Raw genomic sequence first — 144,179 nt, forward strand, 5'->3', positions numbered from 1 at the left:
ATTCTTTTAGTATGATGGGTCTACAACAAAATGTATGAACAGAGTGCGTTCCGCCGGGCGTCCGAATTTTTCTGATCAGAAATTTCGGATAATGTGTGGCTGGGCTTAAGGTGATAAATATAAAGGTAAATGATTTTTATTTTAGTTTTATGTTATTGTAAAATATCGATAAACATATCGATAAATTTGATTCAAGCACTAGCGTATATGTAAAAAATTTTGATGAAAAATTTTTCTTCAAAATTTGTGTAATATAAGAACAATAGTACCTTTAGTTACGCAAAATATGAAAGTAAAAGGGAGGATTCACAATATTTTATTTGAAATAGAGAACTAAAGACAGAATATAGCAAAAATAAACATATCGTAGCAATTATGACATGAAGATTAATTACCTGTAAAATGTATATTTTTCAGGATTATTCTTATGATTTACACTGCAGACACTTACCGCACAAGTCACTATTTTTAAATATAATAATATTTATTAAAAATAACAAACAAATTGAACAATATATTGGAAATACCGAAAGGGCATAAAAACGACTGACGACTTTTGACGACCTGTCAAATAATTCCATAAAGGATTTTCTTCTCTCTCGCACTCTTTGTTGGTCTTTAGCATTATAGGTTTATGGTAAAAACCCATAAAAATGTTGTTTGAAAAATATGCCTTGTAAATGGCGCCGAAAACAAAGTCCGCCATAGTGTGACGTCATAGGTTTTGTATTTTAAGCTCTCTTTATTGAACATTTTTATATGCTAAATGTACGCGTCTAAAAGTGCCCAAAAATTGTAAAAAAATTAAATAAGAAATTAGAATTAATCATTTGTAATGTTGAAAACTTTTGGACAAAAGTTTTGGCCATTTCATTTCCCGTCTTTCATAAATGGAGATAATTTATAAAACTGACGTTTTATTTGAATTATTCAAGAAAATATATTTTACAAATCTTTCTAGGCTTATTCTTATTATTTATGTACAAATGAACTAACATATAACGAGCGCGATAAATAAAAGATATTAAATTACGAGTGTGATGACGTCACATCTAATTCGGAAGTACCGCAAAAGCGTTGTCGACAGTACAAATCTTATTTTCATAAAATCATATTTTCAAATCGACTTTATTTATCAACCATAAGCTTTTATTTGATGATAAGGGTGAAATACCGTTTCCTAGGCCAACTTCTATTATAAATATGTATTTGTTCAATGAAATTGAACATAGGTCAAGTAGCCTACTCTCATTTCTATTTTCTCTTTCAAGTTTCAGGCTAGCATAGCAGTGTCTGACCCAATGTCTGACCACATAGCAGATTGTTGACTAAAAATCGTGTGTTGTGCTGTGCCGCTGTGCGGTGAGTGGTGACTGGTGACCGGTGACGTTGCGTGTATAAACGGTACATAGAAATGTATGGTGCCCAGAGTTGTCACCGTATTTTGTCGTGTGACGTGTCGTGAGTTGTAACTCGTGTCGTGGCTCGTGGGAAAACGATATTTAAGGGATATTATAGGCTACAGCGCGTGGCTTTGCTTTCAATATGCCTATATTTTCATCTATCCTCATTCCTCAAAGCACTTTGTTGCTGAATATAATTATGAATGTTCATTTAGATTTGAACCGGGCTTCATCATTTGAAATATAATATGAAAACGACTTGTCGGACTCGTCAGGCAAACGTTTTCGAAATTCGAAATATTTGTAATTTCTTCTTCTTCTTCTTTTGGCGTAAGCCCCATTCCCCATTTAGGAGTAAAAAAACTTTCTGTCATGAACACCTTTCAAGTGTCAAATGTCAATGTCGAATCGCCAGTGTCAATTTTCAAAATTTATCGGGTGACGGGTCGGTTTTTGCGATTTTACGCTTGATTTCTAGAAATAAATAAATCGATAAATTATTAATTGATAAATACCCAAAAAAGAAATGTTCCAACGTTACAAAAACAATGTATTAGTAGTTTAAACACAAAATCTTCGGAACGCATACAGATTTCGTAGTTTATTATGAAAGTTGATTTCGTATGTTTTTAAAGCCGAATATATTTAGAATTTTGAATATAAATTCATTAGAAAACATAAAAATGTCACAAAAAATAGTGTTAATGGCTTGTGGTAGCTACAGTCCTCCGACTTATATGCATCTCAGAATGTTTGGTAAGTTTAACTGTTGGACCTAAAATTTAAAAATATTGAGTCATTCCTATCTTGCAAAAATAACTGATGAAATCAAGATTATAATATTAAATAAGTAGTACAAAAATGATCTCATTCCTTATTTTAGTTTTTTTTTTCATATGTTATTAAGTATATCTTCATTATTATGTATTTGGGGCAAAATAAATTAAATATTTTGGTAGTTACATTACCACTACAAAATTTTTAAAATGTTTACTGATAATATGGAAATATGGTAAAATGAATATAGTAATAACATAATGATGCTTGTAAGTTTGTTTCTGGGTTACTGTGATAATTACATAAGTTTTAACCTTGGTATCATATCAATTGTTTACATAAAATTAATAATATTCTATAGTCTATACTGTGACTGTGATAAGAACATAATCATTATTTATTTGAGAGTAAATACTATAGATTGCCTGCAACTTTGCTTACTCGGAAGTTAGTTTATGATTCCAGAGCCATTACATTTTCTATACTAAGGGCCTGTTTCACCACTTCCTGATAAGGCTATCCACCAATTAACTTGACAGATCAAGTATGGAGAATCTGTCAAAAAAGTTGTGAATAGCCTATTAGGCACTTTATCAGAAAGTGGTGAAACAGGCCCTAAAACTAATGTGTACTTTACTTTATTTCTTTACACTTAAGACACTTACAAGTTAGGTCCTCAGATCAAACAAAAACTCTTTTTTTTGGTCTGAGCTTACAACATGTGCAAGTAAATTGTGCACCCCACTGAATTTTTGCAAATGTTTTGCAAGAACCTTATGTGCACTAGAAAACTATGCATTGTCTCTGCAAAATTTGAATGTAAAGGAATCTTGTTGTAGGCGTATTGTAGACTTTTAGATCATGTTATGTATAAAATTTAACCAAAAAAAAATTCTGAATTTCATGTTTTTGTTTGAATATAAGTAAACAAAAAAATAATGAAATGCAATTATTATTAGTGTCATTTTTTTATTATAAGAGAAAATCACTAGTATATATATATATAAAAACTAGCTGTTGCCCGAGACTTTGTCCGCGTGGACGTAGTATATATATTATAGTTGTTCCCGTTTATCAATTGATCATTGAGTCGTTTATGCTCAAATCAGAAAAGTATATTGTGTGGGAACCGCACATTTTTCCGGGACATAAAATATTCCTTGTCCAAGATTCAAATTAGTAGCTCCAATCTCCATGCCAAATTTCATCAAAATAGTTTAGGCGTGAATCATAAAAGTTTATTGTGCGGGAACCGTATATTTTCTGGGATAAGAAGTATCCCTTGTCCTTTCTCGAGACTGAAAGTATTGCCATACTTACCAAATTTCATCAAAATAGATTGATTAGTTTAGTTGATAATCATAAAAGTTTATTGTACGGGAACCATACATTTTCCGGGACAAAATTAGTACTTATTCCTTTTCCTTTCCCGAGACTCAATGTATCTCCATACCAAATTCCATCAAAATAGATTGAATAGTTTAGGCGCAAATCATAAAAGTATATTGTGCAGTAACCGTACATTTTTCCGGGACAAAATGTATCCTATGTTCTTTTTCGGGACTCAAAGTATCCTTATACCAAATTTCAGCAATATGGATCCAGCCGTTTACGCGTGATGTCGTGATCACGTTCCGCGCAGCTTCGCCCGCGTAATTTAGATATTTCACAGACAAATTAGTCCACAAAAAATAGCCTGTGATCCTTCACGTGGTCTACTTCTTATCTGTGCCAAATAACAGAAAAAATTCTCCAGTGGTTCTTGAGATAAGCCCTTTCAAATAATTTCCCCCGTTTTATTCCACATTTTCGTCTATTTCTTCGCTCCTGTTAGTCTTAGCGTGATAAAATATAGCCTATAGCCTTTCTCGATAAATGGGCTATCTAACACTGAAATAATTTTTCAAATTGGACCAGTAGTTCCTGAGATTTGCTCGTTCAAATAAGCCCTTTCAAATATGTTACCCCATTTTTTCTACATTTTCGTCTATTTCTTAGCTCCTGTTAGTCTAAGCGTGATAAAATGTAGCCTATAACCTTTCTCAATAAATGGGCTATCTAACACTGAAATAATTTTTCAAATCGGACGAGTAGTTCCTGAGATTAGCCCTTTCATATAATTTCCCACTTTTTTTCCACATTGTCCTCTATTTCTTAGCTCCTATTAGTTTTAGCGTGATAAAATATAGCCTATATATAGCCTTTCTCGATAAATGGGCTATCTAACATTGAAAGAATTTTTCAAATCGGACCAGTAGTTCCTGAGATTAGCGCGTTCAAATAAGCGCTTTCATATAATTTCCCCCGTTTTTTTCACATTTTACTCTATTTATTCGCTACTATTAGTCTTAGCGTAATAAAATATAGCCTATAGCCTTCCTCATTCAATGGGCTATCTAACACTGAAATAATTTTTTAAATCGAACCAGTAGTTTCTGAGATTAGCATGTTCAAATAAGCCCTTTCATACAATTTCCCCCGCTTTTTCCACATTTTCCTTTATTTCTTCGCTCCTATTAGTCTTAGCGTGATAAAATATAGCCTATAGCCTTCCTCAATCAATGGGCTATCCAACAGTAAAAAAATTTTTCAAATAGTCCATCTATACTAATATTATAATTCTGCAGAGTTTGTTTGTTTGTTTGTTTGAACGCGCTAATCTCAGGAACTACTGGTCTGATTTAAAAAATTCTTTCAGTGTTAGATAGCCCATTAATTGAAGAAGGCTATAGGCTATGTTTTATTACGCTAAGACTAATAGGAGCGAAGAAATAGAGGAAAATGTGGAAAAAACGGGGGAAATAATATGAAAGGGCTTATATGAACGCGCTAATCTCAGTAACTACTGGTCCCATTTGAAAAATTCTTTCAGTGTTAGATAGCCCATTGATCGAGAAAAGTTATAGGCTATATTTTATTACGCTAAGACAAATAAGAACGAAGAAATAGAGGAAAATGTGGATAAAACGGGCTGAAATTATTTGAAAGGGCTTATTTGAACGCGCTAATCTCAGGAATTGCTGGTCCGATTTGAAAAAGTCTTTCAGTATAAGATAGCCTATTTATGGAAAAAGGCTATAGGCTATATTTTATCATGCTAAGACTAATAGGAGCGAAGAAATAGAGGAAAATATGGAAAAAACGGGGGAAATTATATGAAATTGCTTATTATCTTAAGAACTACTAGAGCAATTTTTATGTTATTTGGTAAACATGAAGAATAGACCACGTGAAGGGACATAGGCTGTTTTTTTGTGGAAAAATGTACGGTCGCGTGAAAAATTCCGCGCGGAACATCTATATATAATATAATCGTAGGAAAGTCAATTCTGTACATTGAATATTTTTGTACAATGAATAATACTTGGGACGTGATCTACTATGCTAACGCGGACGAAGTCGCGGGCAACAGCTAGTATTGTATAAATATTATTATGAAATATTTTTGTGTTTATTTCAGAAATAGCAAAAGACTACTTCCACTCTTTTGGGCTGGGCACAGTGATAGGTGGTATAATGTCACCTGTCCATGATGATTATAAGAAGAAAGATCTAGTTGCTGCACATCATAGGTAAGGGTAAACATTTCCTCTGCGAAAATTCTCGAAAATAATAACAGAGATAGAAAGGGATGAAATATTTCGATTTGATGATCTATTTGTAGGCCCTACAAAAAGAACAATCCATATATTATTTTTGCGCCAAAGGTTTAGCTACCAAGAGACAGATAAGTATATCAAAATATGACATGTTGCGCACTTAATATTGTCAGAATATTGAAAGAAACATGAAACATTCAACAAAACCTCTTGTTTACCGTCTGTGCTGGTGCTGCCTCTATTGTGAAAACATTGCAGTAATACATCCTATTGATGGACTAAAAAGGGTCATCAGGCCGAGGGTTGCAAAACTCATGCCAATGGCATTCCAGGGTGGCGATGCTGAAGTTGGCGCTGCGGTCGTCGTCGTGGGTGAAGGTGTCGGAGTGGGAGACGCGGCAGGCGGGCTGGACGCGCACCAGGATGTCGCTGCAGCACCACCAGGTGAGCAGGTGACCCTAAAGGCGAGACTACACTACGCCGTACGCCACACTGCGCAGCAGCGACGCGACGCGACACTTCATGTTTCATAGAACTGACGTTTTGTGTCGCGTCGCGTCGCTGCCGCGTACTGTCGCGTTAGTGCGGCCTTCCCTTTATGTATAAAACTCTTCTTATGAGGTGTTTGTTGCCGAGATCCTAAACGACTCGAACGATTTTGTTGCAATTTTGTGTGCATAATTGCTTACCCTGTGGGTCTGAAAATTGGCCTACATCTATTATCCATTTTTGAATAAATTTGTAGTGTACAAAACTGTGCACAGTAGGTACTAAATATAAGTATAACTTAAGAAATGTTCTTTCGATCATTTAGAAAAAGACTGCATTCATATAACTCAACAAAAAAAATGTGTGTTAATGCACAAAATACAAATACTCATGGGCGTACCCAGGGGGGGGGGGGGGGGGCAGTGGGGACAGCTGCCCCCCCCTGGATCATGTTGACGTCCCTACTAAGTATCTTATCTAGTACTTTTATCTATAGAAATTAAAAATTAAGAAAACGAAAATTATTAATTTTTTATTCTTTATAAACACCTAGCTTATAAAAAATCTGATTTGCCCCTGGGTACGCCCATGCAAATACTTAATAGCGATCATATATTATGCACACAACAATCACACTGTAAATGGCAAAACGACTTTTACCAGAACAATCAGTAGGTCAATATATGCCCCTATAAACATCCCTCTTATAAAGTCGGTCAAAGTTATATTTAGTGTATGCACTAAGTATCAACCTAATGACCTAATTACGCTCAACTTGGCATTGCATATAACCTTGAAACATGTTTGATCGATAAACACGAAAGCTGCACCATCATTAGCATGTCTTATGTTTGTATAAAATGTAAACAATGTTTAGTACAGCTATAATGCTATCAATTTAAATGTCACGGGTTTACCGTGCAATCCATATCCCTACAAATACTATAAATGTGAAAGTGTGTCTGTCCATCTGTTACCCCTTCACGCCAAAACCGCTGAACCGATTTTCCAGAAACTTGGTATAGGAATACTTTTACTTTTACTACTTGTTTCCCGGAAAAATGTACTATTCCTGCATGATAAACAAATTCTCAAATTGATTCAAAATCTAATGTCCCAATAGAGTAATGGAATTGCAGATAGTTTTGAAAATTTTAACCGACTCGCAAAAAAGTACGAGGTTATATGTTCGGTGTGTATATATTTTTTGTATGTTCAACGATAATTTCGCCGTTTATGAACCGATTTTCAAATTTTTTATTTTGTTGTATAGGTTATTATCCGACTTTGGTACCATGTTTACAAAAGTGGTGACCTGTTGATGGGATGAAATGGGAAACATATGGTTATATAGACATCGTCAACAAATCGTCACTACTATCTTGACGTGATACTTTCAGAAAGTGTACATTATGTCTTGCCGATCTTAGAAACTTCGATAACCAATTGCAGTAATGTGCTTGGTCCAAAAAAATTGTACAAAACTAATGTATAGTGGCGGGGCAAGACCAGCCGGGCTAGCACGGCCACCAGTAGAAATGCGAAAGTATAGACAAACTGTGGAGATAAGCTTAAGGTGAAGTTCCGATCTTTTTTCGTTCCGAAAAATTCAATTATAATGCTACTTTATGACAGACTATAGTCCTAAAAATTCAAATAATATCCTACTCTATGACATATATTATAGTGTCATAAAGTTGCATTTTAATTGAATTTTTGTCGGTCGCGATTAGCCGCGTATAGATCGGAACGGCACCTTAAGTTTATGTCCACAGTTTGTCCATACTTTCGTATTTCTACTAGTGGCCGTGCTAGCCCGGCTGATGTGGGTAAGATAATATGTTTTGCGAGGGCCCCTGATTGATGAATTTCTTTATACTCAAATTTTCGTCGCCCACGACCTTACGTTGCCCCTGCTAATATAGGTTGTCAATTTTCAGGATGTCCTCAATGACCCCCGCAACCACGCTACTTGGTTGCCGGACGACGTCCTCAACCTCAATAACTTCAACAACCGTATAGACGACGTCGACAACCTGAACGGCAATACAGATGAGATAACAGTCAAGTTGCTGTGCGGTGCCGATCTGCTGGAGAGCTTCGCGACGCCGGGCCTGTGGAGTGATGATGATGTGAGTGATGATCTATAATCTACACTTTCATCAATGAAATCAATATCAATGCCACTTTTCGTTGTAATTTTATAACTCAAGAGCGGATAAGAGGTAATGGACCATCCATAAAGTACGTCACACGATTTTCAAAATTTTTAGAATCCCCCATGAGACTCCCCCATCCCTATTGTGACGTCACTATGATATTTCACATGTATTAATTTAAACCACCTTAATATTTAAGATTTTGCTATTCAATTTATTAAAATATTTAAAATGTGATGTCACAAAACTTTGCACCCCTCCCCCTCCTTGTCACACCATGTCACATTTCGTCGACCCCCTACCCCCCTTTAGGTGTGAGTTGTGACATATGTACTTTATGGATGGCCCCATAATTTGAGTCCCGGGAAAGGATATCAAATTTCAGTAAAATCGGTTCAGCGGTTTGGTCGTGAAGAGGTAATAGACAGAGAAAGACAGTCAGACACATATTTTGCGAATAATTATAATATTAGTATGAATTACTATCTGGATATACTATACTTAGTATATCCAGGCCGGCAACGCACCTGCAGCTCTTCTGATGTTGCAAGTGTCCATGGGAGACGGTAGTTGCTTTCCATCAGGTGACCCGTTTGCTCGTTTGCCCCCTTATTTCATAAAAAAAAGTTAGTAGAAACTTTAAGTACTATCAGTGAAGTTATTTCTTAGGCAGATGGGGGACCTATAGTCTGTCAAGAAAGTGAAGAAATTAAAAAGTGGCAACATCATAGTGTCATCCCTTTCAAATCAATCTAAGAAAAAAAAGGGATGACACTACGATGTTGCCACTTTTTAATTTCTTCACTTTCTTGACAGACTATACATAGTTGGGTCGCGTTACGTCAAACCCAGTCGACAGATCACAATAAATTATTAACATTGAATTGACATGATCCGACCAAATGACGTTGGTCTGTCAACTGCCTAGGAATCAATTTCCTCGATGGTATATTATGTTATTATCAGGTGGAGAGGATAGTGGGTGGTCACGGTCTGGTGGTGGTCACCCGTGCCGGATGCGACCCCGCGCGCTTCGTGCACGACAACGACCTTTTGTATAGACACAGAGTAAGTGTAACATAACCAAATGAGAGGTGCCAAGGCACACCCGTACAAAAACAAAAAATGATGCCGCGGTGAGCGTACTGTGAACTAATTACATAGAAAATCACAACCGCCATTTGCAAAATAGTAGTTCCAAGTACACTCACTACTGCTTTCACATAGCAATCAGCGCCAATATGGCGACTTTCAAATAGGAACATTGTATTGATAGCGATCGCCTGTCCAGTATATTATATAGGTCAGTGCTTGGACACAAAAAGTTTAAGAACACTGCTCTTACATACAATATATTATATTTCAGCGCAATATAACACTAATAACGAACTACATAGCCAACGAGGTGAGTTCCACCGTCGTGCGACGTGCCGTCCGCCGCGGCGAGAGCGCCAAATACCTGACCGACGACGCCGTCATAGACTACATACACACACACGGCCTGTACGGCGCCGGGGATACCACGTGAGTGCTGAGTATATTATCTCTATGGGCACACAGTATACATAAACTCAGAAACTATAAGGGTCTACACAGATGGACTGCATTTCAACTGCAATCCAACCGCAAATTGCAGTTCAAGTGCAGTTTGAATGCAGTTGACACGACTGCAATAGAACTGCAAACCAAACGCGCAGTCGGATTGCAGTTCAGTTGCAGTCGTGTGAACTGTTTGGTTTGCAGTTCTATTACAGTCGTATTGCAGTCGTGTCAACTGCATTCAAACTGCACTTGAACTGCAATTTGCGGTTGTATTGCAGTTGAAATGCGATCCGTCTGTGTAGATCCTAAGGGTCAATTCAGACCGCAACGCGGTTCTGAATTTGTATTGAATTGACAGACTTCAATTGCGTGAAACGATATGCAAGTCTGTCAATTCAATACAAAAGAAATGCATCTACGCGTCACGTTGCGGTCTGATTTAACCCTAAGGCGGTCTTAACATTTACGTGCAGGGAATCAGGGTAATTTCGAAAACAGGGTAACTCCGGATAATTAATGTTAACTTTTATTCAGATAATATTTTGTCACCTCTTCGGCGCGATACACTATTTTGTTGTGCCACTGCACATTGTGGCGCCAGGTAAACAAAATAGCGTTAAATCGAACAGTCCGTACTTACCCTGTAGCTGAACTTACCCTGACTAGCTCAACATCTATGCTTGTTCTGACAGTATACTTACAAATATTATATAGACACAATTTATAGGGATATATTAAGTAATTCAGTATATTTTAGTGACTAAGTTGTATCTTACAGTTACTAACATAACATTTTTCGCACGCCGCCCGGAACAGTGAGTATAAATTACTTAAAATCCTCTCAAACTACGAGAAGAAGTCACCACAAGACATTATCATGACTTCCCCTGAAGAAACTAGCTTCAAATCCATACTAATATCCATCAGAGACAAACCATCTATAAAAGATGAGACTATAACAGTCAAGAGGAGGAAGGCAAACTTTCTTATGCCGAACCAAACTGACTCAGTCAGTCCCATAGACTTGATCAAACCAAAAGTAGCCTATGTCGACAAGGTCCCAGCGACCTATGTGCCCGGTAAAGCAGTTAAGATAGTCAGCGATTCTAAACAGCACGCTATCAATGACGAGGTAAGTACAGAATATTCTTCCCTAGATAGTTATCTGAATCAAAACGATTATGAAATCCAAAGAAGAATAAGTGAAGGCAATGTTAAAGATTTGAACGTTAAAAAACGTTGCTCCGCCTCCACTATAAGGAAATTGAAACCTGATGATATGAAGAAAAGTAAGTCTGAAGTGAGCAAGTTGTGTGATAAGATGAAAAGTATTAAACTTAAAGATACAAAGAATTATAAGACTAGGAGTTGCAATGATATTGTTAAGTTGATTCTGACCAAACATGGCATACACGTTATAAGCGATACGGAAGCTATCGTGTAAAATCATAAAGTTAATATACCTAGCGGAATAGAGCAACAATTTTGAGCTGTCAAACGAAACCGAAATTGGTTTTCATCTGTGTGAAAAATATGTGTACGTATACACTTACACAAGCATGATTGAACGTGAATTCTATGAGATTAAATTGTCAACGTGCGGCACGTGCCGACTGGACGTCAAAAAAAGAGTGCTGCTGTCATGTATGACACGTCTCTTTTTACCACGCAGTGTTACTGATAGTGACATCTCTCTTGCTCAGGCCTTTGTTTCTCTATTCCGCTAGGTATGTTAACTTTATGTGTAAAATTGACAATTCGAGAAAGTTTTGATTACTTTAATGCATGGTTTTCGAGGGTTTGACAGGATTTATTCAGTAGTGCTTTTGATTGACTAACGTCGTTTACACCAATCAAAAAAAATGTAGACCCCTGTCAAAAAAACTCATAAATAAAGCATTATGTCGGCCGACATAATGCTTTATTTATGAGTTTAGTGCCGGCACTACATATAGGCGAACGCGTTGGCCGGCGCGCTGGCTCAAAGTGTAGAACGGGCGAAATACCTACCGCCAACGCGCGAACGCCCGTTCTACACATTGGGCCTGCGCGCCGGCCAACGCGTTCGCCTATATGTAGTGCCGACATAAGATGCGGACATAGTGGTCTAAAATGTTTATTATAATGTAATAAAGTTAATTAATAATGATAAGGCGTAACAATGATACAGATATGTAATGTAAATTATTGAATTCTAGTAGAATAAAAAAGGAAAAAAAAATAGATTGATTCTATTGTTAATATCATAATTGGAAGCTGTTAAGTATTTGTGTATTCATCCCACAAAAAATTGCGTATTGAGTTATGAATGCAGTCATGTTCTTTAGATCATTTAGAACGAGATGGCATTCATAACTCGAGAAAAAAGTTAGTACATACATGCTTAACAGCGACAAATTTACATTTACAGTTAGGGTTGCCACCTTTTTTTTGCAAATAAAGTACATCGGCTACTTTAGGTGAGAAAAAAACCGTACACAGTATAAAAATAAAGTACAATTTATATACATCTGTAAGTACAAATAAAAATTAATTCTGTACTTTGTTAGTTCTTTAAAACTCGAGAACGGTTGAACCGGTTTGGCTTGAAACATTCGTGGAAGCCCAGGGAGGGTTTATGTTGGGAGATAGGTGATAAGAGGTTCATCGGGTCATCTAGTTTGAAATAAAGTATTTTTGCGTATTTTATTATTTTCGTAAAGTACAAAGTACAATTGCCTGAAATAACGTACAGTACTTTATAATAAAGTACGGGTGGCAACCCTATACAGTTTACACTTTAGCTAAAGTAACACCAAACACTAGTCTTGACTGTTGCACTACCTCGCGACTTTTAGTGACCAAATTTTCAGTATTGATCCGAAAGTATTAATTTTTAATTATTACGTAGTCATTAAGTAAATAAGGTTTCTACATAAGATTTCTTGTTAGGAATAAAATAAAAATATACTTTTTTGTCAAAATGTCTAGACACAATAATATTTAGAAAATATAAATAATATTATACGTAACAGTGATAATTACCTAAATCAAAACGCTTATTTTTCTTCCTTCAAACAGTTACCTTATTAAGGTAATGCCAATGTGTGCACGCTACATGTGTCACATAAACATAAAATGAAGTGTTTTTAATATTCATTTTTATGTGCCAAATTTTAGAACCCCATCGTCGAAGTTTTTTATAAATTTATTAGGTTTTATTGTTAAATTGTAAGTTTATAATAAAATTTAAAAATTGTCAATACTGGTTATAATTTATTAGAATCAACAAAAACTATTCTTCTGTGAAGGAAAACTTCTTGAATTGCACAAATATATTAGAACTGCACAAATATTTCAAACTTACAATAACTATTAAGCATTTTTTGCAATAAAAAATATACCATCTTACTGTAGCCATGTTTTTGCAGATAAACTTTCTTATTCTTATTCTAACCTCAGTAACATAAAATTAGTCAATTTGGAATTTTTTAATATCAGAATATAACATTTTAATTCTTTGTAAGAATTTTGTAAATTGTAAGTATTAATATAAACATAATAACATTTGTAACTTATTGATAACATAAGTAAAAAAAAATATTATAGACCTACTATAGATTGTAATATTATAGAGATGCAAGTATAATAAAATTACTCTTTTAAAAGGAGATATTTGATATTAAAATGTATGTACCTAATATAATTAAACTACGAATTTATAATGTAAATTTGTAAGTATTAAATTCTATTTAAAACTATGTTATTGATGTCTTTAGAACTTTTTATAAAAAGTTAGTAACGAAATTTGTAAAGGCAATATGTTAGAAGTGTTGCCATAACTGTGCCATATTAGTTAGTAGAATGTAGATAACAGATTAATCAGGGTAATTTCGGATTCAGGGTAAATCGGGATTATTTACCCTGTATCCAAACTTACCCTGATTATAAATTTATGCTCTACTATAAAAATTTTAAAGTAAAAAGTTTAAAATTGTGTGCAAATAACATTTTTTTGTCAGTGGTGACTCGATGTCCTTGGACAGTAATCACTTTCAATCAGGCCATTTGTTTGCTTATTAGTTATTTCAAATTTGTCATTAATTACTTCAAGATGAAATGATATTATTATTTTAAACTTAAATCATGGAGACCAAGCTCTGCTCTGAGTTCAAAATAAAATCAAAATTTGCGTTTTTCATGGGAATAAGGTCTAGATTATGTTTTCTTTCCCAAAACCCATCAATACTGACTCGATGAATTTTAAATTTAATAGAAATTAAATATACATATTGTCTTGTTTAAAAATCATGTATAATGTCTTAAAGTCAAGCTTCAAAAGGAAATAAAAGTTTAATTTAGTATCGTGTTTTACTTGTCTGTCCTCCATTTTTATTTTGCTTTTTTTTTCTTCTTGAAGCTTTTCTTTAGTATTTATTGTATATGCATGCCCCTTGGATATTTTAAAACACCTTTGACCAAATAATAATATTTAAAAGAATTATTTACATTTTAAAATTAAATGAAATTGATTTTTATTTTGGTCAAATGTGTTTTGGTCTATGATTTTTTGAGCATTGTCTATTGTATTTGGATGTTTTATTGTTGTATTAGTATATTAATTAGGTAACTCCCCTCCTAATATTTTTTACTTGTACTCATAAGCCATACTTACTTTGAACATTTTTTAATCTGTATTAATAGTTATGTAGTTATTATTATTTGTATCTTTATTATTTTAAGATTTTGAATGTTGTGAGTTGTGTCCAATGAGGGTTTTCAAGATCCTTCAATGCTTGAAACGATAAAGACCCGAATTATACTGAGTTCCTAATAGTGGCATTTTATACGTAAATTTTATACAGAGTAAGAATTTAACGTTTTTTATGTTAAATTTTTACTCAGTTTTCAAAACCTTGAAGACACTAGATGGCGCTTTTTGTGAGTCGGGTCTGCCTCTAGCGGCAAAATATTGAAAACTTTCATTCGTGTTAGTTAATATTACTTGGCTTTTATAAACTAGTACAAACTGCGTATTTATCACAGACATAGATCAAGAATCGAGATAGATACCGCATGTCGCTCCATTTGTATGAAAACGAGCGTGCCACTTTTTTATAGCTACTGTGACGTACCGATGATAAGAAAAGTGCCCATTATATGGGCCAACGTTTTTATTTGAATTTTTAAAGCTCAATACGGCCCTTTTAGACATTCAGGAATTTTTAAAATTCCGATTGACGTCCGATTCCGATAGCAGACTAAAGAACAGACTTTCGAAAGACGAGCATTGCTCGTCGTTTGGGAGCGCGATATGGCACGCGAAGTACATACACATGCGGCATCTATCATGATCTATGTCTGTGGTATTTATAGAATCAACACTAATGTAATAATCCGATTTTGCTGAAATTTGGTACGGAGATTCTTTGAGTCCCGGTAAAGGACATAGGATACTTTTTATCCCGGAAAAAAGTACGGTTACCGCGCGATAAATGAGTTCATCATTTCATTAATTCGTCATCTAGTAAGTTTATAAAACGCCGAGTAACAGTGACAACACAATCCTGCCTGTTATATCGTATCCCAGTGTTTTTCAAACTTATTTATGACGCGACCCTCCTGACATGACAAAATATTTCACGGTTGGCTTTTTTATCATGTATGTATTTTTGAAGATTTCCTTCTGTTAAATTGCATCCTTAATCTTTATTAAAAAAAAAAAATAGTCCTTTTAACCTTTGGCGACAGAAGCTTCCCGACCCCCCTAGGGGTCGGGACCCACAGTTTGAAAAACACTGTCGTATCCTGTTATTTTTTTTAGCCTGATTAAAGTTGTTTTTTTCTCTTTGTCTAGGACTCTGGCTGCCCGTTGTAGCTGAAATGTTGCGCGCCGCGGAAGTAGCGCGCCGCTCCATACAATAGATTATAGACTTGTAGATGAGACTGATAATTATGAGTCCGTTATTGTTTTGTAAGGGTGGGTTGCACCCATAAAGTTAATATACCTAGCGGAATAGAGCAACAATCTCGAGCTGTCAAACGAAACCGAAATTGGTTTTCATCTGTGTGAAAAATATGTGTACGTATACACTTACACAAGCAGGATTGAACATAAATTCATGAGATAAAATTGTCAACGTGCGGCACGTGCCGACTGGACGTCAACAAAAGAGTGCTGCTGTCATGTATCACACGTCTCTTTTTACCACGCGATGTTACTGATAGTGACATCTCTCTTGCTCAGGCCTTTGTTTCTCTATTCCGCTACGTATATTAACTTTATGCTTTGACCACAGAATTTGACAGATGACAGCTGGACCGAGCTTGAAATGAACGTGGGCGGGGGCGCTGCTGGTAAATGAGAACTGTCAAAAATGGCGTTTTCGTATGATGACAGCGTTAGTTCCTTTTTTCGCCACGTTCATTCAAAGCCTTGTCGAGCTCAAGGTTATGGTTAAATATGACGTCCATTTTTGACTTTTTTTTTTATTTTTTATTATTATTTTTTTTTTTATTTTATCGACGCTTCACACCACGTCAGTCTGGCCCCGTGGTAAGTACCTGAAGGACTTGTGTTACAGGTACCAGACAACGGATATATATTTAATACTTTTTATACTATACATATATTTAAGATTTTTTATTATATGATACACATATTTAATACACAACCATGACCCAGGAACTTTGAAAAACTTTTTGTTCCGTCGGCGGGATTCGAACCCGCGACCCCCGGCTTGAGCTACCAACGCGCTCACCACTAAGCCACAGAGGTCGTCAAACTTTAACCAATGATTTGACATTTTGCATTGCAGTTATAGTTAAAGTTACAGTTATAGCTAAAGTAAGTTGGTGCAACCCACTTTTAATAAAATAAATGTTGGTTAAAGATAACCCTTGGTCAAAAATAATAAAAACCTGAGGATATTCTTCGTCTTTATAAAAAAATAAACGGATATCTAACGCAGGATTAACTTTAACTAAGATCTCTAATACTGCCTTATTTAGTTATTTATTAATTACAATGAGTATTTTTTAACATGTTGTTTAAGTAATTTCATTAACTCATTGAAAAAAAAAGAAAGTTAAAAGCTGAACCTGTAAATGATTTTTAACAAATAGCCATTTTGGATACGAAAACTATGTTCTGAAATGTAAGGTATCCTTTAAAATAAAAAGTTGTAAAGAACAAGTAATTTTCAGTCTTGTCTATAGTAGAAGTAGAGATAAGAGGAGAAATCCTGCATCTCTGAGTAGAAAATCTGTCCATCACCGTAGAATAGACAGAAATATACAACAAGAGACAATGAAAAAAGAAGAGATGGTTCCTCTATGAACGTGCCTCTTGACAATGGTCCATGCTGGCCCACTACAAGCAATCGCCATTGTGTTGGTAATTATGTATGATGGCGGACGATGGCCAGTGATAGCCAGGAGTAATGAGCCATGCGTCATTGTGTTTATTACCAAATCGTGGTCTACAGTTTACGATGGCCTGCAGTGGACCATCGTGGGCCATTGTGTACTGCGGGGCTAAAATGGTCACATTTAGCAATTCCTCTCAATCAATTCAGCAAATGAATTGTCAAAACTGTCAAACTGACAAATGTCAAATCAGTGCAAAAAAAACAGAAATGAATTGCAAGCAGAGTTGCATTTTGCGATTTTAGAAAAATGAATCATATTATGATTCATATCATGATTCTTCAAAGCGACCATTTTAGCCGCGCTGGGCGCTTTAGATATGGTAAGATCCGCACTCAGAGAAATTTCAATGTTTATTTAATTTTTATTTAATGAAGATTTCAACATAATCGATGCTCTGTAAAACTCTTTATTCAATTAAAATTAAGTAATCAAATCCCTGAGTGCGGAATTTAGAGCATGGAATGCACTCAGTGATATGTTGTGATATTGCATTAGACATTTCGATTTGATTTTTTTCATTCCAAATTAAAGAATGAAACAAAAAGTTAAACGGTTGAAACCCTGGACAGATCTAACCAGGAATGACACTACTACTAGATTATAAAATAGGGAATATAACGCAAAAGTCGGAGCAGAGGGCGCCGCTAGCACACACTGTAAATAATCCGACCCACTGACCCCCATTATACAAGTACGCTGGAATTATAGTACCCATTGAAATGACAGCTATTTTTGTGCCTATTTGAAGCGGAATTAGCGCCCCCAATGCGGGGGAAGAGAACTAAATCTGACGTAAAAATTACGCCATATTGGCGCTGATAGCAGTAGTGAGAGTACTTGGAACTAATACTAGTGATTTTATTTTTATTTGAACGGAAAACATGCAGTGATAAAACTTAAATAATAAAACTAAAGTTGATTAATATCTAAGCACTATTAACATGTTTCCACAAATAGAAGTCTAAACATTAACAAAACAAATGAAGATGACAACCAATAACGATTAAGCGGCCATTTGCATTCAGATTTAGTTCTCTTCCCCCGCATTGGGTGCACTGATTCCGCTTCAAATAGGCACAAAAAGCAAGTTGGGTATCATAAGTACAGCGTATAGTGCGTCAAGAAAGTGAAGAAATTAAAAAGTGGCAACATCGTAGTGTCATCCCTTTCAAATCAATCTAAGAAAAAAGGGATGACACTACGATGTCGCCACTTTTTAATTTCTTCACTTTCTTGACGCACTATACTTGTTTATTGGAGGTCAGTGATCCGACCACAATCCGACATGTTGCACACGCACACGTTATATCAGTATGACAGAAACGTTGTCACTTGTCAGTTGTCAGACGTCGAACAAAACTTTTTGTTTAAGCGGGGAATTGTCTACCGGGTCGCCCGCTACGGGCCGCCCGTCACGGGCAGGTCTGTCGCATGTCTGCTAGTCAATTCCTAGGTACGGACTACGGGCACAGACATGCCCGTTGGCCCGTGCCCGCAGCCTGCCCGCGAGATCGCATTTTATACATGAATGGTCGCGACTGGCGGCCCGTCGTCATTCGCGCCTTGGAGAGCGATTGGAGTGCACTTAAAATATTATTTTAAAACATATTACTGTAAACAATACAAACACTAAACTTCGGAATGAAGGCACAAAACAATTTTGACATTCGTTTATTTCCATATATATTACCGGTCGTATCCTTGTTTGTAGAAAGTTAAAAGCAAGGATTACATGAATACCGATCTATGTAATGCCGCTAATACAGCGAACTTATTGATAAATCCAAAGCTGATCTATCATTTGTTACAAAGAAGATTGAGTCCATGAGTCCACGACCGAGCTGCAGCCCTCTATCTATTCGACTGACTTGCCTGTTCTGTGTGTGTTCAATAGGGGCAAGCGCCAGACTTGTGCCAGACCGGGCGGCCCGCAGGCAGCCCGGTAGTGAATTCCCTGTCTTACTGTCTGTGCTCGTGCTGCCTCTAGTGTGAAAACTTTGCAGTAATATATCCTATTATAGAAATAATATTTATTTTAAAATACTCTTGTTTCTTTAAATATATTAAAAATATGTTTATCTTATGTTAGTTTTTATAAATTGTTTTTTTTATATGGTTTTGGTGGGCAAAAGTTGAAACTTTAAAATGGTTAAGTATGTATTTATTTGATGTTTTGTATTTCAAATTTTAGTTACCAAGTTGTGAAAGGAATATATTATATTTTTGGTTGTGAACTTAAAAAAGGTTTTTGGAGCATGGGTTAATGTAATAGATAAAATATTTATTATTTTAGCTTTTAAATAAATGGAATTTGTAATTTATAATACAAATTATGTTGCTCAGGTCTATTTCTTTCTTTTGATTGGTTTTCAGAAAAGCAAAGTTACTAGGTAAGTAGTATACAAGCTGTTAGTGTAAACACCGTTATCCTTGAAACCATCAAATGAGCCCGTCAAAATGAACAACTTTTTCTATGAGAACAATCATGCTGGGAACTCAAAAAAATCCGCCTTCATACCCATACAAATTGCCGATCCGGGCATCCGTATGGGTACGAAGACGGCACTTTTTTTTGAGTTCCCAGCATTGTTCTCATAGAATAAGTTGGTCATTTTGACGGGCTCATTTGATGGTTTCAAGGATAACGGTGTTTACACTAACACACTGTATAAACCACGGAGCCGTGGTATAAACAATAGCATTTAGTTTGTACTTAATCTTATTTTGTGTTTAGGTACAATTGAGTGTAATGTGTCGTGCAGGTTTTTGATTATGATACAATTTGCTTTTATTTACATTTTAGGTTGCTGTTGACCGTTACAATGATTTTATTTACATTTTTGGTTAACCCATTTAAAATTTTAATATACAAGGTGTAACAAAACTAATTCATAATACTTTAGGGCGTGTGTGAGCCCCTTATGTAGAGTTCACTGTGAAAGTGGCAGCGCGGAAATAGCATTTTTTTGTGATGTGTATGGACAAGCGCCCGAGCGTCATGAATTTTCCCGTACAAAAGTTAAAGAAATATTATTTCAGCGCTGCTACTTTCACAGTGAACTCAATACAGGGACTCGTACACACCCTTAAGTATTATCACTTAGGCCGGTATAAATAGTCAGTACTTAAGATGCGACCGTCTCAAGACGCGGTTCGGCTCTATGATTGGTCCAATTTTTGACAGAGCCTGAACCGTGTCTTGAGACCGAGATGCATCTCGAGTACTGACTATTTATACCGGCCCTAGTTTGGTTACTCCTCGTTTATGATTACCCTGATAATCCCTTAATTAATTTTTTAACCGACTCCCAATAAAGGAGGAGGTTCTATAGTAACTAATGCACAATTTGCTATTGCAAGCAAAATAATCAGCCGAGTACATCTTAAAATCATTATTATTATATTGCTTTGATATTAATGTTGATATAATCAAAAGCATCTCTTTAGTCATACTCAAAATTCTATTGCTTTCAAGTGCAAAATAGAATTAAGGATAGGTACATATATACAGGGTGTAACAAAACTAAGTGATAATACTTTAGGATGTGTATGTGTCCCTTACATAAGAGTTCACGGTGAAAGTAGCAGCGCTGAAAGAGCAATTTTTTGTGATTTCTATGAGCAAGAGCCCATCATGAATTTGTCCATACAAAAACGACGTTTTTAGACGTGGGAGAGCCATTTTTCGGCACGAATGGGCCGGCTCGACTGGAGAAATACCACGTTCTTACAGAAAACTGGCGTGAAACAGCGCTTGCGCTGTGTTTCGCCGAGTGAGTGAGTTTACCGGAAGCCCAATTCCCTACCCTATCATCTTCCCTACCCTCCCCTATTCCCTTCCCTTCCCATGCATACCCTCCCCTATTACCCTATTCCCTCTTAAAAGGCCGGCAACGCACCTGCAGCTCTTCTGATGCTGCGAGTGTCCATGGGCGACGGAAGTTGCTTTCCATCAGGTGACCTGTTTGCTAGTTTGCCCCCTTATTTCATAAAAAAATGTATCTCTTTCAGCGCTGCTACTTTCACGGTGAAATCTATCCTGAGGACACATATATTATCATTTATCAGATATCACTTGGTTTAGTTAGTAGTTACATCCTGTATATTATTGTTTGTATAATTATACAGTAGTCTTTGCAAAATATAGCTTGCCTCGTAGACTGTTAGTATACATATCTGCAACAAAATAATATTAAAAGTTCCTTGGAATATTTTTCGACACTTGACCAGACTGTTGTAATATATTTTCTGATATATGAAAATATTTGCTGTATAAGCTGTATTTGAACATTAGAATCGCTTAATGTTTGATACAATAAACGTAAAAAATATTTAATATGGTTTTAATTGATCTCCAATTAGTTTGTCTTAAGCCATCACATTAGAAAACCTATGCAAAGCAAATTAAATGGGGATGAGTGATTGGTTGAAAAACTAATTTTCGACAATTAACTTTAAAAGACGACTGTATTTTTAAGTTAATTGTCGTTTAAAGACCCGTCGTACCTAAAACTCACTACCCACTATTTCAATGGGTGTTAAAATTAAATTTCATTTTAATAGAAGGCGCTACAAAATAATTAGCTTTGTCCACACTGTGCCTTTTTCTGTTCGTCAAGGGCATGCGTTATAGCGCAGTCAACAGCGAACGTGAGGCATGCACGCGACGCATGCCCTCTGACCAAAACTTCAAAAATGACAATATTGGCGTTGCGTTCCTTGACGCATTCAATTATTGAATGCGCCAATATGAAAGTTGATGACGAAAATTGAAGATGAAAGTGCACAGTGTGGACATAACTAATGTTATTTTTACTCGTTAGTTTGAAGTTCCACTTCACTTTCTAAGTAACAAACATTTGTGATAAACCTATTTTCTTTGCCAGACTCATATTTGGAAAAGTCTCCTCTACTGAGCGCTAGATGGCGTTTTTGGGACTCTGTTAGATGAACTTGCTTGATTTCAAGGAGGTTAAAACCACATTAAAACTATGGTGTATAATATTGAATAATATATTTACATTGTATAAACATTCCTTATAAAGTAATGGAACAGGAGTATTAAGATACACATTATGTCGCGCCGCTGCGGCAGGCGCGGTCGAATGGGGGGGTCACAGGGTACATGACCCCCCCCCCCCCCCCAAAATCTGGGACAAATGAATAAATCTCAAAATCTTGCCAAATAATAAAAAAAATTCTAGCTATCCTATAGCAGCGACATTTTTTTTATTGTAGTGACTAAACTGTACTCGGTGAAACGAGGCGGTAGCGGTCATTGGCTTTTAACGGCCGTTCCCAATAATCAATCTATCTCTGCTTTGACATACAACTGATACAGCTAACATTGAATTGACATAAAATATATGTCTCTAATGACTAATGTGAGCTATTCCTATCTCTAGTAGGGCAAAACCAGAGATAGATCAAATATTGGGAACGGCCGTTAGTGTAGGCGCTAAATGAAAAGTGAAAAGAATAAAATTGATTTGTCATAAAGACACAAATTATTACAGATTCATCGGAAAATCTCTTGGTAACTCTGAGAATGATAATCTTCAACTTTTTATGATTTCGAAGTGATATAATTTGCTTCATATTCAGTTCACATCGAGCAAAATACGATATCGCCCTTAGACTAGGAACATCTGACGCTTCATTGTCAATCGCGGTTTCTATAGAAAATGGCAAGTTTTTTAACAGGGAGACATTAATGACCGCTTCTGTCCCCCCCCCCTACTGTCTGACCCCTTCCAAAATGTCAGGCTGCGACCGCGCCTGCGCTGCGGATGGTTTCATTTTTCATACGTTTTTAAAACCTAGGGTACAAATATACCCCAATACAAATAGCCCATACCGCTGCGGATCGACATAATGTATGTTTAAAGGATTAAAAATAATTGACTGAAGTTTAATCTATATAGTCACTCTCATACAATCCCAGAGAGTATTTAAATAACTCAACATGGTTTATAGAAATATTTTATAAAATACATAAAATTGTGTACAAATTCTTAAAGTTTTGGAGAGAGTATTAAATAGGAAAATTCACAACTAAATACTAAGAAGAGAGACTAAGTACTGCTATGCATCATTCATATTACATTTTCATTCAAGTTGTAAATCAAAAGAGCAAAATTATATAATATGGAAAAGTCTTGAAATGATGGGACACCAAATGTTCCTAGCATAACCTTACTACCTAACCTCTACCAGGATATTATCTCAGTATAAAACAGTATAACATCTTCAGTTTTTATATTGTGTGTGTGCTGGGCTTACATACAAACGGTAAACCATTTGAATGCTTCAACTCCCAAGCGGTCACATGCGACCAATATAACAATAGATAAGCTATTGTGTCTGGTTTTTCCACGATCGAGGTATTAAATGAAGATATTTTGTTTTATACTGTGACATAGGCACCCCATCTGTTCTCTATAGACTTTGTGACAAAATTGTTCAATACATTGGTCAGTAAAATGCAAATTGGGTAATACTCAAATGCTACTAAAATAAGTAGTCTCTTAATAACAATCCATCAAACCAAGCTCCAATTTAAGACAGCATTTATAAATCAGCTACTGGTTTTACCAATTCAACCATCAATGTCTTTCTTATTTCCAAAAACATTAACTAAGTAATAATGCTACAGGGTGTAACAAAACTAAGTGATAATACTTTAGGGTGTGTATGTGTTCCTTGTAAAGAGTTTAGGTGTGGCGGTACCCACAATTCGCCTAAAATTCCTGCATCGCGCTATCGAAGTTTCGGAGAACGGCAAGATATATTATACAACGTCTGAAATGACGTCAGTGGACTTCGGCCTGACTGAGCGTGCTATCTCTCTCGGTCGGAAGATCTTCCTTTTCGGCCGCCACTTAAACTGTGAAAGTAGCAACGCTGGAGGAGCAAGCTATTTTTACTTTTGTGTGGGCGAACTCATGACCTTAATGCGCTTCCCCATACAAATCACAAAAAAGTGTTGTCATTTTCATAGTGGACTTTATACTAGGAACACATAATGTACACCCTAAACTCTAAAGTATTATCACTTAGTTTTATTACACTCTGTATATTGCAAAAACCACAGACATAGATCAAGATAGATACTGCATGTCGCTCCATTTGTATGAAAACGAGCGTGCCACTTTTTTTTATAGCAATGTGTTGTACTGATGTCAATAAGAAAAGAGCCCATTATCTAGGCCAACGTTTCTATTTGAATTTCTACACCTCAATACGGCACTTTTAGGCATTTAGGTATTTTTAAAATTCCGATTGACATCCGATTCCAATAGCAGACTAAAGAACAGACTTTCGAAAGACGAGCATTGCTCGTGGTTTAGAAACGCGATATGGCACGCGAAGTACATACCCATGCGGTATCTAACATGATCTATGTCTGTGGCCAAAACAATAAATTTTTGAGGCAGTTTTTCTAACCTTTTAAGACAATCTCCCTGGCCTAAGACATTACTAAAGTTTCTCTGTACATACATTGCAATGCTACCTCGCTTTTTTGACCTTAGGTGGCTCAGGGCAGACGCACCAAGGCGTCAGTGTTTTATTGCATATCAGCTCCACGTTTACAACGGTTATGGGTAAGGTATCTACTGTAACACTGTGTGTATTATGTATCTTGTATGCGACGTCATGGAGGCCGGTCACTCTGTCACGTCTACGGGTCACCTCACGCTGGTTGTAACACTTCCGCATGTCACGTTTTCTGTAAGTTTTGTCATGGACGTGCCTGGAAATTGTACATAAAATATTTATTAGAAGTGATTGCTGATGTGGCGGTACCCACAATTCGCCTAACATTAGGATTGCTGAGGATTCCTCTTCCGCTTCCTCATAATGAGGAAGTTCCGCAATATTTTGGGTTCTTTTTAAGTATTATTTCATAAAAAAAACATGCTCACTTAGAATCTTTTGCCTAAAAGTAGTATGCTAAAATATTACTCACTTAAAAGTATTCTCTGTTCCCGTAGTAATATTCTCTGGTCTGCTTATTTTCAAACCGGCATCCTTTATTCGAACATAAAACTCATCGTCTTCTAACCCCCAACCCCAATAGTTATTAGACATACCTTTGACTTTTTCAAAATGTTCGTTACTTATAAGAAGTATACCACCTATGAATGTATCGTAATGATATTTAGGATGTGTTTCTGGTGAGGATATGTGTACAGGTCCGTTTCTTGGATAGTCATATCTCAAATTATCGTTTATCGGTAGAAGATCTACGTCGTGCATAGCTATGTAGTCATAATTCGTTTTACTGAATAAATATCCGACATTTATAAGTGAAGCTCTGTTAAATCTATTGCTGTCTTTCTGTTGGACGACGAATATGTGAAAGGGGATGTTCTGTTTGTTCAGAAACGTATACATATGCGGCACAAACTCTAGTAGTTCTTCAAAGCGATCTCGAAAAGGAACTATTATAGCTAATCTCTTTTTATGTGTTGTCGCCGAAATTCGAGGATTGACTGTTTCTGGAAATGAAACATTATACGATATAGTTTATGAGTAACTAATATTATCGTCTATCAGTAACTAATAAAGATAGCAATGCAATGTTAAAGATTACTTATAGAAAAAAAAAACATTCGTATCCTTATAGTTTGGCGGGTTTCCAAAAAGTTAAATTAAACGCTATGAAACTACTCCTACCGGTATATGCGAATGATATTATTATATCAAAGATCTTACCTGAAGGTACAATAGGAAGGGAGGCCAGAAAACAGCCCATAATAAAGGTAAATCCTAGACAAACTGTGAGACATCTCGATCCTGTTACACGGTAACCCATTAGAGTAAAACCTTTAAACATTAATGTATATTAAACAGCTTCCTTCATGTTATGTTACTTATTTATAATTAAATTTGTTATAAATAAAACATTTTGATAATTAAAATTCCGCTGATTACAAAAATTCAATTGGAAATTATTCTTCGTCTTTGAAATTAACGTCATGTGTCAACTTCAAAGTGACAAATGACAATGTCATAGTGACAGTTTATTTTCAACTATACTTGAGTTGCAATCTTTGAAATAGTAATGGTTCTGCCAAAAAGTCATTAGACTTTACTGTCGGGGCAATTTAATAGGCCACATTTGACATCTGTCAGAATAATCTCCATAGTGAGGTAAGCTGCTTAAAAACATCGACCAAAACGAATAAATCGATACGGACTTGAAATAAAATATTTGAATTTTATATGTTATTTATAAAACCAAAAACGAATTCCTGTCCTATTATTACTTTTTCTTTTGTAAATAATTCAAGGAGCAAAATAAGACAAGTGCATAATTTACTAGAAAAATTGCATTTATTCACTTGAAATATCAAAACTGTTAAATTTTGTATTATCATTATTCATTTCACATGAATATGTGTTACTTTTCACAACGTGGTTATGAATTTATGTGGATATATCGTTACAACTAATCAATGCATCTGATTCTACTTATTCGCTTTCGATTTTTAGAGTAACATCCCTAGAGTTTAAAAAGAAAAAAGGTCAGCTGACGTAACATTGTACCGACGTTCAGTTCTTTAAATCATAATTTGTTTTTTATGTTAAAATTTGTTTATCAGTGAAAATAAATAGTAAAAGAACTCGTATTGGTTATGTTTATAATAAATATGTAATCGTTATTAGAAAAAGTGAGTAAATTGTGCAGTAATAACAATGATAAAATATTTATTTTTTTATGGCGTCGTTACAAGGCTACCAGGCTCAATTTTGTTGAACTGTCAAATGTGGCCTATTAAATTGCCCCAACTATAGAGGGACCGTAGTGTATGTAGTAATAGCACAGAATATAATATATTAGTAGTACATAATAGTAGCTGGGCCACTTAATATAATAAATGTTATTAAGATCATTGGACCACCCTTTTTTTAACACGGGGAAATGCTTTACACATCTCCAGCACAGCGGATTGGGGACATTGGATAGGGCCTAGGGCCTCTAGGGCCTATAGGGTCTAGACTCTAGCGGGATATGAAATACCGAAAATCCTCATTAGTCATTAGTCATTACTATGAATCCAGCAATGGGATCAGAATATTTAGGCAACCAGTTACGCAATCAGTTCATCGTAAAACCGTCCGTCAGCTTATCTCTATAAATAAGCACTTGTAAACTGACCTCGACCAAAAAAAGCGCCTAAAATGGCAGAATTAATATGGCGCACAATAATTAAGGGTCATTATTTGTAGATGGCGTGCGCGGTCGCCGTTTGTATTTTTAATTAGCAATCCAAACAAACGCCCTAATGGCTGCGATACAATGCTGCTTTATTAATGTCTTCCTAACAATGTTTAAAGCACTTACTATTAATTCCCAGTTTCAGGATAAATGCAGCCTTTTGGCTTTTACCTTCGTGTAAGACTGACTTGGTGTATGTTCAGTTTTAATTTTAAAGTAAGTATAGAAGACTGAAGACTGTTTGAAGACTTCCAAAAGTTCGATTATGTTCGGCTGTGGATGTTATACCTATATATTTTTAGTTATTACCTAATTCAATAAATGACCGAGTTTTTTATTTCACTAAAGTGTAGTAAAGTGTGTAGTAAAGTGTAGTAGTAGTAAACTTTACTGGGATTAAACTTTACTTAGAGCATAGTTTCCTGGCTCTATATTCTACGCAATTTAAAAAATTGTATAAAGTTTGAAAAACTTTTAAATATCGAACGCAACATTCCTCGATTCATCAACGTCACCAAGTAACGTCTTAGTTACTTATTAAAAATAAGTAGTTTGAACTCGTGTTGCTTTTTTATTCTTTAAAACAATAATTGCCAGTTATGGCGGTTGTAATTAAACGAATTAACAAACAGAAATAAGTGGACGTGGGTTATATTTTATGGTCGCTGCGAGCTATATTCGGAGTGTCATTAAAGTAAGCCTTATACCCTTCACATAAGTGCGCTGACAAAGGCAATATAAATACGAACGAACTAAACGATCCGATGGTTTTTTCTTATCTGAGCCTATCAATAAATGGCTAAAGAGTTTGAGGTGTGGTTTTGTTAATTGGGTATTCGTAATGGCCGCTTTTCTACACGTGGTGATTTAATTTTGCCCCCGGGTTTTCGGTTATTTAATTTTTGTGTTTGAATTTGCAAGGTGTAAGACAATTTATATTGATTAAACTTTTAAAAGGGTAGTTATTAATGCGGCCGCAAGGACTTAAAAATTCTTACGTAATAATATACGTTTATACTTAGTTTCAAATTTTTTTAGGCTTTCTGGCTACACTTCTTAACTCTTACTTTATAAGACCATTAAAAAAAACCGTTGTTCCGTTTTCGACAAAAACTTGTCGATGTCTCTATCTTAGTAATCTTACATAGTTAAAATATTTAACCTGTCCGTGTTCACTTAACTGTTAACAGTTTAGATAAACTCGTAATCGCGGTTCGGAATTAGTGTCAGCCACGATGTAATAAACTGCCAAACTTATTTTATTCTAGTTATCAGAGCAAGCGATCTTAACGCTTAGAGCTATGTAGTAGTTTTGTAACATTGTTTTAGTGTTTTTATGTAATATACTAAGGGGAACTGGATTTGTATTAAATAAGAAATGGAGTATGTAATAAATTAATAAATTGGAAGAAAAATATAATAACAAGTATTATACAGAGTGAAACAAAACAAGGTGATAATATTTCAGGGTGTCTATGAGTCCATGATGAGTCCCATGAATCACTGTAAATAAACGTTCTTTTTAACTTTTGTACTGGCAAATTATTGATGACGCAGGGGCGCTTTGCCACACAAATCACAAAAAATAGCTTTTTCAGCGCTGCCACTTTTACAGTGAACTCTATATCCATACCCACTTCACTTAATATTATAAAATTTATGATATTAAGTCGGTAAAGTATGTCTATATAGCTACTTTCACAGTGAACTCTACTGGAGATACTTTGAGTCCCGGGAAAGGACATAGGATACTTTTTATCCCGGAAAAATGTACGGTTCCCAGGCGATAAACGAATTTTGGCGCAACGTAGTTACGGGCGTCATCTACGTAATATAGTAGTAACTCTATATCACTATACGAGACACAAACACACCCTTCATTATTATTATCACTTAGTCAGTTTTAAAGTCATTTACATAAAAATCCAGCGTGACCCTTGCAAAATTCTTAAAATTATATCAAGGCTGTTTTAAATAAATTATAGTTAAAGCCATACTGTGACAAGCATGGCTTCGACTGTACCGCACTTTGACCTCTGTAGAATAATTGTGCCTCAAAAATTTAGAAATTGATACATAGGCAGACGATACGTCATTCGTTCGCGTTATGTCATTGTCCATTGGGTTATGTTAATTTAATGTTACTTGTGATCTATCATCTATCGGCTGGGTTTGACATAGCGCGACTAAATAACTTTGATAGGCCTTGAATCAACTTACCTGATTGTACAATTTCTTGCAATTTTTCTCTCCCCCATTGACCATTTCCTTCTTGCAGTGGTATAATGATGATGATGGTATTAGTGTTGCAAACAATCGGCCCGCCCGCGTCGACCACACATACACCGGTATTGTTACACATCGTTTTGATTGATTTGTGTAGGGATGTGCGTTTTATCGACAACATGTAGAGCAAAATTTTTGAGCCACGTCTGTGTTAGCTTCTGTGTTATAAGCGTATCCTTCAGTGCTCTAAAGTTTCATTAAGATAAGGTTTTATCACTCAACATAATAAAGTATATAATTTTTTTTCCCATTTTCTAAAATTATAATAGACTAGACGTTCCTAATAGCTTTCCTCGATAAATGAGCTATCTAACACTAAAATAGTTTTTCGAATCGGAGCAGTAGTTCCAGAGATTAGCGCGTCCAAACAAACAAATATACTCTTCAGCTTTATAATATTTGTAGATATAGATGTTATTCTACTTAGGCACATGTACGAGTACCTCTCGGTACCGTACAGAGTGACTACAGACTACAGTTCTTTAGCGATCTAGCCTGTCACATATTGGTAACGATCAAAGAAAATAAGTAAAACGTTGGAACTTGGAGTAGGTACTACTAATCAATGATACCTACCTATTGTTATCGATATTAGCAACATACGGCTCTGCTGGATCGCGACTCTCAACACTTGGCCCTCGTCAGTCACTAATATATCGACAACTTATCGATATATTTTATCGATATCGTCTATCACATCACTACACCAAGTGAGGCGAAACAGCATTAATCCAAGTTAATTTATGTCGCTGGGTTCATTACAACACACAGCCACCCGCAGGAGCCTCGCAAGGTGGCCAAATCCTGGATGCAGCTCAGGCTGGATTTGGCGACTAACCCAAAATTCTCGATTTTATAATTCATTTTTATACTTGAAAATAAGTCCCGAATTGTTTCATTTTCTAAAATTAGATACTACATTATATTTCATACGTTCGTACCTCTGTAAAGGCCACAAACGGGTAAGCAGCATTTCAGCTTTCCGAAACTAAGGAAAGTCTGGCCGTTGCAGGCTCTTGGTCCATTTACGCGGGCCACTGAAAATGAAGTGGGCCGCAGGTTCAGTATAGTTGCTCTAGGGGTTCGTGTAACATACTGTGAGAAACCTATATCATATGATACCATTTTTTTTCGTTGGCGGAATGCATTTACGCATCCCCGGGGCCTGGGGAGGACCACCGAGGTATGTGGGACTCCCTGGGGCGGATGGAAGACGCACCCGGGACTACCCACTAAAACCCCAACGGTGTTCCTGCTCCTGAAGGTGGGACTACGGGAAACGCGTGATAACCGACCGCAGCCCCACCACCTCTGCCTCTTTGGGCTCCACTCGTGGAAATACCACACTCCACATCTAGTGGAGTAGTATACTGGAACATCTAGCGCATATCATATGATACCTAGCTACCTATCCGCCTATCCACCTAGTCAAAATCGACAGACATTTTGTATGTAATTTGTATGTCGCATACAGCATGTCTGGCGGATGCCATGCATTTCCATACAAATTATCTTATTGTTTTTTATATAGCCATACATGTAGTAAATTTGCACATTTACATAATATAAGTACAACAAAATATATGAAATTCAATAGTCAATCCATTTATTAGTTTGTCTTCTTAGAAGTCGGATACAAATATTATGAATTCCAATTTTTTTAGTTTCACTAAAACTCGAGAACTGCTGAACTGATTTGGCTAATCTCTGTCTTGAAATGTTCGTGGATGTCCAGGGAAGGTTTGTGTAACGAAGGAAGTCATATTAACTATAATATTTTAAGGCCGGCAACGCACTTGTGTTTTCTTCAACTGGGTGATTTGATTACGAGTCTCATGATATCTATGATACCTAATAACGCCTCCGTGGTGGCTCTTGACTCGGAGGTCGTGGGTTCGATTCCCGCGTTGGAAACATGGTATTTCCAAGTTTGGTTAGGACAATGCAGACTGATCACCTGATTGTCTGCCAAGTAAGATGATCCATGCGTCGGATGTGCATGTAAAAAGTAGGTCCTGCGCCTGATCTCTCGCCAGTCGTGTCGTTCTACCGTCCCACTGGGTTATGAGAGTAAAGGAATAGATAGTGCTCTTGTGTACTGCGCACACACTTGGGCACTATAAAATAACTCCTCCGTAGCTGGCCTGGTTTCAATGAAACCGACCACCGTCACCGAAACCGGTGTGGGGGGTACCGGGTATTATATATAACACCTAATTGCACAATACTTGCTGTCTGTAAAAAATTATAATACTTACATAATATTACGTAGAACTTACAACATTTCTGATAGACATTGTGAATAAAAGAAATATCTGCTATCAAACACCTGTTGTTTTTTGTCGCAAGAACACTTTGGTCTCTGCCAAAGGGGCAAATCTTTTAAAGCTTTCCATCATGTGATCAGTTTGTTCTTTTACCCTATTATTTCTATCCAAAAAAAAAATACAAATACTTCTGAACAGATCGTAAAATAAGGGTAGATATTCCACCAAAAACATTTCATGTAAAATATTGCCAAGACCCAAGACGATCACATAATAAAAAGATATCTCATGTAGAGCCAAGCTTCTGAATCTACATGGGCAACTCTACCGACCCTAACTTAAATTCGACATAATATCACAATATTATTATGTATAAATTCGCCGTTTCGTGGACGGTGGAGGTAATGCGAATATTTAGTTTAAGATCTGAAGTAAGTAAAGAAACAGCCAAGCATTAGGTACATATTTACTGATATGCATAGGTATTTAGTAATTACTAATTAGTTGAAGTTAGGGTCGGTAGAGTTAGGCCGTGTAGATTCAAAAGCTTGGCTCTACATGAAGTCAACGTAAATAATAATTTGAGATATTTTAACCCACTTAACATGAATGTAGGTAGGTAGGTAGGTAATATTTTTGAAGGTAAAAAAGTGATTTATTTCATCATTAGATTGAAACTAAAACTTTTGAATATTTCACCTACTTTAATAGGCATCATCTATTAAAGTTCGTAAGCTAACTTTACGACAAAAATCGGCGAAAGAAACTCGAATATTTTTTTTACCCGTATAAGGTTACCAGGTCGCTAAACCGAAAAGCCGAACAAAGCAGCCGGCTTAGCCGGACATTTGTACAAAAAAGTCCTGCTATCAAATACTTAGAATCTGAACTCTTAGTGTAGGAATACGTTCGTAATTTTCTGTTTTATTAAAGCAATTTAACATACAATTTAACATTTTATTAGGTGTCTAAAATTAGTAGATTTTCATATAAAATGATTGATTCAAAGCTTTACAAAAGCTGGACTCCTATTAATTTTGACCGGACACGCTATCAAAAAGCCTGACTGTGTCCGGCTTTATCCGGATGCCTGGCAACCCTACCTACGTAGGTAGGTTGCACAGTGAAAATAATTATACACTTTTCATGCACTTATTCCACTTTTATTAATTTATTTAATTACAATTATGTGTCACACGACCGGTTTCGATAAAATCATCATCAGGTGTAGTTACTTTACTTTTTTACTGTGTAAAGTAAGTATATTTTTACTGTAAACATATTTATACAAGTATGGAGTAGGTACCTAGGTAATACCTACTTACCTAAGTACTTATAATTAGTATACCTAATTCTTTAGGGAAGAGGGCACTAGCTAAATTTCATCGCGGAAAAATGTACGGTTCCTGCAAGATTCAGTATGGTGAAGTCACAGACAACGTTTTTGTTAAAAAATAATTTCAGAGATTACTTTGCGTTTGTCAAAATAAGCAGGGGCGCGCAACCTTTTTTATTTATGACTTGAGTTGTCAAGTTGCAACTCAAAAAGTCTCTATTTTTGGTTGTAAGCTGCAACTCAAACAAAAAAATAAATTTAGTTTTGGTTCCCAGTTACGTATTTGATCACGATAAGAAATATTTTATTAGCAAAGGTAAAAGCTCTTTCAGTAAGGTAATCAATTGATAACAATATAAAATGTCAATAAAAACGACATAATAATACAAATCAAAAATCAATTGCGTCGATAAGGAATTTAATTAGAAAACCGAAATCAAAACTATTTACAGAAAATTGTTCTTTATGTAGGAAAATTGCGTGAAATGCACTTTTTATCGTTTTCAATAAAAATCGTATCGCGAAAAAAATTATTTTATTGACGATAAAATCGATCGCGATTCCATTATACATCATTGCGAATCGTTATCCGGCATTAAACTAATAAAGAACCGAGTTAATAAGCTCTCGTCGACGCAAAACGACGACAGCGAAGCGCTAACCTGCCCAATCTGCACAATAATTGATTTATAACCGCCAGAATTGAAAAGATACGCGCGATCCTTCGCCCCGGACGAGTCGAACACACACACAACTCGGTCGGCTAAAACCAACAGAGCCGGCCTCCTCCGAAAGCTTCCAAATTCGAAATCCACCTCCTGGCAATTCGACCAATGGTGAGCCTTGAGGGTGTTCAACGAGCGTCGTTTAGTTAATCGGCACCGCCCATTGGTTGAAGTTAACCAATAGGAGCGAGGGGTTCCATTTTTGAATTTTTTCGCTCGACGAGCGGGCGCGCGGCGGCCGGCGCTCACTCGGCCGCGCGCCGCTCTGGCGTACGTATCGCGTCACGATGGATTGTGCTTGTGTGTGATATTGATTGTGTTGTGCCCGGAATTTGTCGAAGCATGATGCCTCTCGCACCGACCCCTGTGGTGGCGGTGCCATCGAAGCCCAAGATCGGCTTCAGTATAGACAGTATAGTGGGTGCGGAGCGGCCGAAGCATCCTTCGCCTCCGTTGGCGAGTCCCGGGTCGCCGTCGCCGGTCGCTTCGCCCCGGAGTCCCTCTCCCCGGCCGCTGATAAGGCCAAGCGCGCTGCCGGCTGTGTTCCCTGGGCCGGAGATCAAGAGGCTGCCGTACCTGGACGCGCAGAGCCACCACCACCAGTTCCTGGCGCATTTCCAGGGGGCGGCGCTGGCTGCGGCGCTCGCTCACCAGCAGCAGGGCTTCGGGGCGCCGCTGCCACCGCACCCGCCCCCGCACCCCGCGGCGCCCGTGCCCCGGGAGTCTTACCAGCTCTACCCTTGGCTCATCAACAGGCACGGACGAATATTCCCTCACAGATTTCCCGGTGGTAAGTGTTAAAGGTTTTCTTTACGCACGGTGCGCTTAAAATTGTATCTTTAAACTTTGTCTCTACTTTTATGACAATTGACAATGTGAAACTGTACCTTCTTTAGAAATTTGACAATCTCATCTTTTGTAAAATTTAGAGGTATATTTCCAATCAGAGAGTAATGTGATGCCATTTGATGAGCATGTTGACATTTTGAACTTGTAAAACTTCGCTTAAAATTTTCTATTTTTCTTTTTTTCATGAAAATCTGAGGCAAATCTGTTTGTTTAATCGTGCAAAAGATATTCATTAATTTTATCTATATTTTAATATGTGAGCCAAAAACTTTGTATCTCTTTTGACGAAAAATGGGGAAACGTAGGTGAATGAAATTTTGCACAGTTATAGTTTATATGGTGTAGGAGTGCATCGAGCTAATATTTTTTTGAAATTATGCTTTTATCATACATTTTTTAAACAAATAAAACATTACACACACTTCAACACACACACTAGGAAAATGACAGATTTTTGAGTGACAAGCCTACATACGAATTATACTCTTTTATTTATGGTTGAAGTCTGTTGACAACAAGGTGACAAATTGAAAATGGATTATAGTTTTTTTTATTGAATCTTAGATACTATTAGACAATGCTTACACGGCCAGTCTGAGATCAGCTGAGTCCCAGAGACAAGATTTGAAAAATATATGATTAGGACTTCCTAATGTCGTTGAACTAAGGCCGAATTTCGACCATTGGGCGATCTCTAGTTTATCTTTATTATCTACCTCTAGCATAATAGCGACGGCATAGAATGTCTTATTTTATTTCGACCTCAATAAATATTGATTTGCCTTTTATTTTGAAATATATCATGTAACAATTTTTTTAAGAATGCCATGAATTTTGGTCTTCTGCGGCTTCAACTCTACATAATAATGTATAACTTCTATTTTTGGGAGTCACTTAAAAAGAAATTAAAAATGCAAATATCGACATTGTTTTTGTTATTCAGATATAATGAAAATCAATAATCACTGATTAAATTATAATTTAATTGTATCAAATATCAATAAAAAATCTGACATTTATTAATTCATTATGTAAATTATTATAAAGATGTTTACATTCTTAAGTAATCAAATTTTGCTATGTTGCTTGCTATGTATTGTAAATGATGTTATTATCAGTTTAAACCAAAATTTTAACAAAATCGGTTCAGCAGTGTAGTCGTCAATAGTAAGTTAGGCGCAATTCGACGTCGCAATATCTGACGTACCTACGTAATATTTTAATTCTTATTTTAATAATAAAACTCTATGTTTCTTCGGTACTATAGTATAGCGACCAGCATCAAATAGCTGCAAATGGTGCAATATACAATACATACCTATTAAATACTATTGTGGAATGTGGATTGTTTTGTACCATTAATTGTCAACATTATTTGTAAAGGTAATCTTGTACTGTACGTTCAATTTTTTTTGTCTTTTAATTAATTATTCTTGTGGGTAATGGTCAAAAAAGGGGAATAAACGTTTATTTATTTATTTATTTATAAAATGATATAAAAAACCTTGTGATTGAACGAAAGTAACCTCAGTAAAATTTGTCAAGAAATGTTAAGTTTTCAAGTTGGCCTACATTAAGACCGCTGTCTGGCGAATAAAAAAAATCTCTACTTACCTACCTATTGCCAAAAAGTTTCAGAAACTTAAAAAAATGCTGTAATGACGTTAAATTATGCATTTTTCATAAAAAAAGGAATAGAATGACACTGGACTGTTGGTAAAATTATTTTAGCATGTTTTATTGTCTCGTTGACATAAAAACTCATAAAACGTTGGAAAATACAATAAAATTTACCTAGTTAACATATTATTGTGATTGACCTTCGACATACTGAACCGATGTTGATGGCAATTTTCTATTTTGTTAAATGGCGAGACATTAATAACTTTATAACCTCAATCAACGCTTAGAATACTATCATTAGCTATCATACATTATGATTTTAATAAAGACTTAAAATAATGCGTCGCCGAAACAAATCTACCGGCGTATTTCAAGCATATCCGTTTTTCTCTTCTTTCAATAAAATCATAATATTTAAAGATAATAATTAATGAGTAGTACCTGTTTTGTACTCACCTGTAGAAAAAAGCTGCATTTCTTTAAAAATGGCCTCCCTTAAGGAATAGCCAAAGCTGCACTTCACCTATACAAAATAGAAAAAGATGTCATAATCTCATTTTAAAATCTCAAAACACATAAATAACAAGGTGTAAAAAACATTTTTACGGCTCAAAAACACAATGCGGGCCAATTATAAATTGGCTCAGAAATGTCGCGGCCGACGGATTTTGTCACCTTTTTCCTTATATCAAACTAATGACCCTAATAAATATGTTGTATAATAAAAAAACTATAAACTTCGTTACAAATTCAGATTTATCTTGATCTAAGATCGACGATTACGGCCAACATCCCAGATTCATTATACTAAAGATACATAAAAATTAATTTGGATCAAATTTCTTAAGAAACTAGTTCCATAAAAACGAGTGCATTTTTTTACTTAAGTTGTAATAATAAAAATCAAAAATGTTATAAAAAAGAGTACTTAATAAACAAACAATATTTTATTACGGTTCTTCTCGCCGGGTTTACGTTCCCGACCCGGCGGTAAGCACCATAGTTCTGACGTTCAGAGTGAACACTTAACACTGATTAAAAATTTACAAGATTACAAAAAAATTTAATAAAAATAGTTAAAACGTATTATTTACATTAAAAACATATTTAATACTCAGATCAAAAATAAAACTTGCAAATAATTGAAAATAGGTTTAAGACCCCATAATTGTTTCTTTTGACAAAAAAATATATTTGATCTTATTTTCGATATATGCAACTTAAACGACGTGGGAGAGCCATGCTTCGGCACGAATGGGCCGGCTCGACCGGAGAAATACCACGGGCTCACAGAAAACCGGCGTGAAACAGCGCTTGCGCTGTATTTCACCGAGTGAGTGAGTTTACCGGAGGCCCAATCCCCTACTCTTTTCCCTTCTCTACCCTCTCCTATTTCCTTCACTACCCTCCCCTATTCCCTTCCCTATCCTTCCCTAGCTATTACCCTATTCCCTCTGAAAAGGCCGGCAACGCACCTGCAGCCTCTTCTGATGGTGCGAGTGTCCATGGGCGACGGAAGTTGCTTTCCATTAGGTGACCCGTTTGCTCCCTTATTTCATAAAAAAATATAAAGTCACTTAAACCACTGTGTTCGCGTTATATATGTACCGTGCATGTTTATAAAATAAAGAACATAATATTCAATATTCATATCTCCATAGAGGTAGATCTCTATACCGCATTTAATCAAAACTATATAGATAACGCCTTCAACTCCGTTATGCCAAAATATCGCGCGGGAATCGTACATTTTCCGGGATTTCATAAAAAAATAAAAATAAACATGTTTTTATACATGACACGACAGGAGCTTACAAGATATATTAGGTACATAAAAATGAAATTCATGTTCATAATCTTAATGTCATGTTCTTTGATTTCTACATCGACGACCTATATAAGGCGAGTGCAGTCCTATTGTATTTTGAATTGGAATAAAGTCATCGGAAGAGCAGAACCTCTGCGTGTTTTACTAAGTAGTCACTAGTCAGTATTATAATAATAATATCTATGGACGCTTCACACCACGTCAGTCTGGCTCCGTGCTAAGTACCTGAAGGACTTGTGTTACGGATACCAGACAACGGAAATATATTTAATACTTTATACTATACAAATATTTAAGATTTTTATTATATTATACACATATTTAATACACATCCATGACCCAGGAACTTTGAAAACTTTTTGTTCCGTCGGCGGGATTCGAACCCGCGACCCCCGGCTTGAGCTACCAATAGCCCACCAACTGAGCCACAGAGGTCGTCTGTAATATATCGTATTGGAGATTTTTCAGGAATAAAAAGTATCCTATCTCCTTTTCAGGGACTCAAAGTATCTCCATACTTTTTGTTCAGCGGTTTGGGCGTGAAGAGATTACAGACAGACAGACTTTCGCATTTATAATATTAGTAAGTATAGCTACTCTAATGCAAAGGAGTCACAATAAGGTCAAGGCTACTTGACCTGCCTTCACCAAAAAAAAAAAAATCGGCCACGTGCGAGTCGGACTCGCGCGCGAAGGGTTCCGTACCGTTATAGAGCAAAAGTAAGCCACAAATTGTGTTTTTTGTATGGTAGCCCACCTCATTTTTTTATTTTATTTAAATATTATTAATATTTATTAAAGTAGACATATAATAAAGGATTTTATAAGAATCTCAAGTTTCTAATTGTTACCATTATTGAAATCGAGCAAAAAAGGCCAAAAAAGTCACGTTCTTGTATGAAAGCCCCCCTTCATTTAGTATTAATTTTATTTTGTTTTTAGTGTTTGTTGTTATAGCGGCAACAGAAATACACAATCTGTGAAAATTTCAGAAGTCTAGCTATAGCGGTTTTTGAGATACAGCCTGCTGATAGACAGACAACAAAGTCTTAGTAATAGGGTCCCGTTTTTACCCTTTGGGTACGGAACCCTAAAAAGTACCTATAGCTTATAATATACTCGGTTAAACAAACCTAACTGACATACACACTTTCGCATTAGTAGATATGGTTTATTGGCCAATGGCTGATATTTGATCTAATTCCAGCCAGTTGTTACAAAACCTGTGGGCGAGGCTATCTAACGAGCTCACTAAACACCTCATTAAATCTTGGAAATGTTATACAGAACAGCTGTTTTTAGGTTATGTTGTATTAATTTGTTGACGTTAATTGGAAGTAAGTATTGAATTATAGTTTGCACGGTGTTGGTTCTTTAATTTACGGATTTATACAATACTTGTTAATGTGAAAGTAAGTTATATTATGTGTTCAAGCATAAGCTACTGAACTGATATTATATTTTATAAACTCTACAGTCTACAAGGATAATAACTCCCACGCTGGTTTCGGTGACGGTGGCCAGTTTCATGGAAACCCAGGCCAGTTACGCAGGAGTAATTTTATACTTAGTGCCCAAGTGTGTGCGCAGTACACAAGAGCACTCTCTATTTCTTTTACTCTCATAACCCAGTGGGACGGAAGACCGACACGACTGGCGATAGGTCAGGCGCGGGACCGACTTTTTACATGCCAATCCGACGCATGGATCATCTTACTTGTCAGACATTGTTTTGTCTCTGTGTCCGATACGTTTGAGAAGTGGCTACACAAAATACAAAATTATGTACAAGTAACAAAATATTATATTCTTATTAGCACGGATATCTAAATAGAGAGAAGTGGTAAGTTACTTTAAAGTTTTTTTATACCCGAACTATTGACCCAATGCACGATACTGGCCGAAAATAAATAAAAAAGAACAAATCTGACACTTGACACATTAATGTTTCTCTTTAATTTAAATTAGGAACATCGAGTTATCTTGTTTATCTCGTCTAAATTATGAGGCGAGGGAATCGTTGTCAACCGCCAGGGTTATCTTAAATTCACACCAAAAACCGAACATAAGTAATAAAACTTAAGAAGCTTATCCTAAACACGGGACTATTAAGATAAGAGTATCTTTCGAGAGCCATAGAACTCGGGTTCGATGTTTCAATTTGTGTGATCTTGTATTTTTTTTAATCATTCTGAGATTTTAAAAATTACGTTTTTTATTTTTTTTATATATTTTTGTTACGTAATAATGAAAGAGAAATAAAAAGTTTAGTAGTACAAAAAAACTTTTAAATAAGGAGTTGGTCTGTTTCACCGCTTTCTGATAAAGTGCCGAATAGGCTATTCACAACTTTTTCGACAGATTCTCCATACATCATCTGTCAAGTTAAGTGGTGGATAGCCTATTCGGCACTTATCAGGAAGTGGTGAAACAGGCCCTTAACCCTCTATTGCATGAATTATGATAGAATTAAGAAAAAAATGTTTTGATTGTTAATATTACTTCATAAGGGGTAATTAAGAAAATTATTAGGAAAAAAAAATTTTAGTACCTTATTTTAGAAAATAATTTTAGAAGCCATTAATGGCTTCGTATGTATAACAAGTACAGAATTTAGCTTTGTAAAAGTCTTTGAAGTGGTTTCTTTTCTCCTTGAGGCATAAGAAAACATAAGAATTTTCACATTTTATATGCGATCGAAACATAATTATTAATTTTGATGAAGTAGGAGTATTTTTGTGGAGGGTTACTAATGTGGTCATATGATGGAGGCCGCAAAGGAAGACCTTCCAACTGGTCAAGGGTGTTTTTTTGGTCAGGCCCAAGTGGTACAATTATGAATTATGTAAGAATATATTATTCGACACGTTTAAAAAACTTCGATAATGCGATGCAGAATTGTAGTACTAGTTGGACCTCCAGATATCGCCATAATAACCATGCTTTTATTGTATTTGAATTAGAGTTAGAAAACGATAATTTATCCTTATTCGAGTCAGATCCTAACTTATCACTAATGAAATCATCACCAGGGATAGTTTTTGTGAACTTATTGGTACTATAAAAGCATGCAAGTAAGATCTGTGAATGCATACGAAGCCAGAAGTGGCTCCCGCGGAAAATTCTGAAAATATAGCAGAAAAACCAAATCTATAGTAAAACAAATATTACGGAAAGTAAAAAGAACCTTTGAACATTATAATCAGATTTTTTAACACACGAATATCGTACTTTTTTTCAATATTATCGTCAAAGTCGCATAAAATTTTACTTCGTATGTTTCATGCGCCTGCGACGCTATAATGTGAAATTACGTTCGCAGATGACATTTTTCCATCAGCAAAAAATACGTTTCGATCCACGGAGAAGTAGTTGATATAGGAATGAAAATATATAATCCATTCTCATTATAATAAAGGCAGAAAAAAATGTTTTATCTGAAGAGCCAGAAATGGCTTCATATGCACTAAAGGGTTAAAAATCATAAATCGTTAAACATCTATTAGCAGCACCTCTTAAATAACGTTACATACTTAATAATAAATAATAGTTTACGTAACCTTTAAGTCATAATTTACTTTTCAGCGGCCGGCTGAATGGCATGAAGTCATTGATTTAAAAAAAACTAGACGCGATCGGATACTTCATACTATGCCTCAACGTCAATTTGTGATTTAATGAGCTGAATTTAATGAACGGGTAATTACATAGCTGTGTGCACGGTGATCTTTTTACAATCTTCGAGGAATTAAAAAAAAACCTGTTTCGCTTTAATGAATTAAAAACATGGAACGAATTAAAAAAGTAATTATTTACAAAGACTTTAACAAGGCAGTAGTCACCTAGTAGTATAGGTATCTAGATAGCTAAAACTAAAGTAGTTAATTAATACTTACATAAAACCCTTTTAGTAATGGCTCTTGGCAAGCTTTATTTCCTATGGACGATGTATGGAAACGCCTATAGATAATTTGCTCAACATTTCTTAACATCTACCTAATAGGTTTCTTTTAACGACTCTATTTCTTCATCTTAAAAATTTCCGCCTTCGCAAATACGGAATGGTATTTTTCTAATGCCAGTATGTATTAATAAACAAGAATACGGGCCGTATAAAAAAAATGTTCTAAATTCAAACATTACAGTAATTATAAAATGGCGGCCTTTTATTACTTTTAAACTGTCATTGAATGAACGATAAAGACAATAATTGAGTTACAACAATAAACAATGATGTTACAATGTAACATTATAATCTAATAAGCGATTAAACTCTACATATAAACGAGTAATAACTGTGCCAAAAACCTCTTCTTCAGAAGAAAGGCATTAGTAGTTTTGGATATTTAAGAAGAGAAGTGGATAGGAAAAGAGTTAAGGGAACTCTGTAGTCTGTGTGCTTGTGCTGTTAAATATTGTTTAGTAAAATCCGTTGGCAAGGGTCTTACATAGGGTTGCCAGATGAGTCGCGAAAAAATACCGGACAAACCCAATGGGAGGGGGGGGGGGGGGTTGTTTTTTATATTATAAAATGCGGCAATTGTGGTCGCCATTATTTATTTTAACTTACGTAACGAAGTAAAGGTAAGGTAGGAGCTTCTAAAAAAATTAAAACCACCTAAAACTAGGTACCAGTAACACCAACTTTCCTCAAAATACCGGACATTGTTCTGTCCGGTATGACCGTTTATTTTTTACCGGACAGGCCTCGAAAATACCGGACTGTACGCTTAAATACCGGACATCTGGCAACCCTAGTCTTACATGATACATCGTGCGTACCTACACATAATATCCATCCATACTTTACTTACTAATATTGTAAATGCGAAAATATGTCTGTCTGTTACCTCTTCACGCCCAAGCCGCTGAACCGAGTTTGCAGAAATTTTGTATGGAGATATTTTGAGTCCCGGCAAAGGACCTAGCAGGCTAGGATACCTACTTTATCGCGGAAAATGTTCGGTTCCTCGCGATAAACGAATTTTGGCGCAACGGAGTTGCGGGCGTCAACTAGTATTTAGTAATTGAAAATTATTCGAGGAATCATCAAGATCAGCGGGGCTAAAATGGTCGCTTTGAAGAATCATGATATGAATCATAAAATGATTCATTTTTCTATAATCGCAAAATACAACTCTGCTTGCAATTCATTTCTGTATTTTTGTACTGATTTGACATTCGTCAGTTTGACAGTTTTGACAATTCATTTGCTGAATTGATTGAGAGGAAGCGCTGATTGCTTGCAGTCAGCATAATATGCTGAGCTGCGTCGGCTTGTGCTCGAAAACATTAATTTATAATGTATTATTTATTGTAACTAAGCTATCTATGTTTTCTTGCACAAATAAAGGTTTTCTTTCTTTCTTTCTTTCTGAATACTTTTTCTCGCGGGCGCGCTGAAAGAAAAAGCTGGACTAGTGTTTGGATAAAATAGCAGATTTGAGTGAGCGAAGCCGAAGCGACCCGCTAGTTAAAGTTTAATTAACACAATGTTATGTTACGACTTATGTCACAAACATCTCGTACGATAACCTGTAACCCGCAACTCTGTAGCAATCGCGTCATTAGTCTTAATTATACTTAGATAACTTAATTACGACGATAACGAGTATTCAATAAACTGATTTTATTGCGAATTGACAGTTGCTAATGTCGCAACATGTATCATGGACACGGCAAAATACGCAGGGTTTTTTAACCTGTGGGTCGTAGGAGAATTATACAAAAGTAATAGTTGTATATAGTTGATTTTTTGATAGTTGATAGATTACTTCAGGGTAAATACATACTGTCAAACCTCAGAAAATATCAGAAACTGGGCCCTATAAAAAGGTAACGCCTGCTAAGTCAATCAACTCAAAATTCAAATGCTAAACGGCCCCAAACTACCTCCAATTGGGGCCATTTATTCGATCACGTTTTTACCGATGTGCCTTGTCTATTAAGCAATTTCAATACCATCATTCATACATCTGCTGTAACTAAATGCAACAAAAACATAATCAATTTGCCAATATGATATTAAGTTATTAAGCGATAATATTTTTTACTCCCCTCAGCATTATCGTAATGTATATGGCACAAGAAAAATAATCGACTGCCCCTACGATAATATTATTTTTATGAACTGTATAAAAATGACTTTAATCAAAACGGCTTATAAAAAAAGTAGTTTGACAGCGGCTTTTGTGACAGGGCGGGAACGCGAGTGTCAAGCGCCATTGTTGTTCTAAATTCGATTAGCTCGAGGGCTGGCTACCGTGATATCGATTATTTGAACAACGTCAAAAGTCGATGAATCGGAAAATAAGTTGTTAAAGATATTTATTTCTATTGGAAATAATATTATATCCAATATAATACGTGTTATTATGGCGTAATAATAAAGTTTTCATGAAATGTAGGTATCGCACTGTAAATCTGTTTTTTATTCATTTTCAAAAAATAACTTAATAAATAACTTTTATGCCCAAGTTAAAACTTATAGCGTGACTATAGGGCATAAAATATTACATGAAGTAGGTAAGCTTCAAATATGAACTGCAAATTGAAATTCTGGTGCCTTATTGCATGTTGACAGTACATTGGACGAAAATACCCACCATAAAGATATAAAATTCTTACATCAACAATATTGTTGTCAGCTTCACTTTGCAATTCAAATTTTTTATTGTTCTCGTTGATTTATGCAAATAATTGGTGACATTTAAAAATGTTCTCAAATGATTAACAAATTAACAATTTGATACATTATAAAACAGCTATAAAACGAAGCTATAAACTTTTAATCTCCAAACAGATTTGTGCATAATATGAAGTCGCTACCGGTTATCGATAAATGGGCCATCAGTCTCATCACTAGTTATTGTTAGTGTGGCACCACTGGCACCCAAACGTCAAATCTTTCGTTACGCGCCTTTTTTCATAACGATGGCAATTGTTGCCGGATGTTTTTTTTTAATTCCAAAAAGGAATGAATGGGATATAATTGGATGTAATTTGAGACTACTTTGTTGAGATTAACAAGCGTTCTAAGCGCGTCCGCCATCTTGGTTCGGTAGTTGATTTACGTTTCGGGTTGTTCGAGAAAATTTATGATTAATTATCGCTTACGCGTCTCGAAAATGCCTTTTTAAGCCAGTTGTTTGTTCAGCTATAAAAACTGAACGTAATTATATAGAATGGGTTTTGTTTAAGTTTATTGATGGCAGAACACGTTTCTTATTACCATGCACCGCACATAAATACAATACACTTTATCTTAAATCTGTATTTTGTTTAAATAATCGCTAGTGTTGTACAACGTACGATAATATGGATTGTTAATCATTAATATTATCTTATTAAACTTAATTTGGTATTCTCTTTTTTTGGGGTAGCTAGTTTAACTAGTTACGTCAAATACTTAAAAGGAAATATTTGATAATAACTAACTATGATCTTTAACAAAGCTGTAAAAAGTTACCGGTACTTTTCTAAGCAAATGTGTTCATAAATTTTATGTCTATGATTAATTTTAGTCCAATACTTAGCAATAAGTAGATATACACTTATTTGCAACATCACTTTCATGACTTCGAAATCTGTTTTTTTTTTTTTTTACTTTTTTTAAGGTAAAGCCTACTCAATCGCATCAATCAGATCAATTCATAACCTCAAAATAAACAAACACAATAGACCCACTTTAAACGGCCATCACTAAAACCGATGATCTGCGTTTTTTATCCGTGCCCATTCATTATCTGTTGTCAGTATTGACGCATTTAGTAATTAATGTTTTAGGTTATGTTGACGTAACCTTTTCGTAATTAAGTTATACGTTTACAATGTTAATTAGCAATTAAATTTGTTAAATAGCAACTTTTTTGTGAAACGGTGTAAAGTAATTTGATTTAATAATGATGATATAACATATACTGATATAGGAATACTGATTTGATATAATATCATTTACTTAATCAAAGCAGGCATTTTTGTCTATTTGGTATTTTCTTATGTTTTTTTTATTGGCAGTTACCACCTTACTAATAAATACACAATATATTTACTAGGGTGGTCCTTATTTTTTGACTTTTGAATTATGCCCGGTCTAATATGTCCCGGGGCATTTTTTCATTTGATTATAATATATACCTCTAAATATGAAATAATGTTTTTTCTTTTTCTTTTTTGTTATGATTTATATAGAGGTCGCGACTAACTGTCAAAATTTTAAAAAAAGCTTAGAAGACCGCTTTAATTATGGTTTCACTATTGTTTAATTTGATGTTTATTCACATTTGAAGTACAACTACAACTTCTCTAAAGAACAGCTCCACAATCACATCCAACGATAACCAAAAGCAATATACTTATTTCCTTCTTTTGTCAAAAAAAGTACTTAGTTATAGGAAAAAGTACCCTAATATGTACTAAAAAGTCAACCCTTGTATCTTTAAAAATAAATGACTCAATATCTACATAATATCTTAATTCATATGTCTTTTCTATAAATATAAAGAATCTAACAAATATAGATCTTGAGCTTTCAAACCTTGGTCGCGACCCCTTAATATTTTAAAAATATAAAAAAAATAGTTTCTTATGGTATATAATCAAATTACGTAGTGCCCCGCGAAATTAATGATTTTTTTTTCTTAGAAATAAAGACCACCCTAATATTTACACAGCGAATCCAATGTCTGATTGTCTCGGTCTGGTACATTGGTTACGTAATACGACAGTCAGACCTTGAATATAGTTAGATGTTGTATAAAAAAATTTATAAACATAAGCGGCAAGAATATAAACAACATTATAATCTGTGATTAAATATAAATTATCCATTAAATTCTAAGCTAAACATATAATTATTTCGCGCTGGAATATTTCCATAACTGCGCATAATACTGCCGTTTCGCTACAATCAAAATCGAATTATTACGCGCACAAATTAAGGAGTCAAATTAGGTAACATATTATTTAGCGTAATAAGCGATCACTTAAGTCGGGCGGGTAATCGTCACGCGAGCGGCTCGTTATGTCGCATATTACTATCTGTATGACATTTCCATACAAAATGGCGCCGGTAATCGAATGCTTTTCAAACGGAGTCATTTGTCAAAGAGAAAATGTGAAGAATTTTGTAATTTAAAATAGTTGTGTGAAATTCTTTACATTTACATTTTACACACAAGGGGTATTAACTATAACAATAAAAATATAAAGTATAAACTAATTTATAAATATTTTTGCTACTAATATAACTTTGAAACCATCAAAAGTATAATAATGTTATGTTCTATTTTGTGTGGTTTGTTTGTATTTTATTTAGGAAAATTTTTAATTTAAATTAACGTTTATTTTATTACTTACCATAATATTTGAATTTCTAAGTTTTTTACTATTAGTCGGATCAAAATATCGATAACTTTGTAACAGCGTTACATCACTATTTTTCAAATCAATGACATTTGAAAAAGCGCCAAAATCTGTTTTAAAAATTTAACACTTATCGCTGTAAGTACTCAAATACATTTATTTAACTCAACTTCAATTTTATTAACTTTAATTTGTCAGAAAGATAATGTTTAAATCTGGCCGATAAGTTTTCTAGCAGTTTCTAGATTTTTGGGCATTTAGGAATATGTGTACTAAATAGCTGTCCCGGCAAACGTTTTTTTGCCATATAAAGTATTTCGCCCGTATTATTTTATTGAAGTGACTAAAAAAGTATGTCACCATGGCAACGTCCATCGCTATCCCGTCGCACAAACAATGGTCGCCGTCAGTCTCGAGTTGTAATAATTTACTATTATTTATTCAACAAATACACTTATCAATATAAAAAGTACCCAGTAGCCGATTCTCAGACCCACTGAATATGCATTTAAAATTTGGTTAAAATCAGTAAAGCTGTTTCGGAGGAGTACGCGGCCTAACACGAGAATTGTTGATTATCTTTTCAATAGCAGTGTTGCTAGGACGATTATATTCTCTACAATGTTAACCGCTAAAATGATACTAGAATGAGGTGTAATTATGATTTTTTTGTCTCAATGCAGTGTAGCGTTAAATTTGTAATACCAACGTATAAACATCTATTCAGAAAAAAAAATTGACACATAAATTATTGCTGACTCAACTATATTATGACAATTAAGGATAAAAACTGTAATTTATCCTTTTCAGTTGGCATTTTTCACCTTATATGGTACGAGCTATTGCCCGCGGCTTCGCTCGCGTTAAGAAGTATTATTATATACAAACTTATAAACCCTATTTGAACCCCTTGGGGTTGGAATTTATCAAAATCCTTTCTTAGCGGATGCCTACGTCATAACATCTACCTGCATGCCAAATTTCAGCCCGATCGGTCCAGTGGTTTGGGTTGTGCGTTGATAGATCACTATGTCAATCAGTCAGTCACCTTTGAGTTTTATATAATAAATAGAAATAGAATATAGATATAGATGATTATTTGACATTGTGTTTACAAGTGCTAGCTACTGGTGCCAGTGCATTTATTAGCTTTACTTGAATAAGTGTCTAAACACACTATGCCGAAGTTCCGCGGCGGAATTTCGGCATGATTCCGCCTGCAATGTATTTTAAATTACCGATGACACACTATGCCGAAATTCCGTCGCGTTATATTGTATGCGTTTGACATTGCTGAATTTCATGCGGAATTTCCGCCGCGGAACTTCGGCCTAGTGTGTTTAGACACTAGGTCACATAGCTGATAGCAGCTATTTAAGATCTAGATGCTGAAGAAACTGTAATTTTTTTGGAATGATAATTATTATCTTATAATACCTTATATCTATCCTTTTCCGAAACTCAAAAATTATTAAAAAATGGTGTCGTGGTTTCAGCGCTTTAGCATTTATAACGTAATACGGATTTTTTAAATTTAGTTTGATCTAGGTCAGGGGTTCCCAAACTTATTTTGTCTACTGCCCACTATGGCTGATCTAGGTAAATCTAAACAATTGAAAGTCTTAAATTTTGTATGATGAAAATTAAAAGTTGATGTAAGTAAGTAATTCGTTTCTATATTGCGTGGTACCTGAATTCACTACATTTATGCGATGTTTCATGTTTAATTTAGATTTAAAGAAAATCAAGAGGAGCGAAGAAAACATGGATTACATTTCTTTCAAAGTTATATATGTATATCGCCAACAAACTGCAATGCAGTTTGGCGGTTTTCAGGATAAGGACATAATGTTGTAAAATAATGGAATAAATAAAAAAAAATTGGAATATAAACAACGTTTTTGAGTTATTTCTCATTAATTTATCTTCAACAGAGAAATCTTCCCTAAACTTCAGTGAAATCTTCCCTAAACCCTGGCCGTTGGGAAACACGTTTTAGGAGACGGTTGGTGAAAACGGGCATAAGCCAATTTTTTCGAAACATCCCATATTTTTATGCAAGACGACAGAAACTATCTGGTCTTTCAAGTAACTGGCGCCAACGGTGACCTTGCACTGTTCATTGTGAATCTAATTGATCGTTTAAACGCACTCAAGCGGACTAGTCACGCAAACTAAATCCATACTAATAATATAAATGCGAGAGTCTGTCTGTCTGTCTGTTACCTCTTCACAGTTCACGCTTAAACCGCTGAAATGATTTTGCTGTAATTTGATGTGGGGATACTAATTTGAGTCCCGGGAAAGGATAATATAAGATATTTTTTGTCCCGGTAAAATGTACGGTTCCCGCGCGAGTTTTGGCGCAACGGAGTTGCCGGCGTCATCTAGTAACTTCTGTTTCGTGACCTATCTACTAAACCTATTTTGATAATTTTTAGCACAGATAGAAGGTTATAGGAAACGATTAAGGAAGTATAGTTTTCGGATAATGGATTATAATAATATAAGTATAATAATATAATATAATTATAAAATAAGTTTTTATTATTCGTAGGTTTTGCATTTGAATTTTTAGCTGTCAGCGACCGATGACGTCACTATAATACGAACAAATTATGGTGTCAATTTTTTGCGAACTAAAACATTATTCAGACGGATTATAATTTAATAAAAAATGTAAAAATATTATTTCATCATTAAAAAGTGAATAATTGTTACTTTAAGTGGGCAATTTTTCAAAATTAATTGACTCAACATTAACGTACGACATTAAAGTTAATGCATCTTATTATTTAACCTTTTGTCTGTCCGTCATATACCTACCTGATAGCTAATGTGTTTAATTTGTCTCTCTTTTTACATTATCATCTATCTAATTTCTAAAATACATAATTTCTGTTTATTAATAAATTATCTTAACAGTTAAAAATAAAATAAATCATCATTATTAATTTTAAGTTTTATACGATTTCCAAAATTCGGATATATGTGTTGCCCGCGACTACATGCGTCAATTCAGAGCCTGAAATCCGTTCAGTAGCTTTTGCGCACAGAAGTAACAAACTTTTTAACCGACTTTCAAGAAAGGTAGAGATATATTTTTATAGCATTTATATTCTTTGCAAAATAAACCACATCACTTACGGCACAGCATTTAAGTTTATCGGTAAACAAATTATCCGTTTACTGCTAATATCTGTTTAATTTAATTTTAATAGCGCCGCTGCAACGTTGAAGTACACATTATGCCAAGCCGCAGCGTAGCGGGCGTAGTGCGAAATACTAACGCATCGACGCGACGTGTCACGTGACGCTGTAAATAACGCGGTTGACAGATCTGCGCTGATTCTGTTGCACACGTCAAACGGCAATGATATGTTGCACATCGCTCTATCACCTTTTCGTCACTTTACTTCACTTAAGTAACTAAACGTAAGGTAACTTGGCATATAAGTGATGTAACTATGATAGGTAGGTAAAGCCGTGTCGAGCTTGAGCGCAGTGCATTGACGAAATATGTTATTAAATATATGTATCATAATATAACAATAATCTTAAATATATGTATAATATCAAAGTATTAAATATATTTCCGTTGTCTGGTACTCGTAACACAAGTCCTTCAGGTACTTACCACGGGGCCAGACTGACTTGGTGTAAAGCGTCCATAGGTATATATTATTATTATTATTATCAATATGTTGAGTATAACAGTGTACGGTCAGAAATTCAGAATCCGCTTGCTCACCTTTGACGAGTCGTAGCGGGGCGGGCCGCATCATGACACAAACCAGCTTCGCAATGATGTGATAATACATATACCTTTACCTAATAAATTTATTATATTTATTGCTTTGAAGCGTTTGTTTGTTTATTCAACGCGCTGTTCTCACCAAGTACTAGGCCGACTTCTTTATTTGGCGCTGGTATATAGAGTAGACCACGGAATATAATACTGGATGTTAGGGTTAACACCGTTATCCTTAAAACCATCAAATGAGCCCGTCAAAATGAACAAATTTTTCTATGAGAACAATGCTGGGAACTCAACGCATTTTTTAGTTCCCAGCATTGTTCTCGTAGAAAAAGTTGTTCATTTTGACGGGCTCATTTGATGGTTTTAAGGATAACGGTGTTAACCCTAACCACCTGTATAACACTAGGTGTAGAGTGTTGACTACGCGGGAAAGGATAATCTACTTTTTTGCAGCCTTTTCGGGAAAAGTACGGTTCCCGTCGTTTTCCTTGTTTACGCAGCCGCGCGGAAAGTTAGTAATTCATGCATATAATATGCATGAATTACTAACTTTCCAAGCGATTTCAGCGGTTTTTGTTCTCCGAAACGATGCGACTCTTCATGATGTGCACGAACCATTATACAAGTCCGCAAATTGCTTAAAGATACGTCTTCACAAAGTTATTATTAACGTGTCAAACTTTTTTAACTTCGACCAACGTGGTAGTGTTTAAGTTAATGTGACTGTAATATCTAGAAATAGAGAATACCGTTATTGAGAATGTCTAGTATTTTCTGCTATTTTGAGCTTATATAAATATCTACTAATAGACTCATAGTAAGCTCATCGCACACTAAACCGACTCGACGCCAACACAACATGGCATGGAAATGTAAGCTATATTGAAGTATATTGTTAGGACATAAAACACGGGCTTCGGCCCACCACACATTCCCACCACTGTATCTCCTGTGTCGCCAGGATCGACAGCGGTATCCAACCACGAAAACCCTTTGATATGATCTCAGGGAGCCCGAGGGACATGCTGAAGCTGTCTTGGGACCCGCAACGAAATTAATCAGAAGAAAATAGGAGTAGGAAGAATTCCAGATTCCCTCCCCATATAAAGTGGGAGACAGCACAAAGTTGCAGTGACCGAAAGTCAAAGAACTGAAGGGGAAGCACCAAAGGAATAAACGTTAATAATAATAGCGACTACTACGCTAGAGCTATTGGTGTCTAAACACACTAGGCCGAAGTTACGCGGCGTAAATTCCGCATGATTACGTCCGCAATGTCAAACGCATAAATACGGACGGAACGCGACGTAATAGTGTGCCATCGGTAATTTCAAATACATTGCGGGCGTAATCGTGCGGAATTTCCGCCGCGGAACTTCGGCATAGTGTGTTTAGTCACTTAGGACATAAGAGAAAAAATTGCCAACTCATACCGCGTTGGCAGCCAGTTTGCGACTAGTCCTCAACTAATTGTTCACAAATTAATTAATTAACTCCTAAGTCACAACTCACACTACATAAAGCTAAGAATTCAATGCCAAACTGTGACCTGTGAGTTGGGTTGGCGTCGATTCGGTGTAATATGCGATGACCCTTATGCAGTACAAAACTAAGTGATAATAGTTTAGAGCAGCTATCCCCAACCCGCGGCCCGCCGGGACCATATTTGTGGCCCACGTGATGTAAAACCATTTTGAAATTCACGACTGTATGGGCATTGTTAACCAGCTCCTCTCTTCCAGGTCCGGACATCCCCGGCTTCCTGCTGCAGCCGTTCCGCAAACCCAAGCGGATCCGGACAGCTTTCTCGCCATCACAGCTGCTCAAGCTGGAGCACGCATTCGAGAAGAACCACTACGTAGTCGGCGCGGAGAGGAAACAGCTCGCGCAGGCGTTGAGCTTGACGGAGACGCAGGTGAGATAGCTTGATGATGATGGTGGTCTGGGCTTGTACCACGAAACCGCTTTGAGACTCAAACAATCGAACGAGAATGCCGCGTCCTATTCTAACAAACGTGAAATGACGTTGTTAGAGCAGGACGCGGCATTCTCGTCCGATTGTTTGAGTCTCAAAACGGTTTCGTAGTAGCCCTACAGGGCCGGTTTTAGCACTACCAGTGCCCTGGGCGAGATTTCTTCGGCGCCCAGGGTGCTGATAGTGATGGAAAAATCTGGCGCCCCTTTTATTTGCCTTCAGCGTCCCTTTTTATTCGGCGCCCTGGGCGGTCGCCTCCCCCTAACGCTGCTACTGATGGTGGTGGTGATGATGATGATGGTGATGATAATGTCGTCAGCAAGAACGGTTTCGTGGTATATCGGATTCGAACCTCATGTTCAAAGTGTGGTAAACGATGCCGGAGACGCCGGAGTCAGTATGTAGGCAATCATAGACTTAATACTCTACTAAACAATGCCCGCAACTCCGTTGCGCCAAAATTCGTTTATCACGCGGGAACCGTACATTTTCTCGATATAAAAAGTATCCTATGTCCTTTCCCGGGACTCAAAGTATCTTCGTACCGAATTTCAGCAAAATCGGTTCAGCGGTTTGGGCGTGAAGAGGTAACAGACAGATAGACACACATTCATGTTTATTATACTTTTTTTTTAATATGAAAAAAAGGGGCAAACGAGCAAACGGGTCACCTGATGGAAAGCAACTTCCGTCGCCCATGGACACTCGCAGCATTAGAAGAGCTGCAGGTGCGTTGCCGGCCTTTTAAGAGGGAATAGGGTAATAGGGCAGGGTAGGGATGGGAAGGGAAGGGAAAAGGGGAGGATAGGGAAGGGAATTGGGCCTCCGGAAAACTCACTCACTCGGCGAAACACAGCGCAAGCGCTGTTTCACGCCGGTTTTCTGTGAGAACGTGGTATTTCTCCGGTCGAGCCGGCCCATTCGTGCCGAAGCATGGCTCTCCCACGTATAAAACATAATTATAAACAGTATTCTATACTTACACGGTAACTTAGTTTTAGGAGGTCGGTAAAATCAGTTTTTGTTGCAAATAGCAATTTTTCGAACAAAATTAGCTTAGAAGCTCCAACATTTAATGTGGCCACATATTCTGCAGCCTGCAGGAAGCCATTTTAGCTTAATACTACGGCTTAACACCACTTATTGTAAACGCAAAGTAGAGATTAACAAACCAACCGCGCCTCTTAAAAACCTTTAAAGGTAATAAGTGTTAATCGACCGATTTAATCAATAATTACCACTGATAACAGCAATATCTAGTAATCTATTAAACAGGCAATATACAGTTGCACATAATTGCGTTAGATGCGCAAAAAACTAATTATTAGAGTCATTAGTAAAATCGCGTGCGAGGTACAGCGCGCAGAAACGCACCTATAGACTAAATTGTACACAGGAATTTATACGGTGACGTATAAAGCTACTTGACGTGAGACGTGATGTCCTAAGGACGGATATTTTTTGTCCTTCCTCTGGTGCTCCCTCAGACGTGAAGCCCTAGGCAATTGCTTAAGTTAATCCGTCACTGAATTTATAGTGCCTAAGTGGCCGGCCAATTGAAACAAAAATATAGAGACATTGAAAAAAAGAGAGAATTTAAGTAGCATTTTGAAACTTAACAGTTAGAAATTGAAATTTGAAGAAGAAAAAGACTTCACGCAAACAAGTATTTTGTTTAATCGTGCAAAAATTTTCAAAAATGCGTTCGTTTTTCAAAAACGGGCGCGTAATGAGCTAATTTTTTAAATTCAGCCAGCATCCGTTTAATTTTTTTTTCGAACAGGCCGTGCGCTTTTAAAATTACACACATTATTGTGTCAAAAGCTAAATGTTTTGAGATGATATGCGCCTGGGAAAATATGATTTCATATTTTTACGCAAACGACTTAATGGCGAGTGATTAGGCGAGCATCTGCTATACCAGAAGGTACGCATTAAAAAAGTTTAATTTTTTTTAAACAAAAATGCTATAATAAAGGTTTTAAATGAGAGTCATTTAATAAATTGTACCTACATTGTAACTATCTTGAGAAGTACCCAGACCTAGTATATTGAACATATTTAGGGTGGGTTGCAGTTGCACCAACTTACTTTAACTATAACTTTAACTTTAACCATAACAAAATGTCAAATCCCTAGTAAAAGTCCATAATGGACGCCATATTTGACGATAACTTTAACCTTAACTATAACTACGCCTCTGGTGCAACCGACCCTTAGTAGTCTTCTTGATTTGTGCATGTTATAATGACATCATGAGTCCTTTATAATAGTAATTTATACCGTCGGGAAAAAGTGACAAAAAATTTTGTAGATTTTGACACGGACCTTTCTTGTGACACTTAGATGACTTTGTCATGTGGATTTCGTTGTGGTGATTTCGTTTTTATGTGCTATCAAGTGACAATTAATAAGATGGCGTCATTAGTTTTAATATTGGCCACGCACCATATTTATTGCATTGTAGAACTGTAAATATTCGTAAAAAATCATAGAGCTAGTTTTTTTTATTATTGCTTTACGCAAACTAATTATAACCAAATTTTGTTATTACCCCAGGCGGTAAGTTAATTAATATTAATTTGTTATTAAAAATTACAATATAATTACAGAGATATACGTCTTAAAGCAGATCTTAATCTTGTTATTTATTTTTTTGTCGGATGTATAAAAATGGTTTTTTAAGTGTTATTTTCCTTATTAGCATCAATACACTTATTTTAAACGAGCTTTTGCCCGCGGCTTCACTCGCGTTAAGAAGTGTTATTATATACAAACTTTCATCCCCTATTTGAACCCCTTGGTGTTGGAATTTATCAAAATCCTTTCTTAGCGGATGCCTACGTCATAACAGCTACCTGCATGCCAAATTTCAGCCCGATCGGATCAGTGTTTTAGGCTGTGCGTTGATAGATCACCATGTCAGTCAGTCACCTTTGAGTTTTATATATTATATATATAGATGATGCTGCAAAATGCTAAATATTTGTAACAAATAATGCTGCACACATATGTTACTATTTATGGAGGTTTTAGAAGTAACGGATACTTATTAATCAAAAGAGAACTTATGTTTTTACAAAAACAAAAATGTTTGTAAAGGATTTTTCAAAATTCCTCATTTAAGGGTGTAAAATAGGGGTCAACTTTTGATTCCTAGGTGCTATCATAATAATATTTTATTATTATATAATAAAATATTACATTTTGGGGCGCAGGCTACGGCGTAGGGATAAAACTAAGTACTGAATTATCTATATATATAAAACTCAAAGGTGACTGACTGACATGGTGATCTATCAACGCACATCCCAAACCATTGGACCGATGGGGCTGAAATTTGGCATGCAGGTAGATGTTATGACGTAGGCATCCGCTATGAAAAGATTTTGATTAATTCTACCTCCAAGGGGTTAAAATAGGGGATGAAAGTTTGTATATAATAATCCTTTTTAACGCGAGCGTAGCCGCGGGCAAAGCGCGTCGAATATAAAAATAAGTCGGGTTTTCCTTCCTGACGCTATAACACCAGAACGCACGAACCGATTTCCACGGTTTTGCATTCGTTGGAAAGGTCTTGGGCTCCGTGAGGTTTATAGAAAAAAAATCAGAAAAAACATCAAGATAAAATCCGGAAAACAGGGAAAATCATTTTATGGCAAAACAACGTTTGCCGGGACAGCTAGTACCTAATAATATAATTTTCACCTAATTTTAGCCACAGCCAGATAACTATATTATTATTATACATTATTATAATAGGGTAATTTTTACCCTAAAATAAGTAAGTCAAAAGTTACCTAGTCACCATTTTGTACTATGTATTATTATATAATTATGTAGTATTTTATAAGGATTTAGTACTTAGACATGGTTTAAAAATATTTATATGAAACAATAGAAATGTTTATGTAAAATACCAAACAATTATTTGCAATTATATGTTATTAGCATATAATATACGAATTAATTTATATTGTAATAAAGTTGTAAAGATTTTAAAAAATTCAAAAAACACCTCACGTAATTTGTGGACGCCCCCTTCCTTTCCTTAATTATTGTATGCAAAAATCGATGACGCGGCTCATTTTTTTTGTAAAATAAGGGTGCAAACGATCAAACGGGTTACCTAATGGAAAGCAACTACCGTCGCCCACTCGCAACATTAGAACAGGTGCGTAGCCGGCCTTTTAAGAGGAAATACGCTCTCTTCTTGAAGGTTTACAGGTCGTATAGGTGCTGAAATGCTGGTGACAGGTTCGTTCCAGAGTTTTACAGTACGCGGCAGAAAGTTACGCGAAAAACGCACTGTGGAAGACTGCCACTCATCAAGGTAAAGGTCCAAACCTTTAAGAAGTTTGGACTTTAATACCTCGATCGTGGGAATCGCAGACACAGTAGATTTTCAATTGTTATGCGACAGCCGGGTGTCGCTTGGGGATTGATGGGTTAGTCAAAGTCAAAGTCAATTTTTTTTATTCAGAATAAGTTTTTTCAAACACTTTCTGAACGTTGATGGTACTGGGGCCTACTAAAGTGAGTTAACAGCTGGACCTTAGCATTAGGTGATAATCGAGCTCGTTGCTGACGCTACACGTGTTGTCGCGCGGGCGTGGTGCGGCCTTGCTGTAGAAACTCGCGGCCGTGGCCGATAGGAAGCAATATCTAATATGTAATTGATAACTGATAAGCGATAACATTACATAACTGATAACGTTAATGGTTGGTAATGATGATGATGATGAGGCTGTGCAGGTTTTAGGCACTTCCTGATAAGTGCCGGATAGGCTATCCACCACTTAACTTAACAGATAAAGTACCTATGGAGAATCTGTAAAAAAAGTTGTGGGAAATGGTGAAACAGGCCCTAAGACTTGAGACATGTATTTTGACAATCGCAATGTTAGTGTCAAGTGTCAACGTCATATTGGTCACCGATTTTATCGCCTGTACACGCCTAAGGGTAAAACCAGACTGCAATGTGACGCGTAGATGCAGTATAAAAGAACATGATTTTTTTAATAATTAGAAATTTTACCCTTTACTTTTACGACTATCCATATCGATTTTATACTTCAAAGCCCTTTAATATTGTAACATGATAAAATAGTAGTTGCTGACAAAATAAGATACAAGAGACAAATAATTAATGTTACACAAAAACATAATAATTGATGAAATTGACAAACGATTAACACTAACAGGCGTTGGTGAAAATAACCACTCAAGTACAGTCTGTCAAGAAAGAGTAGACGCAGCACATAATTTTCTAAACGTAATCAGTAATCACGTTATTCTCTCTTATGTTTTTCCACAGCACCTCTTTTTTTATGTAATAAGGGGGCAAACGAGTAAACGGGTCACCTGATGGAAAGCAAATTCCGTCGCCCATGGACACTCGCAGCATCAGTAGAGCTACAAGTGCGTTGCCGGCCTTTTAAGAGGGAATAGGGTAATAGGGGAGGTTAGGAAAGGGAATAGGGGATAGTAGGGAAGGGAATAGGGTAGGGGATTGGGCCTCCGGTAAACTCACTCACTCGGCGAAACACAGCGCAAGCGCTGTTTCACGCCAGTTTTCTGTGAGAACGTGGTATTTCTCCGGTCGAGCCGGCCCATTCGTGCCGAAGCATGGCTCTCCCACGTATAAATTTATAACCTCGCACATTTTTATAAGGATTTTATATATTTTTTGTGATTACAAAATTATTGTGTATGCGTCTACTCTTTTTTGACAAGCTATAACCTATTTTACACATTTACACCAACCTTCATTATCATAAACAATACTGGCCTCACTCGGTCACGGTTTATATATTATGTTAATTGCTGTGTAGTGTGTCATATTACATCGTTTGACGATATAGTGTTATATTTCTAATATTAACATTCTTTGTGTTATTAGATTGTCATAAAAATGTATTCCAGGAATTGAAAAAACGTTTTTATTGCCTAAACTTACATTTTTAACACTTCAAAACCCCACCTAAACCCACGAAGAAAAATGCACGCGATTTTTTTTACCAACACCTAACACAGACAGAGTTTGACTAAAACATTTGGCATATTCCTTAACTATTTTTTATAAACTAAATCCAAAATCTAATAAAAACCATTAGTCCGGGTTCCGTAGAACAACAACAATTTTATTTGCGAAAAATCTAGAAAGTGGGTAGCTATTCCAGAGATAGAAAGGATTTAATACTTACTTTGATTTGATGGTCCTAAATTCTAAAATATGGATTGTTCTATTTGTAGGACAATGTTACTCTTAAATTATGTAACTAATAACCTACAAATATACAAAAAATCTGCTGGTTAGGGTTCCGTTTTAGGGTTCTGTAATCAACAAAACTTGGTTGACTACGGAACCCTAAAACGGAACCCTAACTAGCAGATTTTTTGTATATTGGTTGGTTAATAGTTACATAATTTAAGAGTAAAATAATTGTTCTATAAATAAAACAATGCATATTTTAGGACCATCAAATCAAAGTATTAAGTTCTCTATCTCTGTTAGCTAGCACTTTCAAGATTTTTCGCAAATAAAATTGTAGGTCGTCTTATCAAAATACTACTCACAAATAGCTTGATAGTAATAAAAAAAATTGTTATTCGAAACCCGGACTACAACGTTATACTATAACTTTTGGATTTTGTAACTTATAAAAATTGTAAAACTGCTAAAAATAATTTAATTTTTTTTCCATACAAACGTTTAAAAACTTTGAAAAAGTGTAACATTGGTAGAAGTTATCAGAACTTTTCCATAAAAAACATTTAAAAAACTATTAAATCATATTTTTTCCTTGAAAACTCTCAATAAATAATGAAATTATGTGTTATTCGATATTTTAACGCTTTTAACATGGCTCTGAATTATTTATAGTGCAGGTGCTAGCCGTAATAAATATATTCTAATGGAATTAATAATATTTTGACATTCTAACGCGTCGTTCGCTTATCACCACAATTAAAATATTGCAGGTGTTATAACTATGTGTTTCTAAGTAAAAATACTTTGAAATTAAAACTAACAGTAAGAATCTTTTTATCTTTAAAATACAAACTCTAAATTTGCCACAGTTACTTTGACAAGGATGTTAAAAAACAATATAATTTATTATGGGATTTGACACAAGGCATCTCAAACGCCATTCCACTAAATATGACGTGTGCAGATCCCATATACTTTTAACCGACTTCCAAATAGGAGGAGGTTATATTATGTTCGGCTGAGGTTTTTAATGTTATAGTATATTTTACAAGTGTTTTATTTAGACACTTTTACAACGCCATTAGAGAAACAAACACCCGTATAAGGACTCGCAACACGGTAATATCAGTTTGACTAATTATCAAAAAACATTGAGCGGAAAATTGCAAAAAAACTAACTACTAATCGATTACGCTATCATGACGCTTATGGTTAAGTTATTAGGGGTTATATTCGCTTGACGCGCCAAAGTCACTGATACATGAAATTTTTTTAAGAAAACGGCGATTTACATTTGAAATTGCGATGTAATGAGGCGAGGGTAGTCCAGGTGCCGGCTGAGCAAGTCGACAGTCATCTGTGTATCATAATGATTTCGCTTGAAACGTCCTACCGTACGTAAACATTTACGAAGATTAACTGAAATTATGTGTTGCAGTAGTTTAATGCTAAATACAACAGATATTGTTAAATTTTATGCGGGTTTGATTATAACATTTGCTATTTTCAATATGTAACCATAGTAAATATAGTTTTCTTAATTTTAACAAAATATGATTTCATTTTGTAATGTCATGGTCTACAGCTGTCCATCTATCGAATGATAGTCTACTAAATGTTCCTAGTTAATTATATAATTTGACAACTCATAGCAAGCTCATTTATACTATAAAAAAACATTAATTTTTCATAAAAAATAAGTTATTTTCTAAATATCGGATGTAGAAACATAGTACAAACTACCGCAACGAAATCCCAGTCAACTCCTACACTACAACATTAGGCCAATTACTCTGTCTTCCACAGTCTGTCTGTCTGTCATCTTTATACTGTAAACTAATTTATCGTCATTAGTGACCGGTCCGTTACAATTAATTACCTGCAAGATAATCACCGGAAACCGTGCATTTTGTATGAAAAATGTTAGACTAGTTTTATATTAATAAACTAGACAAAACCTATTTTTTACAATATCCACGGGATACTTCTTCGGGATGAAAGAGTTGTAGGTACTAGGTAGTTAGTATGTAGGTGTTTAAATGATCCAGATTGTCGTAATTCACGAAAACACCCGAATCTATGAAACTTGCATTTTGCACCTTGTTCAAAGGAAATAGAAGTGAATATCAAAAGCTCACCGGGAAGCCATCGCGGCGTTACCATGGACCATGGTAACGTCAAATCAACGTCAGGCGCCTCTACGTCGCTGCAAAGACTTTTTTTTTCTTAGTTTTTCTTAAAGTTAAGTTTAAAACAGCGCTTGCAGCCACGTCTTCCGACGCTCGGGACGAAAATTTCTATGCGCATTATCACTTTGGGAGCACTGTATATAAGTTTTTTTTTACCCGACGGCAGATGGGAGGAACATTTAATTTTCTCAGCAAGCAGCTCGTTCGTTTTGAATATTTAATACAACTTTGCTTAACCGACGAAGTAAACCTTTTATTAAATATGCCATCTCTGTCGTTCCCCTTATTCAAGAAAGAGCCAACATGAACTTTGAATTAACCAAAGGTATTAACCCGTGTTAAAGTGTTATACACATGCGCCGTTTTCCAATTACATTGATTAATGGCCGAAATTAATTGAAAGGTTTCCAATGACATAAAAACTTGATTAACTACACGGTCTGAATGATAATATTATTTATTATTATAATAAATCGATACACTACATTATCTTCTCACCCCCTGAGTGTTAACACGGGGACCCCTGGGGTTACAGCGGGGAGTCTATTGGAATTTAATCTCTACCAGAGACAATCTTTATTTACTTTACTATAGAGTCGCTGCCATAGACAAGAGCGTAACATCTTTATTTATTTTACCATAGACTAAATGTTTATTGAGTTTATGTTTTAAATAAAAAATAACGTTATTGAGTAGTCGATTTTATGTTTGGGTTCCGTATCCGTATCCGTAAGGGTAAAAACGGGATCCTGTCTGCGATGGTCGCACTCATAACAGATTTAATATTTACTTAAGTTTAATGAAGATTTTGCCAGAAAATGTAAAGAGTTTATTTACGCTTTCTTTTTTTTTATGAAAGAAGGGAGCAGACGAGCAAACGGGTCACCTGGTGGAAAGCAACTTCCGTCGCCCATGGACACTCGCAGCATCAGAAGAGCTGCAGGTGCGTTGCCGGCCTTTTAAGAGGGAATAGGGTAATAGGGGAGGGTAGGGATGGGAAGGAAGGGAATAGGGGAGGGTAGGGAAGAGAATAGGGTAGGGGATTGGGCCTCCGGTAAACTCACTCACTCGGCGAAACACAGCGCAAGCGCTGTTTCACGCCGGTTTTCTGTGAGAACGTGGCATTTCTCCGGTCGAGCCGGCCCATTCGTGCCGAAGCATGGCTCTCCCACGTATAATTTTTTTTTCTAATTAAATTTAATTTCTACTGTCCACCAGGCAGTATCTCATTTTTTTGCCATTCTTTGCCATATATCAATAACATCTACAGACACTTAAAATACCTATATACAAAAAAATATTTAGTTTCATTTGTAACAGTTATTGGTACAGAACTCTTCACACGCTGTCCAACTCGCACTTGGCCTGTTTATTGATTCTACAGAATACACAAAATTGCCTATAAAATTATTGAGATGGACAATTTAATTTTTATAATTGGTACTTTATGGATGATATGATGGTGTATTCCGTACATAAAAACGATTGAATTTTTGTTTACCAAAAGCTGATGGCTAATAAATTAGTGTCCAGCTATTTTACTGCTATTTTATTTTAAACCATTTTATTGCGTTTTTATATTGAAAGCAATGTTTCTATTAAACTAATATCGTAGTTTAGACTTCTTAAGTTACTGCATCTAAATTATAACTTAAAGGTTCCGTAGCTTAGGCATAGACCCTTTGATTATCATGTTTTTGAGGTTTTACTGATTAGTAAATAATTTATCGGTACATGATTTATTAATACAAAAATATTCTAAGAAATTGTTTTCAAAAACAAGTCCTATTATTCTTCCCTAACGGCGAACTTAATCTTTTTAATAACACACAATACACATTACACACGTTTAAGTCTAATAAAACATAACAAATTTAAATAAAAACCAAATAAAAGTTTCTTTGACCATTTATTTCACAATTACACGTAACAGAGCTCAGTTATTTTCGCAATTCTTGTAAATTATTTAGATTTTTACATTTATTTTTAAGAATATTTATATAAATATTATGAATTTTTTCTGACCTGTCAGAAATCATGAAAAATACATTGCGTTGTTCAAAATCAGCTTTACCAAAAATTTAACTAATGTCCGTTTTCACGAACCGCTCAAGAACGCCCTAGCGGCATTAGGGGCATCTCATAGATCTAACCGTTTTCACCAATATTTCTGACTTCTGAGTTCTGGGTCACATATGTTAGGTTAGGGTCTAGGGAACATTACGAGCGTTGACAATATCTTTATTAACATACTAGCTGTCCCGGTGAACTTCGTGTCATACGAATATTTTAAGACTAAAATCAGCCCAATCCATTCAGCCGTTTTCGAGTTTTAGCGCGACTAACACATTTGGAAATCCATTTTTATATATGGTCGCAGTTAAGCATTAGTGTCCTAACCCACACAAAAATTACGTATTGAGTTATGAATTCAGTTATGTTCTGTAGATGATTTAGAACAAGACTGCATTCAAAATTTAACAACAAAAAAAATTGTGGGTTAGGACACTAATGCTTAACAGCGACCAATTATAAGATTAGGAAGCGGTTGGTGAAAACGTACTGTATATAAGCGGTCATTTAAAAAATATTATTATTGACTAAATGAATGCGTTGCTTGGCAAAAAACTGAGTATTGCGTAATACTTTATTTTCAAATCAATTTAGCCAAAATAATATGAAAATGTCCCCAAAAACCATCAAGGAACCGTTACTCAATAAATCGAACGTCAATAAACTTTTAACGGCGTATCCGAACTCTTTTCCAAATTCGAATTCCGAACAATAGACAACATCCGGGAAAAGCGGAAGTGGTGCGTGGCTTGGGGTTGCCAGAACAGATAAACAAAATGGAGGATGCGTATGCCTATAATGTTTATTGCTTATTGTTCCATCTAATGTTTTTGATGGAGTTTCAGGAAATGATTTTATACAATTCGATTATGGATGATGTAATGTCTAACGTGATTTTTTATTTATTTATATTGTAATTGTAATTTCATGTAGCTTTTAGTTTGTTAATGCTGTCTCTAAAGAATATGCGCTTTCAAGTTTCCTAGGTGTTTATATTGTGTAGAGTCAAGAGTGATTTACGGATTAAGATGTGGTTTCAGCAATGGATACATATTAAAGTGATTTCAGAGAAATATTTTAAGTACAGGATGTTTTTAGTCTTAGTCAGTGTCCGAACTTGAAATACATTTAATCATCTCTAAAACTTGATGCTCATTATAATCTTTAAAAACGGCAAAATGTTCATATTTGTTAAATTAGTGAAAAACTAACTAGAGTTGGGGAACTAACCCAAAGAGAAGCACTGGCATAAGAAACGTATCCAACTTCTTGTCAAAACGGTAAAAAAAATATCTTTACTAGAAACCGTGTAGTAGGAATTTCAGAGCAATATTTAACAGTCTGGAACTCTCATCATAGATTATCACTCAGTTAAACCTTTCAAAAGCTTTCAACTCGAGCACGAACTCAGTAATTTTCTAAAGCAAACATTAATCAAAACTAAAGTACCTACAAATATCCCAATTATCTCACAAAGGCGCTATTAACCGATGATCTCCGTCGGACCTCTCTCTCGCACGTCTCCCCTCTCGCTCTGGGGACAATTGCGATTGCTAACTACCTCAATTTGTCGCATAATCACGTCTCTCTCGAACGCGTAGCTCTATCTCCCTCACTCTAATGGATCTGATATAAAGTAATATACAGATAAATAGCTTTCCGCTTAAATTTGGCCCAATTCACGTCCTACCCTCGTTTTGCGTTGCGAATCTATCGACCTTAATACCGCGAGATAAGGTTGAAAGTGGTGCGTCAGATCTGTTTGCGTACTACCCTAATAGCGCATCTCCCCTCTATATCCGTCTCGTTCGCAAGCGTTGTGCTCACATATCGCCGTCTCCCTCGTATAATCGCGTACATAAGCGCTTAATCGTCGAACACCCTTTATTTATTCAGCGGGTATCGCTATGACACCCTCCATTAAAATTGTTTGCGGAGACTTATAGGACCAGTTTTACGAGAGCTCTTATGGCATATCTACTCTGGATGTGTAGGGGTCATTGTAGCCTGGCGTGGGGACCGATGGGACCACTTTTATGGGACCTCCTTTGGCATTAAAACTTATAGCACGTGAGGATCATGTTACGTTGGCCCAATTCGGCAGATGTAACTCGAATTAAGCTCGATTGTCCCACACAATACGCCATTATATTTGCATCAAACTCTCATAATTGTTTAATCGTCCATTTTTAATTATAATTGCTTAATTTGATAATGGGGTCCGAATTAGCTGGGCTTAGAATCTCAATTCTTCTTGTTTATGGATGCGTTAAGTTTTTGTTACCATGATTATGATTTAATATGCCCTTTTCACATAATAATAATAATATCTATGGACGATTCACACCACGTCAGTCTGGCCCCGTGCTAAGTACCTAAAGGACTTGTGTTACAGGTACCAGACAATGGAAATATATTTAATACTTTTATATTATACATATGTTTAAGATTTTTATTATATCATACACATATTTAATACACATTCAGACCCGGGAACATTGAAAACTTTTTGTTCCGTCGGCGGGATTCGAACCCGCGACATCGTCGTCGTCACAGAGGTCGTCAAAATTGACAATTGGAGAAAACATGGAAATTTTAATTATATTTTGTTATTTTCTGTAAAAGCTTCTGATAATTCTGCTTATATTTTACAGCATATTTTCACACCACAAAATATTTATCTTCACGATAGGGAAATACCTATTCTTTATGAATTTTCAATACATTAACCTGCTTCCTAAGAAATATATTTAAGCAGCGCATAAGTTTACAAGAATCACTTGACGACTTTATCTGGTACATTGGAAAAGTCACATCACACATGACAGACAAAGACCAAAACAAAAAGTAGTCAAAGGCTGCATAGATATATATTTTAATAGTAATAGAGCATGAATACATTTCACCAATAAAGCATTTTCATTTTTAACAGTGGCAACACTATAATAAGTTTTATGGCCAATGTTACGCTTGTTAAAGTTATTGTGATAAATAGCTTCAGCCCTTCAAATGCATTATAAGGGTGGTCCCAAGGGCTGAGTTGTGTGGATTGGTGTAATTTGTAGGGACTTAACCTAAGGGATGAGGGATCATTTCAACTGGTGGGAATAATGAGGGCAGGCAATTATTCTAAATGTTGGCAATTCTCCGCGGAGAATAGAGGAGGAATTATCATCATCTGCTATTATTTTGGTGTCAACCTTATATTATGATCTAAATTTTTTTAACCAATGCCTTTGGCCAAAGATCTCAGCTTCTTGCTTTTGCAAAAAAATACGAACAAATAACAATGAAATCTAATTTTGAAAATGGAACAACGTTTAATTAGACATCCAGCAAAACTGTGTCGCGGTATTGCAGTTTTAAATTTAGAATTTGCTATTACTGACATTACCGTATGTACATTCTTAAGTATCTAATTAGCAATAATTCTCAAATAACATAGTGCAAACATACTCAAATATGTTAAATACCGCTCACAATGGCCTTCCATTACTTAACGAGAGTGTTAAGTTTTTAACAATACGCTCAAGACTTGTTAAATTATCGTTCAGGTTGTAAAATTTAACTGCACTTAAATATAGGTTCAAAAGTTACTCGTTTTCGATTACAAAGGTTGGTTATTTGATGAAGTAATATTTCGCCAGAAATTGTGCGGTAAAGGATTATTTTAAACTGGCAACATTACTGCGAAAATAAGTTGCAGCCATAGACATTATAAAGTTGATTACATTTCAGCCGATTTCTTAAATGCGGTGCTTGGAATTTGGATCGATATCTTAAACTATTATTTTGATAATTGTATGAAAGTGTTGTCTATGTTATAATAATTATGTAGACTGTAGAGTGTAGACTGTAGAGTCACCAAAATCACCAAAAATACTGAAATTTAAATGTAATATGGTGATTGGTGTCGTCTGGTAGATAGAGAGACTCTCTTTCATTAAAGACTCTGTGTTTTTCTGTCGTTTTTTTGTCGTTAGTTTCATTAAAAAATATCTCGTAAGACAAATTTTTAACCGACTTCCAAAAAGGAGGAGGTTATAACTATACTGAAAAAAAAAGTAAAAGCAATCATATTCTCCAAACTCCTCCCTAGTTCCTTCTAATGCATTTGCGTGAAAAATTGAATTTAACGCACCGAAGCCAACCCCCGGCCACGGTAGATTAGCCAGCTTATGGCAGCTTGTTAAATATCAATCTCTCACCTAATGACTCGTGACAGTCAATAGGTTTTGTTAGAATGATTCACAAAAATTCCGTTTGAATGCTTGAGAAACTAAGTGCCGATTTCACCAACACCTATTAAAGTGTATAGTTGATATTCAATCCCGCTGTATAATAAGGAACGATCAGATGAACGATGTAAAACGATATTTTGAGAAAGATTAGCAAAGCAGGACTTAGTGAAATATCTTCTATATATATAAAAATAGATTTCCAAATGTGTTAGTACCGCTAAAACTCGAAAACGGCTGAACGAATTGGGCTAATTTTAGTCTTCAAATATTCGTAGAAGTCCAGGGAAGGTTTTAAAGTGACACGAAGTTCACCGGGACAGCTAGTACTAAATATAGTGAAATATACTAAAGCTGTTTAAATTACGACTCGTTAGGATATTGTCCTTATCATTATGGCCATAAAACACAATGTGAACCTTCGATCTATACCCAAAAGGGTGAGAGGTGAGGGAAAAAAATGTGCTTCAAATTTGGTCATCTTTCAGATTAACATTAGGACTTCTTAAATTGTTCATGTTACCAGTACCCGATGGTAAATAATGATCATTACAAACAAATTATGACGACAATCGAACTGCAAAACATTTTCCCTGTACCATGTACTTAATACATGAGTGATGTACGAGCAAACAACAATAGTTCTGCAACTATTGTTACCCCAATAAAGGGGTATCGAAGACCCCTATCATATATCATCGCGTTGAAAGAAAACTGTCGAAATTTTTCTACTGGCAACACAAAGGAGATTTCCCGCGCAATCCGCCATCTTGTTAAGCTGTATGTCACGGGCTTAATGGCTTGTGAAATCCATTCGCTGCCAGATCCGTTAGGGAAATATGCTAATATACTCACGTATTTTGGCATGGAAAAATCATGTAACGGTCTCGTATGGCACTTGCCAGCGACATCTCGATTCGAAAATGGAATTGGAAATTTGAATTTGGAAAATTGTTTAGTGCCAATTTCACCAACTGTGGTTAATCATATAAGCATAATCATTATTTTTAAGAATGATGGAGAAAACACGAGTTTTATTGATAAGTTACATATTTCACCACAAACTAACATCATTTTCTTGTTACAGGTCAAAGTGTGGTTCCAAAACCGAAGAACGAAACATAAAAGAATGCAGCAGGAGGAAGAAGCTAAGACCGGCACGAAGTCCGGCTCGTCGAGCTCCAAGCCGGAAGACGGCAGCCACTTCAACAACTCCTACGACGAGGACGAAGAACTAATAGACATGGATATGGACGAACTAAGTGAAAGTGAAAATGAGACGTAAAAGACGGTCTCCCGTGACAGGACACTCGTGTAAATATCGATGTAATTTAGTTTAATAGAAAGGTTAATAATTTATTTTGATTATTGTATAAAGTTTCGAATCAGCCATATTCTTTATCGGAGTTAAGTGACGCCATTGAAACGTCAAATTCACCAATTGTTTACTACAGTTGGTGAAAATGAGCGTTAATGGTTAGGTTCACCAAATTGACGCGAATAGAATGTTAATCCAATTATTATTGAAAAACTATCTGTATAATTTATCTCAATTCATAAACCGTCATTTTTTAAACAGGCAACCGTGTCATTAACTCGAGATGGCGTCTCGTTAGCGCGCCACCAATTATTAGATAACAAAATTAGACGCATTATAATAGTTTTGGGATTAAATTAATTAGAAATGCCTCTTTTGATGCGTTCCTCTAGTGATGTGGGTATAATTAGACAGTTTGATTTTAAACGCTGATAGGCATAAGGCATTTCTAAACGGAGCTGTCAACGTTAGAGCGGGACGGGTCGATCAGATAGCGCCGCGCTAGAGTAGGACGGGCGATGTTTATAGAGATCGAGGCGATTATTTAACGTCGTTTGTGGGCCTATTATTAAGAGATGCGTTCGGAAATGCTATCTGTGGTCAGGATCGCGTCCAGTAATTGCTCGACGGAACAAAATTGTTTTTAAACTGTTGACGATTGTTCCACGGCTATTTGTCTACGCGTCGGGATTCGATTAGGATCATGCCCTCGTTGGTAACATGGCTATTGTAGTTACATGATTTGTTTTATTGTTATTGGTCATCTTTTGTCAAGCGCGATAACATCGTTTTAATGTGTTACTCCATAAGAGAAAACAGCGTGGGCTCAATGATTCATTTTTATCGGGACGCCGCGATTTCTCCTGCCGTTACATGATTTTGAATTTGGAATGTGCTGGCCAGAAAATTTTGCCATGAACGGAGAATTTGAAAATTAGAATCTTCGAGATTTATTTACGGCCGTTCCCAATATTTGATCTATCTCTGGTTTTGCCCTACTAGAGATAGGAATAGCTCACATTAGACATTAGAGACATATATTTTATGTCAATTGTGAGCTATTCCTATCTCTAGTAGGGCAAAACCAGAGATAGATCAAATATTGGGAACGGCCGTTAATAACCAGCTAGTCTATCTACAGTTTATGCCGTAGGTCAAACACAATAGGATTAAAAAGGTATAAACGTCAAAAGGCAATATTTCTGGTCCTCAAAAAAAAAAAAACAAATGGAGGAAATAAAAAAGTATAAACGTCAAACGGTCATATTCCTGAAATTTGTTCTCGAACGCTTTCCGAGGTAGTTCGCGAGATTTATAGTACCACCCACCGGCGTAACTCGAGCGGATTTTAATTAAAGCGAATAACTCGTTCCATTTAGCGGCTGCGTGTCCGTGAGTATGTAATGCCCTCATAAAGGCTTATAAAGGAATAATTAGTCGGCAGTGTGCCCGTTTTCTAGGGCGTGCATTCTGCAATACGGCGGAACTCAAACTAAAACTAAAACTAATGATGTACAGATTTGGATAGCATGTTTCTTAGGTTTTTTGATAGGATCTTTGTAATAGACACGTTGATTGGTTAACTATTTGACATTAGCTAATCAAAAGCGCTTGAGATAATATAAACTTTAGTAAAAGAATCTAAAATCGGGCATAAAACATTTTACATTCCTCTTTGATTAGCTATGTAAAGTTTCAAGTTGCCTATTAATATATATTCTGTGCCTATAGGTATTATTAAGAGAAGAAGAGTTAAGAGTGTCATTTGAATGTCAAGCCTTAGCGTTAACTAAACATTCTTTTAAAGGAAAAAAAAACAAAACTAAATTGTTTAATAAACGATAAATGATTTGGAAACAAACCTTTTCCGATAAGGCTCGCACCCCAGTCCACTGGGCCTTTTTTTTTTGGTAATTGACAAAATATTACCTTAGGGAATACCTGAAAAAAAGTAATTGTCATTAGTATTTAGAGGCTTAGTCAACCGACAGTCGTTAATAAGTACAATAGTTTCTTAGAAGATTTACAAACAAGCCAATTATCGAGTACGTTTAAGTCCATTATGACGAATAAAGACAGTAATAATACGACAAAAAATTTCGGCCTTTGAATCCTTTTCCTAAATTAAAACAAAAACTTGCGGCTTAAAATAAGAAACGGTAAGCTTAAAGACATTTTAAAGATTAACATTAATAGACGTACTTGTTACTTAATATTATAATATAATAGGTATGCGTTTTATCAAAATTGAAAAAAGAACGAAGCAAAAATAAACGATAGACGTAAATTTGAAATGAGAATTTTTGTTTTTTAATATTTATTTTACGGGGCTGGAATATCCTCTATTGACAATAATGTTGCCACACGAGAAAATGTGGTATGAAACAGTAGATTTTCATTTTCTGCTTAATTAAGTTCGAATGATTATGAGTTTTATTCATTAACTGTTTCTGATTAGCGACCATGTTGATATTTAACGAGCTATTCTTCGTAAGTCGCGTTTAATTACATAAAACCCGATCGGCCGTGGTATAAATGATTGTATTTCTTAGATTAATGTCCAAATTAATTTCTGAAACTTCGAGTTTTTAATCAATTACAAGGAAGTTCTTAATGCATTGTTGTAATTTTCTATATTTATTATTATTGACCAATATAATTATTCAATTTAAGTAGATAAATACAAGAAATCTTTAGATTTTTTAATAATATTATTGAGGCGAAGAATTGAGTAGGAACAAAAAAGCTTCATATTTTCTGTTTTTTTTTTCATTTCCGTATCCGACGGAAATCTTCAATGCCACATCGTTAAAATCAAACTGTTACTATTACTTATTAGTTAAACAATAATTGTAGATAATAAGGTTCATTCACAAATTTCAAATACCTACATAATATTGTAAATATTAAGTAAATTATTCTATTTTTAAATATGAAGCTGATATTCACTAAACATTGTTCTAGGTGACAGTTCCAAAAAAGTCTAATTTGAAACTACGCTGAATCAAAAAATATATAAGTAAATTGTTTATTGTACCTTGAAACATCTAAGAGGTTGCGTAGTAAATATCAGCTTCAGATTTTTTCGTTACATCTTAGTAGATTATATAATAAATACATAATATTCGCTCAAGTTAATGTAGAATTCAGTTCCTCTAGTGTAGACAAATGTACCAATAGCTGACGTATTGAAAGAAACTTTCAGTAATATTATAAGAATTTTTATTTTAGTCTGCCAATACTTAAAAAAAATCATTATTCTGGTTGGGCCTATATGAGGCCTTTGGTTATTTAAATTTGTATTTAAAAGTTTTGACGCCAACTTCCAATTTCAAAAATTAAACCGAAATATTTACATTGGGCAAGACTTTTTTTTTGTATAAACCCGTTGTATTTTTGCTTCAAATTCGGGTTTGATCCCAATCTACATATCAATTGCATTAATTTTGAGCTAGTTTAATTTAAAAGACTGTTATTTTAAGCAGTTTCCTAATAATTTGTTAAAAAAAAAACCTAATTTGTTACAGAGTGACAGAATAATTACACACAAAATATTTTAACAATTAATAACAATAGACAATAATTTATGGATTTAACAAGCAATATTTTAAGTTGTAATGCTAATGTGGATGAGTCTTCTGCTCAAGGTGATTTCTTTGTCCCGGCAACATCGCAATGGTGGAAAATTATAATAAGTATTACAATTTAATTCGAGAATTGTCATTGATTTCTTTATATATTATTAACTTATTTGTGTTTATAATACACGATTTTAAAATCTTTTAATTTATCAATAAGATAATGTTAAAAAACTGGCAGCACATTCTTTTTATTTAAATTTCTGACAACTATATTTTTTAAATCCACCATTGCTGCGTTATTTGCCATAATGTAAATAGTTTTATTTGTAAATGCAGATATTTAGTGAATGTAAATATGCGTGTTAGTTTAGTTGTGTGTATATTTAACGTGGAAGTGAGTTTATGTCTGGAGTAGAAATGCCGAGTGATAATAAAATATATGTTTTTACTCATTTAACTGTTTTGTTTGACTTTACCTCTTAATCGACTATAAGTACATACTTACTAGGTGCTTAAAAGGTCATAAATTTCAAGTATAAAAAGCTTCAAACCTAATTATCTATAAATAATAATATTAAGATCCTTAAATTGTTAGTAAAAAGAAATGTGAAGCCAAATTGTAAGTATAAATACCTGAAACCAAATTGTAAGTAAGAATGTAGAGTCTGACATCAAATTCAAAATCAAATCAAAATCAAAATTGTTTTATTTCTGAATAAATTTAAAATAAATGTTTTCAGAATGTCCTACATGATGCCTACCACCGGTTCGGGAACTAACCCGGTGAGAAGAACCGGCGTAAGAAACTCGCACGGGGCCCACTTTTTTACCAAAAAAGTGAGAAAAAAATTAATCTTTTTAAATTGTAAGTATAAGGAGCCTGAAACCGAATTGTAAGTATAAAGACGCCGACACCAATTAATTGTAGGTATAAGGCTGCCTTTCCACCAGAGCTGAGCGGAGCTGTATTGCGAGGAATGTGCTTTTGAGAACTAATAGCTTCGCCGCGCGCCGCGCTGAGCGATGTCATGGAAAAGTCATGTCAGTGAAGCGATATTATTGGTTTTCAAAAACACTTCACAAAGGCAGCCTAAAGGGCCTGAAACCCAATTATTGTAAGTATAAAGAGCCTGAAACCAAATTATAGGTATAAAGAGTCTGAAACCAAATTGTAAGTATGAAGAGATTGAAACCAAATTGCAAGTATAAGGCTGGCCTCACACAGCCGGAATTTCATAATCAGAAATTCATATTATTAATTCAGAAAGACCGGAATACCATACAATATCAGTACGCTCCACACACATTCTATTTTTTTCAGATTATGAATTTCCGATTATGAAATTCCGGCTGTGTGAGGCCAGCCTAAAGAGCCTGAAACCAAATTGTAAGTACATAATATGTTACTTACCCACAACTTTAAGGATCCTTAAACCAATTGTGTAAGTATGCAGAGCCTTAAAAAATTTGTAAGTATGTAACTTACAACTTGATTTTAGCGGGCCCTTACGATTTTATTGTACAATATCACGTGCAAAGTTAATTGTACAATATCACATTGTGCAATATTATTGACCGTCTAAGCCTCTAGGGTTAATATTGAACGCGCCCGCCTAGTTCAATCTTATTGTTAAATAAATTGCTTAATAATATTGCACAATAAAATTGATCGTCTAGGGGCCTCGAACCAAGTTGTAGAGCCTTAAGTTAGACTGTAAGTCTAACCTTAAAAAAATGTGATTTGTGAGCACATGCTCAAGAAAATTGTATTCAATATTTATATTAAACATTGGAATATTATTGGCTCCTTATCAACCCTCAGCCTACTGCTATTACACCATAACGTAAAACCCGAAACCACCACAGCATGTCAATTCGCCATCAGTATGCGCTGCTGCCTCGGTGACGTCACCGCCTTGTGTGGTCTATGGTTATATTTTATTCCAAACACTTTTTATTCGTCGAACAACTATTACTGGTAAGTGGTAATGGTTGGACATGTCCGGGTTTTCTATGAAGTGATGTTTACCTACCGCTGTAAAATTATGTAACCAATATGATACAGATTTTAACTAGTGATCGAAGACAGCTTGTCAAAAAAGAATAGACGCCGAGCACAAATTTTGAATTATATGAGTTTCAAAACTTTATTACTTAAATGAAATAGAAAATGTACCAAAATAATAACTAATAATATTTGAGTCATGAATCATGATAGACTGTAATAAGTGAGAATATAATATTAGCCAACATTTTCCGTAAAAGAAAAAAACAGTGCACGGAGTTCAGTCAGAAAGAAAATTGCTTCACTGATGCCTTGCCAGTCTAATCGGCGGTGGCAAAACAATGTTTGCCGGGCTAACTTATTATGATTTTTGTCTATGAAATTATTATTACTTTTGTTTATGAAAAAAAATGATGTTTTTCAGAAATATATTAGTACAAACCGTCATGGCGTCACGCCTTACAATTTAAATGCACATCACCCAAACCCAAGCAAGTCCACTTGTTAACATCTTTACGACGTGCTCGAACCAATGACTTCACCAGACAAAGGCTGGTTTAGACTTTTATTAACCATCAAATGCTAATCAGAAGATTGGAAGATAATTTTTTATTTACATTTTGTCGATGGTTGATCTTTTTTGAAACTGAAAAAAATAGAGCGGTTGGTGAAAACGTTAATGGCCGTTTTCACCAAACGCTATTGTCCTATGCCGTTTAGGGTTAATATCATCTCTTAAGTTTTTACTATTAATAACTGTTGAGTGAATACAATACTGCATTATTTTACTTTCCTCGTTTATATATATTTTTAATTCCTCGTTTATATAAGTAGCAGCTCTGAAAGACGAATTTTTTTTTCACTTTTGTATGGGCAAGGGCCCGAGCGTCACGAGTTTCCCCATATAAAAGTGAAAAAAAAAAAATTGGTCTTTCAGCGCTGCTACTTTCACAGTGAACTCTATACAAGGAACACGTACACATCCTAAAGTATTATCACTTATTTTTGTTACACCCTGTATACTTAATTAAGTAAGTATGTATAGAAAATATTTTTTTTTTGCATTTTTTACTAAGTAACTTATAATTATCTTTTGAAAGCCTTATTTTAAATACTTCGGATGAAGTAAATAGACAAACTATTTAAGCCTATAAGCCTGTAATGAGCTTATCGTTATAACATTCTTTTTATAATCACTTACCAAGGCGGCAAAGTCAAGTGTTTTTTGCATCTTCTCGCAAATCTTTTAACACTTTTCACCTGCAAATTATTAAAAACTAACAAAAACATTCTAATCCTTCTATCCTATTTAAGTTTTTGAATTTCGAATGCATATGGCGGCAAACTTTTTTTTACCTACTCATGGCAAAGGATACTTAAGTTAATCCTCTTCTGTTAATCGAATCGTGTTTTTCACAGTTGTGTGTTCACTGACGCAAGAATAAGCGGCAAATTAAAAGAACTTGTCGCTATTTTAATACTATTTATATTTTAAATAGATTTTATCTGTAAAAATAAGAATAAAATAAATAGGTAGAGTGCGGTAAAGTCGCAAAATGACTGACTATAGGAGGTAATACATAATTATCAACCTTATTTAATAATAATAAAAATATATGACACATTTTTAGTAAGTACGTATAGCCTATAGGTACCTAAATAAAAAAACATACTTATGGCTAATAATATTAAATAGGCAAAAGTTGTCGATTCTGTGTTGCTTCCAAACACATCTTATATTATGTTAGAGATACTTTGAGTCCGGGATAGACATTTATCTCGAAAAATTACGGTAGGTACTCGTGGAATTTCTGCGTATCGTTGTGGGATTTGGAAAACAACTATTTTACTATAAGACGTATTTAAACTTCATTTAATCATTAATAAAAATTATTGTTTATCTAAAAGCCAAAAATGTCAAATAGGACCACCCACGACTAGACTACCTGCAAAAAGTGAGTAATCCGTTTTCAAAGTTTAATCTATTTCGGCACAGCTTTGAAACTCTTACGGGTTGTTATAAGCCTGTTAAGGAGTCTACTTTTCACACGAATTATCATTGCTTTTAAACGATATTATACACTTAATTTGAAATTTTTCGGTTCGGTGAATGTAGAGTTTGGTGAAAACAGCCCTAAAGGCATTTAAGTTACCACTTGGCACTTACCAAACTAAATTGGTGATACACTAATTGAGTTTAGTAATTAATATTTTTATTTATTTTTATTATTATTAATCCATACTTAATATATATTATAAATACGAAAGTGTGTCTGCCTGTGTGTTACCTCTTCACGCCCAAACCGCTGGACCCAAGGACGTTGAATTATTTCAACGTCCTTGGCTGGACCCATTTTGCTGAAATTTTGTATGTACAACTCTGAGTCCCGGGAAAATACAAAGGATACTTAAAGATACGGAAAAATGTACGGTTCCCGCGCGATAAACAACTTTTAGCCTGTAGTTTCGGGCGTAATCTAGTTGACTATAAATGTTTATTATTAAGTATTATTAACTGTGGCAAAAATTAGCTCTGGTCAAGGGACAAATAGAAGTTTGTCCATTGCCATATCGGTCTACCAGAATCTGATGGCAAAAAGTGAGAAAATAAATTAACTCTAGCAATACCGGGGTAATAGGAATAAAACATTTTGATCCTTTTTTTCCTTATATTGGCTTATTCTGTGTGTGAAACATGGAAATATAAGAATTTATCCAATGATCAAGGATATTTTTTGAAAATCTGCTGTCAAAAATTGCCATCAGATTCTGGTTCACCTATAATATATTTACGTGAAAAGATAAAACATTATTGTAGATTAATAAACCAATGAATCTAGCAAATTTATTTTAATAATAGTTCAAAAAGTTTCAAAGAACAAAATAAACACGTTATTCGAATTTCAAAATGGTCTATAACAATTGACAGTTCATCGAGATAAGAATAATCAAATTAAATCGGTGAACGCCATCTACATTTGGAACGTCGAACTATTTTTTTTTCTTTATCTTAATGGCTCGGAGCTTAGTATAATTGAGATACAACTATTATTTGTATGTTTGTTCGTGGTTTTATCACGGAATCTTGGCCATTGATGGTGAGAATGGATAAAATTATTTATTGAAATCGTTTAGCACGAATAAATCAACCTAGCTGGAGGGATACCGGATAGGGTCACCATCACAAAAGAAAACAAATAGAAAATACTTATATTATTTTAGTAAATAGCAGTTTCGACAGTGACATCGGAAAGAAAAAATATTGGTACGTTGTAAGCGCTATCTATGGCTTAGGCCTTAGGACACAGGATAGAGTAGAGACTGAATTAAGCGACTAATCTTAAGAACTTTAATTTAACGAAGATTTGGACAAGAGCTCTATATATTTTCTGTCAAATTTTCACTAAATTAAAATTAAGTTAGTATCAATTACTTAGTAAAAGTCTCTGAATGCGGCCGCTAGCAACAGGATACATATTATGTCAAATCTCATGTACATGCGGGTTCCGTACCCAAAGGGTAAAAACGGGACCCTATTACTAAGACTTCGATGTCTGTCCGTCTGTCCGTCTGTCCGTCTGTCCGTCCGTCCGTCCGTCCGTCCGTCCGTCCGTCCGTCCGTCCGTCCGTCCGTCCGTCCGTCCGTCCGTCCGTCTGTGTGTCTCCAGGCTGTAACTCAAGAACCGCTATAGCTGGACTTCTGAAATTTTCACAGATTGTGTATATCTGTTGCCGCTATAACAACAAATATTTTCTCGTTCATCAATCACGTTTGTTCTATGGGTGAGTCCCTTAAATATGAACTTCATTTTGTTTTTAGTATTTGTTGTGATAGCGGCAACAAATATACATAATCTGTGAAATTTTCAACTCTCTGTCTATCACCGTTCTTAAGTTACAGCCTGGAGACAGACAGACAGACAGACAACGAAGTCTTAGTAATAGGGTCCCGTTTTTACCCTTTGGGTAAGGAACCCTAAGAAACAAAAATCATTTACCCTGTTCTTTTATCGTTATAACTCAAACATGGCTTTATCTATTCTCTGAGATCGTGGCCGCGAGAGAATCATTCAAATTAACTCCATATGTTTGTTATCATCCAATCTTCTTTTAAATAAATTTGAGAAATAAGTGTTAGCTGTGTTTTATTATCGATTCTATAAACCTTATTTAAATACTCATGTCTATGGCTTATTTAGTTTTTTTGATTACTTTTTTGTTTAAAGGTGAAGAAAAGCTGGGAATTAATTTGCTTACTTCCATACGTACTTTACCTTTTTAGGGTTCCGTACCCAAAGAGTGAAAACGGGACCCTATTCATGAGATTTCGATATCTGTCTGTCCGTCTGTCTGTCTCCAGGCTGTAACTCAAGAACCGCTATAGCTAGACTACTGTAATTTTCACAGATTGTGTATGTAACGTCCTGTTGCCGCTATTAAAACTAAAAATAAAATAAAGTTAATAGTTAATATTTAAGCTCCCATACAAAAAACGTGATTTTTGGGCCTTTTTTGCTCGTAACCAATATGGTAACAGATAGGCACTTGAAATTTTCACAAAATCCTATACTTTAATAATTAAAATAAAATAAATATTTAAGGGGGGGCTCCCATACAAAAAACTAATTTTTTTGTCTACTTTCACTCTATACCGGTACGGAACCCTTCGTGCGCGAGTCCGACTCGCATTTGGCCGATTTTTACAATTTAGATTTCATGGATTTTGCTCGTTGCGACGTACCTAGTTACGTTTTCGTGGGCGCTCCGCATCTATTTTTCCGGGATTCAAAGAATGTCCATACCAAATTTCATCGAAATGAACACAGTATAGGGAGGTAGCAGATAAACATAGAGACATATTTTATAGTCTGTCAAAAAAGTGAAGAAATTAAAAAGTGGCAACATCGTTGTGTCTTTCCTTTTTTCCGTGAAAGGGATGACAGTTGACACTATGATGTTGCCACTTTTTCATTTCTTAAATTTTTTGACATACCGTACTATAATATATGCTTTCACATTAATGTTTTTGTATTTACTTATGTATAAGTAGAATTAAGTTAATTTTTTACTTTTGTCAGACTAGATAAGAATAGAACCCAAGTTTTCTGTTTTGTAATAACAAGTCCTGAAAAAAGCTGACGTGATGTGTTAAAAAATTATTAGAATTATGATATCCTCATAATCCTTTTGAGGGTAGAGTCACTTTCTCGAAATGTAAACGCCATTCGGCTCATTATTAAACAACCGAAGACTGTGCATGCCTCATTAAATCCACTTCATTTTCTCGACGGCGAGCGATTGCCACATTGACCGTAATTAATAATAAAGCGCGGTCAAACTGACACATGTCAAACAACTCAACAGAGTTTGACAAATATGCTTTTTAAATTCCGAAAACGTTGGTGCAACGATCCGAAGCTTTATGCCGTTGTGATAAAAGTCAGAATGAAATTTGAGGTCTCCTCTAAATTATGTCAGCTCTTATGATGTCTACCGATACAGTTTTTGTTTTTGGACGATGTTTTAGTCATGATACCGTGATCTCTAGTGGCAATAATTTAGTTGTTTTCATTTATTGGATCAATAAAAAAACGCGCCTCCCAAAAAGAAAAATCGTATTTTACTATTTATTTCTTCTTTTGTGATTAAGATAGTAAATTGTATTTATTTTTTGTCATAATTATTCCATAGATACTTAAAAATTTCATCACTTCGTTAAACGCACTACAACTATGAAGTATTAAAAAATAACATTATTATAAACACCACCAAATTATCGTAACTTACGGACAGAACGCCACATGCCTCAGAAAAAAACTAAATTACATTTAAACAATTCCAATTATACAAATATCCTTTTAAAATAACGTTTTTTAAAATTATACCTTTTAATGGGCCAAACCCCAGGTATCCATCGTTTATTTAAAAAAAAGCACGTCAGTAGTTATGGTTTATCTAACGAACCGTGGATGGGCGTGGTTTTGGGATATTAAGCTGGAATTATTATCTAAACACCCACTTTGGACATCAACAGTCGGGCCAGGGGCGTTTTCATTCTTTAAAACCTTCGATTAATAAAGTTGGAACCATTAATTGACTGCTGAATCTCTTTCTAATTTAAATTAGGGAAGGTACTTATAGTTAATAATTAGAAAAAAATATGTTTTAAGCTACGAATAATAAATAGTTTTTATTATTCGTAGTTTTTAGGGCTGATTTTTCAATCGTCAAAAAATTTTACCTGAAAAATAAATATGACACTTTGACATTTTTTAAATATAAAAATCTGTCATGAAACGCCAAAGGAGTATGTTTTTAAATGTATGGACTCTGGTCCAGACCTATATTAGTCTGTCAAAAAAGTGAAGAAATTAAAAAGTGGCGACATCGTAGTGTCGTCCCTTTCAAATCAATCTTAGAAAAAAGGGATGTCACTACGATGTTGTATTTAATTACGTATTTTCCGGTTACGTATGTCGTCATGACGTCATCGTTCCAGTTTTGTAGGTGTAAATAACGGACAAACGGACATTAGTCACGGTATTATCGCCTATAACTGTCACATATAGTTGTGTATGTTGATATATTATGTTGTCCGTGGCAGAACAGCTGTTAGAGAAATCATTACAAGTTTATTGTAAAGTAGGTTTTGAATTTTCTTCTTCTTATAAATTAAGTACTAGATAACGCCCGCAACTCGGTTTTTTTTAATGAAATAAGAGGGCAAACGAGCAAACGGGTCACCTGATGGAAAGCAACTACCGTCGACTATGGACACTCACAACATCAGAAAAGCTGCAGGTGCGTTGCCGGCCTTTTAAGAGGGAATAGGGTAATAGGGGAGGGTAGGGAAGGGAATAGGGTAGGGGATTAGGCCTCCGGTAAACTCACTCACTCGGCGAAAAAATTTGTTCATCGCCCGGGAACCGTAAATTTTTTCAACAAAAATATCCTGTCTATCCCCGGGACATATATATATCTCCATACCAAACATCAAAATCGGTTCAGAGGTTCGGTCGTGAAGAGGTAACAGACAGCCAGACTGACATACTTTCGTGTTTATAATATTAATAGTATAATATTATAAGGATAGTAAAATCTACTGCAGCGAGTGCAGCGGTGTTTGTAGCAAAACGGTTTTGGAGGCAAAACGGCCGGACTAACTTAAACTATTAATTTTATCATTACTCATAATATTCTATTAGAGTTCGACAAGGCTGTTTATGAACGTGGCGAGAAACGGAACTAACGCTTCTATCATACAAAAACGTCATTTTTGACAGTTCTCCTTTACCAGAAGCACATTTACTGACATTGACACATTCAAATAAAGCCTTGTCGAACTGTAACTCAGGAATCTCTTTACTATGAAAAGTGTTGCCACATCTATTACCTATCTGAAATTTACAATTTAAATTTGGAATCTCAAGCCAATGATCAGTGTTGCCACAACTATTATCTCGAGTTTATAATTCTAATTCGGAATCGGCAACACTCTATCATCTCAAAATTCAGATTTGGATCTTTATTCTCTTCAAAATCGGAATCTCAAGTCAATGATCAGTGTTGCAAGCTACCACGTTCTCTCATTACCTCGAGCGTGCAATTCAAATTCGGAATCTTATGTCAATGATCAGTGTATCTCTATTATCACTAGCGTAGAATTCAAATTTGGAATCTAATTCAGTGTTGCCAACTATACCTCGAGAATACAATTCAAGTCTCGAGTCAATGATCAGTGTTGCCAGCTCTATTATCTCGCGCGTAGTGTACGGTGTTGCCAGCGCGGATAAATCACTGGATTAATAGCACAATTTGGTCTAATGCTCTAACGATATCCGTGTGATATCGGGTTGCACATTATACGATGGCTGTGTGCGTTAAGGGGGAGCTACAGTTCTTTTTATCTACATATTATAGCTTGTCAAAAAAGAGTAGACGCTATACCAACACAATTTTGAAATCACAGAATATGAAAATGTGCAAGGTATATTACATACATATTTAAAGTGTATAAGCGTTCTCTGTGAAAATACAAAGAGAAAAAAACCACCTTTTGAGTGTGATTAGTTGATTACGTTTAGCAAATGTTGGACTGCATCTATTCTTTCTTGACAGACTGTATTTTATCTATGCTAGTATTATAAAATACTAGATGATGCCAGCAACTCATTGGGCCAAAATTATAATTTAAAAAAAATCTTTGAGGCCTGGGAAAAAACAAAATATACTTTTAATCCCCAAAAAGGTAGGGTTCCCGAGCGATATACGAATATGCTATGGTCTTGAGGGTGTCATCTAGTACCTCTATATACGCGCAAATCACTCAACTGATTTTGATTAAAAACGTATTTTATAGAGATAACAGTGTATCCATAGATAACATGCCATCATATAAAATGTACGGTTTTCGACAAAACGAAAAATTTAAAATAGGTATATATTTATAGTAAAATTTAAAAAGGAGTTTTTTAGGAGCTAATAAATAAGTAAAAGCGAATAAATAGTCTAGGTTTTCATCTAACCGGGTGGTTAGGTTAGTCCCACATCGTAATTCAAATATTATATATCACGAAGGCTTACCCTTAACTACTACAAGCGCATGTGTTCTGTATCGGTGTACACACCTCTGTGTGTGTATATAATATGTCTGTGTGTGTAAGCGCGAACAAGTTGTTTGTTCAGAGATTTAATACTCGGTAAATTTCTTCACGTTACCTGAGTTCACGGTGTATAGGTGGAGCGTCGTATCTGAACTTTGAGAATGTTAAAAAAAATGGGAACTCTTTAAACTTTATTTTTAAAAAGGTAACATTATGGATTAAGCATTGCACGGCATTTAAACACGATGAATTTGTGTGATACGTTAGAAAACTGCACTTACTGTACTTTCAAAAATTACTTAGGTCCTAGCCTAGACTAGCCTAGCCTAGCCTATTTTAAGTCTTAAATCATAATATAATCACTTATTTCCATTTTTCCTAATAACATGAAGTAAACATTTTTCACCTGCATCGAGTTGTCAAGACTAATAAAGCTTAAATAATGTACAGCACTCAGAATGAGCTTAAAAAAGAAACTTGAAAGAAAATGTAGAGAAGTAGCGATAAACTGTTTCTCTATTTTTTAACGTAGCCGTAACATTAATACCTAAATAGGTAGTATTGCAGATAATCAGACATAGTGCAGAGAATCAGTGCGCTGAAGTGGAACTGGGCTGGTCAAGTAGCTCAAAGAACAGCGGGGCTAAAATGGTCGCATTTAGCAATTCCTCTCAATCAATTCAGCAAATGAATTGTCAAAACTGTCAAACTGACAAATGTCAAATTAGTACGAATTACTACAGATCGACAAGGCTATTTATGAACGTGAGCGGGGGCGCTGCACGTAAAGGAGAACTGTCAAAAATTACGTTTTTGTATGATGGCAGCGTTAGTTTCTTTTTTCGCCACGTTCATATAAAGCCTTGTCGATCTCTAGATATGAATTGCAAGCAGAGTGACCATTTTGCAATTTTAAGAAAATGAATCATATTATGATTCTACTAAGCGACCATTTTAGCCCCGCTGACGATCGCTGCAGTAAACTTACTCTCGAATGGAGATCAAGGCTGGGAAATCGGGGTGTAGGGCGACCTCCAACTAGGTGGGATTACGATCTCTGTTTAGTTGTAGGCCCATGTTGGATGCGAGTAGCAGGAGATCGGTCATCTTGGCGTTCATTGAGAGAGGCCTATGTCCAGCAGTGGACGACTTTAGGCTGATATGATGAGGTAGTATTAATGCACAGTTAAAACTCTTATTATCCACTATATTATGAGCTGCAGATATATATGAGTTTCAAGTGCAACTGCAGATAAAATGGCAACGGGCCATTCAATGAAAAGTAGAGCGTAAGGGTCAATTTATACTAGAGCAGAGTCGAAGCGAATTATTAAAACTGAACATTATAAATTCAACTTTAACTCCAAAGTGTTAACGCACTTTACTTCTGAGAATTAAAAAAGGCGCGCGTATCCGCGTGAATTCGCGTAAATGCGCCCGACCAACGCTGATTGGCCTCGTAGAAGTAATGTATATGCGTTACGTTGTGGAGTTAACGTTGAATTTTCTGTGTTCAGTTTTTGGGAATTCGCTTCGACACTGCGCGATTATAAATTGACCCTTAGATATACAGGTGTACCAAAATACAGTCATAACACTGATAACACTAACATTAACTTATGGGTGTGTGTGTCTAAAAGAATAACTTTTGAAATTATTAATTTATAACGTTCTGGCAGTTCTAATAGTTATAATACTAATAATAATATCTATGGACGTTTTACACCACGTCAGTCTGGCCCCGTGCTAAGTACCCGAAGGACTTGTGTAACAGATACCAGACAACAGAAATATATTTAATTCTTTTATACTATACATATTTTAAGATTTTTATTATATGATACACATATTTAATACAACATCCAGACCCGGGAGCATTGAAAACTTTTTGTTCCGTCAGCGGGATTCGAACCCACGACCCCCGGCTTGAGCTGCCAGTTGCCACACACTCAATCATTGAGCCACAGAAGTCGTCAACACATAGAAACATAGGAGTCAAAAGTGACTCTTTCAGCGCTTCTACTATCTACTTACATATTACACACCCTTGATATCATCACTTTGTTTCGTTATACCCTGTATATTATATTATACAGATATAGATCAGTTTTTTGCTTGTGAAGTTAAAAAAAAGCTCGACACAAAATTCAGTTGCGTCGTTCTTTATTTTTGCGACTTAATTGGATATATCATAGGCGTCTGTTTGCGCATGCCAATTGATTGCAACAACACGAGCAAATTGCCGACAGAAAGAGACGGATATACACGACATATACCAGTCGTACACGAGAGCGAGCGAGATGGCAACACACACCCGATTCCCGCCAAAACGTAATGGCGGGCGAATTTTTTTTCTTTATTATTTTTGTTTAAAAGCATTTAATCACATCTTAGCTCGTTAAAATCTCAAAATCGTTTATTGTCCAATATAATGTTGATTTTAATAATTACGTGTTCCTAATTTGAATTTCGGCTGCGCTTTTTATTGGAGAAAAAAAGAAGCAAAGATCTACTTGTATTCAGCCTTTAGGTTTTTATGATTAAATTGCAAAATGACTCTATCAAATTAGTATAATGATACGAATTTTGGTGTTTTATTATTATATGTATTGCCCTTTTGCTCCGCTGTGGGCTTGCCAATAAAGTTTTAGGTTTTATTATTAGGGGTTTAGAAGTGCATTGCCCAAAGAATTAAGTGTTGGCTTCCTTTCCTTTTCCTTACCCTTTCTTCATGATAATGTTATTAAATTATAATATATTTTATTCAATAGTATTACCAGGAATACTTGTTGTTGTTGTGGTTGGCAATTGACATGTAGATTCCACGTTACAAAAAAAAAACGAAAAAATAAGGTTGTGTTAAAAATGTAAATTGCGATGTTGGCGAATATAGAATCATTGTCGTAAACCAAAATATTAAATAACTAGTACTATTAAATCTAAACACATTCATTAATTGTTCACTCTAATAAACGAGATACCTAGTTACGCATTTGTTTAAAGGCGTTCCATTCTTTGGCCGTTACAGAATAAAAAAATAAAAAAAAGTTAATCTGTGTTGCCAGACGTTGCCAATTTATTTTATTGTTCGATCAGATTTCGTTCGCGGATTGTAAAGGAGCAATTTATTTATACAATGCCAAATAAAACGACCAACATACAAATTGGATTCAAGGAAAGTGAGAATTAGATGTATAAAATCGAACTTACGCGTTCGAAAATAATACGCATAATAATTCTAAAATTAGAAATATAATTTTTTTTTCGAAAAATTTAGTTCATATGCCTAAGTTATATAGAAATATTTGGTTACCGAGGTATAAAATTGTTATAAAACCGTCCATGAGTAAAGCTTGCGCCAAAATTCGATTATCGTGGGGGAATCGTTAATTTTTTTTAAATAAAAAGTATCCTATTGTCCTTTCCCGGGACTCAAAGTATGTCCACACTCTGCACCCAGCTAAATTGGCAAACTTTCGCATTTATAATATTAGTATGAATTAAAGATATTATATCTTATATTATACAAAATTCTCGTGTCATAATGTAATAGATAGCGTACTCCTCCGAAACGGCTTTACTGATTTTAACCAAATTTTATATGCATATTCAGTAGGTCCGAAAATCGACTACTGGGTACTTATTATATTGATAAGTGCATTTGTTGAATAAATAATAGTAAATTATTACAACTCGAGACTGACGGCGACCATTGTTTGTGCGACGGGATAGCGATGGACGTTGCCATGGTGACATACTTATTTAGTCACTTCAATAAAATAATACGGGCGAAATATTTTATATGGCAAAGAAACGTTTGACGGGACAGCTAGTTTAATATAATATTAAGTACTTAATCATAAAATTGTCTGATAAAAATTTAAAGGTAGACTTATTAATTAAAAAAAATATTTAAAGGTAGTTTAAAGAAGACCAATTTTATATTTTCGATTGAAAAGTCATCTTCTTCATTGTCTCATAAAATATATTTTAAAGAAACAATCAATGGTAATCGCCAATTGGTAAGTGACGCTTGTTTTAAAAATGCATCCCAGCCATTGATATAATATTAAAACAAATATACTTTACTATCATCATTATTAAAGTTATTTAATGTCAATTAAAAATAAGTAGAAACAAGCTACTATTATAATTACGTATTTTATGATATTTTATTATTTGTCATAATAGATTATATTTCATTATTTTTATACGTTCTTAGTTCGTTATATAGCTGAACGATTTACTAAATCCATACTAATATTATAAATGCGAAAGTGTGTCTGTCTGTCACCTCTTCACGTCCAAACCGCTGAACCGATTTTGCTGAGATTCGGTATTGATATATTTTGAGTCCCGGGAAAGCACATAGGAAGTATCCTGTGTCTTTTTAACCGGGAAAAATGTACGGTTCCCCAACGATATTCATATATTTTATACTTCTCTACTAAAATTATCTGAATCTACAAAGTATCACATCATTGCTTACTAAATAACTTATAACAATCAGTTAATCACAAAAAGAAGAAAGGAGCGGGCGAAAAATTAATTTCATCCGTTTGTACCACTTGGTTATTCCGTTTGTCTGTCTGTAACGGAATTTGACATGGTAATACAGGTTGTAACAAAACCAAATGATAAAACTTAAGAGGATACACAGCCGTTTCATAATTTAATTATTAACTACGGAACCCTATAAAAGATATGGACGTTAAAAAATCCACAAAAAATGGCCAGATTTTCTGCTGTGTTCAAACATCCAGAAAACAAAGGCTAGATTATACAAAAAAAAAAAAAACATGGGAACACAGCTCAAGCCTTGCTTTAATTTTTAAATGAAAAAAGTACTTAAATCGGTTAAGTTTAGGAGAAGAAATCAGGGGACAACGAATCGTTGATTTTCTGCACTTGTCTCTATCGCGCTCCGCGGGTGAGGCTCAAGGTAAGGGAGATATCAATAGATATTACAAGTACTTTTTTTTCATTTCTATAGCCCTTGGTGTATCCTCTTAAGGATGTGTAAGGCCCTATACAGGACATAACAAAACTAAATGATAATAAATTTAGGGTGTTCAATAATATGAGTCCTCTGTAGGTATAGTTTGGCCATTTCACATAAAAAAATAAGAAAAAAAGGTTACTTTTTCAGCGCTACTGCTTTCACAGTGTGATCAGACGTCAGCATAGAGACAATTCATTTAAAGAGAAAAAAAAACTTTTTTGGAATCCGTCAAAAACGACACTTCTTGAAAGGATTCTGGGATCTGGCACCAAAAAAGTTTGGAAACCGCTGCCTTAAAGTATTATCACCAATTCGTTTTAGTACACTCTGTATTTAATGAGTAAATCTTATATATAAAATTCTCGTGTCACAATGTTAGTTCTGTACTTCTCCGAAACGGCTTTACTGATTTTTACCAAATTTTATAATAATATGCATATTCAGTAGGTCTGAGAATCGGCTACTGGCTACTTTTTATATTGATAAGAGCATTTGTTGAATAAATAATAGTAAATTATTACAATAACTCGAGACTGACGGCGACCATTGTTTGTGCGACGGGATAGCGATGGACGTTGCCATGGTGCCATACCGTACTTATTTAGTCACTTAAAAAATGGGCGAATAACTTAATATAGCAAAACAACGTTTGCCGGGACAGCTAGTATAAATTATAATATGTTTATAAAGGACAATCATTTTGCAAGGCAATATGCTTATTCTCTAAAATGCACACAAAATTATTAAAAAAACAGGTGTCAGTTGGGCCATAACAATTTTATGCTCAATTTGGGAGGACGAAGCATTAAATATATGTTTTATGTCCTCAATAATATACGAGTATGTGACATAAACGTAATAACTGCAGGAGATAGATGTTATATAATATGTAGATAAGTATTTGAACCATCGGCTATGTGGATTAAAAAAAATAACCGACTTCCTAAAAAGGGTTCTACTTTTTGCTGTTAATATTTTTGCTAATTTGTTCCTATCTATATATTTATTTTTTTCCTTATTTTCGTTATAATTTTAGTATCAGTTCTCTAGAAATATAGTATTCTTTGTTCATATTTAATTTTCTTGATTCCGTACTTACTTCCATTTTTCTTTTTCTTACTCTATATTTTTACTTTTTCTTTCTTTGGTAATTTTAGGTTCCTTTTTTATTACGTCTTCCAACAATAATAATATTAACTCTTTACTTATCCTGTTAACTCGTTTTTTGTACTACTGTTTCTACTGTTTTAATCATTTGGATATTGAGGTCACTAGTTTAGGTTAAAAATAATTTATTTAAATTATGTATCAGTTTTAAGAATTTGAAACTTAAATATCTAACTTTTTAATATCAACGACTTATAATAAGACCCCGCACAGGTCTTTAAATGCATTTTAAGTCCTCATTGACAAAATATAAAGACATTCAAAATAAGAACACTGTCGTTTTGGCGCGGATTATTGTAAAATATCGCCGTTTTATAGTCTGTGCCAACATGGCCGCCGGCAAAAGTCAGATTTTGATTCCGTTAAACACAACGTAAATTATTTGTGTTTTTGTTATTATTGCTTTACATTAATGTGTTTATTATGATCGTTTTAAGTACAAAACCTTAAAATGGCAAACAAAATATGAAGACTTTCAAAAATTAACAAAAATATGACCGCTTTATTTGTATGTCAATTGTACTATAAATTTTGTACTTGGTCTACATTCCTAGTATTTTTTACAGACTCTAGCCTTCACACACTTTATTAAACGCCGGTTTTCATGAAGACTGTTGCATTTTTGAGGCTTACTTTCAACAGAAATATATTATACTTAATAGCTCTAGCTGTATACAGAGTGTACCAAAACTAAGTGATAATACTTTAAGGCGTTATTGCAATTTGCCTTTCAGCGCTGCTACTTTCACAGTGAACTCTATACATACAAGAAACACACACACCTGAAAGTATTATCACTTAGTAGTTAGTTCTGGAATTCTGTTACAACTGTACAGTACAAAATTAATAATGCGCATGAATGACCGTGAATAATGACCGTGTTACAAAAGCTACAGGAATATCACGACGAACTTTGACTAATACCACAGAATATATATTAGTAGTACCAACTAATACATGTATCTTAAACGCAATGCAATTAGAAAATGCAATATCGTCTACCGTCGCTCTGGAAATACGATCGTTGCCGAAAAATTACGAAAACTTCTAAGCGCATTATCACTTTGGGAGCACTGTACCTATATTTTGACGCCCGCAACTCCGTTGCGCCAAAATTCGTATATCGCGCGGGAACCGTACATTTTCCGGGATAAAAAGTATAATCCTTTATCTTTTCCTTTTCTCTCCCTTGACACAAAGCTCTATATCTCCATTCTACTTCAGCAAAATCGGTTCAGCGGTTTGGGCGTGAAGAAGTAACAAACAGACATATTTTCGCATTTATTAGTACGGATAGACTGATTTTATCTATCGAACGCTATTATCCTAATCCGAACTCTATTGTCTATGGTTTATATTTACTGCTATCTCTGTCTCTCTTATACACCTCTCTCGCTCTGTTCACACCTGCGCATTACTACTTTTGTTTATTTGTTTGATGTTTTAAACGATCGTTTTATTTTACAAGTGCATTCAAGAGAGACGCAACTGAAAATTCAAGATTATTTTGATGCTTCTTGTTACCGTCTTATATTTTATTTTAATTATTTCAATATTTTTTGGTTTTCAAAGACGTTGTCTTTCTGCAATTTTTTTTTAATATTTTGTTCAAAATTGACGCTTTTCTATTTTACAGTTCGAGAAAAATTATCAGTTTCTCGCAGAAGGTTTATTTATACCAAACTGCACGCAAAAGTTTATCGCGCGGAAACCGTATATATATTCCCGCAAATAAAATATTCTATGTCCTTTACCATTTCTTAATTCCAAACAGTATAAGGGCGGATTCGACCAAACTGGAGTAAAATTTTACTCGAGTATAACTGTCTCCTAATCTAAGAGTAAGCTGGTTTTGCGTTTTTCCAACTTCTAATCCAAGAATGAGGTAATTACACGGGAGTAAATATTTACACGGGCTATTTTGGTGGAGTAAATATTAAACTGAGAATAGTTGCACAACAGGGTGTCAACTGTCACGGTCGGTGTCATTGTGAACTATAATTGACATTTTATTTCATACTCTTTGAATAACTTGGTAAAATGCAAACGATAATAACCTAGAGTAAATTGAAGGAGTAAAATTATTCTCATGATAGTTATACTCGTGTAACTTCAAGTTTGGTCGAATCGGGCCTAAGTGGTTCAAGTGCAAACAAGTTTATCGTTTCAGGAACCGTTTTCACGATAAAACCTTTCTTATATCCTTTCCCGGGGCTCAAAGTACCTCCGTACCAAATTTCAGCAAAATCGGTTCACCGAATTACATTTTTCCCTCGTCCTTTCCCGGGTCTACAGCGGGGCTAAAATGGTCACATTTAGCAATTCCTCTCAATCAATTCAGCAAATAAATTGTCAAAACTGTCAAAATGACAAATGTCAAATCAGTACAGAAATGAATTGCAAGCAGAGTTGCATTTTGCGATTTTAGAAAAATGAATCATATTATGATTCATATCATGGCGACCATTTTAGCCCCGCTGCTCCGTACCTCATCCAAATCTATTCAGGAGGCCTACCACGAAACCGTTTTGAGACTCAAACAATCGAACGAGAATTGATTTTAGAGGACATACGGACATACCTTCGCATTAAGGCGGGGATTAATCTCAATCAAAAACGATAACCTTGCACACAACCAAAGACCAAGCGTATACGCATCGAAATAAGATTCATTTTAGCTTAGCATAAAACTGTAACTACTCGGGCGGATCTTCTCTATTTTTTATGTTTTTTTTTTAATATCTTTGGAAATAAATATTAAGAAACAAAATTGTTCGGTTAAAGCGATTTTAATATAGATTTACTAACAATTTATTCAAATAAAATGTATAATTATCGTAGTTAATACTTATATTTCGATGAAATAGAGTTTTTTCGGAGGTGAGTTTGTAAATTAATTACAGCCAAGGTATTACGTTTTATTAAAATGTTTATGGTTTAAGGTATTTTAAATATTGTGCTTTATATCTCATATTTTTTAACACTTCGTTATTATATTGGAACTAGGTAAACCGGGAGTCACGGAATTAACAAATTGGGGTTTATCCTCGCCTTAATATTACGGATTGTCAGGTGCGTCGTGCCTCGTTAGCGGTTATAAATTCGTCCGTCTGTACGTCCTCGAGCTATGGCGGTGGCGTGCTCATAATTGTTTAACTCCTCGGATATTTGGCTCATGGTATGTTACTTTTGTCGGATTGTTTATGGTCAAATTATAATATTTTCAGGGTTCCACGCTCGAAGTTTAAAACGGAACTGTGAGGAAGCGGTTTGTCTCCGGACCGCGCCTCTATCGCTCGGAAATCGTATATTTTTCTCGTATAAAAGCATCCTAAATCCTTTTCCGGGATTCAAACTACTTATTTTCGTTTTCAAATTAATTCAACGGTTTTTGTCTAAAGATAACATACATACTTCCGCATTTATATAAGTACTAACAGTATGCATTATAGGCTTAAGGTAAAACTAAGACTCCATACCCCACAATGTAAAACTAATAACATTATTAGAGTTTTACAGCCTACACCTGCCATCAATTGCGCCGAGTTTATCTGTGACCGCGGCAGTAACTTAGAAACACTACACCGTTTAAAGTGATGTTTAGAGGTTTTATAACGAGACAATGTTGACTGTGTGACAACAAATAAATAAGGTGAGTCACAAAAATACGTGGGACACTCTGAGACTGCCGCGGTAAAACTATTGCATGTCATTTTTATCAGCTTAAGCAATATATATTTTTTTTTATTACTATTTTATTCCATCAAATCAATGTACATGTACATCTTATATCTTTAAACGAGCGATTCTTGTATGTTGGAATCTCGGAATCGGCTCCAACGATTTTCATGAAATTTAGTATATAGGGGGTTTCGGGAGCGATAAATCAATATAAAAATCATTTTAAGAAAATGTCATTTTATTCGTGTTTTATCGAATACCGAGCAAAGCTCGGTCACATAGCTAGTTAAATAGTAAACAAAGGTTAACCCTCCCTATTAAGTGCTAGACTGCTAGAGCACCTGTGTCAAGGAAGGCCACTCTTCCTTAGCACACTCTTAAGTGTCGAAGACCATAAGGTCCGTATGGTCCTATTAAGACTTCGTTGTTAGAAATACACTCTACTAAATCCTTGCCATAAGGTCCTGTAACTATCAAGATTAAGTATTAAGAATTCAAGTATCAAGACGGTCTATAATAGCGTTAAAGCATTAATTATCAAGACGTTTAATGTTATGTCAATCAAGTATCAAAGGAATATGTTTTTAAATGTATGGAGTCTGGTCCAAATTTCCACCACTAACGAGACCTATATAGTAAAATTGTCTACTAAATGCTGAATCATTATAACCAGACCGCAAAACAAAAATACCCTGTCAGTGAAAAGTTGTGGCTGAATGAAAAGCCATGTTTTTTACCATTTTGTTTGAAAAATATTGTAGATGGAATAAGAATGTATTGAGTTTGGTGCAAATGTCCACAACCAATAACATTTACGTAATGGTCTGCTAAATACGGAATCATTATAACTGCACCGCAACCAAAAATATCCTGAAAGTAAAAAGTTATGACGGTATGAAAAAGTTTTCTACCAAAAATAAAAATTCCATAAAATAGTGTTAATGTAATCCATTGCACTTTTTAATTACTCAATCTATGTTTATATTATGTCATGACTCATGCCACTTGGCATTTCCTATTAGGTTTTCAATATTTTCACTCACAAAAATAATTTTGCATATTGTCATAACTTTTTACTGACAGCCTATTTTTTTTGTCTCGTAATTAAAGTTACTCTATATTTAATAGAAAATAAGTCGATATGGGTCTCGTTAGTGGTGGAAATTTGGACCACTTTACTTCATTCTCCTTTGACTATCAAGACACTTCAAGACAGTGCGACACCAAGCGGCGATGGTGCAATGTAGTGTCAACCAACTATCACACCAAATATCAATACCAAGTATCAAGTACCAAGACGATGCTATACAGCATAAAAATTCAAAGCATCGAGTATCAAGACGTTGCTATAAACTATAAAGCAGGGGTTCCCAATTCCCAAAGTTGTTGTCTACTGCCCACGTTGAGAAAAAAATATGTTTTAGCGCCCCCATTGTTTCAATTTAAAATGCATCCAACTGAAATAAATTACTTACCCCCCAAGTCCCACACCGCCCCCCTTTACACCTTCAGCGCCCACAAGGGGGCGTTATCGCCCACTTTGGGAAAGGCTGCAATAAAACGTCAAGCACAAAGTATCAAGACGGCCAATATAGCATCAAGCAAGTATCAAGATGGTTAAAGAAGAAGTTGTGTCATTAAGACGGTGCAGTAAGTTCAAGCATCACACCACACCAAGTATCAAGACGGTGCTATATAGCGTCAAGCAACTATTAAGATGGGATGTTGTGTCAAGTATCAAGACGGTGCTATACCATCAAGCACCAACTATCACACCAAGTATCAAGACTTCAAGTATCAAGACGGTGCAGGTATATACCATCAAGCATCACACCACACCAAGTATCAAGACGGTGCTATATTATAGCGTCAGGCAACTATCAAGATGGGACATTGTGTCAAGTATCAAGACGGTGCTATACCATCAAGCACCAACTATCACACCAAGTATCAAGACGGTGCCATATAGCGTCAAGCAACTATCAAGATGGGATGTTGTGTCAAGTATCAAGAGTTCGGGGAAGGCGCCCTGCCGCGCCGGTAATGTTCGCTCACACCTCCGTCACGACGGATCCACACGTCTTGATACTTGACATGTTAATTCGTAATTGATTTTTAACCGACTGAGTTGAGAGGGTTATGAATTTAGCTGATAGTATGCAGATTTTTATGTGCTTACTAGATGACGCCTGCAACTCCGTTGCGCCAAAATTCGTTTATCGCGCGGGAACCGTACATTTTCCGGAATAAAAAGCGTCTATGTCCTTTCCCGGGACTAAAAGTATCTCCCATACCTTTCAGCAAAATCAGTTAAACGGCATGGACGTGAAGAGGTAACAGACAGACAGACATACTTTCGCATTTATAATATTATGTAATAATATGGATATTAAAATATTTATATGGATTTGAGCATACTTATCTAATTATATCCGTACTTAGACTTACTTTCACATTTTTATATCGATCTTATGTTAACAGTTAAGTTATTAATTTTCATCGTTGAGTTGAAGTCAACTGTCAAAGCTACCACAATAAGGCTCAATTTTTACCGGCGCGGTATGAAGGCGACTTTTTGAACTTTATATCAACTGTATACACACATAATATTATAAATACGAGCCAAAATCTTCCGCGGAATTCTCGAGAATTCTTCGGTGCCAATCCCCTCGTATGTGGCGAAATTGTCGCTTCCGTTCCGTTCCGTTCCGTTCCGTTCCTCGGCGGTGTAAATTAAGCCTGAAGCAAGTATCAAGCTATCCAAATCCCGGTATAATATATTGATGAGCGTAAAACTATGGAGATCCCGTGTTAGATTATCATAAACTTATTGACCGGTTAATATAAATGTTCAGACGCAGCGGGCACCAATTTGAGGAACGCACTTGCGACTCCTCCGGTCATGCCGAAGATTTCACTGGGAATCTTGGAATTTTGTGATTTTGAGAAAAATCCTCATACAACTTACAAGCTTTACAGAGTGTAACAAAACTAAGTGAATATACTTTAAGTTTTGTTTGTGTTCCCTATATAAAAATCACTGTAAAAGTAGCAGCACTGAAAGAGCAATTTTTTGTGACTTGTATAGGCAAGCGCCCGAGCGTCATGAATTTTCCCATACAGAAGTAATAAAAAAAGTTACTCTTTCTGCGCTGCCACTTTCACAGCGAACTCTTTATAGGGGTACACACGCCAAAGTTTTTACTACATTATCACTTAGTTTTTTTTAAATTAATCCATACTTACTAATATTATAAATGTCAAAGTTTGTTTGTCTACTTGTAACTTCTTCATGCCCAAACGGCTGAACCGATTTTGCTAAGCTTTTGTATGGAGATACCCTGAGTCCTGGGAAAGGAGATATGATACTTTTTATCCCAGAAAAATACTAATATAAAACGAATTTTGTCGCAACCAAATTTCGGGCGTATCTAGTAATAAACCTTGCCGCACCTTTTTATTATGTAATGCAATTTAAAAATAATAAACAACATAAACTATAACATTTATCACCGTTTACGAAAATTCAAATTCTGAACGTGGGCGGCCATTGTTAAAATGGCGGATGTTAGAACAAAGGTGAGGTTTTATTACGAAAATGTCATATTTTTATGACATATTGCTAATAAATTAATATTATTCATATTATAGTAGCTTGATGCGTAGGTTGGCTAGCTAAACGAAAACACAAAGATTTCAAACTAAGGATAGCATTATTATGTAAATGAAGTTTATATTTGATAGAAAAAGAAATCGGCCGCTTGGTCGATTTTAGCGAGTCGGACTTGAGTACCAAGAGTTCCGTACCGATTTAGAGCAAAAATAGGCCAAAAATTATGTTTTTTGTATGGGAGGCGGGAGCTCCCCTTAATAAACTGGTTAATTTTTTATGTTATTACTAATTAGTAAACTCAAATAATTATATGATTGAAGATTTGTGAAAATTTCAAGTGCGTACCTGTTGCTATTATTGATAGCAAAAAAGGCCAAAAAATCACGTTCGTTTTATGGGAGCTCCCTTAAATATTTATTTTATTTTGTTTTTAGAATTTGTTGTTGTAGCGGCAACAGAAATATACAATCTGTGAAAATTTTGAAAGTCTAGCTATAGTGGTTCTTGAGATACAGCCTGGAGACAGACGGGCAGACAACGAAGTCTTAAAAAAAATAAGTACATTATATTGATGACTGTCATCTATAAAAAAATCACGTGTTTCAAAATGTGTCGCTTTTGACTCTTAATTTCTTGACTATTATAGGACAAAATTCACCAACCCCCTGTTAAGGATATTAACCTTGTTTGGGTGCGACCAGACCCTAACAAAGTCGTAATTCTAAACGTGACCTCGGCAAAGATTAACATAAATATACGATTTAAATACAAAAACGTCATTCGATATAGTTTGCCATCAAATAAATCTACTATAACACGCAAAATTTAACAAGACACCTCGATCTAAGGAAACTCTATGAAAGAAGGTTTCAATATGATTTCTGCGTGTTGTAACATAAAAAAAAAACTAATAACTTTTTAAGTCCAGGTGTAAAACAGACGATATCGCTTAATTGCTATATTAGGGGGCCATTAAGCAAATCTTGTAAAATAACACTTCTTTTCAATTAATGAGGTATTTTATTTACTAATTAGCTGAATATTTATGTTGGTGTTTTATTAATTTTCAATCGCCGTTATTAATATTATTTACATAAATCATTTGAATACTTATATAAAGTTATGTCCATAAGTTTTATTTCTTTAAAAAGTCAGATTAATTTAATTAAATGTCAGTAATAATTACATTTCCTACCAATCTTTTACCAAAAGAAATTGATGAAGCAATCAAACCCCATGCATTTAATAAGAAACCATCATAAGACTTCCATAAAATGACAAAAGCTATAAAAAAAGAAAAAAAAACTATTTGACAGCCCGCCATCTCGTCAATAATTCCCGCGTATCGCATTCCAATTTTGAATTGGGATTGTTCATAACTATCAAACTCTATGGGACACGACAGTTATTAGGCTACCGATGGTTATAGATTCACATTTAAAAAGAATTTTTAGTAGCAATGTTTATCTTTTTTGAGGCTTTGTATCAGTTATTAATAAGGTTTTCTCGGGTTTTAGTTTAGTTGAGGTACCAGGAAACATTATAACAGGTTATAGGACTAATTATAACAATAAAAATTATCAAATGCATCTTATTAGAATATAGTTTTTTTTTGTTTTACTTCAGATAAAAAACAAGTACATACATATTAGTACCCGCAACTCCATTAAGACAAAATTCATTTGCGACGCGGGAACTTTTTTCTGGGTTAAAAATCCTTTGTCCTTTCCCGTGACGAACTTTTTTTACTACATCCGCCTAAAAACCTATGCATCTATCCTTTTCTAATAAAAAACCAAACGTCAAATCCGTGTAATTCTATATTCAAATATCGGTGCAATAGAGACATAGTAGCCATTACAGTAGGAGAATATCAAAATTTGTGTCTCTATCATCCTACACGGACCACCCTGTGGTGCTTTTTAACCGACATTCAAAAAACGAGAAGTTTGTTGTGCTGTCGATATTTTTTTAAAATTTTATAGGGACTCAAATCGCAGAATATATTATTTTAAAAATAAATTGGCATGGAGATACTTTGACTCCCTGGAATTTATGTCTATTAGATATACAATTTATACATATTATTTACTTAATTAATCTATCTATACTTATAAAATTACATGTCCTGACTGACTGACTGACTGATTCATCATCGCTGAGCAAAAACTGTAAAAGTTACAGCCACGAAATTTGGTGATTAGGGTTGTTTTATTAAGTAGACACCCACTAAGGAAGGAATTTTGAAAATTTTACCCCGAAGGGGGTGAAATAAGGGTTGAAAGTTTTAATGAAAGTCCGTCATTTCTTGAGTTAGAAACATGAAACTTTATTTTTAGGTTACTGATTAAAAATGAATGGATACGTATTTAAGCGTTTTTGGAAATTCTGCCCCCAAGGGGGTGAAATTGGGGTTGAAAGTTTGAATGAAACTCCTTTATTTCTTGAGTTAGACACATGAAATTTTATGTTTGGGTTACTGATTAAAAATGATTGGATACGTGTTTAAGCGTTTCTGAAAATTCTACCTCCAAGGGGATGAAATAGGGGTTGAAAGTTTAAATGTAAGTCTGTGATTTCTTAAGTTAGAAACATGAAAGTTTATTTTTGGACTGTTGATTAAAAATGAATGGATAGGTATTTAAGCATTTTTAGAAATTCTACCCCCAAGGGGGTGAAATTGGAGTTGAAAGTTTGAATGAAAGTCCGTCATTTCTTGAGTTAGAAACATGAAACTTTATTTTTGTGCTACTGATTAAAAATGAATGGATAATTATTTAAGTGTTTCTGGTAATTCTACCCCCAAGGGGGTGAAATTGGGGTAGAAAGTTTCAATGAAAGTCCGTCATTTCTTGAGTTAGAAACATGGTTTATTGACGTTTGCGTTTGCCGTTTGCTTAAATAGGGTCCGTTTTTACCCTTTGTATAAGGAACCACAAAAACAAAAAGGAGAAATCTATCCATCTTTGTTATTATACTATGTTAACGCGGATGAAGTCGCGGGCAACAGCTAGTCTATATATATAAAACCCAAAGGTGACTGACTGACATGGTGATCTATCAACGCACAGCCTAAACCACTGGACCGATCGGGCTGAAATTTGGCATGCAGGTAGATGTTATGACGTAAGCATCCGCTAAGAAAGGATTTTGATCAATTCTACCCCGAAGGGGTTAAAATAGGGGATGAAAGTTTGTATATAATAATACTTCTTAACGCGAGCAAAGCTGCGGGCAAAAGCTCGTATTTTATAATACAATAAAAATGTACGGTTTCAACTTTCAACGAATCACCTATATGGCGAACGAATTTCTCACTCAATTGACTACTTTAATAATATAATCTAACATTCGCACTCAGAGACATTAAACTTCAATTTAATGAAGAGCTTGACAGATACTATATGGGGGGGATTCATTTAATGATAGTTTATCAATTAATATTGATCTCTGAATGCGGCAGTAATAGTGATGAGCAAATCAAGACCAAAATAGTCTCTTTTTTTGGTCAAATCTGCCTGTTTTCAGTCTTGGTGTTGGTTTTTCTAGTTTTAGGATAGTCTTCGACTCGAGCTTGCTTTTTTTCAAGACCGTAGTATAACTATTTATTTATCTGTGGCAAGACCAACACTAAGGGCCTGTTTCACCGCTTTCTGATAAAGTGCCTAATAGGCTATTCACAACTTTTTTGACAGATTCTCCAAACTTGATCTGTCAAGTTAATTGGTGGATAGCCTTATCAGGAAGTGGTGAAACAGGCCCTAAGGCTGCAAGATCAATTTTGTTAATCGCTAGTCAGTAGATGACAATAATGCATAGATAACAACGGTTGATAAAGACAGTAAAAAATCTATTGTCTCATCGATTCTAATATTGGGAATTAGTAATCATCATCACCATTCCCCACGCGTGGGCAATTTGGTGGGAGCCGTGATGGTGCGTGATGGGCGTACTGATGATGGGCTGGTTGTGTAGTGGGAGATAGGCTATATTTTGTATAGCTTGGGCTGAATAAGACTCGGTGACTCAATACGGCTTCTTGATGTTTTATTCTAGCTATTTAGGGAGTATAGAGGGAGATAGGCTATATTTTGTAAAGCTTTGGTAGCCTTACGAGTTACGACCGAAGGTAATTTATGTGTCGCAAAAGTTTGACTAAAACTTGTGCAGACGTTAGGCTAATTACGAAATATAGCCTATCTTCCTATGCATTAGCATAATATGTTTCGTAAAGCTTGGACAGGGTAAGGCAGAATTATATTCTTGTTATAGATAAAGTCGTCAGTAAATATTAGTAATGTCATCATTAAAATATGTAAGGCTGTTATATTTCTTTCCCTATAACAAGAGAGATAGTCTTTATTTTCCTAAACATGAGTATTTATAGCTGCTCCGCTGCCATTTAGTGTTCTGTGTGTGCATGGGCGTACCCAGGATTTTAGCTAAGGGGGAGGACCGCATACCCATACAAATTGAAAAAAAAAAAAACCATGAACATTGACTTATTAATCTGACTGAAAAGATATTTTGTTTCCAACACTTCATTTTGCGCAAGAGTAGGTAACACTTTTTTTAATTCCCACTTGCCAGGAAAATTAATTGACGTCTATTTTATCTTCTGGGGGGGGGGGGGGGGAGCTGCCCACCTGCCCCTATCTGGGTACGCCCATGTGTGTGTGTGTGTGTCTGATACGTTAGTGAATCTTGACAGACAAATACAAATCATGGTATAAATATATAGTCTAATATACCTATACAATATGAATCTTTAAAGGTTGCTTGAAGACTTATAAAAGCTATAAAATGTCCATCTTGTATATTATAGCTTTAGTTACACACAGCTCAATATAATATGTTGGAAAAATGAGAAGTGTTCCGATAGTTACAATACTTAGAAATTTATTTGGACATTTGTTACAACTTCACAACTACTTTCTATAAACTGACACCACTAAAACTGTGGACTGTCGAATTTTTGTGAACTACGAATAAAAAACTAAGGAAAAGTAACGCCGTCAAAAATCATGCTCCACAATACTTGTCAAAAATGTGTACCTTAGGTACACATTTCAATACATTTGCAATATTTATGTGACCTTGAGCGGTACTAGGCTGACGTTACATGACAGTTCGAAAGGAACCAAATTCAAAACGGTAATAGTATGGGAGTTACGTTTTCTTCATTTTTATTATTCGAATACGTTAAGAATACATTTAATAGCTTCACCCTGTATTAAGGATTTTGGAGCAAAACAACCAAAAAAATAACTGTTTAAATCATATTTTAAATTTTTTATGACGTCAAAAATCCAAAGTTGACAAAACCGTCGCGTTGGGCTTTGGACGTTTTGTATCTGGTTTTCACGTAATAGGAACATAGGTAATACAATATACATGATAGATATTCTGAATTTCTTTATCATCTGTAAACTGTACACCGATTGTAGGAACCAAGCATTGTTGATCGTTATTTAGCATTCAGCGCGACACACTTTTTTTAATAGGGCCGAAGTTCGAATATAACGTAGTCAACAATGATGTTCTACTTATACAGATCTGTTACGTCCGGTCCATACTATTTTGCGGCTTAAATCTCTTCCGAACAATTTTCAAATTCAAAATTGCGAACATTGACAAATTTGACAGATAAGTGAAACAAAAGATACGAAAAACCATTTACATAAAAGAGACAGTTCTATTTTTAAACGTCGAAACGTATCGCTGTCTCTTTCTTCGCCTGAGCTATGACGAAAATTCGATTTTTTCCAGATTGTTCGAAAATATAATTGAAAATGTAAATAATCGAGGTATTTATTGCAATCAAGACATGTGGTAAGAGATTCCATGTGTTTTGTTTTTTTTTGAGTCATAATTGGTACATTTTCGAAACGCGCACGACGTCATTTTCAATTTATGTAGGTAAGGCAAGACGCGGCACGTTCGTGACTGCGCTCGATGCAGACTAAACAACAGACGGCCCAATTGGGCCGTATTTAAATCTTCACAACGCGCGTGGTAGTAACATATCTGCTTTGAGTATTTCATCATTGGTAGTCAATAAATTATTGGAACAATAAAATACATGGCACATGTCATACAAGACAATAGTTTACGTGGCATCTACGAATAATAAAAACTAAGGAAACGTAAAACTATTCACCTATCAATACAAAAAAAATTAGCTTGTTGGGGTTCCGTAGGGTTCAGTAGTGTTGTTCCTCTTATCAAAATGAAGCTACTCACAAAAAATTTGCTTAAAAATTAGTAAAAAAAAAAATTGTTCTAGGGCTTCCGTTACCCGTACTATATGGTACCTGGTACACATTTTTGACAAGTATTATAGAATTTATTGTTTTTTGACGGAGTCACTTTTCCTTAGTTTTTATTATTCGTAGCGTGGCATATAACTACAGTCTACAAGCAATAACATACATAGTGTATACTAATAATATCAATGTGTTGTCTGTGTGTCTGATGTCTGTGTTTTCTTAAACTGCTGAACCGATTTTGATGAAATTCAGTATGAAAACATTTCTCGGAAAAACTCGACACAATAACTATTTATTTATAATAATGCGAAATTAATTTTAAATAGCAATCAGGACATAAGAATCTCCATACAAAATTGTACATAAAATAATTGCTTGAAGTTAACAAAGAGACGGACAGAAAAACACCATTTTTAATTTACAATTTCGAGTTCCATTATCCATATTTTAATAAATGTGTAAAATTTTATCCAAATCGGCCAAGTAGTTTCGAAGCGTATTTATTCGGAGCGTACCTATTAACGGCCGTTCCCAATATTTGATCTATCTCTGGTTTTGCGCTACTAGAGATAGGAATAGCTCACAATTGACATAAAATATATTATGTCTCTAATGTCTAATGTGAGCTATTCCTATCTCTAGTAGGGCAAAAGCAGTGATAGATCAAATATTGGGAACGGCCGTAAGAGGATACACCAGGGGCGAGAGAAATTGAAAATAGGTATTTGAAAATGTATTGCTGTCTCACCAATCTCAAGTCTCCCACCGCAGAGCGCGATAGAGACAACACGACAAAAGTTCTAATAAAAGAACAGAAAATCTTCGATTCGTTGTCCGCTGATTCCTTCTCCAAAACTTAACCGATTTAAGTACTTTTTTAATTCTTAATGAAAAATTAAATTCTGGCCAGTTTTGTTTTCTGGGTGTTTGAACACAGAGGAAAATCTGGCCATTTTTTTGGGTTTTTGGACGTTCTTATCTTTTTTAATAATAATATTATGAAAACAAAAAGAAAACATAGGGACATGCTAATAGTGGCCATAGATATTCAGGAAAAAAATCATAACTCTACCGGCATTATCCAGGGAGGAAACAGTGGACAGCGTTTGTATGGAAAAACGGCGGTGTGGACTCCTCTTAATATTTAAAAACTTTTCCTCTTCATAATTTTTAGTATAGACTTTAGAATAGTATATTATATACAGAGTGTAACAAAAATAAGTGATAATACTTTAGGGTGAGTACGTGTTCCTTGTAGAGAGTTCACTGTGAAAGTAGCAGCGCTGAAAGGCCAAAATTTTTTTTCACGTTTGTATGGGGAACTCGTGAGTGTGACTTGCCCATACAAAAGTGAAAAAAATTTTTCGTCTTTCAGTGCTGCTACTTTCACAGTGAACTCTCTACAAGAAACACGTACACACCCTAAAATATTATCACTTATTTTTGTTACATCCTGTATAGATAGTAATAGTCCCAGAGGCCAGAACTATTAAATGCTTTGAATTTTCTCCATCCTTATATTCCGGATCCTCAGCACGTATACTATTAACCGGAAAACGACATGTTTTGTCAAACAATGTCAAATGTCAAACTCATTTTGACTATCTCTATCTGTAGGTAGTACAAAAAATCCTCAAATCTTATTAACGCAAGCGAAAGTCACCTGTATATTGTTGTGTTAAGGTGTATAATGGCTTGTGTTAATTTAAACGTCACATTTCGTCTTTAGTACGCTATTAGCTTAGATTTGTATGGACGGCAGTAGTTGACAACATTTTTTTGGTTGGTTGGTTGGTCAAAACTATAGTTTACTTAAGAGTTACTTAAGTCTATTGTTGGTGTATACGTACTTTAATAATAATAATATAATATCTATGGACGCTTCACACCACGTCAGTCTGGCCCCGTAGTAAGTACCTGATGGACTTGTGAGTTGTGTTACAGGTATCAGACAACGGAAATATATTTAATACTTTTATACTAATACATAATATATTAAATACCCAGGAACTTTGAAAACTTTGTGTTCCGTCAGCGGGATTCGAACCCGCAACTCCCGGCTTGAGCTAACAACGCGCTCACCACAGAGCCACAGAGGTCGTCAATTATTATTTATTACTTATGCTTCGGCACGAATGGGCCGGCTCGACCGGAGAAATACCACGTTCTCACAGAAAACCAGCGTGAAACAGCGCTTGCGCTGTATTTCGCCGAGTGAGTGAGTTTACCGCAGGCCCAATCCCCTACCCTATTCCCTTCCCTGCCCTCCCCTATTCCCTTCCCTTCCCTACCTTCCCCTATTCCCTTCCCTTCTCTACCTTCCCCTATTCCCTTCCCTTCCCTACCCTCCCCTATTCCCTCTTTAAAGGCCAGCAACGCACTTGCAGCTCTTCTGATGCTGCGAGTGTCCATGGGCGACCGATGTTGCTTTACGTCAGGTGACCCGTTTGCTCGTTTGCCCCCTTACTTCATAAAAAAAAAACTTTGTAGGTATAGTATGTTACTTACTTTTCGTTTGTTTCTAGCCATTATTGATAATATTATTATTTATTACATAGATGGTCCGGTGAACTCCGTATCACTTACCTCCTAATAGAAACCTTTCTTGATCTTCCACGCATATTTCAACACTAAAATTAGCCAAATCGGTTCAGCCGCTCTCGAGTTTTAGCGAGGCTAACATAATTTATAATTCATACAGATAATAGAGCAACTAAACTAATTTTAGTTTTAAGTATGAACGTAATATTTCTTATTTAATTTTATCATGAGTTATTAGATATTCAATTATAAAATATTATAATCTTGCACTCTTAATCTTTAATCAAATACTTATCAAAACCACATTCGAAATTATAATTTTATGTAATAAAATAATTGTACTTATAAATATGTATAAATTAAGTAATTTATAACTACAATTTCTTGTGTTAATTTCTGCAAATTCCAACGTAATTTTTGTTAATTATTCTTTAATTTATGGCAATTAATTTATTAAATTTATTAAAAATTACTTTATTATTTACTACAAATTATTTCGTAAACAAGTAGGTACTAGTGGAAAATATTTCTATTGTCTTTTGGTAAAAGACGTCTTTTATTTCTATATGAATAAACACTTAAATTATTAAATTATGATATTTAAGACACTAGATAAGAAAGAAAAATATTTTAGACTCAAATGAATACAGTTAGTTCATAAACATAAGATTTTTAAATATAATTTCTCACTGTACAGTTCATTTAAATTAAAGTTTTTCAGCCATCCGTCATATTTAGGTTTTTGTTGGAATGTACTTCACTATGATTTAAAAGTAGAGGCTAGTTTAAAAAAATATATTTTTTGTTAATAAAACTTGACAGTTTATATTTCGCCACATATTATACCATATTCGAATTTAACTCAACACTTCTATTCTTTTTTTTATATTTTAATTATTAAAAGTAAAAAACTTTAACTCTCTTTTTTTTTAATTCTAACAAAAAGTGACCAAAGATAGCTGACTCCTGCATCAAGACAATTCACAAGGGAACAACGAACATTGTTTTAACTATTCCAGTTTATAACTGTTATATTTAACTGAGTACCCAGAACTTCGCTAACCGGACACAAAATTTTGGGAAATTTCACCATTTCGACGGCCATTTTGTCTAAATTTCGCCATAAAATGCATAAACGTAGCGTTTTTGGGTAATTTTGTGGATGTGTGGAATGCACAGTTTGTAATGTGTATAAGTATTTAAGATAAAACAATCTTGAGACTATTAAAATGCAAAACCTTCAAGAAGAGAGCGTATTCCCTCTTAAAAGGCCGGCAACGCACCTGCAGCTCTTCTGATGTTGCGAATATCCATGGGCGAAGGTAGTTGCTTTCCATTTAGTGATCCGCTTGCTCGTTTGCCCCCTTATTTTATATAAAAAAAAAATTCGACAACATTTAAAAAAATACAAGACACACTTTTTTTGACAGTATCAAGAAATTCCGTCCGTGCCGAAGTAATTCAGAAGTTTATTTCGAGTTTTTGGGAGAATGTGGAAGAGTGATGTTGTGTTTTTATATTATTTTCCTAAAATTGTGTTATCTGGGTGTTTAATGTGTAATATTGTTAGGATATTAACCATTAGATATTCGATAACGTGCACAAGTGTGGGAAAGTGATGTAATAACCAGAAACGTGCTCTTTTGTGTTCCCTCCCAAACTCCATCAAAAGTTTCAGTAAAGCGTCCTACCACTTTACTGAATCGACCGACTTGATTTCTTGACTGTATTGACTTTATACTTAGACTTTGACTAGACTTTAGACCTGACGATATAGAAAAAAATGTATTAAAGAATATTGTTTTCCCGCCATAATATTATACTCGACACTGGCCAGTGGCCATGGTTATAGCCGAAGTGCCATTATATGAAAAAAAAAGTTTATCTCTTCATTAGCGCTTCCAATCAACCACGTTGTATAAATAAAGGGTCCCAAGGGTATTTTTGTCTCGAAAGTCGCTTTGATCAAAATTATAAACACATTCGAGATTCGATTCAGGATAATAAGCCCCTGCCAATACATTGCTAACATTTAACTTAACCGCTACAATAACAAAAGGTGTGAGAATTGGGTCCCATCGAATTGATTTCACGGACAAAAAGTTTGCTAAATATTATGTTTTGAAATGATACGCTTGCACGCTTGTTATATCAGCTGTATCATAATTGTACCTACTCATAACGATTGTCAAACGGAAACCGTGCATTTTTGTGTTATAAAAACAGTATATCTTATACAAACTAACTACTCCGTGGTCTACTAACGCGAACGCCTCCGTGGTCCAGTGGTATAGAGCGCGGCTCTTGACTCGGAGGTCGTGGGTTCGATTCCCGCGTTGGAACATGTTATTTCCAAGTTTGGTTAGGACAATGCAGCCTGCAGGCTGATCACCTGATTGTCTGACAAGTAAGATGATCCATGCGTCGGATGGGCATGTAAAAAGTCGGTCCTGCGCCTGATCTCTCGCCAGTCGTGTCGGTCTTCCGTCCCACTGCGTTATGAGAGTAAAGAAATAGAGAGTTCTCTTGTGTACTGCGCACACACTTGGGCACTATAAAATTACTCCTGCGTAGCTGGTCTGGTTTCAATGAAACCGGCCACCGTCACCGAAACCGGTGTGGGAGCTATTATTATATCCTAAACAGTTTAATACAGCTGTCCTTACCTAGGAGGCAACATATTCTTTACCAAACTTCTAAATGGTCTTAAGAGTTTATGAGTGAATAGTTAAAAGACAAACTCATTATGTTTCAAAATCAATTCCATTCGTTTATGGCAAATAAACGAATTGAATTGAATTGAAAAATAGTTCGCCACTACGACGTGCAAAATACCAGAGAAACGTGTTATTTAGATGTGGCTTAAATGACTTAAAATCCGTTCCGTAGTTTATGCAAGTAAGGTCAACATCTTCAGAAACTTATGTGCATATTATGTAACAAGCATTTCTTACTTTTATCGCAGCAAGATATTATGCGTAAGCTCTTATAACTTATCTAACTACCTTTTCTAAAAATGTGTAATACAGTTTAATATGTGTGGGCATCAACAATCAAAAAACAATCCTTAATTTTTTTCGTCTTAATATGAAAGTGGCTAAACTCAGCGGGATGCAGGAGTTTGAATAGAGACGTCCGCGTCATATTGTATTGTAATTTGTATGGTTATGTCATGGGTCATCCATAAAGTATGTAACTCGTAAAGGGGGGGAGGGGATCAAGATGGTTGGTGCTCATTAGGGGAGGCCTACGTTCTGCAGTTGATGGCAATAGTCTGAAGATGCTGCCATGATGATGAAAGGGGGAGGAAAGGTTCCATGAAGTGTGACACCGTGTGACAAGGGGTGGGGGGGCTTCCCATTCTTGTGACATCACAATTCAAAAATAAATTGCACGATATTTTACATATTGAGTTGGTTCTAATTTTGAGATGTGTAATGAGTTTGAAATTCTATATAAAATATGGCTATGTAGCCTTAGGATCGATCGTGTCAAATAGACATTATCGTGACAACTGTGGTCTAGTGGTTAAGAGCGTGGCTCTGGACTCGGAGGTCGTGGGTTCGATTCCCGCGTCGGAAACATGTTATTTCCAAGTTTGGTTAGGACAATGCAGGCTGATCACCTGATTGTCTGACAAGTAAGATGATCCATGCGTCGGATGGGCTTGTAAAAAGTCGGTCCTGCGCCTGATCTCCCGCCAGTCGTGTCGGTCGTCCGTCCCACTGCGTTATGAGAGTGAAAGGAATAGAGAGTGCTCTTGTGTACTGCGCACATATTTGAGCACTATAAAATTACTCGTGCGTAACTGGCCTGGTTTCAATGAAACTGGCCACCGTCACCGAAATCGGTGTGGGGAGTATTATTATCGTGACACGTCATGACAGCTATATCGTGACATATGACAGCAGTTTGACACGATATACTCTAAGGCTAAATAGCGGCACCAGTAGCACATAGAATTTCAAAAACCCTCATTGCAAAGTGAAAATGCAAACACTAGGGGTGGGGTTTCACAAATGAAGAGTTGAAAAACACGGTAACTAACATTTTGTAAAATAACAGATATTTACTCATGTTTTCCCTTGTAATTTGTAAAGAATCGCCAATAAACTGGAATGCAGTTTGGCGGTTTTTAGAATAAGGACATAATGTTGTAAAATAATGAATAAATACCTAAAAAAAACCTTGTAACTTGTCTACTTCATCGCCATTTTTCCGGTGTTAAAGTCTTATTTATGCAAAAAAACGGTATTTTTACTGTTACTTATCGTGTTCTCACGTCTTCAAGTGTGATCTGTGAAAAGGGTCTAAAAATCATGAAATTCGTCTGACGTACTTTATGGATGGTCCCTTCTATCATGGTTATTATATGATGGTTACTGTTTTGTGTGTGGTTAAAATTGAACCATTCAATGGATACTTTATTAGTGACCGCTGTGTTATAGATACTGGGGGATTTTGATGTCTTTTACCGTAGTTTTATATTGAATTTATTAACTAGATGACATCTGCAACCCCGTTGCGCCAAAGTTACTTTATCGCGGAGAAGCCGTACATTTTCCGGGATAAAAAGTATCCTATGTCCTCTCCCAGGACTCAAAGTATCTCCATACCAAATTTCAGCTAAATCTGCCCATAGGTTTAACCGTGAAAAAACAGATACAATTTTGCATTTATAATATTAGTAAGACTGTCCATCATCTCACGCGGTACTAGCCCAACATTTATTGAAATGCAAAAAAAAAAAAAAACAGTAGGATCTTCAAACTCCACTTAAAATGTCATTCAACAGCTTTATAAGTCACAGCGCCCACAGACACAAAAGGTCTCAAAGTGACACAAGCGACACAAAAGCCGAATAATTGACACAAAAGCCGAATAATTGACACAAAAGCCGAATAATTGACACAATACCGAATTCCGGACAATACACAATGTAGTTTCGGACAAAAGTCTGGTAATTGAAATCGACACTTCAGATATAAACGGAGTCCGACGCAAAAAATTAACATCTGCTGGAGATAATTTAAGTTTGAGAATTGATACGATTCAAAGAAATGAACACATGACATTTGGCGCTAGAGCTACCGTCCGCAGTCCGTACCGGGCGTCATTCATACTCTGTAATTACTATACTAATATTATAAATGCGAAAGTATGTCTGTCTGTCTGTCTGTTACCTCACGCTCAAACCGCTAAACTGATTTAGCTGTTTGACGGTGGCCGGTTCCATTGAAACCAGGCCAGTTACGCAGGAGTAATTTTTATAGTGCCCAAGTGTGTGCGCAGTACACAAGAGCACTCTCTATTTTTACTGTCAAAACCCAGTGGGACGGAAGTCCGACACGACCGGCGAGAGATCAGGCGCAGGACTATTACAAGCCCATCCGACGCATGGATCATCTTACTTGTCAGACAATCAGGTGAAAATAACATGTTTCCAATGCGGTAATCGAACCCACGACTTCCAAGTCAAGAGCCGCGCTCTGAACCACTGGACCACGGAGGCGTTATACTAATATAATAAATGCGAAATGAGTCTGTCTGTCTGTTGCCTCTTCACGCTCAAACCGCTGAACTGATTTAGCCGGGTATGGAGACACTTTGAGTAACAAAAAGGCTTTTTATCACGAAAAAACTTTTACAAATAAGTACCTGACATTAGAAAAAGTATATATTTTGGCAATTTCATACGTGGGAGAGCCATGCTTCGGCACGAATGGGCCGGCTCGACCGGAGAAATACCACGTTCTCACAGAAAACCGGCGTGTAACAGCGCTCGCGCTGTGTTTCGCCGAGTGAGTGAGTTTACCGGAGGCCCAATCCCCTTCCCTACCCTCCCCTATTCCCTTCCCTTCCCTTCCCATCCCTACCCCTCCCTATTACCCTATTCCCTCTTAAAAGGCCGGCAACGCATCTGCGGCTCTTCTGACGCTGCGAGTGTCCATGGGCGACGGAAGTTGCTTTCCTTTAGGTGACCCGTTTGCTCGTTTGCCCCCTTATTTCATAAAAAAAAAAAATTGAAATAAAAATTTTCCTGTTCTAAATTCTAAAAATGTTAGATAACAAAAATCGTTAGAATATCAATTTAAACGTATCGCTAAAACATAAATTATAATATATCGTGTTTTACAAAAACGAAAATATAAATAACTAGACGTTCCGTGCGGCTTCGCCCGCGTATATTAGGAATTTCACGGAAACCGTACATTTCCCGCAAATAAATAAATAGCTCTCTTCACGTACTTCACGAGTACTTGAGTAAGCACTTTCAAATATTTTTCCCCGTTTTTTTTAACATTTTCCTCTGTATCTTCGCTCCTATTGGTCTTAGCGTAGTAATATAATTATAGTATATACTATACAGCCTTCCTCGATAACTGGGCTATCTAACACTGAAAGAATTTTTCAAATCGGACCAGTAGTTCCTGAGATTAGCGCGTTCAAACAAACAAACTCTTCAGCTTTATAACATTAAGTATAGATTTCTTGTTTTACAAAAACGATAATAATATAAATAATTGCCATGACATGACGAGACAGTTAAATGTATCGTTAAATATAATCGCTAAAGATATTTATTTGTGTTAGTATCAATTATAACACCTGCTTATAATATATTGGATAATTTATTATTGCTAAATGTTTATTATATTGCTTTTTAACCGACAAATGTGAATCAAGGGTGTTGATATTGACAGCGTAAGTATTATTTTAGGTGAAATCCATAATACCTTGCGAATATTATCGAAAGTGTGTCTGTCTGTCTGTCTGTACCTCTTCAGTCTTCCCGCCCAAAACACTGAAACGTATTTGCTGTTTAATATAGAGATACTTTGAGTCGCGGGAAAGGACATGGGATGCTTTTATCCCGGAAAAATGTACGGTTCCCGCGCGATAAACGGATTTTGGCGCAACGGAGTTGCGGAAACCATTTAGTTTATTATATTGCTTTGTAACTGACGAACGTAAATGAAGCGTATTGATTTTGACCATAAAGTTAATATACCTAGCGGAATAGAGCAACAATCTCGAGCTGTCAAACGAAACCGAAATTGGTTTACGTCCGTGTGTAAAAGTTTGTGAACGTATACACTTACACAAACATCCAAATTTTAAACTGTTACTTACCCGCCTCATCCACTGACGTCTTCGATTGTTTACGTTTGTATCAAATTTGATCAGGGCCTCTATCATGAGCTCTTAAATCCATTCTCTTTACGTCCTTATACTGACTGTATAAGGACGTAAAGTGAATGAATTTAAGAGCTCATAATAGGCCCCCAGAACAGGCTCAAACTACGAACAGCGCTTCGCAGTCACGTAGTTGTAATAAATATTGTCACGCAGATGTAAACTAACAGAGATTCACCCAGGTGACACAGAAAACAGTCAGTGTACTCATTTGGAGACAGATTTAAGAGGATACACCAGGGGCGAGAGAAATGAAAAAAAAGTACGTGTAATATCTATAGCTGTCTCCCTTACCTCGAGCCTATACCGCAGAACGCGATAGAGACAACTGCAGAAAATCCAGAAAATCAACGATTCGTTGTCCCCTGATTCCTTCTCCAAAACTTAACCGATTTAAGTAGTTTTTTCATTAAAGATTAAAAAAAGGATTGAGCTGTGTTCCTGTGTTTTGCTTTTTTTTTGTATAATCTAGCCAAATCTGTTTTCTGGGCGTTTGAACACAGCGGAAAATCTGGCCTTTTTTTGGGTTTTTGAACGTTCATATCTTATTTAATAATTAAATTATGAAAAAAAAGAAAACATAGGGACATTGTATTAGTGGCCGTAGATATTCAGGAAAAAAATTATAACTCTACTAGCATTATCCATGGAGGAAACAGGGGACAACGTTTGTATGGAAAAAAGGGCGGTGTGGACTCCTCTTAATCTTTAACAGGGTGTAACAAAACTAAGCGATAATTGTTAAACTAATATGTATTCTGCGGCGATAATAATTATTATAGTGAGTATAGTATAGTACAGTGTTTTTCGATCTGTGGGTCGCGACCCCTAGGGGGGTCGCGAAGCCTTACAAAGGGGGTCGCCGACAGAAAGAAAAAGCAGACGTGTAATAGATAAATACATATTAAATATATACCAAACTAGAAAAAAAATCACTACCTAACTTAGGTTTAAAAAAAGCCTTTTAATAAAATTATTTCTTTGGCTTTCTATGACACGAGGGGGTCGCCATGTATATTTAAATCTGTAAAGGGGTCGCGAAATCAAAAAGATTGAAAATCACTGGTACAGTAAGTGTAGTGATAATAATTTAGGGTTTGTATGTGTCCCGTGTATAGATTTCATTGTGAAAGTAGCGACGCTGAAAGAACATTTTTTTGTAATCTGTATGGGCAAGCGTTCTAGCGTCATGAATTTTTCAAAAAGTGAAAAAAGTCACTCTTTCAGCGCTGCCACTTTCACAGTGAACTTATACAGGGATGGGTCCCCTTTAAGTACACACCTTTAAGTAGGTATTGTCACTTTTTTATACCCTGTATGCAGAGTTCTATTAACAGCAAAGTGTGGTCGGTTTTTCGGGTTGTAGGAAAAAAACTACATCAAAATCGGTTAATGTCGTTAAGAATCTATGAGAACACAGACAGACATCCCTCTCAAACAAACCCCACTTTATATCAGACGTCCTCAACTGCGCACATGTACCCAACAATAAAAAAATGAGGCTATTATTTAAGAATCATTGAATGTAAATCAGCGTCGCCGTGTCAGGTTACCCTGACGTCTATATTATGAGATGCTATCTGAGTGACGCCCACGTAGGGCTGCTACATGGGAGAAAAGATAGACCCTTTAGGGTTGCCACAAAATTAGGTCAAAGCTTTTTAAAGGGGCCTCAAAATCACAATACCCATACTTCCATATTAGTATTATAATGCGAAAGTGTGTCTGTCTGTCCGTCTGTCTGTCTGTTACCTCTTTACGCTCAAACCGCTGAACCGATTGTGCTGATATTTGGAGATACTGAGTTTCGGGAAAGGACATAATATATGATACTCATTCCGAAAAATGTTCGGTTCCCGCGCGATAGACGAATTTTGGCGCAACGGAGTTTCGGGCGTTATTTAGTAAAAAATAATAATTTGAAAATCGTTCCACAATCGGCGGAGTTATGCGCGAACAACCAAGGAAAAACTCCTTCTTTTTGGAAGTCGGTCAAAAGTACTAGAGGTTCGCGCAACTGTACCGCTGAAATTCGCCTATTACATAGGAACCGGCAACGCACCTGCAGCTGTTCTGATGCTGCGAGTATCCATGGGTGACGGTAGTTGCTTTCCATCAGGTGATGCTCGTTTACCCCCTTATTTTATTTAAAAAAAAAACACATTTTCTTAAATAAAAACTCCCATCTGCCAACCCTATCCAGTAAATTATGGTTTAAACGCTATCTTTTATGACGAATATCAAATGTCCGGGACAATAGAAGGGCTGACGAGACGAGAGTGGGCGCTGCCAAACGCTACTTCCGATTATAATATTACTAGATGACGACCGAAACACTGTAACAAACAGACATACAGACACACTATCGCATTTATGAAATACTAGTTTTTGTCCAATCCGTCCAATGGTTTGGGCTGTGCGTTGATAGATCACTGTCAGTCAGTCACCTTTTTTATTGAAATAAGGGGGGCAAACGAGCAAACGGGTCACCTGATGGAAAGCAACCTCCGTCGCCCATGGACACTCGCAGCATCAGAAGAGCCGCAAGTGCGTTGCCGGCCTTAGGGTATATGCCGGGAATAGGGTTATAGGGGAGGGTAAGGAAAGGAAGGGAATAGGGGAGGGTAGGCATGGGAAGGGAAGGGAATAGGGGAGGGGATTGGGCCTCCGGTAAACTCACTCACTCGGCGTGAAACAGCGCAAGCGCTGTTTCACGCCGGTTTTCTGTGAGAACGTGGTATTTCTCCGGTCGAGCCGGCCCATTCGTGCCGAAACATGGCTCTCCCACGTATAAACCTCACCTTTGAGTTATAGTTATGATTTAGAAGTACTATATATTACAATTTATAATATTTAGAAGTATGGACTAGATGACTTAGATAGCTTTACCGCGGCAGTCCCCGAGTGCCACATGTAGGTATTTCACCTTAGGCTAAACTCCGAGTTGAATCCTTTACTCAACCTCGAACCGCACCCTCAACTCATGTATACGTGGCATCTGATAAGCGTGGTGTCGGATTACTTCGCCACATAACTTACGTACGTGATGTGGCCACAATATAACAATAGATAAAACGCCTACAAATAAAATAAAGCATATATTTTACTACGTAACATAACTACTTAATAAGTAACTTCCAAAAACGTTATAATATGAAAGTATGTTCGTTTGTATACATACAGTATCTATATCTATACATATTATAAAACAAAGTCGATTTTTTCCCTCATGTCGCTTTGTTCCCTTTAATCTTTAAAACTACGCAACGGATTTTGATGATTCTTTCAGTGTTATAATTATAGCCCATTTATCGAGGAAGGCTATAGGCTATATTTTATCACGCTAAGACTAATAGGAGAATGTGGAAAAAACGGGGGAAATTATTTGAAAGGGCTCACGAACTACTGGAGGAATTTTTCTGGTATTTGGCACAGATAAGAAGTAGACCACGTGAAGGATCATAGTCTATCTATTTTAATCATTTTTTCAGTGGCTATATATTTTATATCCGTGCGACGCCGGGGCGAGTCGCTAGTCTAATATACAAAATTCTCGTGTCTCAGTGTTTGAGCGCGAACTCCTCCAAAACGGCTGTACCGATTTTAAGGATAAGAAGTATCCTATGTTCTTTCCCGGAACTTAAAGTATCTCCATGCCAAATTTCAGTAAAAGCGGTTCAGCGGTTTGGGCGAAGAGGTAACAGACAGACACATTTTCGCATTTATTATATTAGTATGTATAACGTAACCTTACCGCTTTTGTCAATTCAAACTTAACACGGGACAACGCCTGTCGAGCCGTAGTTAAAATATAAAACCACTAAATTTAACGTTAAACTGTTCTAACAACCCAACTAGTATAAAAACCTTAACAAGCCTTTTTAGTGGAACAAGCCACTAAGAACAACCAAGTGTATAATTATTTGGGACCACAACCAGTAATTATACACCGTGGCCATTAAATGGCCATATATCTTGGCCATAATACAAACCGAACTGCCTTTTGTTGTGTAAATAATTAGCACAATTCTGGATTTGGACAATGCGTGGGCCGGATTTTGAGTTTATTGAGTTACCGAAGTTGGAAATTCTGCAGGCTTAATCGTATCGAAGCATAATACTATCAAGCATTGATAAGCAATTATTTTAAGGTTTCAGTCTTTACTATTTTAGAAATTGATAAAAAATATTTTTTGTTAGAACGAAAAAAAGACTTGAACGGGCGCGAGGCTCGCACAAAAAAGATTTTTTTATGTTTATGTTGTTTGTATGTGTATGTGTGTTTTTTTGTTTTATGTTTGCTTAAAATAGTGTTTTTCAGTGGGGCCGCGACCCCCTGGTTGAAAGGACTATTTTAGTAAAAAAATAAAGATTAAAAATGGAATTTAACAGAAGGAAATCTTCAAAAATACATACATGATAAAAAAAGCCAATTTCGTGAAATATTTTATCGTGTCAGGGGGTCGCCTCATAAATAAGTTTGAAAAACATTGGCTTACATAGCTCAAAGAGGTATGAAGATTTTTGTATGGAGCCTGGCCGACCTGCTGTCCGCTAAATGTGTTTTTCGCGTTCACGAATATTATTTTCAAAAATGGATAGCTAACATCAATACAAATAAAAAATAATCTTGGACAAAACCGCGTAAGGTGTCACATTTCGAAGATTTGAGCTGCCAAAGTTGCAATATCTTAAATTGGTAAAACTTTAGAAGCTCATATCTTCGAAATATGACTCGTTACGTGGTTTTCTCTAAGATTATTTTTTATTTGTATTGATATTAGCTATCCATTTTTGAAAAAAACATACGTGAACGCGAAAAAACACATTTAGCGGACAGTAGGGCGGCCAAAATCTTCATACCCCTTTCGGTAGGATGTTTCTCGTAAAAAAAAGAGTAGACGTTTAATATGATCTATAAGGCAAATAAGAAATATAAAACCTTACTAAACTATATGTAACATTTTTATTTCTTTGAATTTAATCTTAAAATCCGTACCTGGCGCACTCTCGCCGCGGGGGGCTCCGGCAGATGGCATTACGCCACTGACAGGACCGCATTACTCTTGAATTGGCATGTATCTTTATTAATTACATACTACTAAAACTACATATGTACTACAGTATTCCACTGCACTTTTTGGGATGAAAAGTAGTTGTATATTAAGAGCCTAAGCTACTACCATGCTAAATTTTATCAAAATCGGCTCAGCGGCAGCTAATACTAGTTCTTATGGTATACCAAACAAATTAGTACTTATACGGTATACAACGTAAGCAACTATGTAAATAGGGATGATGACAAGGTCAAAGATTAGCGAATTTTGTTAATAAAATAAAGAAATTATGGTAAAAAATAAGTGCTCCCAAAATTTCAGCTTGATAGCATTTGTATTTTTTTTTGTTATGCGCCTTCAAAGTTGAATATTCAAGTCGATTTTTTTTTTCAATAAAATTTCTTAATATTTGTATACAATTCGATAACTTATGCAATCAAAAGCAACTTTTGTTATGAAACCACTTTCATAAACGCAATATTTAATATACCTGTCGAACAAAGTTGTCTCCCGATGCGTACAAACTACGAAAGACTGACGTCATACTTTCGTAGCACTTTGTATGGAGCGTTTCGAGCAGGTCTTTTATGAGATATTTGAATTGTCATATCTTGGTGATTTTTTAAGCTATCAGAGTCATTCTTTCAACGATGTTTCTATTTTTTAAGTGTCTTTCAATCACCGATAAGAAAAAAAAATAGTCATCATGCCTATTGTAATTTATACCGAAATATACTACCTAGAGCGTTAGCACGGCGACCAGCGGAAATGCAAAAGTATGGACAAACTGTGGAAATAAACCTAAGGTGCCGTTCCGATCTTTCTTAGTTCCTAATAATTCAATTAAAAAGCCACTTTATGACAGACTATAGTTCTAAAAATTCAAATAATATCCTACTCTATGACATATACTATAGTGTGTCATAAAGTGGCATTTTAATTGAATTTTTCGGAACGAAAAAAGATCGGAACGACACCTTAGGTTTATTTCCACAGTTTGTTCATACTTTCGCATTTCCGCTGGTCGCCGTGCTAGCCCTACTAGAGCGGAGAGATAAACTACGCCTAATCGCTGGGCTACCCTGTTACGACAAAACGCTGTATCCTGTAACACGCCAACTTTCAAAAAATGAGTTTCATTTTTTTTTACTTAAGAGGATACACCAGGGGCTAGAGAAATGAAAAAGAAGTACGTGTAATATCTATAGCTGTCTCCCTTACCTCAAGCCTATACCGCAGAACGCGATACAGACAACTGCAGAAAATCCAGAAAATCAACGATTCGTTGTCCCCTGATTCCTTCTCCAAAACTTAACCGATTTAAGTACTTTTTTTTATTAATGATTAAAAAAGGCTTGAGATGTGTTCTTATGATTTATTTTCTTTGTATAATCTAGCCAAATCTGTTTTCTGGATGTTTGAACACAGCGGAAAATCTGGCCATTTTTTTTGGTTTTTTGAACGTTCATATCTTATTTAATAATTAAATTATGAAAAAAAAAGAAAACATAGGGGCATTGTATTAGTGGCCGTAGATATTCAGGAAAAAATTATAACTGTACTAGCACTATCCAGGGAGGAAACAGAGGACAACGTTTGTATGGAAAAAAGGGCGTTGTGGACTCCTCTTAAGCTCGTTACCAAATTTTATCCAGTGTAGATAGGTATTTTTATATGAGCTGATTATACTTATAATATTTCCAAATTTTCATTAGAACAATATATAATCGTATTTTTTTTAATTATCTTAAAATACTATAACAACATGTACAAGAATAAAATATTATGGGTCAAACTCAGCTTGCAGCGTTATTAAAAATAAAAATAAGCTCAAACTTGGGCGATTGTTATTCTACTACGGGTACAAAACGCTGCAATATTTAATTATTTTTACAAGCCAAGTTGCTTACCGCGTTATGCAGAAATATTTCATCCACATTTTGGGTTACAGCATAATGTAATAATATTCTATATCTCAGTTAAAAATATGTCCTCAATTTTGTGGGTTATATCAATAGAAAGCTTACATCTTGTAGATAAATTTAGACTTTATTATTACAAAACGCGGGTTACAGCGTTTTGACGTAACAGGGTAGTGGGTCTGTTAATTGTGCTAGTTTATAAGAGAAATATTATAGACCTTTTGTATTGCGCACACCCTTGGACAATAAAACGACTTGTATCTGATTCTAACCGATCAAAATCTGTGTGGGTGATTAATTTCACCGTAATCTAAAGTCACTTAATGGCCTATTGACCGATAAAGCTATATAGTTAAATATTGCCATATAAAAGTAACCCTTATGTTATTGTAATTAAGGTGACATCAGAGGTAAATATCTTTGAACAGTTAATACACGGGTACACCCTCACCATTATAGTTAATTTATTAGATCATTTATAATGTAATGGGAATTAAATTCAGAAGTCAATAAACATCTTTTTGATACTTGAATTCAAATTAGGTCAAACAAAAACCATATTTAGGTCCTATTTCACCACTTCCTGATAAAGTTCCGGATAGGCTATCCACAACTTATTTGATAGACAAACCATACTCCATCAGTCAAGTAAAGTGGTAGTCGGTGGATAGCCTATTCGACACTTATCAGAAAGTGGTGAAACAGGCCCTAAATATTACAAATGCTAAAGAGTCTGACTGTCACCTCTTCACGCCCAAAACGCTGAACCGATTTTGCTGTAATTTGGTATCGAGATACTATCAGTCCCGGTAAAGGACATAGGATATTTTTTATCCCGGGAAAATGTACGGTTCCCGCGCGATAAACGAATGTTGGCGCAACGGAGTTGCGGGCATCATCTAGATTTAAATAAGCTTAGTTAAGTTTAAGTTACGACTCAATTTTTTTCCAAAACTCAGGATATACCTAGTGCCATTTATAATTGATAGAAACATAAAAAAAAAACATATCCACAGCCGAACGTATAACCTCCTCGTTTTTGGAAGTCGGGTAAAAAAACATACATCAATGGCCCCAAGCAGTAGCAAAATGCCCCATTTGGAGAAGCTTACTTACCTCTGGGCTCTGGCCACTTTTCGTCAATAATGCATCCAAGTCCTAAAATTTTCGCTTAATGTCATTTTAATTTGTTTCAAAATGTACTGTAAAGTGGTTGCAAAAATATTTCAACAACATTACAAAATGCGTTGAATAATAAACAATTTAACAAAAGCACTATAGGATGGTCAAAGCCATGAAATTAATGTTATTCGCGCTTCCAATTCTTGTGTCACAATGGTGACAATAAGATGACAATAAAGTGACAAAAAGGCGCATCTTCAAACTACATTATAAAGCAATACGAAATACATCCACTTCATCATATTGACAACTTAACGAGAGAAGATTGACAAATTTTATTCAACTTAAACATTCTGCGAAAATCAAAACGATATAAAATTAACAATAGAAGTTATAAAGCTCAATAAACGTGCAAGAATAGCTCTTATTGCGTTCACATAAGCGTGTGATATAAAAGATGTCATATTTCACAATGCTGATCTCAGATTGCTATTATATTGCGCGAGTTCTGAAATTTAAACCAGTGTACTGGCCAGTGTTACGTCATGTAAAGACGCCATATTGTATTATGCGACTGGTGAGACAAGTATGACGTATTAGTAGAGTAAGATGTAGCTTAGGTTCTAAAATAAAACCAGTATACTGGGCAGTCCTCATGACGTCATGTATTCGACGTCATATTGTACTGGTGAGACAAGTGTGACGTATTGACATACGAAAAAAGTCATAATACATATTATACGTAATATGATGTACTGGCGTATATTTCGGAACGAATCAACAGTATGGAGTCGGCTTCAGACGTCATGAAAATTACATACTTAGTAGTGTTTAAAGTAAGGCTGTAAGGACAGCCTTACTTTAAACATTATAAATGCGAAAGTGTGTCTGTTTGTTAGCTCCTTAGGCTTAAAGGACTGTTAAAAAACTTTGAGAGAAATGAAAACTTTTAGGATAGCTTTTGTTACGGCAAAATGTACGAATATAAACGAATTTTGTTGACACAAAGTTAAGAGTGTCACCTAGCACTGGAATAAATTTCAGAACTTACCCTACACTATGAAGATGTCAAAATTAACGCAGCTGATATCGCCATTATATTCTATTTAGTTCCAAATAACCGTATAATATGTCCTTAACACGATTAACAATAAAATAAATAACAAATAACAAAACCGCTTTACACCTTCTTGGAAGCTGGCTGGTTCGAAAAAAAAATCGCGCCGTCCCTCTTTGTTGTATAGCTGCGTCCCTTTCTATATCGTTTGGCGCCTTTTGAGCGGAAATTTTATGATTGTGATTTGGGCTTTAAGTTGAGGTGCTAAGGTTGATTTTTCATCGTTAATTGGATGCTTTTTTTTTGGTTTTACAATTTGAAAAGGACATTAATTTATAATAGGTTCAGATGAAGCAGAAAACGATATACTCAACGTGTCAATCCCTTTTCAACGTAACTAATATTAAATTAATATTTGTTGTGGGAAAAAACCGGCCAAGTGCGAGCTGAAGTGCGAGTCGGAACGCGCACGAAGGGTTCCGTACCATTTATTACGATTTACGAGCAAAAATAGGTAAAACTTTTTTGTATCATTTCTTAAATACATAATATAATTACTTGTTTTAAATTTTAATTTACTATCCAGTTTAAATAAAGTGAAATACAACTGAGTATTATATGAATCGATCTATTTCAACTTTACAGTCTGTTGTGATTATTAGTAGTGAGTAGTGACTATAAAAAAAAGTAAAATAGGCAAAAAATACCGTTTTTCTTTTGTAAAGGAGCTCCCGACTATTTTTATGACAGACAGACAGATAGACAGCTAGACGCCTGGACAGACAGACACTCAGACAACATCTTAGGGCCTGTATTCACTTTGATTAGTACGAGTGCAGGTGATTAGTGATTAGGAGAAAATGAAAGACTTGCACTTATCAGTCGCTGTCCACACTTGCTTTCTCCTGCCTGCCTAGCATACGCCAACGAGATATCTCACTCTACATATTGTTTTCTCGATGTTTGATGGTTTGTCTCTTCATCTCTATTGACCCTAGCATGGCAAACATTTTTTCTCGTGTAGATCTATCATCGAAATAACACATTTTTATAGAGTTTTGTCGAGATAATGTCGAGATTTTGACATTATGAGACGAGTAGTTTTTAATTATCTCGAGAGTGAGATATCTCGTTGGCGTGTGCTAGGCAGGCTGATTACTATTCATCTGCACTTATCACTAATCAAAGTGAAGGAAAGGTTTTACCTTTGGGTACGGAACCGTTAAAACCCAAAGCTAATCGCCATTCGATTTTGACGCTTAAATATAGGACGCTAAAACTTTTTTACGACTTCTAGGAAGTTTTTGGGGGACAAATTTTATGCTTTTTGACACATGAGTGAATTTTAATTGGTTTATTTATTGTTTTCAAACAATAGTTTACTAAATTCTAATCTGTTTTGGATCATTTTGCTTTGAGAATTAATGAGGTGTGCTGTTACTGGAAATTGTACTTTAAATTCAACTATATAGAGCATAAATTACTTTGGTTACGTACTAGATGTTATCGTTTTTAAATTAGATATCTAACTACTGGACTTTACACCTTATGGTTTAAACAATAGGGCTTATAATCGCGTGGTGATACATTTGATTGTATCTTTGGGTAATTCGGTAGATGTAACAGAGATACATGCTAAACAGACTGACATTGTGCGGTCGAATATGAGGTACATGATCAATTTGTTAAGGAATTCCGATCTATAGATCATCAACCTTTGACAATTGGACATAAAGTCGAATAAGGACATAGAAGGGCAGATATGGATCTTTTATTTGCAACTACGCAAATAAATGATTAGATCTGACGGAAAAATGTAAGGTTCCTGAACTATTAACCCATCAATCCCCAAGCGGGACCCGGGTGCCGCATAACAAGAGGTATTAAGTATTAACATCTTATTAGAATGATGTGTTTGACTTAGCCCATCGCTTGGGAACCGTTCATTATTCTGGGATAAAAACTATCCAAATTATTATCAACGGTTTGTCGACCTCTGTGGCTCAGTTGGTGGGCTGTTGGTAGCTCAAGCCGGGGGTCGCGGGTTCGAATCCCGCCGACGGAACAAAAAGTTTTCAATGTTCCTGGGTTTTGGATGTGTATTAAATACATATTGTATGATATAATAAAAGTCTTAAATATATGTATAGTATAAAAGTATTAAATATATTTCCGTTATCTGGCACCCGTAACACAAGTCCTTCGGTACTTACCACGGGGCCACACTGACGTGGTGCGAAGCGTCCATAGATATTATTATTATATTATCTCCTTTACTGGAATTCAAACTTCAAAGTACATAATATTTTATACCAAACTAGATGTCTTCCTATGTCTTTCTCACAAAGTATATCCATACCCATCAAAAGTTTAGCGGTTTGGGCGTGAAGAGGTAACAGACAGACAGACACACTTTCGTATCTATACATCTATAGTTCTCTATACATATAAATAAAATTGGAGTGTCTGTTTGTAATATTGAAAGAACTGTTATTTACTACATATGTATATGAATGTGTATACGCTACATGCACCAAAACAACATTTTTTACAATTTTTGTCTGTATGTCTGTCTATTTGTTCCGGCTAATCTCTGAAATGGCTGGAGCGATTTTGACGGGACTTTTTTTGGCAGAGAGCTGATGTAGTAAGGAATAACTTAGGCTACTTTTTAATCGACTTCCAAAATGGAAGATATTGTATTTCACCTTTTTTATCATTAATCGCGGACAACACCGCCATTTGTGAACCGATTTCCTAAATTGTTTTGTTGTTGAGTGAGATGTAGCCCGAATTTGGTAACATGATCATATTATAAGTGGTGATCTGATGAGTGATGATGCAATCGGAGCGGAGGAATTCTGGCCGACTGATGTGGTCTACCGAAGGTTCCGGGGGAGACTCCGGAATGAAGCGCGCGTCACGTCGCCGATAACATCGTGATAAAGTGTAGTTATTAAGTGTATATAATTTATATGTATGTTAGTCATTAAGGTATATATAATTGTATGGGCCTATGTAGCCTGATATGAATAAATAAATAAAAATAAAAAATTAATCCATGAGAAATCGATGGGACTCCTTATTGCTGACGCAGACGAAGTCGCGGGCAACAGCTAGTTTATAATATTAGACTGCCCTTTCTTCGATCATGCTAGGGAGTAGAATGATCTATGAGAATTCCCGATCGTTTTCACATCAACACTATTAATATAGATCATTTCTACACGATCAGACACGACAAGACAATTTCGCGCTTGAGGTATCACATTTCACAGCTTTTTAGATGGCAAACACATAATGGAAATACATATCCATTATACACAGACATATTTATAGTAATAATTACTAGAAATATGTCTGTCTATTTGTCTGTTACTTCTTTAAGCCTTTTTGGCGAGTCAAATTATTAAGTAAATACTTGTAATTTTTTGAAAGTTTGTGTTTGGGAATACATTTTTTTCTGGAACTCTACATAGAGTATAATGCTCAAAGAATCTTCTTTGATTTTCAAGTAACTTTCGACAAGTTTAAGGCTATTGCATAGCTTTTATCGCGAGCTTTGAGCATTTGTCTAACATCGTTACAGTTCGGCAGGCTTCGGCACGGCGTTGGTGTGTGCGACTAGGCTTAAGGTGACGCCGCGTTAATGTAACGTAACCGTGTTGGATATGTTTTAGATTGCTTGTTTTCTATGAGAGGCCGGCCCTGGAACAGCAAAAAATAATGGAAAGGGCGTAAGCGACAAAATGGTTTTTGTCGTGTAATTTATAAACCATACATACATTTAATAACATAATCTATGGGCAAATTAAATTGTATGCTTGGACCAATTTATGTACAAATTTTGGAAACTTAAATCACTCTCCTCTCTTGGCAAAACAGGAATCCCTTTTTTTACAGAGGTCTTTTTGATTGATTATTCTGTGTTATAAAAGTTGACCAATCGTGTTATGCTATGGGTAAATCAAAGACAAAGACATGATGAATACTGACTTTGAACTTTAATTTCTTAGCTTTAGTCATTGCTGAGAAAAATCGATATCGCTACAGCAACAATTGTCAAGGCGTCGCCTTAATTGCTAAGTTGATAAAAAAATGCTATATAATTTTACCGCGGCAGTCCCCGAGTGCCACACATATGCATCGTTTAGACTTTAGATATCAGAATGAGGTCGATGACGTCAGCATAACTCACACCTACTTGTGCATTCTGTGAGTGCAGCTATTAGTTATGTTGAATGCGTGGACCGTACTGCCGAGTTGACCACACCGGGCGTCACCGCAACAGCATCTTTATTGCACTTGTGACCTGCATATTCTATTGCTTTTTAAGGTTCTGTACTCGAAGGGTTAAAGGTATTACTTGACTTCACTGTCTGTCTGTCTCCAGGCTCTATCTATATATATATATATATATATATATATATATATATATATATATATATATATATATATATATAAAACTCAAAGGTGATTGACTGACATGGTGATCTATCAACGCACAGCCCAAACCACTGGACCGATCGGGCTGAAATTTGGCATACAGGTAGATATTATGACGTAGGCATCCGCTAAGAAAGGATTTTGATCAATTCCACCTCCAAGGGGTTAAAATAGGGGATGATGGTTTGTATATAATAATACTTCTTAACGCGAGCAAAGCCGCGGGCAAAAGCTCGTAACCTATATATAAAATTCTTGTGTCATAGTGTTTGTGCGCGAACTTATCCAAAACGATTTTAATGTGTATATGTACATTAATAAGGCCTGAGAATAGGTTTTTTATATTGATAGTAGAAATAATTACTAATTTATTTGGCAAAACAACATTTGCCAGGTCAGTTAGTACCTAGATAATGTAGTAAATGTATATTATATATTTAAAAGTGTTTCTTTTGCTCGCTCAAATCACAGGAAACATCTGTTAAGATAAAATATAGTAGCTAACAAATATAATATCTTCAAAGTTAAATCATAATAACTTTACGACGTAATTTAAATATTAGAGATTATAAAATAAAACCAAATCTACATTATTTGTTTAAAGCACAGCTGGACGTATTATAATATTTCTATAATGGTAACACGGAATTTATGTGAATTATGTAAATTCGGTGATTTAAATAATTTATATACAAGTAAGTTATCGTTACTTATAATATTCCATTTAAATTCCATATGATATTGCTAATTTCATTTATGTGTTTCAATATTGTTTAAACACACTTCATAAACTTTAATGTAATTGTTTTTGCCCAACATTTATAACAAAAAATGGGGACTGCCGGCCGTGGTAAAGATATTTCATAGCATTTTTTATCAACTTATGAAATTATATATTTTTTGCATACTATTAGTTTAGTTGAGTGTTATGATTATGTATTTTATTATGAAGACCATCTAACTGTACATTTCACTCTGGCAAATAAATGATTATTATTATTATTATTTAAAATAGATTTGTCTCGGCTTTAACCGGTAGAATGAAGCAGGTACGGGCGATTGCCAAGTATCCTGTTCATGTAGTGTGAAAAAAGTTTAATTGGTATGAGTTGAAGGGAAGGATGAAGATGAATTAAGGAAGCGGCGGACTATAGAGCAGGTATCTATAACGATTGACTTCTGTAACTGTATATATGTGTTTTTGTGAAGGTCAAGGGATTTAAGTGCAGCGGCAAGCGTTTTTGGAATAACACCGGTTGAGGAGATGACAATCGGGATTATTTTTACTGTGTTTTGATGCCACATTTGTTTGATCTCATCTGCGAGCGGTATGTATTTTTGGATTTTTTCTGTGTGTTTCTGTTTCAGGTTGTTGGTGTTTGGAACGGCGACGTCTATAAGGTAAGTGGTTTTTTCAGATTTAATTGTGAGGGTCATGTCTGGTCTATTGCTTAGAATGGTGCGGTCTGTGACGATATCGCGATCCCAGTAGAGTTTTACGGAGTCATTTTCTAGAACGTTAGATGGTTTGTATTTGTAGTACGGTGTATGCGTATCTATAAGGTTAAACTTGATTGCTATTAATTGATGATTATTATTATTATTATTATTATAATTCGCATACGTTTAGTCGCACGCACTCAAACACTGTGCCGAAGTAATATCAACTTCCCTGGACTTCAAAAGTTCCACGAATATTTCAACACTAAAATTAGCCAAATCGGTTTAGCCGTTTTCGAGATTAAGCAAGACTAACAAAATTTAAAATTTATATAGATTTATGTGGACTTTCTATCTGACATAATTATTTTAGGCATCTTTTCTAAAAAAACTTGAGAGGTGTCAAGGGACACCCGAATGGAACGAAGTTATTTCTTACGTTCAAAAAACCTGTATGTATACATATACATTAAAAAAATGCGTCACTATTTATTCTCAAAATTTATTTAAAAAAAACGCTATCTAGTTGACGCACAGGAATACTTACTATCAACGTCCTCTGCCCCTAACATGCCGGTACTAATAAAAAAGTGTCGAGGTCAAATAAAGGTCAAATATCTTCTTTATATATTATCTTCTCTATATATTATCTTCTCTATAATATCTTCTCTAAATAAAATATCTTCGTTCTGTCTAGACTTCAGATTTACGCCGAACGCGCGATAAGGAACATCGTTTCAAAAACCTTACATATATGTTAGTCACATACATCATAACATCATTTGATAGCTTTAGATAGTAAACCTTTGAGAAGAAAGTACTTAATCGTTTTCAAGCTAATAATTTCTCTACAAACATCTATACATTAACATTCGACTCGAGTATTAATATTTTAATGACCATATATCCGTAGTGATGGGCTGCATGTGTTAGCATAATCGATATTATCGCTACATCTCTTTACACATAAGTAATTATTGAATGGGGCTGATTCTAAGAGTTTGAAATTCGAATTAGCATTGGGTATACGAGAATTAAAACCTAGGATGACAAAATTTTGCTAATATGTACTAGCTGATCCCGCGAGACCACAGATTAGGTACTAAATAGTTACCACGTAAGCCGTTGTTTTGTGTCATATAATGTGTTGTTTTTCGGCACGAAAGACGTTGGCCGACTCACAGACCTACAGAAATACGTACACAAAATTTAATCAAAATCGGTCTAACCGATTCGGAGGAGTTTGGTAGCTAATATCGAAAGAAAATTGTGTGCTAATTTTGTGGCACTCGGGGATAACCGCGGTAAAGATATTGAATAGCAATAGCAAGTTTACAAGCTTACGTCTAGTCGCACGCACACAAACACCGTGCTGGAATCTGCCGGATTGAAAAGTTAGTTATGATGTGTTAGGTTTATTTTCGTTATGGAATTTCTTGATTCGGTCGCCGCGATCAAAGCAATGCCGTATGCTATAGCTTTCAATTGTGGACTTAATATACCACATCTAAAATGACTATAGCCTAAGGCCTGCGGGGCTAAAATGGTCATATTTAGCAATTCCTCTCAATCAATTCAGCAAATGAATTGTCAAAACTGTCAAACTGACAAATGTCAAATCAGTACAAAAATACAGAAATGAATTGCAAGCAGAGTTGCATTTTGCGATTTTATAAAAATGAATCATATTATGATTCATAACATGTTTCTTCAAAGCGACCATTTTAGCCCCGTTGGCCTACCATACCACCTCTCTAGACAGAATATTTTCTTTTGGGGCATTTCACCATATTCCCATAAAGCCATAGACCTAGGTAATAACTAAAAGCCTAAGCAGGCTAGGTCACAACGTTTGCCAAGTGGTAAAACCCAGATGGAGAAATCTTTACACTTAACATACTAACATACAATTAAATTTTTTTAACGCCTCCGTGGTCTAGTGGTATAGAGCGCGGCTCTTGACTCGGAGGTCGTGGGTTCGATTCCCGCGTTGGAAACATGTTATTTCCAAGTTTGGTTAGGACAATGCAGGCTGATCACCTGATTGTCTGACAAGTAAGATGATCCATGCGTCTGATGGGCATGTAAAAAGTCGGTCCTGCGCCTGATCTCTCGCCAGTCGTGTCGGTCTTCCGTCCCACTGGGTTATGAGAGTAAAGGAATAGAGAGTGCTCTTGTGTACTGCGCACACACTTGGGCACTATAAAATTACTCCTGCGTAGCTGGCCTGGTTTCAATGAAATCGGCCACCGTCACCGAAACCGGTGTGGGAGCTATTATTTGTTATTATTACTAGTGGTGGTGGTGGTCGTGGTCTAGTGGTATAGAGCGTGCTGCGTGGCCCAGTGGGACGGAATACCGACACGACCGGCGAGAGATCAGGCGCAGGACCGACTTTTTACATGCCCATCCGACGCATGGATCATCTTACTTGTCAGACATGATCAGCCTGCATTGTCCTAACCAAACTTGGAAATAACATATTTCCAATGCGGGAATCGAACCCACGAGTCACGACCTCCGAGTTAAGAGCCACGCTCTAAACACACTGAACCTCGGAGGCGTTTAAAATTAAAGCTTCTAATACTTACATATATTATTAGCAAGACTATCGTTAGATTTTTTAAAGATTTCTCTTATATCTATTTATTACTGTCTATTCTTCCATAATCTTAACCATACCCTACTTTTTTATTACAGCCAAAGGATTCATCCAGGATTTCCCTTTACGGCAACGAGAAGATAACTGGGCATAATTATACAGATTTTAAACCTTAAAAAAAATCTCATAAATTTTTCAATTTTAACACCACTAAAAATTATTTTAAAGGCAAAATTATTTCTAAATTGTTAAGTGGCAACACCAATAACCGATTTCAATAAAAAGGTGTATTATTTTGAATCTGTAAAACCCTTTTATGACACGGTGTAATTGTTTTACAAGGGGACGCGCTTACACCGAAACGAACATTAATTGTAACTTCAAAACGCATAACTGAAAATAAAATAAATGCGAAAGTGTACCTGTGTTGCCTCTACACGCTAAGCGCTAGACGTGGGAGAGCCATGCTTCGGCACGAATGGGCCGGCTCGACCGGAGAAATACCACGTTCTCACAAAACTTCCTTACCCTCCCCTATTACTCTATTCCCTCTGGGCTGGCAACGCACTTGCAGCTCTTCTGGTGCTGCGAGTGTCCGTGGGCGATGGAAGTTGCTTTCCAACATTGACCAGCTTGCTCGTTTGCCCCCTTGTTTAATAAAAAAAACGATTTTGCTGAAGTTTGGTATGGAGATTGGAGATAGTTTAAGTCGCAGAAAAGAACATAGGTTTTACACCGCAAACAACGGTTCCCGTAAACCCATTGCGGCAAAACTAATTTTGCCGCAATGGGTTTACGGGCGTCAGCTAGTAGTATTATAAAGCCAAACAGTTTGTTTGGGCGCGATAATCTCAGGAACTCCGGGTTCAAATTGAAAATTTCTTCTTAAGTTGGATAGTCCATATTTTATAAAAGAAGGCTTTAGGTTTTGTGCTTTGCTTGGCTTTAGATAAGCTTTAGAGTGCGCTCAATAGACGCAAATAATCAGTCAAAACTGAAATTAAGAGAATGAAAGATGATTATTGTGTCTGAAGGACGAAAGTTGGTCCTGTGCCTGATCTCTCGCCAGTCATGTCGGTCGTCCGTCCCACTAGGGTTTGTGAGTAAAGAAAGCGAGAGTTCTGTCGTGTACTGCACAAACACTTGGGCACTATAAAACCCCTAGTGCGTATGCGTAGCTGGTCTGTTCTCAATGAAATCGGCTATATTTTGGAAGCAACAATTACTTTTAAGTTAATTATTAGACATTGACAGAAACTTTTTTACCTGACTGCGATTACAAACCTAAAAACACCTTCCAATAATCTGCCATGTTACAAAACGGTGTAACACAGGCCTGTTAGCATTAAAATATTGTCCACAATTATCCGCGCTCCAAGAAGTCATTAGAACCGTCTACAGCACACCTATTAAGTGTAATAAACCGTTTACGAGGCGTTTAATCTACAAACGTATATGTCTGCGATCATCTTTATTGCTAGTGGCAACACCGGAGGTATAAAATGGCGCCAATTTTGACAATTCATTATCCCGTCCGCCATTTTAACGAGGTGTTCTAATTAAATTCTGTTTAAATATTTAATTAATATTTTATTGGTCGCTTTATATTTGTTATTATTAATTATTTATGTTAGTAGATGCAAGTTGCAAGGCTGAAGAATATAAATTATCACCGCGAGCTTTGAGCGCGGCGAGTGGCGACCGAATCAAACGTAACGAAAAAACCTAACACCCCTTACTTTAACCAGCACAGCGGTGCATCGTCTTTTAGACTAGACGAATGCGATGCGCAACCTAAATCTCATTTTCTTAATATGCACTAGCTTATTCCTGTCACATCTCTGCTTTATCATCAATAATCATAGTTAACTGCCAACATAAATAGTCCTGGTTTTAGTAATAGTTAGTAATAGTTTTACAATCTGTCTTAGTTTTAGTAATATAAGCACTAGTATTAGTTACTAATAAAAAAGTAATAAGGTTGACTGGTATTTATTTTATTTTATTTATTTATTTATTTATTTATTTTCTCCCAAAAATTACAGTGTAGTAATTTGTGGGAGACTTGGAGCCCAAACTAAGCCGAAGCCTGTATATTGGTGCCCCGGGCCCCCCCTCACAACTATTTTAACTTATTTTAACAATTTAGTGTAGGTATTTGAACTTATTTTAACAATTTAGTGTAAAATAAGTTCAAATACCTACACTAAATTGTTAGTAAGAATTAAGAGATTGCTTAGTAGCAATAAGTTCGCCTTTTGTACATCAATTAACTAGTAATATTTATAATTTTATCTTTCGTGTTATGTACTATACTTTGGTGTGCAATAAAGAGTTATATTATATTATTATTATTAATGCGAATTGTAATTGCATAAGTTAAAAAATATATCCACAGCCGAACATATAACCTTCTCGTTTTTTTTAAGTCGGTTAATAAAAATGCTATGCTTTACTGCGGCAGTCCGCGAGTGCCACACGTACTTTTTTAAATTTTATGTATTCTTTACGTAGTCGTCTTATAATTATCACTTTCAAACTATTGTTATCACAACAATACATCAATTTGAAAAGCTAATAAAGCTATATCGTTAAGTATTCCAAAAATGTGTGTATTCAAATCGGACTCGTTTGGAGAATTTTAAGCGACGGACATAGGCTATTAATTCTGTACATATGTCCCTCGCGACTAATGCCGTTAATAAGCCTCTTCAATATTAATAAGTTACTTCATTTGGATTTGAAGGTAGAGACCTCTTAAGGCGAGGACAAACCGCATTTTGATATTTATTGACTACCGGTTTACCTAGTTTCAATATAATAACGCAATGTAAAAAATATGAGATATAAAGCACAATATTCAAAAGGGTTTAAATCATAAATATTTTAATAAAACGTAATACTTTGGCTGTAATTGATTTACAAACTCACCTCCGACAAAAATCTTTATCATCGAAATATAAGTATTAACTAGGATAACATACATTTTATTTGAATAAATTGTTTGTTAAAATGGTCTGAACCGAACAATTTCGTTTCTTAATATTTATTTCCAAAAGATATTTAAAAAACACATGAAAAATAACATAGAGAAGATCCGCCCCTCGAAACTACAATTTTATGCTCAGCTAAAATGAATCTTTTTGAGATGCGTATACGATATTGGTGTGCAAGGTTATCGTTTTGGAATTGAGGTAAGTGCTCGCCTTAAGTGAAATGGTATGACGGTAATGTACGGTATATAAAAAAAACAAAAAAAAATTCTTTCATCTGTCCATTAAAAAGTTTCATAAAATTAGCCTAGGAAAAACTTTTGAGATAAAGACTAGAAGGCTTTGTTGTTATTTGCTGTATTCATGTTTTTATTAATAAGAGATCTAGGAATTAAAAAATGAATACTTAAAAATAAAGTTGTGTAGTAAGCAATAAAAGATATATTTTTTTAAATTTTCGAATAAACTACCCATCAAAAATAATTCTAAAACACACATACCATCCAAATTAAATATCAAAAATCCTAAACATATCCATGAATGTTAATTAATTTATTCTTCTTATATTTTCAACTAAACGCATTAAAAAAAGCTAAAAAATCTATTGCACTTTATTCAAATAAACACTGGCAACCCCAATTAATAACGCGGTAATGGCCGTAAAATATTTCTGTGGAACGAAACATTGATTTAATCAGCGTTTAAAATAAATTACACTTGGATCCTAATCGAAATTAACAAGAAAACTTAATGCCGGCCTAATGAGACGAATATATTATGAAAGCACCAAAAATGCGTGTAACAATCACTACGATCTAAGGATGAGGTGTTAAAACCATTGCCACAAATAAACAAATAAAAAAAATAAAAAAAAAGCGCGCGACAATCTTTCTCATCTTAATTGGCGGTGTTGGTATGCTTGGAATCTTTTTCGGTTTTCACCCCTACAGTCAGGTTTTTTGTCTGTCCTGTCGGTATATCTTAGTCTGGCGTCTGTCAGTCTGCGATTTCACTTTTAAATCAAACAGATTTACACTCTTGTTGTAAACGGTTTTTGTCAAAATCGTTTGTTAGATGTTTTTTCGGATTTTATGTGTTCCAATTTTAAACGCGTTGTAAAGCGGTTTTATTCACCTGGTAACATTTTTTATTATTTAAGTAGGTATTTAAACTTCGGGTATGTTTTGTTACTTATCTTGTTTTTAAAGTTCTTGTCTTGATTTAAACATTGTGTTAATATGTTAAATTATAAACACAAAGTATTTTTGGTACCTAGTTACGCCTGTCTTTATATTTTCTTAAATTATTTTCGGCATTTAATTAAATTATAAATACAGTTATTTTGGGTCTGGCAACACGGTTTGAAAAATGGCGTGACGAACTCCCGCGGTTTTGAACGTACTCCATGTTGTTTACAAAAGTAATAAAATAAATTCGAAATTTAAATTGACAGTTTGTTAATAAGCACATTACCTATTTTAGTATGTATTTATTACGTATTACTTATAAAAACGTACCTATTAGGATTTGGGAACTGCTAAAATAAATGCAATGTACCGAAAAATATTTAACTAAGTAGTTATCTTAGAAAGATAGGTTTAACATTTAAAAATTTAAAACTGAGTATGATATTATCCACACGTTGTGTTCTTAACACAGAGCGACTTCTATAATCAGCTATTTCTTAACTTCATTGCATAGATCGGACCCTCAATTTTGTTTAAATACAAGCATTCTATTTAACGAGGTACCTTTCTAACCCAGGATGCCATAATTTATTTATTTTTCCTTTAACGCCTTCATATTGAGTGAGCCTAACACGAAGCTATATTTCACACCACTTAGCCACGCTCCAAGCGCGTTCGATTTTCGAATTGCATCGCCATGTTTTCGAATTTATTACTAGAATTTTCTGTGTTGCCAGTCACATAATTAAATTTAATATTTTAATTCTATGAAATGGTTTATGTATTTTGTATAATAATTAATAATTTAAATTATAAGTAATACAAAAATATTAATATCTTGTAATTTTATCAAAATGTTATTTCGATATCCAAACTGTCATGTTTTTGGAATTACGTTTCGTGTATCACAATTCACATAATATTAATCTTTGTATAAAGATAATCGCGAGTCGCGACTTTGCAATTCAATATTTATAAACTAGCTTCCGGGCACATGTTCGATCGAAGATAACTTTTTAATTCGGACAATTGGCAAAGGTTATCGGCCATCACATCTGTCATAAAAAAATAAACGTCACGACTCTTGACAGATCTTATTATGTTTTAAAATAAATTAATTAATGTTTGCCAGATAAATGTGCACGCGCATCGAACCCTGGACACGGTACGCGCTCAGGCGAAAAATCAATTACTAATCATTCAGGACAATTAGACATTGCACACTCGCTTCGCTGGTGCCTTGTGCCTTGTTCGGATGAAATTAAAAAAAAAAACTTAATTAGCTTGTAACTTGAAGACGTGTCTTATTCATTTTCTGATTAAAAAGCTACAATGAGAACTTGCGAAATTTAATTTTTGAGGACCAGGGAAAATATTTTGTTTATTGCGCCTGGGTCTCTATTGTCAAAATATCATGGCCTTCGTTTTATGATTGATCAAGGGCTCGGGCTCGTGTAGCTTTACCACGAAGCTAAAACAAAGCTTTACACATCTCTCTCTCTCTCGACTTTGTACTGTCACAGAATATATTATATGTATATAGTACTAAGATACTGTTGTTATTACAATCGCTGTAGATCATAGATGTAAGGCTCGTAGTACAAGTAAAAAGCTTCATGTGCTGTCGACATTACCTACAATTCATATCTACTTTTCTCATTTATAGAGAATGAGAAAAGTATGAATTGTAGTAGGTAAAGTCAACTTGCCCCCCCCCCCCCCCCCCCCCCTGCGCCATCGGCTGGCGACGCCCTTGGTGATAAGCAGCAAATAGGCCTAAAAATGGCATGACGAAAAAAAACATTTTGATATTTTCCTTTTTTTATTCTTTGGCCTTTAATTTTAAAACTCGAATTTCAAGTTTTAAAATCATATTTCAAGTTTTAAAATCCTTAAATTCAAACATTATTCTATTAACTAGAGATCGCCCAATGGTTGAAATTCGACCTTAATTTCAACGATATTAGGACTACTACTTATAAGTAGTAATCCTAATATCGTTGAAATTAAGGTCGAATTTCGAAATATTTTGTAAAAAATTTTGACTTTATAATTTTTTTTAACTCTTGTTGGCCAACAGACTGGCCGTGTAAGCATTGTCTAATTTTATAGCAGAGTAGACAGAATGATAGAGTATGCCGACTTACGGCCGTTCCCAATATTTGATCTATCTCTGGTTTTGCCCTACTAGAGATAGGAATAGCTCACAATTGACATAAAATATATGTCTCTAATGTCTAATGTGAGCTATTCCTATCTCTAGTAGGGCAAAACCAGAGATAGATCAAATATTGGGAACGGCCGTTAGAACTGATGTTGAGATTTTTAAATTTGACGTATTATGACGAAAATCATCGCTAGGGTTGTTAAATTGTTACCTACGAATTTAAAATCAAATCAAAATTTATCTATTGAAAAAAAAAAACTATGACATATTCGCTGGACGTGTTCCTTTTTGGTCGTATTGTTGTTTATGTTTTGGCACATGCGATTTAAATTGTCAGAATCCAATTTTGAAATCTATATTTTAAATATTTAAAAATAAATTAATATCAGCCAGCGCGAGGCACATTCCGTTCATAGTCCTAGTGAAACCCGACGAATTTGACAGATATTGAAACCTGTCCGTCTCTTTGCAGTCGAACTACTGGTAGTTATGTCTATTGTGCTAATAGTATCTTAGATTCAATAAAAAAAACTGTAATCCATTTTCAATTTGTCACCTTGTTGTCAACGGACTTCAACCATGAATAAAAGAGTATAATTCGTATGTATAGGCTTGTCACTCAAAAATCTGCCATTTCTCATGTGTGTGTGTTGTAGTGTGTGTAATGTTTTATTTGTTAAAAAAATGTATGATAAAAGCATAATTTCAAAATAATATTAGTTCGATGCACTCCTTCACCATATAAACTACATATAACTGTGCAAAATTTCATGCACCTACGTTTTCCCATTTTTCGTAAAAAGGGTTACAAAGTTTTTCATTCGCGTATTAATATTATGATGTGATTAATATACATAGAATGTAAAGGAATAATCTCTATGACAAAATCTAGATTCTGAAATATGACTTTAGTGCGTGACTAAAGACATTTATTAATAGTACTTGTTGAATACCATTCAATTTTCTCCGTTTCGTATAATATTGGCATTCATAACTCTACCATACTTGAAAGTTCCATTTTCAAATCAAATCTAAATTCAAAATTGTAACACCAATTGCATAACGCTTAAATGTTTTTAAATACCGAACAAGAACTCTACCTACTAATAAATAGAGTTTAAATTTCCTTGAACAGGACATATTCAAAGACAGGCCTAAACAATTAATAAAATAAACGATTTCTTAACAGAATCAATTTGTTTACATCGTTAAATTGCGAAGGAATCACATTTTAATTAATTGTCCTATATTATTTCCTAGTTCCGAGTGAAATATATATTTTTTACTTTTTTCTCGAGCGCCAGATGCGAGTGATTTGCTTGTCAGGTCAGTGTTGCCAACTGCAAAATATTAATACTTTATTGATGTAGCTTTAAAAAAACCGGCCCATCAAGGGTTCCGCAGCAACAATAAGGTTTATTTCTATGAAATTAAAAGGTTTTTGATTTATTTTTATATTTCAGTTGATTTAATGATAGTTAAAATAAGGTTTACCATTTATGACGTATAAAAAAACTACTTGCCAATTTTCGTTAGTAGTTTTTATATTAACATACTTCATATATTTTTTTTAGAATTATCATGCGACACACATTTTACCACTTTGGAAGAGTCTCTCTCGCAAACTATTCAGGTTAGAAATACTCCATAGATACCCCAAACGCATAGGTTAAACGAAAAAAAAAATGTTTCAGTTTTAATAAAAAGGACTCCTAAAATTTTTGATAATTTTTCCATTTTTGTATCAAAATCTTAATGCGGTTCGCAGACAGAATTAGACAAAATAAATCTAGACTCTAGTCGCAACTCGCAACGCGACGTAGCACGATATGCCGGAGTGTTAGGTTTTTTCGTTACGGAATTTCTTGATTTGGTCGCCGTGCTCAAAGCTATAAAAGCTCTGCAACAACTTAAAAAAAGTTACTATTACTATTAAAGACTATTAAATTACAAATTTAATTAACTATTGAAAGTATAATAAATAAAAGATCCTTTAATATAGCGGATGTTTCTCACTGCTTGGGGCCAAGTCATTATTTTATGGGATCAAATTAAACATCAAATTCGTTCGAAAAGCTGTTATTTGGATCAAAATTAAGGTATTTTGTGTGATGATGGCTGATGCAGGGTTTGGATCTTGTTTTGCGTCTTTTTGGAAGTTTAATATCTGTGGCTCAGTTGGTGGGCTATTGGTAGCTCAAGCCGGGGGTCGCGGGTTCGAATCCCGCCGACGGATCAAAAAGTTTTCAAAGTTCAGGGTCATGGATGTGTATTAAATATATTTCCGTTGTCTGGTACCCGTAACACAAGTCCTTCAAGTACTTACCACGGGGCCAGACTGACGTGGTGTGAAGCGTCCATAGAAAAAACAAATAAATTCGAAAGTGTGCCTATCTGTCTGTCTATCTATCTTTACGCCCAAAGCCCCAAACCGTTGAACCGATTTTCCTGAGAATTGGTATGGAGGTAATGGAGATACTTTGAGTCCCAGGAAAGGACATAGGATACTTTTCATTCGGGAAAATGTACGGTTCCCGCGCTATAAAGTAATTTTGGCGCGACGGGGCTGCGGCAGGGTTATCATATATACGTGGGAGAGCCATGCTTCGGCACGAATGGGCCGGCTCGACCGGATAAATACCACGTTCTCACAGAAAACCGGCGTGAAACAGCGCTTGCGCTGTGTTTCGCCGAGTGAGTGAGTTTACCGGAGGCCCAATCCCCTACCCTATTCCCTTCCCTACCCTCCCCTATTCGCTTCCCTTCCCATCCCTACCCTCCCCTATTTTAGTCCCTCTTAAAAGGCCGGCAACGCACCTGCAGCTCTTCTGATGCTGCGAGTGTCCATGGGCGACGGAAGTTGCTTTCCATCAGGTGACCCGTTTGCTCGTTTGCCCCCTTATTTCATTAAAAAAAAAATATATATATTGTAAAAATAGCGATCAACAATCCACTAGCAATAATCGCGCGATCGATTGCTGGGTATAAAAAACGATGGTGTCATGTAAGCGATCGATTGCAATCGTATTGTTTTAGCTGATACGTACGATACGAAATTGCGATTTTGGAGCAATTATCGCGCAATAATTGCTATCGCATTGCTCTCGCAAGATTTTTGCATGGCTCTCCCACTTTATACATGGGATAAAGTGGGAGAGCCTTCGGCACGGATGGGCCTGCTCGACCAGAGAAATACCACGTTCTCACAGAAAACCGGCGTGAAACAGCGCTTGCGCTGTGTTTCGCCGAGTGAGTGAGTTTACCGGAGGCCCAATCCCCTACCCTATTCCCTTCCCTAAACTCCCCTATTACCCTATTCCCTCTTAAAAGGCCGGCAACGCACCTGCAGCTCTTCTGATGCTGCGAGTGTCCATGGGCAACGGAAGATGCTTTCCATCAGGTGACCCGTTTGCTCGTTTGCCCCCTTATTTCATTAAAAAAAAAGATACGTGATACGGCTGCCGGTGTCATAGCTAGTATTTTATGAGGGTGCAAAACTTTAGTATAACTTATATTGTTGTCATGGTAAATTATACTTTAACTAGACATAATTAGTCCAGGGTCGATAATTTTTAAAACCAAAAAAAATCATAATAGGATGAAACCCATTAGAAAAGGAGGGAAATATGATAAAAATGAAAGGAAAAATAATTTACGGGCGATCTGAGGTTGGGAAGGGGATGGGGGTGAGTTTAAAAGGGTAAAAAACGGTTTTTCTCGATTTCCGGCAAAACTAAAAGTCCTATTGAAAAAAGTCAAATGGAAAAGTTGTAGATAATAAAAAGATCTAAAACTTTTGTATTTACACTTTTTTCACATAACCTCAAAATTTATGTGAAAAATTCAAAAAACCAAGTTTTTGGTTTTTTATTTTTATCTTTTACAAAAATTATTTTTTTATAACGAAATTTTGTGAAAACTTACCTTTTTATGTCCCAAATACGCTGTAATTTATTTAATTAAAAATATTTATTTTTTCACCTTATTTTGAATTAATATCGAAAAAACACCCTAATTTTCAATCGAAAATTCACCCGTCAAAATATCAGCTTTTTTCAAAAAGTTGGTGTGGTTTCTGTTCGTTGGAATCTCTACTTTCCGATGGTAAAAAAAAAATATATGTTACTATGGTAAATCTTCTCAGAAAATGCAAAAATTAAAAAAAAACTTGAATTCGAAAAAATTTTTTTAATTATTATAAATAATTTCATCTAAAAAATGTGATTGCTGCAATTTGTTTCAATTAAAAAGTTGATTTATTTAATTCTAATTACATTTATCAAAATCATTTAATGTGTTCTGTTTTTTAATATACTGTAATACATTATTTCTTGTATCGCTGCTTTAAACACATGAAATTTTTTCTTTTGATTTATTACCGAAAAATCCACCGCAGATACTCGTAAAGCAATGAGATTCAAAATTAAATCCAAGAGCATCTTTAATTACTTCTTTTCCTTCCTTTGCTTTTTTTGTCTTGAACTACAAAATGTAGCTATTGCGGTCTCGTCATTATATTGACTTTGACAACTTCGATGAATAAAAGCTGATGTCAAAGTCTCAAATTTTTTGTATTTATTGTCGATTCTTTTTTTGCTGGATACCACTAAACGATTCAAAGCTGCTTTTTTTATTGCATACACTTGCTTATCATCTGCCTTATTGCAAATGATACAAACAGATTCATCCATACTGATAATCTGAAAAGACAAAGTCGAATTAATAATGTCTTCACTATTTAATCGTGAATAAACTCCCATGAAAAAAAAATAATTAAAGAAATCAATGTCAAAATGTATAAATAATATATTATAAATCTATGAAAAAGTATAAAATATATATGAAAATCGGCCAAAAGTTTGTTTTATTAGAAATATATTACGATATATATTTTATATATTTTTTATAGATTTTAAATATATTTTTTATAGATTTTCAAATATATTTTTTTTCATGGGATTAACTAAATTTGTTTGTGCAAAATTAAGGAGATAATTATTTTTTTATCTTGTACTAAAATATCATTTAATGTAACAGCTGCTACGAAATATATAGTATATAATAGTAGGTATGTATGTAGTAAGACCCAGACCCGCCTAGCCCCTTCCCCACTTCTCCACGAAATACCTTTTGATGGGCTACAATTTTTCGTAGGTCACTCAGGTATATCTACTCAGGTATATATATATAATTTATCTCAAAATAGTTATAAATAAGCATCTACGCATATAATTTAAAGAAAATTAGACAACTTTCTCCAAATATTGTAGATGTCTTATTAAATATTAATTTAATTAACTTATTTGTTTGTTAATTATAGTAGTATATTTTTATTTGCAATTTTTTTGTTATCAACGTCACATGTAATCTAACGTTTTTCGAGTAATTAAAGTCTAAATTTTAATAAATAGCTCAAAATTATTTATAATAATTAAAAAAAATTTTTCAAATTCAAGTTTTTTTTTAATTTTTGCGTTTTCTGAGAAGATTTACCATAGTAACATATATATTTTTTTTCACCATCGGAAAGTAGAGATTTCAACGAACAGAAACCACACCAACTTTTTGAAAAAAGCTGATATTTTGACGGGTGAATTTTCGATTGAAAATTAGGGTGTTTTTTCGATATTAATTCAAAATAAGGTGAAAAAATAAATATTTTTAATTAAATAAATTACAGCGTATTTGGGACATAAAAAGGTAAGTTTTCACAAAATTTCGTTAAAAAAAAATTTTTTTTGTAAAAGATAAAAATAAAAAACCAAAAACTTGGTTTTTTGAATTTTTCACATAAATTTTGAGGTTATGTGAAAAAAGTGTAAATACAAAAGTTTTAGATCTTTTTATTATCTACAACTTTTCCATTTGACTTTTTTCGATAGGACTTTTAGTTTTGCCGGAAATCGAGAAAATCCGTTTTTTACCCTTAAAAACTCACCCCCATCCCCTTCCCAACCTCAGATCGCCCGTAAATTATTTTTTCTTTCATTTTTATCATATTTCCCTCCTTTTCTAATGGGTTTCATTCTATTATAAATTTTTTTCACATTTCATTATTTTTAAAGGCTTCTACCCTGGTCTAAATTTAGAGTAATATTTTTTAGTCTGCGCTCCACAGACTCTCTAACTTTTTTTTTTTTTTTGGTGTGGCAATTTGTAAGCTGTTTAATCAATCCCTCGGCCCAATAACCACGTAATTTAACGTAATTTACGTTGTCTGTACGTAATCGTGTGGGTATTTCTCTGTAACCACCTTTAATGATCAATTTTGTAATTTTGGGTTTGTTCAAAAGTGTGTTTCCAATGTGAACTTTATTGTGACGGGGTAGGGTGAAATTTTTAATGGTGCGATTGGTTTTATGTTTGTGTTCTGAAATTGGCTCCTATTTTGCCTCCGAGCGAGAGACGCTAATAGGCGTGGTTATTACCTAGGGTTGCCAACTTAATAAAAAATATTTAAATTAATAAAACACGAAACAAAAATCCGGGATAAAAACTACGTATGCATATCAATAATGTCCTCTCCTGAAACACAAAATAGCCCTAAACCAAATTTCGTCAGTCAGTCCAGCAGTTTTACGAAAAGTAACAAACAGACAGAGACGTAACAATAGTATTAAATGAGATTATAATATTATTATTTTAAGTTTTAAATCCATAACTAGGTCAATTCTTTTTCAGTAGCCACCTGTGTGTGACCAAAGTAAGTAAGTATGTAACTTATTATTTATCATCAACGCAACGTGTTTACTGTTTTGTCACTTTCGTAAATTAAAATTTAAAGAAACCAAAAACTACACAAAATGTTCGTATTTTATAAATAGGTCAGATAAAAAAAAACACGTTATCAAATAAATCATTCCAATAAAAATTTAAAAT

General features: G+C 35.3%; 3 protein-coding genes and 1 long non-coding RNA gene across 5 annotated transcripts; 3 read left to right on the forward strand and 1 right to left on the reverse strand.

Moving 5' to 3' along the window:
* The first annotated feature begins 1,857 nt into the window (after positions 1–1,857).
* LOC121737642 (nicotinamide/nicotinic acid mononucleotide adenylyltransferase 3) lies at positions 1,858–15,967 on the forward strand. Of its 2 annotated transcripts, XM_042129302.1 has the most exons (8): positions 1,858–2,159; positions 5,641–5,752; positions 6,112–6,223; positions 8,209–8,400; positions 9,394–9,495; positions 9,794–9,951; positions 10,748–10,784; positions 15,806–15,967. In XM_042129302.1, exons 1-7 carry the CDS (start codon positions 2,027–2,029, stop codon positions 10,752–10,754), a joined length of 816 nt encoding a protein of 271 aa, XP_041985236.1. In that variant the 5' UTR covers positions 1,858–2,026; the 3' UTR covers positions 10,755–10,784; positions 15,806–15,967. The 2 variants fall into 2 exon arrangements, with proteins under 2 accessions (XP_041985236.1, XP_041985235.1); XM_042129301.1 differs by lacking the exon at positions 10,748–10,784.
* Positions 15,968–24,767: 8,800 nt separating this feature from the next.
* On the reverse strand, positions 24,768–26,326 carry LOC121737641 (beta-1,4-galactosyltransferase 7). Its single transcript, XM_042129300.1, has 3 exons — positions 26,098–26,326; positions 25,349–25,880; positions 24,768–25,132 (listed from the first exon to the last, which is right to left on the reverse strand). The coding sequence occupies exons 1-3, from the start codon at positions 26,216–26,218 to the stop codon at positions 24,889–24,891; spliced, it is 897 nt and encodes a 298-aa protein (XP_041985234.1). The 5' UTR covers positions 26,219–26,326; the 3' UTR covers positions 24,768–24,888.
* An 8,154-nt stretch (positions 26,327–34,480) lies between these two features.
* LOC121737772 (homeotic protein empty spiracles-like) lies at positions 34,481–69,852 on the forward strand. The gene is made up of 3 exons (XM_042129466.1): positions 34,481–35,008; positions 53,384–53,556; positions 69,418–69,852. Exons 1-3 carry the CDS (start codon positions 34,561–34,563, stop codon positions 69,613–69,615), a joined length of 819 nt encoding a protein of 272 aa, XP_041985400.1. The 5' UTR covers positions 34,481–34,560; the 3' UTR covers positions 69,616–69,852.
* A 70,388-nt stretch (positions 69,853–140,240) lies between these two features.
* LOC121737741 lies at positions 140,241–143,743 on the forward strand. The gene is made up of 3 exons (XR_006037182.1): positions 140,241–140,304; positions 142,571–142,572; positions 143,733–143,743. It is a non-coding gene; the product is annotated as an uncharacterized LOC121737741 (long non-coding RNA).
* The last annotated feature ends 436 nt before the right edge of the window (positions 143,744–144,179 follow it).

Source organism: Aricia agestis, chromosome 21 (genome assembly GCF_905147365.1).
Source record: "Aricia agestis chromosome 21, ilAriAges1.1, whole genome shotgun sequence".
Classification (NCBI taxonomy): Eukaryota; Metazoa; Arthropoda; class Insecta; order Lepidoptera; family Lycaenidae; genus Aricia; species Aricia agestis.

Bases quoted from the DNA above. Each gene is read 5' to 3' on its own strand.
- LOC121737641 (XM_042129300.1), bottom strand. From the start codon at position 26,218: ATGTTTAAAGGTTTTACTCTAATGGGTTACCGTGTAACAGGATCGAGA. The intron at 25,881-26,097 runs GTAAGATCTTTG...TTTCATTTCCAG, and splicing joins CCTTCCTATTGTACCTTCAG to AAACAGTCAATCCTCGAATT. The intron at 25,133-25,348 runs GTGAGTAATATT...TACAATTTCCAG, and splicing joins GGAACAGAGAATACTTTTAA to GCACGTCCATGACAAAACTT.
- LOC121737642 (XM_042129301.1), top strand. From the start codon at position 2,027: ATGTTTTTAAAGCCGAATATATTTAGAATTTTGAATATAAATTCATTA. The intron at 5,753-6,111 runs GTAAGGGTAAAC...ATGGCATTCCAG, and splicing joins CTAGTTGCTGCACATCATAG to GGTGGCGATGCTGAAGTTGG. The intron at 9,952-15,805 runs GTGAGTGCTGAG...CTCTTTGTCTAG, and splicing joins TACGGCGCCGGGGATACCAC to GACTCTGGCTGCCCGTTGTA.
- LOC121737772 (XM_042129466.1), top strand. From the start codon at position 34,561: ATGATGCCTCTCGCACCGACCCCTGTGGTGGCGGTGCCATCGAAGCCC. The intron at 35,009-53,383 runs GTAAGTGTTAAA...CCTCTCTTCCAG, and splicing joins CCCTCACAGATTTCCCGGTG to GTCCGGACATCCCCGGCTTC. The intron at 53,557-69,417 runs GTGAGATAGCTT...TTCTTGTTACAG, and splicing joins TGAGCTTGACGGAGACGCAG to GTCAAAGTGTGGTTCCAAAA.